Source organism: Astyanax mexicanus, chromosome 8, assembly GCF_023375975.1.
Source record: "Astyanax mexicanus isolate ESR-SI-001 chromosome 8, AstMex3_surface, whole genome shotgun sequence".
In the NCBI taxonomy this organism is placed as follows: domain Eukaryota; kingdom Metazoa; phylum Chordata; class Actinopteri; order Characiformes; family Acestrorhamphidae; genus Astyanax; species Astyanax mexicanus.
Window position 1 is genome coordinate 19,832,234 of NC_064415.1, and position 111,635 is coordinate 19,943,868.

Sequence of the window (111,635 nt, forward strand, 5' to 3'; positions counted from 1 at the left end):
TGAACTCACAAATCAACATTTAATGATCCCCACAGATGAACAAAAGAGTAATAGCTGCCAGAGCCGAGGTCGACACACATTTTAAACCACTATAATGTCAGCTGAATACTTATTTGGTGATACTCACTTCCTTTTTCTGCTGAATAGACTATGCAAGAGGTACTGTATAAAGAGCCAACTGCATGCAAATTGTTTCATTTTGAAGAGAATATGACTTAATGACTTTTTATGCTGGACAAAGTCAAACCCCTCAGCACCCTTCCGAGTTCAGAGAAGCAGGCTGCGATGTAGTGATGAGTAATACTCTTGATTTCCCATTAGACCCAATACAGAGTAATACGAATGGCAGTGTCCCAATATTACTACTAAATTTAATGCATAGCATGTTAAGATTTCTACAAATAGATGAATATACTGGCAATATTTGGTATCACTTGTAATAATATTGGTAATATGACTGGTATGTATTTTAAGGCTTTGCTATTGCACACCTTTGGCAGCCTTCCTGAACTTTGGTAAGGCCCAGCTAGACTTCTAAAGGACTCATAACTAAAATATGTATCTATAAATAATTTTCACCAATCCATTTATCATTACCTGATTTGGCCACAACTTAAAAGATGGTGCATGATAAAAAATCTCCCCCCCCCCCCAACATTTAAACAGATTGAACCAAATTTGATTCAGATAAATTCAGAGATAAGAATTAGAAGCTAATTCATGTATATTCCTTACAGTCAGCATATGAAGCTAAATATTTTAAGGTTAAGTCCTGATGTAACAATGATTTCCTAAACTGTATTTTAAGATTTTGTTCTGTAAATTGTGTCAGAACCAGTTCTGTGGAATGTAAATGACTGAATCAAAGCATCTGAATTGTTGCACTTTTAAAAGGAGCTATTTTTATCTCCAGCACTAACCAACCACTCCTATATCCTAGAAATAAGATCATATGAAGGGACACAGATTAACATGCTGTCCTGTAATTCTTAGAATGTTAATCATATGGTATTTAGGGAGTTCATGAATTAAAGTGATGGACAGAGTGTTGCATAAACCTAAACGCACCAAAATACGCATCAATACACCATGCAAACACATTGTTTTCTCTGATTGGTCAGAGCTGTCTGGCGCAGGAGCTAGAACGTACATGTAGTAGATTCTATAGATTCTGTGTTCCAGCGTGTATATCTGTGCAGTGTAAATATGCTTTAACAATGAACGTTGAAAATTTGCCGCTGCGCTTTCAAACAGTGTTTTCAATGGGACGTGCTGCACAGAAGTACACATAGTAAACAGAGTCACATGGCTGCGAGCAGTGAATGCAGCACAGACTGAGCGTGTAAACAGCATGGAGCAGAGACAGTGTTGTTTATAGCTGTGGTAATTAGCGTTATATATGTCAGATTAAACTGTGCATTATCAGCAGTTTAAATAAAAGGAGTATATTCGAATGCTGGGTTGAATTGAGACCGGATCACGTTCTCACCGCAAGCAAACCGCTTCAGAGTTTGTTTGGGACCGGACTGAGAAACAAAAAAACACAAGAACCCGTTTTAACCAGACCAAATAGTGCTGGTGTGAATACGCCCTTAGAGTCAAACACTGTATCAAACTGAATGAATTCTCTACTAGGATCGTCGATACTTCGATATTCCTTCGTACAGCCCTGCTGGTCAAACCAACCTGTAACCTGTGCTGTAGCTCTATAGTGCTCCTCACTCACTCAGCCTGCATCTCCTCCCTCCCTCCACTAACTGCTACTGATCGAGCCCAGCGCTCCGCTGCCTCCTTCATTCATTCACACTCACACACTCACGTGCACTCCCCCTCCGTCTGCGTGTCTCGCGCTCAGAGCTGCTGCTCTCGCGCCCTCTACTCGCTCAGCGTCTCGCGGCTCCTCCTTCAGTAGCGGACGGGCTCGCGGAGGGTGAAGTTTCTGCTGGGGCTGGAAATGAGAGGAGCGGCATGGAGCAGAGCAGCGTCCAGTCTGGAAGAGGAGCGCAGCGCGGCGGCGCGAGCGGGCTGTGAGGCGCTGCTGCTGCTGCTGTAGCGGATTTCCTACAGACACGAGCAGTGCTACAGGAGCTGAAGCTCGCGCACGAACCCAGTACAGGTGCACCCGCCAGATCCACCAGCTCCACCAGCAGCTTCTGCAGAGGAGCGCGGACCTCCACCTCCTGACCCGCCTCAGCCGGTAGGTCAGCGGAGCCCGGAGGGGCTACAGGACCGGGGTTTGGGTGGTCTACACTGTGCAGGGTCTGGTTAGTCTGTTATAACCCTGTATATCTCCAGCTCAGAGGCGTAGAGGAGTGTAGAGGAGCTGCGCTGCTATGAGTCACTTCAGGCTGTGTTACCGGTGTCGGTACTGGGATTAGGGTCACGGTAAACACTGGGAAATATGGAAGCCCATTCCCGCCAAAAAAACAGCACCTATTATTCTCATTATTATGCAAATTGCTATCTCATTATCCTGAGATACTAAGTTGTTATTCTGATGTATTAAGCTGTTATTTTCAGATAATACGTCGTTTTCTGAGATACTAGTTGTTACTTTTAAATACTATGTCACTATTTTAAGATATTAAGTCATTTTTGAGGTACTAAACTTGTATTTCGCGATAGTAAATTTTAGTTTTGAGATACTAAGTCATTATTTTGAGATAGTAAGTCTTAATTCTTAGAAGTCAAAATATTAAGTAATTTTTTGAGATACCAAATCGATATTTTGAAATATTAAGTTGTTCTTTTGAAATAGTAAGTTTGTAATTTGAGATACGTTGTCATTATTTTTGAGATACTAAGTCTTTACTTTGCGATAGTCAGTGGTTATGCCGAGGTACTAAGCTGTTATGTTGAGATAGTAAGTCAGTATTTTGAAATGCTAAGTTGTTATTTTAAGACATTTAGTCATAATTTTGAAATTTGAAGTTGTTATTTCAGGATGCTAAGTCCTTATTGTAAGATGCCAAGTTTTTATTTTGAGATACTATGTTGTTATTTATTTTCCAATGTAATGAGAGTATCTCAAAATAATGTGATATTGTCTAAACATAATGAGCTAGCATTTTCAACTTACTGGTATCTCAAAATAATAAGTTAGTATGTCAAAATAACGACTTGCTATCTCAAAATAATGAGAGAGCAATTTATTAAAAAAATAGAAAAAAATATGCTGTTTTTTCAGGTGGCAGGAAAGGGCTTCCATATGAAAAAGCTTCATCTAGCTATGGTAAGCTCTGAGGAGCATGAAGGGTTATGCCCACAGACGCTTTAGGATCATTGAATATGATTAATAACATCTGCACGAGCAGATTTATGGGCTTGGAGTTGGTCTGTATTGAGTCTTTTTACGATCTAATACCAGCAAAGTATTCCAACGGGGAATCTTTGTGATTTATCTGATGGGTCAATAACAATGTAACATGACTTGTGACTTGTGACAGCAGCATAGTTGCGTACATCTCATACAAACACTGTGTAACAATACATTTTTCAAGATTTGCTCTGAATGAAAACAGAGATCCCTAAACACTCACTAACTCAGCATGTTTCACATTTGAATGCCTTGCTGTATCTGTTGTTTTGGTGATGGAGAATGCAGGAGCTTTAATGTTATGTTAAGACAGAGACTAGACAACAGGATGACAGGTGTGGAAAAACATGCTTTGAAACAGGAGCTGCAGCCACATGAAGCAGAGATGGAGAACATGACAAAAATAATTATTGACTAAAATAAAAAAATTATCCTCAGATTAGTCAACTACCAAAATAATCATTAGATACAAAATTGTTGGACAGCACGAGCAATCAAAATGTGTGCAACGCTAAGTCAACCATGTTTTAATCACATGCTTGCTTTGCTAAAATTGTCCACCCTGTTATTGTCCACCTAAGATGAGACTGTATATTGCGATTGTCTAAATAAAATTTTAGAAAAAATAATCATAGTATAAAAACACACTCATATGTTTTTTTTTTATTATCCAATCAGAACAGTGGGATCTAATGACAGAGTACAACTATCTAGCAGTTGGGGTCTAAACATATCAGTAAATGAACCACTGACACCACTTACCAGTTTACTAATACAAACTAATTATTAAAAATATTGATACTGTGTCTTTGAGAATTGATATTGTTTTGCAAAAATAAATATTGCGATACTATAGAGTATCAATATTTTCATACCCATGTAATTATAAAATCACTATCAATATTTTATAAATATATTTAATTTCTGTGGGAAACAGAAAAACAGGAAAAAAAGCAACACAAAAATTCTTATTATAAAGTACTTATGAGCTCCAAAGCTGTAAACGAGACCTTCTGAGGTGGACTTGAAGGCAGCAAGAGAAACACTGCCCAAGAGGATCCACTTCTGTTTCCGAGAAGTAATGCCCTTTAATGGATGTTTCATTAGAACCATTGTTGTAAATGAGTTAAAGGATCTGTCAAAAGTTTGAAGAACCCCTACTTAGACTCTAAATCAATTCTCTCAGACTGGTCTTCTGGCTCTGCAATCCACACATTGAATTTGGATTGATTAAAACAATGACTGTGAGCTTCCCAGAACATCAAAGTCAAGAGCCGTTTGGGAATCTTTACTGTTCGGATACTAGAAATAGAAACACCTTCTTTACTCTTTAAGTACACACAAAGCTGGCACTGAGAACATACTCATCTGGAGTGGTGTTTACTGCCCACTGGCCTTAACTACTTCCTACCAGTCCTGGGGATCAAACTTGTGGCCCTGCAAACCCATACCCAGATCTCTAAACTTAAGGCCACAGCTGTTTCATTAGTTTGGTCATCAGCCATATTTTGGGTGTATCTGAATATGTTGGGGAGATAAAAGGTTAAAATCAGCCTTTGTAGTTCTGTAATTACAGACTGTAGTCTACATACTTTAGTATTCTCCCTTCATTTTGCTCTGCAATGGAAGGACCCCACTGGACCACCACAGAGCAGGTATTATTTGGGAAGTGGATCATTCTCAGTCAGTGTTTTGAGTGGGTCAAATGCAGTTTTACTGGTGACTATACTGGGCTGATAATCTGAAATTATAGAACTACATACTACAGAGTGGATAAAAGTGTGCAAAGTGTTCACATTTATTACATAGATAGATACAAGAGTTTTCACTCAAGTAAAAGTGTAAAAGTATAAAAGTAAAAATAAAGTGAGGAGGAAAATGCTATTAAGGACTAAAGCTTAGCCATACCACAGAATGCCAATAATGCACTACCACCCCCCCCCCTCCACCTCAAAACATATTTTTCTAAAAGCTATAATGACTATAATCTTATATGAAAATGTTATTATTATCTGTTTTAGCTGCATATATGACCATTGAAAATGAATGCATTTTAATGCAATGCAAATATATTAAAGAAGGAGCTTAGTTGGATATTTGTCTCTTTTGAGTTCTTTTGAGTCTCTGCCACAGATCATCTTTATATTAGGATACATACGTCTGCTATGTTCTTACTGGTTTATGACATGAGGTGTGATGGATCATGTCTAAACCAATAGGGTGTCGGAATGGTATCTGTTTATACTTCTTATCCGACCACAAACACAGTAGGTGTATAAACAGTGAGGTGGTTGTCATATTCATTATATGTATGTATGTGCTTATTTATTGTCATTAATTTTGTTATTATTACACATTTACTGGATTGCTGTTTCTTCTTCACTTTCACTCAATTTATACTGTAAATGTAAATGGATATGAGGTACCAATATTTCAGCACCAGTCTGCCCATCCCCACTGTGGACATAATCATCACCATGGGGAACAAGTGGCTCCAGATCACATGATTTGATTAAATAATTTAAACTGTTTTTCTGTGTCGTGGGTTAAAGCTACAGATAGAATAGATGAGGGCAGAGTGCTGAGTGTTGAATGACTGGGATTTCCTCCTGAAACCTGGATAGACTCATTCATCAGGCTTAGTCTGCAAGCAGCCTGCCTGAAGTTGCAAATAAGGCAGGCTGAAGGCACTCTCATCCTTTCAGAGCTATTAATGGAACTAATCTGGTTATTCGCATGTGTGTTGCAGTGTGTTGGCTGGAGGAGACGAAGCCGCATCCTGCTCGGCTTTCCTGACCTCACTAACGCTGCTGCTGCTGCTGTCCGTTGGGGAAACCTCCAGGGTTCTGCAACACTCTGGCACTAGCCCAGTGAGGGAATAAGCTCCGTGATGTCTGCCTAGCAGCAGCTTTCTGCCCCCAGTGCACCAGTGCAACCACCTGTTTAACGAACCACCAGAGCCCTGGTTCATCCAGCTTTCTGTCACTCTGACAGTGTGGGTAAGCACAGCCGGTTTTACTAAACATAAGAAAGAAGTATATAGATGCAATGAGGTTGCAATATATATATTTGAAATAATATGCATGTAAAGCTACACATGCACAAAATGGACAAAAGTAATGGGACTCCTGCTCATTCATTGCTTCTTTTGAAATCAAGAGTTTAAAAAAAAGAGTTCATCTGGCTTTTGTGGTAGTAACAGTCTCTACTGTCTGTCATATACAGATACAGGCTTCATATCCTTCTGTGTAATACATTGCATAAGACACAGTGCTTTCATGTTACTTTGTTACTTTTTTTTGTGGCAGTACATTTCTACACGGATTAGAAAAGTGTTGGTAGGTAGGTGGATGCATTCATGCATTTAAGGGCCTCTACAAACATTTGAACATATAGTGACTATATAATGTTTGTTATAAACATTGTATAATTGATGGTGAAGCTACTCAGTGTTGTTGAGGTTAGTAGTATATATCAAACAGCATTATCAGTGAACTGATGGATTAATTAAGCTCTAATAGACAAAAACATAGAAATCACTCCTTTTTCTGCAATATTGTAAGAACAATGAAGGAGTGATATTTAGGAATAACAATATAAAAACTGTTCTTCCTTTTAATTAAATGGAGTAGCTGAGTTGTAGTTGAACTGGACATTTATCGGGTATCCAGGGGTCTATCAATAGGAAAAATTAAAAGACGCCCTAGATCTCTGGTTTTAAATTTGATAATATGTCTTATAGTTTTCTAATTTCATTGGAAAGAAAACGAAGCATGGTATCTGTTTTCTACAGTCGTTGGTGTAAACTAAATATTTAAATGAGCAAAGAACCATTATGTAGACTACTTTGTCTGATGCAAAAATGTATTCTAAGGAGTCAAAAATTATTCTCCTATTGCACTACTTAAGTAACTCTCTGTAGCACACTGTAGCACCAAGAGTGTAGAAAGCTTCAAGCTAGAAAGCCTAGGTTTCAGTTCGTTTAGAAGTACATAAAAGTGACAGTAGATTTCTGGAACTGTCTTTTCTTGCCGAAAAGACCAGGAATAACCTGTACCAGAGTGATAGAATGAGGAGAGTGTGTATAGAATAGAAAAACCTCAAGATCCAAAGCATGCCACCTGTGAAGCCTGTGAGATCAGCAGCAGAAATGAGTTCTGAAATGGAATGACTAGGCATGCTGAGTCTTTCATGATCCTCTGAGATGGGGGATTACGTGTAAAAAGGGCTCTGAATGCTATACATCTCACCAATAATGGAAGTAAACATTCTTAAATGAAATCTGCTATTCTGACCTTTGACCGTATAATCATGATTTCATTTCAGACAGAGTGCTCTGGAGGTCAGAGACAAAGTGGCAAAACATTGCATCACTCACTGTGCTAAGACCTGCACTGTCTGTGTTCACCTCCCAATAGGCTTTCATCCATTTATTTCACTTGAACTTTGCACAGTCATGCATGAAATTAATTAATCTTTTAAGCTGAATAGTGACAGCCAGTTATGATGCTTGAAAATGCAATAGGTTTTCAGCAGTCTGAGTGTCTGAATGTCCAGGTTTGATTCAGTTTCAATCGGAACAGTTCTAATGACAATTTCCTTCATGCAGAGATTTTGTGTTTCATTCGCTTTGGTCAGAGCCTGTGAAATGTAGATGACCTAAATCCATTTTAGACCTCAACTTTCATCCCTGTTGGTATACCCTTCTTCTCCCCTTTTAAACCTCCCCTTCCCATCCTCCATCCCTGTCCCTGTCGTATCACAGTGTTTAGCTTTCAATTTCCATAATCCATTGACAATTGAAGTGTAACCTGCCTTACATAACACATACAGAACACTACACTGATCATTTTGGTATTAGCAGCGTTCGTGCACACAGGTCTGTGTGCATGTGTGTGTGTGTGTGTGCTTGTGCGTGTGTGCAAGGGTTAGTGGGTCTATGGTGCCTGGAGAAGATCCCCTCCTAATGATTGGATTATAGAGGGATCAGAAAAAATAGAAATCATTGGGGAGGAAGGCCAGAAGAACCCCCGTCTCTCACTATCAGTCTGTCTGTCTGTCTATCTATCTATCTATCTGTACTGTTTGCTCAAAACCCTACTTATTTTTTGCAAATAAATGCTCTAAATGACCATATTTTTATTTGGAATTTGGGAGAAATGTTATCTTTAGTTTATAAAATAAAACAACAATGTTCATTTTACTTAAACATAAACCTATAAATAGCAAAATCAGAGAAACTGATTCAGAAACTGAAGTGGTCTTTTATTTTTTTCCAGAGCTGTATAGTAGTTTTCTGTCTCTTTCTGTCCCTCTCTCTGTTTCTAGCTCTCTCTCTCTTTCTCTCTCTCTCTCTCACACTCTCTTTCACACACATGCACAAAAACACACACACACACATTTTGCTTTGTTGTTGTGAGCAAGAGAAAGTTGTGCTGTTTGTATTGTAAGTGTGTAACTCTCTGGGGTGGGCTTTGAGAGGACACTGTTAATTATCATACACACACACTGCAACAGAATGTTTTGTACAAAATGTTGAGAGCCTCTGGGAGATTGTCTGAATTATAATGATAGATTTTATTTTAGATTTAGCTAAAACCTGAATTTATATTCAGCTGTTTCTGGAACCAGTGGTGGAAAAGCATGTCGACCCATTCTTTACTTGTTTTGAACTTACCATGAACCTTTTTCATGATCTACATACATTTAGCTATACGAATTGCAGTTATTTGATGTACTGGCATGAATTTATTTTGAATTTAGGTTACTATCCTGACCCTGGATGTCTAAATAAATAAATTAATTAATTAAAAAAACAGTTTGACACACTGGCTTGTACTTTACCTTCAATTATCAATGCATGAGATATATATATCTAATATAAATAAATTTGATAAGTTATTGCATTTAATAGGAGCTCAGATACAGATGTGCAGTTAGTATCTGTTTGTGTTTATACATATAAGATATTTATTGCCTGCATATGAAATAATCTCATCACTGCCTCTGAGATGAATCTCTTATGTCAGCTTCAAAATGAATGGAAGCTACATGTTTCTGCACTTTCTCCTGCTCAGCTATTTATTTAAGAGTTGTGGGAGTTTTACTTTTTTCCAAGCCATGCCAGATTTTTTATTAATATGAAGAGGGGGGCAGGAAAATGCACGCACATTCTGATTTGACCCGTGGGGGGAAACAAAGAAGAGGTAATTAAAATAGATGGCTGACAAAAATTGAGGTTGGCTAAATCAGGCTGGCATTACTGAATGACTCGTCAAGACCGTCACTGCCATTATTCGTACATTGTCAACTTGGCCAAACAGGGAGACACAGGAGCAGGTGAGGTGGCACTCACAACTTTTTCTCCACATACTACAGTTTTATGTCGACAATCAAGTGGGTACTACAGTTGCATTTACATCACTGTGTAAATACATTGACATTAGGGCTGCACAATATTGGAACATTTATACATTGCAATGTTTTTTTTTCGATTATATATCACAATATTAAACAATGCAGGGCCCATGATGTCCCCAGCCCCGCCCCCACCCTCTGAGTCAGTGCAGAGCACTCACAAACCCGATGTAAATAAGAGCGTTTTTCTGGAATTAAAAGTGTGAATTCAGCTGTAACTGGAAATATCTGCTGAAACTGTGCTGGACTGCGTTGCACAGCTTTCGACTGGTGCGTTTAAGCACGCGCCCAACCATGTGTATGTAGGCCAAGCAGTTACCTCATATTTACTCCTGCCCCCCTCCTCTCACCCCCTCACCCACACCTGTATAAGTTGTGAGGTGCTATCTAGTGAGTAAGTAAGAGCACTGTCCAGCTTGTTTATGGCAATGTGCAATGTGAATTTTTGTTGAGGCTAGATAGTGGGTGCCAGATGGATGGGACATTCCAAGTTTTGCAGGCATTTAACAGTCCTCAATTCAAAGTGTCACGTTTGTACTAAGAATACATCATAAAGGGCATTAACACCCACAGTGGGCAGTGCAGTGGTTGGTAATGATTGTGGCTAAAATTGTTAAATTGTTGAGTATATATATGGGGTAGATATATATTTTAGGCACAAAAAGGTTGTAAACCTTCTTTTCAGAGTTTTAGGAATTTCTGAATAACCATGATGCAAAAACTTTTTCATTTACATTTATTTTGATCCAATAGTTCAACATATAATTTAGTACAATTTCACACATTACTCACACCTTCACTTAAATAAAGCTTATCTCTACGTTCTACACACATACAGAACTGTACATATATCTCATGATATGCTTGTGTGTCTTTTCTTGTACTACGACTCAATGAAGGACAATTGCTTTTGCATGTTAAAATGCAAGAACTCACAGACATAGTCTTTTCCAGTCTTTTGATTCCCTTCACCAAAGCTGAATATGCAAGGTGGCACTCACTGATGACTTATTGCTATTGTCTAACATTATCAGATTAATCAGACAAAGTGATGAACAGCATGTTTTAATGACTGCAGTTTCAACAAGCAGATTGTGTCTGTTGCTGAGTGAACTCAGGGAGTTCTATCTTTTGCACATGTATTTTGAAGTACTCCTCAAAGTGTTCTGTTAACTCTAACCCAAATAACACATTCATTTTTATTTATTTATTTTGTCATTACCATACCATTAAAACATTTGATTGACAGATTTTGAAGGTTAAAAGGTAAAAAGAAAACGGAAGACATTTTCACTGCAGATTGTCTGGACATGACCTATGTTCCTCAATGATGCTCTGAACTAGCAGATTATCTCTGTGTTATCTTTGGTCAGTGACATCTCATCAACACACAGCGATTATTGGCTTTTCTCCAGCCTGTCGATTTGACCATTAGCAGTATGTATGTCCGACCAATGAGAGACAACCAGACAATGAGAGACAGACCTTATGTCTCCCCTCCTCTAGCCAGTCGGTCTAATAATTGTCTGCTGAGTGTTAGTCCCTTGAGAGTTTGATGACATTAACACCACCTTGTTTTTTCTACACTCATTGTTCATTTTATCAGCTCTAATCACCATGTAGGATCATTGTACACTGTTTCTCTGCATACTTTTTAGCAATTGGGGTGCTTTTTAACCTTACATTTAAAAATGTTAGGCTGCAACCAACCCATGTACAATGATTTCAAAGATCCAGTGGGCCAGTTTGCTTTAACAGGAGCACAATACTGGGATCAGAATGCAAAAATACTATGTGCAAGTATGTCCAGCTATTGTTTGTGCTTGGAGAAAACCAACTGACCAACTAATTTTTTGTGACTGAGCCCTAGTTCTCCTGGTTTGTGCCAAACTCTGATGCCTCCATCAGACTGCCAGATGGTGAAGTGTGATTCATCACTCAAGAGAACATGTTTTCACTGCTCAGTGGCAATGTGTTCAATGGCAGTCCAGCTGACACTTGGCATTGTGCATAGTGATCTTAGGCTTGTGTACAGCCACACTGCCATCAAAACCTAGTTATCAAAGCTCCCAGTGAAATGTTCAGTTCTCGTGCTAATGTTGTTTTTGTCTGTTATGTCCTCCAGTGCTTGATGGTCCTATTTTGTAAAGTTTCTTCTTAGTGTTTCTACTTCAATTTAATGGACATTTGAGCCTCACTTATTATTCTGTCGGCTTTAATATCTATAGGCGAGCCACACCGCACAGGTTTATTTAGGGTGCGTCAGTGTATCTTTGCTGTTATATGGTCGGAAAGGTACACCTTGCGCAGCTTGAAAAGCACAAAACGCATGCACTAATTCTCTTAATTAATCATGGGTGTGTTTTGGGCGTAACGTGAAATAAACCAATCAGTGTTTTACTTTTCAATCCAATCTTTTTTAAAATCCTTTTAGCTCTTTGACTTTGTCAGATTAGTATTTTAATGGTGCAGCACTTCAGCGCTTCTCAGCAGAGGAAACTGACCTGCAAGTAACAAACAGGGGCGTATGTGCACTGAGAGTGTGTGGTGTACCTGCATTGCCTAGATAGCAATGAACATCTGACGGTTGACTATGTTGTCTAAGTTAATTTCAGTCAGTGGCACACCTGTTGTTTCCGTTGCAAAGATAGCAACACACCAGATATGTACCTGAACATACCTCACTTCCAGACCTCAACATGGATATATATATATATATATATATATATATATATATATATATATATATATATATATATATATATATATATATATATATATATATATATATATAAGCTCCTTTGCTAATTAAACATCACTGGCGCAAGGAGTAAAAATAGATTGTATAATAAGCTTTTACAAAATAGGACTGTGCATTGGTGATAACCTGGTGACAATCCCTGTCAAAATGACAGCAATATCTAATGTTTTTAATGTGTGGATATGATTTAAAATTGTAGGTTTTGCTGAACAGATTCACTGTGAACTGTGCTCCCTGAAATGATGGTGCTCCATCCAGTACTTTTGGGATTCGGGATGAGGTGAGATAATGGTCAACCAACATCCTGACCTCACTTATTCTCCAAACCTAAAGCCTTAAAGCCTGGATAGTATAGACAGTTACTCCAGCAAAAGCAGGATAAGCTCTATTAATATCAGAAAAAAACAATTATTTAGAAGGTGTCCCAATACTCTTGGCCATATAGTGTTTATTACAATACTGTGAACCAAAACAAAGTAAAATTTTGCTAAAGGCTCACAAAGTAAGGTTTCTGGGTGGAGCTCACACTTCCCAATATCATCAGAGCTGGCCCTCATACAGGCCCTCAGGGTTTAAAGGGTTTAAAGCAGGAATTGTGTGGACTGCAATTTCCGTTATATTGCCTCAGCTCCGAGTCAAACAGCCCATAATGATTAAAGGGAAACATTGATAGGCAGGAGTAGCTACGGGGCATGAGGGTTACTTGTGGGGTGAAAACAGTACAAGGTAAAGGAGACCAAATGGACGAGTGTGTGATGGAGGAATCTGGTGAGGCCAGCAGTCCAGAGGGAAGAGGGGAGGAATGAAAGGAATAAAAGGAAGGATGTGATTTGTTCAGGGAGAGAGGAGCTGAGGGAGTGTGAGAAGAGAATAAGAGAAACAGAGAGCAGGGCGCAGGAATGAGAGAGAGGGAGTGTGTGGAGTGAGATAAGGGGAAGTTTAAGGGATAGAGTGAGGTAAAAGCGATTGAAGAGAGAAGGATGAATGGAGGTTTGAGCCTGAGGAGTCTTGTTCAGATTGAAATGGCTGTCTGCTCTTTTAAACCCATTCCACTCCTGTCCAACACTGTGTGCATGTCACGCCTTCTGACAGCTCTCCAGCAGAGTCAAGATCAAAGAGAGGCTGAGGACTGACACACACTCCACACACACACACTCCACATACACACACGCAGCTACACCCTCCAGAGATAGTGTCACAGTAGTTAAAGTGAGCTGATTTACTTTTAGCTGTTCTGTAAGCTGTGGCACTGTCAGAGAGAGAGACATATAGAAAGAGAGAGAGAAAGACTGGGAGGAGACAAAGGCACAGCGAGAGGCTGAGGAAGGAGAGGAGAAAACAGCAAAATTGATAGTACGAGTGACACAAGGAGAGAGATAGAGAGAGAAGAGAGAGAGAGACTATGAGGAGACAAAGACTGTGAGAGTCTGAGAAATGAGAAAAAAACAGCATTATTGAAATAGAGATAGTGAGAGAGAGAGAGACTGGATAGAGAGGAAGATAGTGAGAGATTAAAGGAGAAAAGGAAACAGGCAGGACAGAGAGACTGAGAAAAAGAAAAGAGTGATTGGTGGAGAAGAAAGACAAAAACATTGAAAGAGAGAGAAACAAATAGACAGAGATGTTGGAAGTGAGACTGAGGAAGAAGAGGAAGACAGTGAGAGAAAGAGATTGAGAACAACACAGAAGGAGGGATACTCAAAAAAAGGGAGTGTGAGGGAGAGAAAGAAAAAAATAACAAATATATTAAAAGAGAGACGGAGGGGGAGAGGAAGATTGATGAAAAGGAGAAAAATGGGAAAGAAGAGCAGAAAACAAGATATTGAAGAAGGGAAAGGGATTGAGAAGAAGTTTAAGGGAGGAGAAAAAGACAGAGAAAGAGAGTGAGAGAGAGAGATTAAGGGAGATTTTCTGACAGAGAGAGAGAGACAGTTATGTTAAAAGAGTGAATGAGAAAGAAAAAGGAAGACAGATTGAAGAGAAGATAAGAGAGAGAGAGAGAGAGAGAGAGAGAGAGAGAGACAAAGACAGACAGTGATGTTAAAGAGATTGAGATACGTGAGGGAATGTGAGGTAGATAAAACGAGAAGAGGAAGACATGAAGAGATGATTAAAAAATACTGAGAGAAGAAGAGAGACAGGAGAGATAGTGAGACAAAATGAGATTGGGCAGAGATACAGAGAGGGAGAGAAACTGAGGGAGGAGAGATTGGCTACATTCAATTAAAAATGGACCAATAGAAATGGACCATAAGAGATAGAGAGTCCATTGATAGAGAAATTGAGATTGAATGTGAAAGAAAGAGAGATAGATAGGTAGAGACAGAAACAGAGATAAAGTGAGGGAGACATAGAGACATAGATGATATTAGAAGCAGACTCCACCCCTCTTTCCCGGAGTGTGTGTGTAATTTGACAGTAGCATGCTGTGGCACTAAAACTCCATCTCAGTTATGCAGACCCCATGTGCCACAGAGGGCCGCTGGCTGGAAGCCACTTTGCAGAGCGTGCCTGTGTGTGTGTGTGTGTGTGTGTGTGTGTGCGTGCGTGTCTGATTGTGTCCAAGTAAGTAAGAGATAGAAACAGACCAACCCTCCCGCTGCTTCCTAATGTCACCCCGGCTGTGTGAAGCTGGTGCTGCGTGAGGCTCGGCCCGCTCCACTGTAACAAGGTGCAGGAGCACACTGACACAGTGCTGCAGGCACTCCCAGCCCTATAAAGCCTCCCCATCTTCTGAGCGCCTTTTAGCCAGCCAGAATTAATGATTGGAAACCACTGAGGGATTTTAAAAATTGATCTGAAGCAGCGGCGGCTCAGGCCCTAAGGCCGACAGCTATCACCTCACCGGCTCAAAACGGCTTATGAAGCTTTCATAAATATTCCTTCATTGTTTAGAGGAGAAGATAGACTTTGTCTGGTTTCAAGGCCTCTCATACTGTTCATATACTGCTATACAATTGGGATTGTAATTCACTAAATAGACAAAAGTATTGGGACACCTGCTCAATCGAGTATTAAAAGAGGGGTTATCCTGCTGTTGTTTTAGTAATTATCTCTACTGTTTAGAAATGACTTTACACTAAATTTTATATATAAAAAAAATAGAAATATGAATCTACAGGTATTTATATGCAATGCTATATTAGTGGTAAATCTGGAAAAAAAAAATCAACATATTGTCACTGATAAACAAGCTTATATTTCCATTTTTTCAATTTTACTTTTTGACCTACTGTGAATCTGATGGTTGTCATTTACGTTGTAGGAAAAAGTCTATCCAAGATCTATCCAAGTACTTCCTTTAGAATAAGGAAGTGACCTACCAATGGCAACAGATATTCTCCAAAATGGTGTAACTGTTAGTCTTCATTAGTTAAGAATCAGTATGTCTTGCTATTGACTCTCCCTACAGTCAGGAAGTGGTTGCTTTAAGCCAACACTAAGGGACATGCTTTACACATACATTTTTGGACAAGCTTTGAAATACAGAACTATCACTGAAATAAAATAAATAAATAAACTCGTTTTACATTGACTTCCATTGAAAGTGTACAATGTTTTTTCTCTCTCCTGTAAAGTTGCTGATTTGGAGATAAGTGTTTTTCATTGGACAGCAACGATATGGACTGATGCTGTAGAGTAATACTACAAGATATTACATAAATATGACTCGGGTTATGCTAGCTTCACCAAATTTACATCATGCTAAGCATGCATTTACATTTACAGCATGCTAAGCATGGAAATATATAAAAATATATATAAGATAGAGATTTTTTTTTCTGTTAAGCTGTTATTTTGAGAAAAAAAATGCTGTTTCTTTCACAATTCCCTTTCATAGATCCCTTTTTCACTCTTGTAAAAAAATGAAGTTATAACTGGACAGATTCTTGCAGCACATTTGAATTAGTTTGAGGGATCCTTTGCATGCTGCAGAAATATAATGTCACAGTTACAATGAACAGATAATACATTCTGCATCTCTACTAAAAACACTGTTCCAGCTGTTAGCTGGTGAAAACCGCTGGATGTGTATTATGTAGGAGCACAGGTGTTCACAGCCTACATGCTTCTGTCCTTGCATTCGTTTATTACGAACCTGACAGTGCAACAAGAGTTTTAAATCATTCAATAGGATGACAATAGTTGATGCAATGCATTGTGCTGTGTTGCTTTACCACCCTGTAAACATAACCAACTTACACTCTGCACCTTTAATTGATTAACAAACTCTGCTAACAGCAGGAGTGCCATCTTTTTGTCAGCATTTGCATTAGTCTGTTTGTCAAAGACAGTCACATCTGTGCGCACACTTCTGTGTATGTGTGTGTGTGTCTGTGAGTGTCTGTTTGTGAGTGATTGTCAGATGGGAGATTCTCAGCTTCAAACGTAAGGGTTAGCGTGATCAAAGCCTGCGTTTAGCGCTGTGTGTTGCTATCACATCACCGGCAGCTCCACAATCAGCAGCTCCGATTATAGCTTTCAAAGAGGAAGTTGCTTTCTATGTCTTCTTGCTTGTGCTCTCTCTCGTATTCACTGTAATGGTCTCTCTCTCTCTCTCTCTCTCTCTCTCTCTCTCTTGCTCTCTTGGCTTAGCTTAACAGTGTGTAAGACATGTAGTATACTTTCACAGATTTTGCCCTGAGCTTTTTCTTGTTGTCCAGTCATATGAAGTGCTCTTTCTCCTGACTGTTTAAGGAGTCTTGGGTTTTCTTGCTTCAGTGAATGAAGGGGAAATTGTATAATTTATTTAAGTGTGAGGTCATTCACATAGATGTCTGTTTTGTCTGAATTATTATTTATTATTAAATCAGCTATAGCTATTTTAGGTATTGTTCTACATGTATTAATTGTTTAAGAATTGTTGTATGCAAAGGTGCATGCTGATCAAAATGTGTTATACATTCTGGACAAAGTGGAAAAAAGTCAGTTTCTATATTAATTTCTATAATTAGCTGTGAGGAACCACAGCATTTCACAGCCATGAAGTGTCTGACCATGTTAAGGAGTGGGGTCACTGAGTGTTGCCGTTAGAGCCACAAAGGGGGACAGATTACACATAAATACCTAAGGATTTAGAATGTTAGCTTGTGTAGCTTGTACAGTCCCTGACAGAAGTTCTGTCGCTTATCCATGTTGTGGAAACAATAGCTTATAACCGGACTTTAAATTCGTCCATTGTTTTTAGATATGACTTAAATGAAAGCTAAAACCCTCCCAAATGAGGTTTAATTTACGAAAATAATTTTGCTTCACTGCAGAAATATTGATTATTTAATAAAGACAGAAAGGTCAGATTTTGGCAAGACAAAAGTTTTGTCGCCCACAGAAAGTAATGTGAAAATCAAACAAATAATTTACTTCAAATACAAAAATATGTTTCATAACATTGGTGAATGAAGTCATGGTGCTATTAGAGCCATTTTTTATTATTTTGTATGACTTTCATGGCTTGAAGGACTGCATCCATGTGGTTCAACAATGATTCATACAATTTATTGATGAAGTCATCAGGAATAGCAAAGAATGCAGTCTTATATGCCTCCCAGAGTACATCAAGATTCTTTGGTTTTGTCTTCCAAGCTTCCTCTTTCATCTTACCCCAAACATGCTCAATGATGTTCATGTCTGGGCTGGCCAGTCCTGGAGCACCTTGATCTTCTTCGCCTTGAGGAACTTTGATGTAGAGATGGATGTATGAGATGGAGCATCATCCTGCTGCAAAATTTGACCCCATTTATAATCGGGAATGTAAGAGGTAGCTAATACTTCTTGATATTTTAGGCAATTGATATTGCCTTTCACCTGCAAATGTTTCGCACACCCCCATACTAAATGTAACCCCAGACCATGATCTTTCCACCACCAAACTTAACTGTTTTCTGGGTGAATCTTGGATCCATATGGGCTCCAGTAGGTCTCCGCCAGTATTTGTGGCGGCAGTGGTGTAATTCAACTGAGGATTCATCTGAGAAATCCACCTTCTGCCACTTTTCCAGTGTCCAGCCGTTTAGCAGCCTTGGCAAATGCCATACGTTTTTTTAATTGCCTTTTGTTTAGTGCTGGTTTCTGGGCACTGATTCGACCATGGAGGCCATTTCGAGACAGAATCCTACAGACTGTTCTAGTTGACACAGGAACTTGAGTTCACCAGGCCTGGTGGAGCTCTGCTGCAGTGGAAGAGGGGCTGGCTTTGGATTTTCTAACCAACAAACGTTCCTCCTGAGCAGTTGTCTTGCGGGGTCTGCTGGACCTGGGCTTGTTAAAAACATCTCCAGTCCCTTTAAATATTTTTTTAATTCTCTGTACTTGATGCTGAGACACATTAAAGGTGCCAGCCACCTCTGCAGTGGATCTGGTCTTCAGCCTCTTGATAATCAAGGCTTTGGTCGCAGGGTGGATTTTTGGCATGTTGTCAGAGGTCAAGTTGCAGTTTAAGTGAAGGTCTGGGGAGCTGGGGTTCTTTTTATACACACCCACTAATTAATCAATCAATTAGTGAGCACAGGTGAGGCTGTAAACAAGGATTGGGTGCATTATATGACAAGGTGACAAAACTTTTGTCTTGCCAAAATCTGACCTTTCTGTCTTTATAAAATAATCAATATTTCTGCAGTGAAGCAAACTTATTTTCGTTAATTAAACCTCATTTGGGAGGGTTTCAGCTTTCATATAAGTCATTTCTAAAACTAATGAATGAATTTAAAGTCAGGTTATAAGTAGGCCTGGACAATAATTCGATATCGGTATTTATCGCGATAAGAAATGTTTCAATAACGGTGATATCAGCTTTGTGGTATATCTATATGTATTAGAATCACGGACAGGCGTTTTTTACTGGCGTCAGCTCGCCCCAGAGCTCAACACATTCAGCCCCCGTAGCTGGGCTACGTCAGTGCGTGATGACGTAACCACACAGGCACGTAGCCAAATAGGCTAGGCTAGGCAAGGCTAGGTTAAAATGGCTAGGCTCGGGTCCGCTTCGCTACGCAGCACATATGCCGCGGGTCCTCGAGGCCGGCTGCGGGTCCGCTCGCTCGGCCGCGGGTCCTCGAGGCCGGCCGCGGGCCCGCTCGCTTGGCCGCGGGTCTGCTCCCTTGCCGCTTTGCTGCAAATTGTGCCGAAGAGTGCAGCCGACCAGCAGCGGTAATGTTAATACATCTAATCTGTTCCACCACTTCAAGCAACTCCACTACATACAATATTTTTCTTATACTGACTGAAGCACTTTTATAGCTTATGTTGTAACTAAGTTATTCATAGTTGATAGAGCCTGTAGGTTTGTTTATTTGACGGGAAAATCTTGTTGCTTTTATGTATATAAATGCTTCTTGTATTCTATATCCTAGTTGAAACACTTGTTTTAATCTGTTAAATTTGTTCACAAAGAATAAGAAGCTCTGCCTCTGTTGTAATTTAAAGTTATTTTTATTGGTAATAGTTATATAGGCTTATGTTTGACAGGGATGTCATGTTATTATTTTGCTATATGCAAATAATATTGAGCATTCATTTATTTTGACTACTTTTATTTCTAAAGTATTAAAGTTTTTGTGAAATGAGGGTTCAAAGTCTTAAATTAAATTTTCAGACAGTAGTAGGTACAGATTTCCATTAGATAGATAGATAGATAGATAGATAGATAGATAGATAGATAGATAGGTAGATAGATATATGTGCATATAATGAGGGTATCTGATGCCAGCAATACAAAAAGTGCAAATACACAGTTATATAATAATTAAAATTCGCAGTGCTGCAGGGATTGCAGGGCTTCTTAGCAGTTTTCTGAGGCCTTCAAAGTATTTATATCAATATCGAAATTATATCGTATCGACCGAAATTTAAGGAGTATATCGTGATATAAATTTTGGCCATATCGTCCAGCACTAGTTATAAGCTTTTGTTTCCACAACATGGGTAAGCGACAGAACTTTTGTCAGGGACTGTAGTTTAGTTTAAAGAAAGCAGAAATTATGCTAGTAGTGTTTCTCAGTTCTCCATTTCAGTTCAGCTTGTGTGAAAGGTGTGGGATACAAACCATGGTCCGGACGAAAGAGGTGGTCTTGATGTACATCTACTGAACATCGGTTTGTTTGCATTGTAAAAGCACTTTTCTGGACGCTTCTGTCTTTCAGACTGATTACAGCAAGTTACAGGAGGTAGTATTTAAACAAACCAGAGGAAAAAATTGTTGAATAGGTGTTGAGCTAAACTTTGACTCCCCTTGCCACGCAGGTGCATCCTGCAATAGTATGGACACAAACTTAGCTTAGACTGGGAATTCGTTTATTTACTGTAACTGTAGATTAACCCTTATTTATAAACAGGTATAAAAGGAATCTAAGGATAATCTGTAACAGTCATTTTGAGTTGTGCATGCCTGCAAAGGGGAATCAAATCCTCACAGAGCCATAATTTGTTACTACACCTGGCAAATCAAATCACTGAACTCATAAATAACATTCTACAAATCAATTAATATGAAGTATAGAGAGACAGAGACAGTTTAGCTGATGAGGGCAGGATGCAGTAAAGTTCTTTTGTTGGCTCACTAAACTGCAGTGTGAAAGCAAAACTAACCAGACAGAATGTAGCCTTTACAATGTAACAACGACACAAACCTTGGTGTGGACTCTGGTCCAGACTTGGACTTACGCTATTGTTGGTAACACAAATTAGTCCCTTTTACATACTAAAATGAATACATCTGTTTCATACAAAGTAGCCTTTAATGCCCAGATATGTGTTCTATACGTTTCCATGGATGTTAAGCAGTGCATCCACTTGAGGGCCTTTCAGTGGTGAAATGATCTGACAAAAACAAATATGTCAACATTGGAAAAGACTGTGATAATGTACTTACTGCAAAAATATAAAAGAGGCAGAGCTGTAGTTTCTTTTTCATTGTGTCAAATTGGACGTACACTCTAAGAAATATAAGTACAGATTTGTACTTAAAAGAGTACAAAGCTTGTCGCTGGGGCTGTACCTTATATTGAGGCACAAAAAAGTACCTTTCAGTGAAAGTCCTTTTTTGTACACATGGTTTTTGTGGCAGTAAAGATCATAAAGATTATAAACATTATCATCAACTAAATATGGCTCAAAAACTTTCAAATAAAAAATGTGCAATTTAAATATATATTGTTCATTAGTACAGTGATACAGAATACTGAATGTACCCTTTGGCTGGTTAAATGGTACAAATTTGTACTTATTGCTGTTAGAAATGACTTTGTACTTCAGAGGGAACAAATCTGACCCCGTAAAGACCAATATTGTACCTTTGAGGGTACAATTATAAAGAGTGTACCTTCGAGTACAAAAAAGTACTCATATCGTACCTCTGTTTTTTAGAGTGTATGGTGGTATCTCTGTAACTATTGCTTACACTGATACCATGATTTCCAGTGGTACTGCCGGTCCACATCAGTTTTCAGAAATGTGTATATTTATGTTGCACATAAATGAGCCTTTAGTGTAGCATCAACATGACTCTAAATCTGTTGTTTAAGGTCGGATTTCTACAAAATATTCATTTAATCTTCAATTCCTCTGTTTTTTAAAAAGATGGAACTTCTGAATACAAAGCAGAGAAAGAAATGCCAGCATAATGAACAAATAATTGGTTATTTTAATTATTCCGGCCAGCCCTAGTAGGCCTCATTACTGCCTTTGTTTGAAGAGAGAAATTGAGAGTGCTGTAGGCTTTCATATTGCAGTAGGAAGCAAAGAAAGCATGCAGTGTGGGGTAAATATAACCTGACAGACTGAATTTATAGCCAACATATATTTGTTTTGTTTGTACTCAGCATTCATGTCTGTTTATGATCAAGCAGAATTGTCTTTAGACACTTTCTCATACACAAAAAAAACAAAAGTGCACTTGAACACACTAACCTACCAATATTTTGTTTCCATTTGCTTACTGACCCAGTGTTTTTATTTGTTGCCTTTGGGCAGCATTATGCAGTTAGGTCTCTTTTGTTAAAGCAGGGGTGTCCAATCTAATCTGTAAGCGCTGATGTGGCTGCAGGTTTTCATTCCAGCTAAGCAGAAGCACATTTTTCAGTTGTTTGAAAACTGAACAACTCATTAAATAAATAAAATCAAGTGTTGCTGGTTATTTACAATGAAAACCTGCAGATATGACTGGAAACCTCTGTGTTAGGGCTTTAATGCTAAATCAGTAGTTCTCATCCCTGGTCCTACAATCACCCTGTTCTGCATGTCTTATGTTCTACCTTGCTTGATGCAATCGATCAGATTGTTATCAAATGGCTGCATCAGTTAATACATTGTTAATCATAAATCAGGTCTGTTGGAGCAGAGATGGTGATCCATAGGGCCAGGGTTGAGAAGCTTTTGGGATTAGTTAGGGGGTTGGAGATGGGGTGAGGTGGTGATCCTGTTGAAGAATACAATTAAATCCTCACAGCAGTGCACCAAAAACTAGCAAAAATTCTTTCCTAGACTGTAGAGACAGTTAATCCAACATAAGTTTGATAAACTATTTTTCAATATCACTGGTTTTGGAAGAAGCAGTGAATGAGTAGACGTTCCTGTAGTTTTTTCCACACAGTGTGTTGGGTGTGTGTGTGTGTTTGATTGACAGTGCATGTGTGCATGAATGAGTATATTGAGTACTTGCTTCAGCATTTTCTGCATATATACATGTGTAATTGTATGCTTGATACTGTATATCAGCAGGGACCCCACGCTTCCAAACAGTGGGATAAAATGCCATAGAGGGTTCATTCTAATGCTTCTCATTCTCTTACTTCTTCTCATTCTACTCTTTCCCACATTCTGTCCTTGAACATGTTTTTGTTTGGCTGAAAGTGTCTCTGAAGTGGATGTTTATGCAAAGGTGTTCACACACACACGTGCACATGCATACACTCACACTCATGCATGCTTGCACACACAAGCCCAAAGGGTTCCTCACAAACACACACACACACACACACACTGCTTTATTTATTTCCTCTCTGCTTGTGTTCTTATCTGCTTTCGAGTGCATAATTTAAGGCACAGCTAAAATTGCCTTTATTTCTGTCGTTTTCCACGTTCTGATCTGCTGTGCTGCTTGGAAGTTGTGTTGATACAGATACGGTTAATTAGTGGAAAAGCTGTTCAATTATTTAATGTGCTTAATTAGGTTTTCCTGAGAAATGTATATGAAACCGTCTCACAGACAATGAGGATCACCAGCTCGAGGCTGAATGTTGGCTTGGGTTATAAAAAAGTCGTCTTTGATGTGTTTAGATGTGAAACACATGTGCTGTGCTAGTGTGAGTGTTTGTGTGTGTGTTCATGTGTTCATGTGTTAAAGCACATCCATGCATTTAATGACTGTGTTAATAAATGTGTAGTGTTTGTAAACCTAGTTAATACACTATATATACAAATAATTGTGGACAACAATTCTATTGAATGCATTTACTGTAACTAGTTGTGCACATTGCTGACACAGATGTGCAAATGCCCACACATAGCTTAACGTCTTGTAGATTAAAAACTGCTAATGGAATAGGACTCTTTGGAGCAGATAAACATGAACTCAGTGGCACTGTGCTTAATGATATGTGTGGGCTAGATATTTGAGTACACTCATCTTTGACACTTCCACTAAGTTACATGCTTTATACTCACCAATTGGTCTTTGATAATATCAAATCTCCTGGAGAAATTCTAACTATAAAAGAAGGTACTGACTCTATCTCCTATATATGCCCTTTTTAACGTTTTGAAAGTTTATAAGAGCACAAGGAACAAGAAACAAAGAACACTGAAACAAGGGGGTTTAATTACATGATGAGGCTGAGGAACATCTGTGACCGGTAACAAGGGGGTGGGGTACTAAAACAAGACAGGTGGAAACACTAATGACAGGGTGGGGTTATGCCGGAGACAGGACAATAACACAACAGGGCCATGTACTAGTGGAGCACATAGGGAGAAAAACAAGACAGGAGAACAAAGGGCAGGAACAGAAAGTACCAAAAAAGAGGAAAAATACAAGACAGACACAAGCCAAGATGTGACAGTATGCCTAATAACATGCATAATGGGCCTCATATGATTTAGCAAGCTAGCTCCCTTTTTTAAATTCACAAAGCATTAGGCATTCACTATGATAAATCTCTACAGTTAAAAAATAAAAAATCAAATATCTAACATATATTTGTCTTTAAATCAAATACTTTATATGTTGACAGTGATCTATTAGGACACATTAATTTTTTATTCCAAATTCAGGGGTATTGAAAAAGACTGTATTCTTCTTTTAGAGCATTCCATCACACATTGTGCTGGGAGGTTCATGTTTCTTCTCCTGAAGAGAGTTCTCTTTTATTCTCTATATATTTCTAAAGACACTTACCAAGACATGGATTAACCCTGGCCCTGGACTGCATGTACCCCTCTATTTGGCATAGATTAGACTGTCATTGTGATATGTGATTTCACAATAAACACATCACATATTACCCACTTACAGCAACAGAAAAATATCTTGATGCTGCAGACTGTGATGATGAAAAAATGCAAAGCTGGAGGTAGAGTGAGGTAGAGTACGCTAGAGAGAGTTACAGGACCACACTGGACACACACAATGCTTTTTAGCCTAGGGAAAATGAATGCAACCAAGCCCAGTGCTAAAGAAACAAATTTAGGATGTTGGTTTTATGTAAAATCCCGTTTTACATCGATATCAGGATACCCAAGTGTATAAACACACAAGACACTTTTTGTCCATATTATGACCCTCTAATGTACTTATATTGGAGAAATAACTACTACCCCCATGACTACCCCATAGAATCGTTGTTACTGTAGAGACAGTGCCAGAATAACAACATTAGTGTTAGTAAAAAGTACTAAAAGTAAGTTTATTAAAGGCTAATTCAAAATCATTCTTTGAGCTGGAGGTCAGGACCCTCTCGGCTGTAAGAAGAGCCAGTGTGTCCATCTTAATGGTTGTGGGTAGGTAGGAATGATCATTAGCTTAGATAGCACAGTTTTGTAGGCTTCCTCCCTAGAGTCTGCTTGAAGGTTAAAGGGTCTGCTTGTAGAGACCCCTGTGAACCCTTTCGAACTGAATTTCTTTGAGATGGTGATGGGGATTTCCCTGAGTGCGATTGAGAAGAGGAAGTCAGTTTATGTGTTCTGGGCTCAGAGCTTTTTCATCTGTTTGAGTAATGCTACAGTGAGTAATCAATAAAGGTGTTCTTGGAGACCCAAACACCACAGCCAGAGCTATTCATTACTCAGCTTGGTGTGTGTGTGTGTATGTGTGTGTGTGTGTACGCTTTCTGAAATTTCTAGATTTTCTTTAAAGCATAAAGAACGGGGTTTATTAGTAATTTGATTATTTTGTTTTCATTAACTTGATTAATCAGATAAAATGAGAACTAGGAGTTTACACAAGCCAGGCAATAGGGGTGTGCCATATCGTATCGTACACAATAATATTGCCATCATTGTTGAATATTGTGAACGATATTATACCCTGTACTACTATTTTTGCTGTTTTTTCCCATCCTATATCTATTGGAGACAGATTATATCTGTCCTGTATCATTTATTTTACTTTAATCCTGGATATATGGAGATATATGGAGAGCATAATTAGTATCATGATATTCTGGATCATTGACTTCTGTTACAAATGTAATCAAATTCTTGTATTTTTGTAATATTTCAGTTAGGGGTGAACCATATCATATTGTTTGCAATTATGAAAATGTAATTTGAATTTTTGTTGCAATGTTGTATTCTTGAAATATTTTTTTTTATCCAGTGTTTTGTCATATCTCCAAGAGTATCGCTAACGTGAAAATACCATGAAATATCGTGATCATATGTTAAGGCCATTTCGCCCACCCCTACCAGGCAATAACTGCTTTGCAACCAGCCAATGAGATGAAAAAACATAATGTAAACACAAACTAGAAACAGCTAGAAAATAAATATGATACAAATTCTTCAGTTTCAGCATCAGTTTCATGGTCACTGTGTTAAATGCTGCTCATTTCTTTCTGGTAGCATGGTCTGTTTTCACACATGCACATACTGAGCTAAAATTTAGCTCTCTCTTTATCAGATTTCTTAATCAGATTTTAGGACCTTACTCTGATCTAAGAAATACTACTTGAATAATCAGATAACTGCAGTGATCCAAATATAAGTTCATCTAAACACACTAGTTGACTCTAATATATTCAATAACTGCCTTTTACTAGAGTTTGGAGCATTGCTGTGAGAACATTATTGCATTCAGCAACAAGATCATTACTGAGGTCAAACCCCACCTCATTTCCAACTAATCAACTCAATCCAATCCCAAAAGAATGGATGGAGCTCAATGCAGGGGTCCAATAGGTTTATGTCTATCTGCTCAGGAGAGTCCTATTCTATTGGCAGTTCTTCTCTACAAAAACTAGACAAGGTCTGTGTATATATTTGCACTTCTGTATCAACAGTGGGTGCAATTTAAAGCAGTTGAAAATGCATCTATTAGAAGGGGTGTTCACTAATATCTGGAGATACAGAGTAATGTATGGACTTGTATGTGTGAGTTCATGGATATGTTTGAGGACAGGTGTGTGTGTGTGTGTGTGCTGTTCAGGAGGTTTGGCTGTGTTTGCCTAAGGGTGTTCGTCATTACAGATGCGAACAAAATTGGAAATAAACAGCAACACGCCATATCTCATTCCTCTGACATGGCCAGAAACATACCCATGCATTCATTTTAATGACATTACACAGTCTGGTGTATCAGCTGGATGTGTTCTCCGTTTTGACTGACAGCGTAAGACATGGCCACAAATTTGCTGTTTATTCATTTGGAACAATTTTGACATGTGCGAAACCATAACACTTCCCATTCAGCACATTCATGCTGCACACATATTTGAATAGATCTAAAGAAACAGATTTGGTTGATTTGGATACAGATACAAACAGCTAGCTTAGCATCAGCCTCTCAAACAACAGATGGGGACTAAAAATGAAGCTCTTGCGTTGAGTTGCTCAAAGCTGCATTCTAATCATATGCATTTGTTGGATTTAAAGTGAATTAAGTCTTTTTCTTAGATTTGTTGTGAATGAAGTAGTAGGAAAAGCTGTCATAGCAGTCTTGCAGTGCATCTGTAATAGGGGTGGACTGATCCAATAAGTTACTAGATAGAGTATTGGAAGAAAATAATATGATACACACATTTACATATTTGCATACAATATCTCAGAAATGCTACAACAAAAGCCCATATGCCACAGCAAGGCTGCTGGAGTTTTTAAACACATCAGTGTCACTGCTGGACTAAATAGTCTACCAACAGCGTCCTGTGGGCAGCAACCTGTGGGCAATGATGAAAGACTAGAGAATAAACTGTGCAGCCACAGATGAGCTTCTTCATTATGTAATACACTGCCTGGCCAACAAATAAAGTCTCCACATGGATTTAACTAAGTAAATGATGTGGGGTTGCTGCAGTTGGTCAGGTCTAGGTTCAGCAACAGTATGTGCTGAAAGAATGAGGTCAGCTGACTACCTGAATATACTGAATATAGACCAGGTTATTCCATTAATGGATTTTTTCTTCACTGATGACACGGACATATTTTACAAGATGACAATGCCAGGATAGATCGTGCTGGAATTGTGAAAGGGTGGATCAGGGAGCATGAGATCATCATTGTCACACATGGATTCTCCACCACAGAGTCCAGACCTTAACCTCATTGAGAATCTTTGGGATGTGCTGGAGAAGACTTTGTGCAGTGGTCAGACTCTTTCATCATCAATGCAATGTCTTGGTAAAAAATTAATGCAACATTGTGTTGAAATAAAACAATGCCACAATGCTTTTTTTGACCAGGCAGTGTTTATATATCATCATTACAACTTGAATTTTTATTTTGAAGAAAATTATGTGTAATCATGAGATAAGTGCTTGGCTTATATATCATCAGCTTCCTTAAGGTTCTAGAGTTTCCTCTGTTCAGTGGTGCTTATATTTCTACCTGAATCTGATGCAGTTTGACATTTTTCAGAGCTAATGATGAAGCTGAGGCAATACGCTGTGATTATTGAGTAAATGGATCAGTATTACGCTCTGTTACAGAATATCACTGCTGTTATAATAACACCTCATACCTCTAAAACTCTAACTTCATAGGGGAAGCTGCAAATGCAGAAGTACAATGGCAGAATGTTTTTTGGGGTTGGCATTAAAGGGTTAAACTATGTTTTATTGGTTGCATATGAGTATATAGTGAATGTTTCAAATACTGTACAAGCGCTCTTCTGATATATGATATATGTCCGTGGGTCTAATTATTATTAAGTGAAATTTATTGTTAAGCTTTGTTTAAATAGGTTCAATTTGTTTATTTAATAAGCATGCACCATGAATCATACTGGTTCCAGCAGATAATGAAAATACATTTTAATTAAATCATAATGAGCATATATGTACAATCTGCATGTAGCAGATTAATATTAATGAAGGTAGATGTAGTTTTATTTATATAGGTTCACTTTATTCGTATGACTGCATCCATTTTGACCTTTTTTAAATGCTGATCTATAAGCTTTAGCGTAAAAATATTGCATATTGGCATTGACCCACAGTTCCCACATGAGTGCATTCATATTATTTAGTCAATTTTGCTGTGTTCAGCTCTGTTCTAATATGTAATTATTTATAGAATGCTTGTGCGCCTGCTGTAGTGGAACATATTTAGTCCAGCAGGTTGACGAGCCAGTGGTGCTAGTGAATCATTTCATTTTATACTGGATCCAATACTGTGCCCTTTCCCTTCAGAGGAAAAACTGAACACAGAGAGAGTGAAAGAGAGAGAGTGAGAGAAATAAAGTATGGAGTCACTTGAAGGGCACAAGACAGATGTAACCTTTACTTTTTTCTCACAAATTAATCAGAGAAAACAGGAAGCTATAAAAGTGTTGGCGCTTTAAACCCCTGTCAGCCCTCTTTCACCTGCTCCTTCACTTGATCTCATTTCTGTCCCGCATCCACCAGCTTCTGAACCTTTATTTAATTAGTGCTGCATGGCTAAGCAGGCTCGCTCTTTTGCAGGGCTATTGTACAGGCCAGGGTCAAATGCCTCGCTCAAGGGCACATCGGTGATGGTTAGAGGAGGGGCTTTAATGCCTAGGATTCAACATGAGAACACTGTTTCACACTGGGTCCTAACTGAGCCCTAACCAGATATACTCATGAAAAAAATCTCATGTTTATTGTATGAGGATGAAATCATAGGTCATAGAATGGACGTGTCATGCATGTAGATTGATACATGAGAACAGTTCAGGAGAATAGTATGAATTACTGTTTAAAAACACCATTTCCAAGACTTCCACGCTTTCCAAAGGTCATTGGCCTAAAGACAGAATTAGTTTCTCAGGGGGTCCTGGGGTAGTTTTCTCTTTTATAGGGGGGTCCTCTGTGATTTTATTCCCATCCGGAACGACTGTACCCCGTGGTCGTAAGTTAATTTTAGTCCCGTACAGACAGACATCTCTGAGTTTTGTCACCTCGCATTATATAAAATAGCTATTTGTCCACTGCCACGCACTGTAATTGCACTGTAATTGCACACGATTCCAAGGAGTTCCACGTAAACACAACAGCGAGTGGAAATGGAGGAGCTACTGAACTCACTGAATGTCACATGACCAAGAAAGCCAAAAACTCACTGGTCCTCCTGTTTTTTCAATTGCAGTCAGGACGCAAGAGTTTTATCACTGAGTAGACATGTGAAATATTTTTCACAGACGTCCCCCTTAGAAACTAATCCCCTCCGGATAGGGCTTAAGAATCATCTACACTGTATTTCAATAATGAAAGCAATTAGATTTGTTAAGTTGCACCCATGGGTGACACTAATGGAAAGATGTGCAAATGCACACACAGCTTGTGTAGTCTCTATAGAGAGGTATTGCCAATAGAATATGTCACAGGGGGTTGGGGTGATGGGGTTGTGGTGGCGTGGTGATCCTCCAACATTCTGACCTCACTAACATTATGACATCAAATCCTAACTGCGATGCTCCAAACTCCTTCCCTAGAAATGCTTTCCTGGACAGTAGAGACAGTTACTCCAACAAAAGAACAAATCCTTGTTATTATACCCTTCAGAAGAAACAAATACCTTTTTTTCAAATATTGTTCTCTGAAAAAGAAAGAACCACTGTAGATACTTTGACAGGAAAGGGCCATTTGAATGACATGCAAGCCAACCAATCATAGACCAAAATAAAAGTGATCCATATAGTTCTACGAGAAATATGGTTCTCAAACGAGCCGTGCTTCAACCTACAGTAAGAGGACTGGTTTGAGAGCCACTGGTTTAGGCGATGCAGTTTTACTACACTAAAAAATCTGCTTTATTTATGGTAAGTGTTTTTTCTCAGAAATACTAATCCTGTTGGATCTGTATTAGTGCATTTCTAACACTTAGCAAGCATTTAGCTTAGCAAACAAGCCTTTTCTTCTTTTTTCCATTGGACTAACTCTGATCAGAAGTATCTTCCCATCTCTGGTAGTACTGGGAGTTAATTTAATGCTATTATTTAAGCAATGGAAACTGCCTGTGTGCCCTTTAAGAGAGTAGGTTTCTCATGCAGATTAGAGGCTAAATTCACAGCGTATTATCTAGCCTACTTTTGGCACTTTGTTCTCAACTCATTTCTCTCATTTTCTCTTTCAATTATTTTTTTAGCCGGGGCATTTCTGATATTGTGGGATTTTGCCATTCCTGTAACCTTTTAATACTCTCCCTCCCTCTCTCTCTCTCTCTCTATTTCCTTTCACTCTGATAGAATATGACAGATTATTACAATAGTATATACCGGGTTCTATTTGATGGGATGCAAATGGAAACTCCCCCCTAACCACATACATACACACACAGTACACACACACACAGTCAAAAAAGATAAGATAAACATACTGTATTTCATTCCTATTGGAAAACTGCCACCCTTCCCCCCTTATCTATGTGGATTAATGTGATATTCCCTGAAATAATCATTACATAATCTTTGTAATATACCCTGGAGCATCTACAGCAGGGATTTCAGTTTCATACTGAGATTTTCACTCTAGTTTTGGATGCACTATTCCTTACTGACCGTCCTATTTCGTTTTACAGTCAGAGCACTGGTTATAACATGAATAAATGCAGCATTTCTTTCAAATCTTCATTATGTGACTCCTCCCCCTCTTTCTGAAAGCTTTCCTTTAGCATTGTAAAAGACGGGGAAGAACAATCAGCACTAATCAATAGGAGAGAATAGCCTCAGGTTCCAGGCTTTTTGGCTGGCTCAAGCATCATCTTTAAAAGAAGAAATCGATCCGTGTTCTCTTAACAGTATCTAGGGTTTCAGGTCACAGGACGGTTTATGAGCTTGCAATGCTAATGGGTAAACCACTCGCTAGTCAATATCTAGTTAACACTTATATGAAGGCTGTAACATGCTGCGTGTGCAGTCGTACTAATGGTGTAACTGGTGCTATGGTGTTGTTATCATTGTGTTATCAAATGGTTGGTCACTGATAGATTTTGGGTCAAATAAGAGGATCGTTTGACATCAAAACAAAAGGCTAATACATCTGATCATCATTTAGAGCATCTGCTTTTGCATTTTATCACATGGATTCCCTTAGACTATGTTCTTACATTAGGTAATGTGACCCAAATCAGTTTAAAATGACCAACAGGGGTTAGACAATGCAACTGAAACACCTGGTTTTAGACCACAATCATTTTTTGTCCCAACGGACAGTTATGGAGGAAACAGGAGAGTTGAGGTGCACATTGAATTCTGTCGTGATTTAGGCAGCCGTGGTTTTATGTTTTTTGGATACAATCTGGGTTAGCTCCCGAACATTCTTTTCAGACAGCTTCCACTTACATCCACAGTTAATCCTGTTGGATGTGGTTTTCCTTCTTGGTGGTATTATGACATTACCCTGAATACCGTGGTTCTTGATACATGATTCATGTCTTGGTCACAGATGCACAAGCAAGACAATTTGTCCTTTTTTGAACTCTGGTATGTCACCCATAATTGCATTGCAATATTTTGAGCAAAACTGTGCTCTTACCCTGCTAATTGAACCTTCACACTCTGCTCTTACTGGTGCAATGTGCAATTAATGAAAATTGGCCACCAGTGCATTTTGCACAGGTATAAACTGTATTCGACAGTGATTTTGCTAAAATCTGTTAAAAACTAAAATTAACAGATAATTCATGCATTCTGTTTATGCAGAATGTATCTTGAAAGATTATGACACATTTTAAAAACAATATATTATTTAAATTTTTCTAGAAAAAAGGGTAAAATACTGTTTTGGAAAAATACAGTATCCAAGCTAGTAATATCTGGATGTGAAATTCTAACAATTTGTGACAAACATTGATATAATTTGGCAAAGATGTTGCCTTAATTCTGATCTGGCTGTTCAGATTAACTCACATATTGTGTTTTATACATGTATCGAATTTCAATACCACAGCAAATTTACCAAATCGCTACATGAACACTGTTGAATTCATAGTGTGAATTTAACAATAACAAATAACAACAATCTGTGTCTTACACAGAAAACGAGATTGGATTTGGTCCAGTGCACCTTTTGGGTCGTTTTCGCTGGTTATTTTTCTCGGTTTGACAGTTAAAAGTATTGCACTGACAGTTTTGTATTCTCTCCAGACCACAGGCTTGACTGTGCTGTTGTGTTTCTGAGGACACTCACAGTGAAGAGTGTCAGTAGTCGTAGGCATGTTGGCGTATCTGTGGGGAATTGCAGAGGGCCAGGATGCGCTACAACACTGGACACTCTTCACACCGGTGAGGTGCATGACTGCAAATCCGTTTCAGTGCTAGAATATATAAATGCTATTTAAATACTAATGAGGAGCTTGGGCTCTAAAAGTAAAGTAAAATAAGTTCTGTAAATGAAGTTGTTCCTAACAGAGACAGGTAATCAGTGCAGTTCTCTAAAAACGTGGTGACTTTGCTCTCACTTGAATGAATAAATCTCATTACACTGTTATGCCAACAACACACAACTCTTTTTCCCTCCTAAACTCAAGAACATTTGCTCATTGAAGTGTTTCATTGAATGTCTGGAGGATATTAAACGCTAGGCCAAGATCCAAGATCCTTTTACAGAAAAATGAATGCTCTTCAAGGTTAATACTGTCACGATGCATATCACTATTTGTAGTTGTGGATTTTACGGGTTTTAACACTCTGTGGCATAATGTTGCCTTTGCATTTTGGTTATTACACCATTACTTACATATTTACTTATTTAACCCTCCTGTTATGTTCCGGGTCAATTTGACCTGTTTTAAAGTTTGAAGATCGAGGAAAAATAGTTAAACGTTTTTTTTTTATTTTTTTTTATGAAACTTCTTCTGCTTTCCTTAATTAGTGTAATCAACATATAATATGAAAATGGTTCATCTCAAATATTTGCAAAAACTAAAACAAAATTGCAATGTTATGTTTCAATGTTATGTAAAACTATTGTTTTATATGTTGGTCTTTTAAAAGTAATAAAGTAATGAATCATTAAAAAAGTTTACATTGTTTATATTGTATTTTAATGGAAAACAAGAGAATTATCCTAATTAAACCATTACCTGGTAGAGGTAAGGAACACCATTGCACTAAATATTGATAGAATAATTAGTAATTAAGTTAGTAAAAAAATATTTACACCACTTGAAAGGATTTTTTGGGGGTTTCAGACATCTTTGGGATAAATAAACATGCACCGGAACACCATTGGTGTTCCTGACAAATGAACATAACAGGAGGGTTAATTATTTATCTTTAATATAATGTTACATGGCGTATCTATATCCAGTACAACGTGGTGTAAAAGTGAGTCATAAAAAATATATATATGTGTGCAAGAATATGTAAAAAAGTATATTTTGCTGCTTATATTCTTGCTATATTCTTACACTCTTGTTGTAAACTTATAAAGATTTTGTTTTTTTAAGCTAAGGCCTTAGTTTCTTACAAAGCATCTTGTTATGTAACTGCACATCTGATCTTAACATTTTAAATGTATGCTAAGGGAATGAGGTTTTTGTTATGTAATTGTTTTTTTATTTAAATCAGGAAAATCTCATCAAGATTAAAAATCTTTTAAATAAGTGTCCCCTGGCCACAGAAATCCGCAGCATATTTATTAACTTGTACCAAAATAGACAGACAGAAGACAAAAAAATAAAAATCCTGAGATTTTCCTGCTTATACTGCCTGTAGAGCATCCTCAAAATATTATTTTAAGCAACGTTATGTAGAGTTTTATCATAAAATGACAGCTTTAAATCATTTTAAATCATTTTTGTTTTTCATCACTTAGAGCAATGAATGCCAGCTGCACTATGTAACTTTGGTGGAGTATACACTAGACCATTTTCAAAAACTGCATAATGCTCTGAAATCAAGCCATATTACTGTTTTTTTCGCACCAGAAGGCACACTTAAAATCGTTTAATTTTCCCAAAAATCCGTTACGTCTTTTGTATAAAATTATCAGTCAGCTTGTAAAAAAAAAAAGACACTCCGCTGAAGTACAGCGTTATTTAGGAGTTTCAGTTTAGTTCTCCAGCAGTATTGGCATCTATTGGCAACTCTTTCGCTGTTCAGAGGTGAGTATTATCAGCCTGTTGCCTGCTGCTAACTCCGGCTAGCATTACTGGAGTAGCTTTACCCACTAAAAGTGCTAGCTCTGAGCAGCATTAGCTTTACCTGCTAACTGAGCTAAGTGCTAGCGATTAGCCGCTAATGCTAATTCTCCAGCTTTAGATGACAATCTGAAAATCTAAGCTTACTGTAAATAAACCACTTTACTCACATTTAGCTTAGCTTAGTTTTACAGGTTTACAAACCTGCTGAATTAGAAGTAAAACATGGTTGCACCCCTATATAATGTCGCATAAAATGCTCCTTATAATCTGGTGCACCTTATGTATGAAAATAGACATGAAAATATACATATTTATATAGTGTATGTTTATAGAAACATGTAGAAAAACACAGCAGCTTTATAAAGATCCATATCCATTCCTCTTCTTGAACAGTGGCAAGGAAAAACTCATCAGTTAATGAGGAAGAAGAAACCTTAACGGGAACCAAGACTCAAAAAAGAACTCATTCTCAACAGTGAATAGCACTGTAGGCGAAAGACAAAAAAACAAGAACAGACAGAGTCCTGTAAAGAAAATATCATTATTTTGGCTTGTTATATAAAGTAAATATTTTAATTCATGTGCAAACAAAAGGCAATTCAATCATTATTCATCATTCATCAGAGTGTTAAAACAATATGCTTATTATCAGTTAAACACCAACCTAAACCCACTGTATTCTTGGACAGGGTCATTGTATTAAATTTTATCATTCTAGCCCTACTTCAGGCTCCTTCACACACCTGTTGTATCCAGTGAGAAGGGCACTTGTGCACATACACACTCACACACACACATGCTCATGTACACACACGTTTTTCTCTGTCTCTCCCCCACTGCGCTGCCACCTGCTTGTTTGTTAGCTCTGGGTCATCTGGGCCGCCGCTCTCTTTTCCTGTCCAAACACACCCAGACTCAGTGTGCTGCTGAAGGTCAGGCTGACCGAGTTCACTTTACTCACCGTTCTCTGATCAGTGGGTGCTCGGATTAATAAGATTGGGTCAGTCCTGCTGAGATGGTGACACTGACCTCAGACCTGTGGCAAAAGAGGAAACCTACAGGAGCTCAAACACAACGTAAACACAATCACACAATCTAGAAACAGTAGAAACTGTACATAAAGATGCTTAATTAATCTGCCTCGACTTTATTATTAACACTGAGCATGTATTCATCGCCTACCCACAACCATCACTCATAACCTGTTTCTACAATAACTACTGTTGTTTTTGTTCTGTTATATTTTGGTACTGTCCGGGTCGACCACAGAAAAATGGGTTCCTTTTTGGTACTTAGTCTTGGTTTCTCCCAATGTTTCTTCCTCTTGGCTTGAGGTAGTTTTTCCTTAGCTTTTTTTTTTTTCCGGACAGGATTAGTTTCTCAGGGGGTCTTGGAGTAATTTTTTTTTTTTGGGGGGTCCTCTGTGATTTTATTCCTGTTCAGAACGAACATGTATGCGTTTTTCTCAGACATCCTACAGAATTACCTACTCTTTTTCGCTGAACCCCGTGGTCGTATGGTAATTTTAGTCCTGTCCAGACGCACAACTCTGAGTTTCGTCACATCGCGTTTAATAAAATAGCTATTTGTCCACTGCCATGCACCATAATTACACTTTGGGCGCACGTTTCCCCAGAAATCCACGTAAACACATCAGCGATTGGAAATGGAGGAGCTACTGAACGTGATGTCATGTGACCAAGAAAGCCAAAAAACTCACTGGTCCTCCTGTTTTTTCAATTGCAATCTGGATGCAAGAGTTTTATCGTAGATAAAAGTACTGGTGAAAAAGTAGAGATGTGAAATATTTTTCACAGACGTACCCCTGAGAAACTAATCCCGTCCATATAGGACTCTTGCCACTTTACTATCACAGTGGTGCTTACTCATAAAAGGCCTGAACCTGTATCTCTGTAAAGCTGCTTTGTGCTAAAAAAAACATCTTGATATAAATACATTGGAATTAAATTGCATTAAATTAAATTTAATTGTTTTTCTCATATTTCACCTATTTTGTCACGACTGGCTTCTTTTCCCATTCAAACATATGTTCTTGCCCTTTTCTGTCTTTTTCTAGCTTCCCTCTATCTCTCTATCTCCCCCACTTTATGTTCTCATCTGCTGGCAGGAGTGGATGATTTGGCAGTTCAGGCCTTCACCCATGAGTGGACACACTCAAAAAGGCCTGCTCAGCTGAACATAAGCGCACCTACACACACACACCTACACACACACACCCACAGACACACACACATACATACTAACATTTACTTTTTATATTTGTCTGGCAGTCTTGCAAAAACTTACATCTCCACAACAGCAACTCCAACTCCACAATATGGGAAAAAACATCTTAACCTTCCAATGTTGTTTTTGAACATTTCTACTGGCAATTCTTTGGCAACCAAAAATATTTGGCAACTGAGAATATTCTGTTGAAAATGAGGACCAAAATAATCTATACCTCAACTGATTTAAGTCATATTGCAGTTTTTTTACTAATGTTAGGATTTATTTAGCAGTGGCAGCATTCTATTTTGTGGCCCTGTGTTACTGATAAGTCAAGTAGTGTGCAACCACAACACAACCACAAAAAGCTTCTCAACTATAAGACAAGAAGTTGTGTAATATGAAAAATACAACAATCTGACAATACTGACTGTCATGCTGTGTAAACCTGGCATTATGTAAACAAACACAAGAACGTGGATTACAAAACAAGTCAAGTTATGTAGTGTGTCCGTGACACAAATCTTACCGCTTTGAAATTCAGGTCATGTGCACGTAGAAAAACATTCTTTAATGACGTTAATATAATAAAGATGTTTAGGTACTTCAAGCCTATTATTTGTGAAATCCTTAAACAAGTTCTATTTTTAAAAATAAAACAAAATTAAGGTTACAACGGGGGCTCCGGGTGGTCTAGCAGATTTAAAAAAAAATCAGTTTAAAACAATCACATTACAATGTAACATCATAGGGTACATCTGTTTGTCTAAGCCCTTCCTGAAAATGTATTAACGCACACAAACACACACACACACACACACACACACACACACACACAGATATACAGTACTTATCTCCAGTATTCTGCATTAAAGCTCAGTTAGTAAGATTCATTACCACTGAGAGTACAGACCTTGACCCCTGAACCCACTCACTTTCATTTAGACCCTTGTGCCCTTCACCTCGTAACAATTACCGCCGAGCTCCTGCAGCTAGTTAACATGCGCCGGCGCTGCACTAACACGGAACTGCCATCCACCATCATCATTACCTGCTAAGTACGCAATTTGCTAATGATGAAATATGATTTCCTGCCCCACTACGTGGAGCTGACTTCCCGGCTGATGGCAGTTTGTAAAAAAGGGCTTGATAAATTAGCCTTCCTGTAGGATTTTTTTACCACGGCATGTTTATTCATTTAGCATATCAGTCGGCAGCACTTGTAATATCTGCACTCTGTTAAATGAGTGGCTTTTTGTCTTTTCGCTCTACATTAATAGCTTTGGTTTGAATGCTGTTCTATTGAGCCCTGTAGTTATGCTTGGACTCAATCCCCCATCAGTCCTTTTAATGGATGTCAGCCATCTTCACGGCCCATTGGGTCAAGCTTGTGGAGTCAGCAGAGAGATGGACATGGTCAGTAGCTCTGAAAGGCCTCGTGCCCCCTAACGAATGTGGCATGGATCGTAAATCTTGTGACTGATGGAGAATATAATTTGTTCTCTGTTTGACTCCTTTGTTCTTCTTTCACCTTTCCGAAATGACAGTGCAGCGTTGGGGATCTGGCTTACTCTTGAGGAATGAGAAGCATGTGTTATTTGCCTTTGTCTGGGAACCGTTGGCTCCCCGGAGAGCCTACAAAGCGCATCTGTGACTCACTTTATACGTACACAAAATAATAACTCAAAACAAACAAAAACAGCACACTTCAGCTGGCAGCACAATGCCGAGCTCGCTTCCAACACGAAGCGTTAACGCTAGCAACTGTTGGCTTTAGAAAAAGCGAGTGTTCGACTAGTGCATGCTGTTGAATGCACAGGCTAAAGCACTTTTCACACTTCGAAGTGCGACGTGAAAGCTTGTAGTGTGCTGCTCGCATCTAAAAACCCTCACAAACAGATTGGAGCAGGTGCTCTGGGGCATGCTGGCCAGAGTTAGACCTGTCAGTGGAAAGTGGGCCTGATTTAAGATTGTGTAGGAGAGGTGTGCTTTCTAGGAATTAGTGCAGGGGTTAATCAAGTTAATCTGTTAATCTGGCAAGTGTTTCTTTTGAATAATTTACCAAAGTATAATAAATCTCTGCTGTATTTCACCAGTATCACTGTTATCTGGATGTAGAAGGGGCGGGTATGACCAATAACAAGACTAACATAGCTCCGCCCTCTCTTCGAGTCTGAGCAACCGGAAAAGGCAACTACCATCTTAGTGAGCTAACTAGAGCTATACAAATATTCACCAAGTTATGCCTCTCTATCACTACGGTGTGTGCGTTGTCATGGTAATGTAAACCGACGTTTGTCCGTCATGCACTTCCATTAGTTTCAATATTATGAATACACTCGCACAGTTCTCAGAGAAGTCTGAAGAGTGCATTTTTGATTTCTGGAAGTGTTTTATCATATTTTGCTTTGTGTTTCATATTTAAACTGAATGCTTCACATAACAGTTTAGTATCACACAAAAAAAATCTATAAATATGAAAATATGTTCTTTATTTAGTCATGTTCAATTCCCAGGATCTTGGACTAGCCCAATTACTACATAATCCAAAGACATACTAAAAAGTCGCAAGGTAGCAGTATGTTAATTGGACAACCACACCTGTAGCTGTGAGGTGGGCTCTTGTGATTTGTGACTCTGTTGCGCACGTTCTCTTGCACCCAGAGACACAGACATTATACAAACTCTATACACACAGACATTATGCAAACTGTACCTCTGTTTACTGGTGTGAAAATTCAATAATCGCAGCTTAATTAACATCTAATTTTCATATTCTGTCTCTTCTTCAACACAAACTATTCCAGTGTTAATTAAATCTGACATAAATAATTTAAACATTGCTTAATGCAGCATATTATAAGGGCAAGTTTAACAGTGAGACAAGGAAAAATAGCCTGGCATTCACTACACTGTGTTTAAAGCAAATAGGTTACACCTGATGTTGATTACTTCTTAGAGCTTAAGGTCACATTAATGAATGAAATTCTTCATCTGTATGTTGTAGACATGCCACATTAGTCACATTAGAATGCCCCATTTCATTCAGCCACAGGCAGTATGTATCAGTGTTAAATAAAATTAAGTTTAAAAGTGTAAAACAAAATTTAACGTTATAGAAAATGCATTGATAAACTGGATTCGAGGGGAGAACGACAGCCAGGATAAAGTGTGAAATTGAAAGAAAATGAGGTAGACAAGGAGAAGCGAGAGTGGTTAGATGTTGAAAAGATTTAAATGGTCTCATCTTCCAGCCTGACCTCTTTTGGTTTGACAGAATGCCAAAGATCTCTCTCTCCCTCTCTCTCTCTTTTCTGGCAATTTTTTCAAGGTCATGCATAATGGCCATGTTTTAAAAAAGCTCCTGTGAATTAGCCTCTAATGAATCTGATAAACCTCAACACACACCACAGCTAGCAGCTCTTCTCCACCTTCTCCAATTTGCATTTTCTCTTCTTTATGGGAATGCGCTTCCATCGATTGCCTTTAATGGATTAATTAAATGAAACCCACCTAATCAGTGTGGTCTTGATTAAAATGTTCTGAGCGTAGGCATGGTAAGGCCTTATTGTTAATTATTATGGACATGTTGGTTAATAGGCTTGTTGGAGCTCTCCTTATGTAGCTTACTTATGCCATTGCTTTTCCTTTAAAGTTCTGGTATGTTAGATCATTCAGAGTTAAAATAAATGTAAAAAAGTGGTCTTTTTTTTAGCAAAAGTGATTTCAGACAAATACCTACTGTAAGATTCAAAATGCCAAGTTTAAATGATATTTTTATTTTAGTTTACATCATGATGGTGGTACTTAAAACTACCCAGTAATATTCAGCCAGCTGGTCCAAGACATCTCTTAAAGCATTAAAAACACTAAATAAAAATGCTAAACAAAAGTATGTCACTAAAAGTACATTCTTCCCAACTCAGCATCGTGAAAGTACTCCATCACAACACTTTAAAGGAACAATAAGTAATAATAAATGTGATTAAATGTGTGAAATTTCTACAGGAGTCCACTTTCCAAACACTTAATAGAGATTACTACCCCACCCATTCCTCCCCAGACACGAGACTCACGTGGGTTGCCAGATTGACACACACTGGTTAGCAACCGTACTGAAGCTCAGTGATTAGCTGTTCAACAGAAAAATAGCCAGGTAGCCTGTTTTCATGGCTTCAGCACACTGTTTATATGTGTTACACCTTAGCCTGTGTCTGTCCAGTGTCTTTCCTTTTTTGGTTCCTTCCTGCTCCTGTCCTCTGTTCTCGTGTTTTGTTTACCTGTCATGTTTCCCAGCCATGTGCTACTGTGTTTTGGTCATGTCTCCGCCTTAGCCCCGCCTTGTCATCTGTAACCCCTCCTGTCTCATTTGTAACTCCGCCCCCCTCATTACCTCCACAGGTGTCCCTAGTGTGTGCCTGTGTATAAATACCCCATGTGCTCCGTTGTAGTTTGTCGCATCTTTTGTCGCAACTTGTCATGTTACTCTGTCCAGATTGTGTTCATCTGTTTTGTTTAGCCACAGACCTGCTGTGTTGTTTGTCCTCAGTGTCTCAGGTTTGCTTTATTTAGGTTGTTTCTTTGTTTCCTTAGTTTGCTTGTTTGGTTCAGTATTTTAGTTTATCCTCTGTTTCATAGTGTTTTGTTTTAGTTACCTTTTCTTTTTATACTCCCTAGTAGGGCTGAACGATTAATCGTTTTTTAATCGAAATCGCGATTTGAATGGACGCGATTTTTCAATCGCAGGAGCTGCGATTTGAATTAGCCAATAGCCTGCAAGTGTTTCCAACTTATGTGGTTAAAAGCGCCTGTTCTGTGTCTGAGAGGCTTGTGTGTGTGTGTGAGCACACCGCCTGCTCTTCTCCGATTGGCCTGATGCAGCAGGGGCTGGATTCATTTGAATATTTTTTTCACTGGAGGGCGGGGCTGCGTTCAACGCAACGAAGCCAGCATGCACTGCCGCTCTCTCCATTGCAGCTACATCAGGGTGAATTAAATTTAAAGTGGCGCTTGGACATGAGTGGAAGACTTGGATAAAATAATTTAAAGCCAGGCGGACACTGTGCAATTGTTTAAATGCGTTGTAGAGTTCAGATTGTCTGCGAACCCGAACCTGACTTGATGCCCGAACTCGCGCCGGGTCAGCAGAGAATTCCCTCCGCTTTCCTTTGCGCTCTGTCAGATGGTGCTCCAGAAAATGGTCTGTGAGGTAGATCTGTTTTAATACAACAAATCACACTATGATCTTTATGATGTACCACAAGTTACACTGTTATAATCACACAGTGCTGCACGCGTGTCAGCAGCTGCAGCTCTGCCTGTTTAAAGCTCCGCGCGTGGGTTAATCGGTTTGCGCCGCACACATCGCCGGGGTGACGACGCGTCTTTTTGGGGCAGAAATAATATTTCTTTATTTTATTTCTGCTATTGCGTGCCGTTTTTCGTTTATATCTTTTGGAATTCGTTATATTGTAATTTTATTAGTATTTGGGGATTATTAAATAAAATATAAAAGTAATATATAAACAGTATAAATAAATATCAGTTTGTACCAGTGTTGGGAGTAACGGCGTTAAAACAGCTTCTGGCCGCTGTGCCTGTGGTTTGGCGTGGTGAAGTGAGGCACAATTGTGACGATTTGCTGCTCTAATCAATTCAGTGATTGCCGTGGACAAGCCAAGTTCCGAATTAAGGACGTTAAGCTCTTTTTAGCTGCTCCGATGTTTGTGGTGCTGCTGCTTTCTCTTTTAGAGCTTAGATTTTCTGCCCGAACCTGACCTGACCCGAGGACCGACCCGAAATCGGGCTCCTATTTTTATTTTATATAAAGCTTTGGTGTGCTAATCATAATGTTGCTAAGTAACCAATTATTATTGTTCACTAAAGCGAACGAAATAGCGAAAACTGAAAGTGAAAAACATTTGTGTTAACTGAATCTGATAAAAACGGCAATTAAAAGAAAATAACATAACTATCTCGAACTGTATTTTGTGTTTATAAAACTAACTACAACTAACTGAAATTACTGATAGAATACCCTCATTTTCGTGTTAAATTAATTTAAAAGCGCTGTTGTACAGCGGAGTTGTACAGCGGGCGGTGTTGTGCCGAGCGCGTGGCACCTGGTCCGTGGCGTTAGTTCTTGTGTAAAGCGCTCGCGCTAGCCGCAAAATACGACAGAAAACACTGAGAAACTGCAGAACTATCTATGGGATTACAATATGAGCGCCAGGCAGATGAAAGAGAAACAGCAGATACAGCGTGAGAATATTTACCTGTGAGTAGTAACTCACACCAGAAATCTCTCTCTCTCTTTCTTTCTCTCTTGCAAAACGTGCACGTTTTGGGCCTGATCTAAGCTCTATTCTCTTTTGGCAAGGCTGTTGTTATATTAATACCATTTTAACGGTCATTAGATTGTTGTTTTTGTCCATTATTTTTTTTGTTTATATATACATATTTCCTTTGAGGGTGGCTTGGTATGTTTAATTTGATCCCCAGACGCGTTTTTCCGTTTTTTCCGTTTTTTTCAGTATTACAAGTTTTAGTAATTTTCTTTGGTTGTGTGGAGAATTTCGTTTTATTTTTTTTAAATTCGTTAGATTATATTTTTGTCAACATTTTGGGTTTATTTTCGTTTGTTATTTTTCTAATAGTAAATGTATAATTGATTTCCTTTTTTGATGGGCGAATATTAAAAAGTAACGCGATTAGTTACTTTTACTGGTAACTAATTACTTTTATAGTGGAGTAACTCTGTTAGTAACTCAGTTACTTTTTTGGAGAAGTAATGAATAACTATAACTAATTACTTTTTCAAAGTAACGTGCCCAACACTGGTAGCTACCAGTATGAAGCTAACAGCTAAAAACTGATTTACTTTTAAGTTCATTTATTTGTAAAAATGCATCTCAAAACTCAAAGAGTTTAGGATAAAACCGATATTTTGCTTTTTTTTTTAGCTTTTCTGCTAAGGCATTACTGTCCACAGCGGACCAGTCAGTTACTGATGTTGCAGTTATACCTTTTGTGCATGCAAGCATTAATGATGCTACTTTTGCATTTAATGTGCAAAAAAACTGATTTACTTTTAAGTTAATTTATATTGTAAAAATGCATCTCAAAACTCAGACTTTACAGTTACTGATGTTGCAGTTAAACCTTGTTATTTATTTTGTTGTTACTTGCAATTTAAAAATAAAACTGAAAACTGCATTTAATCTGAGATACCTGTGAATATTTTATGTGGAAGAAGTTTATAAATTTATTTGATAGGTATGGTAACCACTAATACAGGTTTAGGTTTTTGATGGATTAAAAATAATCGCAATTTAAATCGCAATCGCAATATTCTGCGGAAAAATCGCAATTAGATATTTTGCCCAAATCGTGCAGCCCTACTCCCTAGTGTTCTTTTCTTTGTTAGTTTAAATATGGATAATAAAAAAGACTTGCATTTGCATCCTGCCTCCTCCTCTACGTTACAATATGCTGTTGTATATACCTGGCAACCCAGGGTGTGGAAATAGGGCTGAGGAAATAGTGGGAAATAGGTTCAGATGCTAAAACCAAATGAGAAAATACTGGCTGAAGCTCTACTGAGAAAAGCTGCCAATACTTTAACTCAGAATGTTTTTTTAATATCTGATGATACATCCTGATAATGTTATGAGTTACTACAGAAAATATCATTCTTAATCACAAAATATTTCTTGCTTTACTCTTTGCTTTCTTCTAAGTATAAACTGTATTTATTTGTACTATATCAGCATGAGAGGTCATTTTGTGTAAAATTAAAAATATAATGTCTAATGCTTATTAGTAAAGAACATCAAAATCCGGCTGAAAGCAGATCATATTTTCAAATAATACTGCATTTTCTTGTTTAAATAAACAATGTAGTTTTGTTATTTTAATGTGGTTTTCAGGAAGAAAATACATTTTACAGGGGAAATGTATTTGTATAAAATGTATTGGGTAAAAAAATCATAATTGTTTTTAAATGAGCAGTAGTACTTGAATCTTAAATCAGGTCTCTTAATTGAAGTGGATTTTTTTGAGATGTGTTATGTTTCTTTATTGCTGCTTGTTTATATTGTCTGTCAGCTTCAATGCATATGAATGAAAGCAGGGACAATAGTGAGGTTGGAAAATGCTTTATATTTAAGTAATGTCTTTCTGTACGTAATTGTGTTTCTAGCCAGACACCAAACACATTTGATTACATGAGCACAAGCTTTTATTTTCCTCTCTAAGGTTGAATTCAAAGAACTTGACATTATTTCGCACTACAGGACTGCAGGTTCCTCAGCTTGTGTCTCTTCTTGTTTGGAGATTTTCATGTTCACGTCTTTCCTTCTTGCATGCTAACCTCATTAGGCACTTAGCCCTGCGGGGCTCTTTCTGTCAACAGAAGGACTCTCTTGATTGCCAATTTTCTTTCCAGTTATGCCATTAAGGTCTTTACACTGACAAGGCCTGGCTCCCTGCCTGATCTTTCTGATGATTGCTTCTTTACAGCCGTATGTGGCTTCACATGTGATGACCACAAGACAGGGCAGGAAGAGGGTGTGAATTCAGTGTTGCTTTAATGAGCTGTTTTGTCCTGAAGATTAGCTGTGGATTATTTCCTTGATCCTCTGAAAAAGAAAATAAATCTTACTAATCTTAAGAATGAAGTCATGTTGAAGTCATTGTTGATCTTTATTAATGCCACAGTGCCTCACCAAATCCTCTGTACCAAGAAACCAGGCTTTCCAGACGTGTGATGTCAGACAACAAACCGTTCATTTGGGTGCTGACCATGGTGCCTCCAGACAATGATTTGTTGGTCTTCTCCAAAAAGACAAAGGCAGATTGGCAGTTTGTAGGCCTGTCACAGTAACTACATTATCGAGTTGTCGTTCAGTAAATTGACATGATTTCAATCATTTTTAATAATCGTGATATCGTCCATTGTGTTTGCACTTACAAAATGCACTTGCATATATTGTGACTGTGGGCGTGGCTGCAGTGACCCAGTAGTGCAGAAGCACAGAGAGATAGACACAGGGAATGAATTAACTCAAAACTTACATTTTTATTAGGAAAAATGACCTATAATCAACACCAAAAACAAATTTAAAGAAACATAATAACGACCCAGAGCTGCTCTAGTTGCCCGTTAAAAGTGAAGGTAGGGTTTTTCTAAGATGGGACAGCTAGGGCTGCATGTCATAATGTGGGGCGGACCAGCGGTTCATCTGCCGCCATACTTCACAAAATTAGGTGCGATTCCAAAATTAGGTTCGTGAACAGGAATGGAAAGTTTATTGTTTTTGAAAGGGTTCATTTCCTAAAAATGTCAACAATAATTTCTGGAACAGAATATCGTTTGCAAATTGTTATCGTGACAGGCCTAGCAGTGGGTCATCTTCAGTCTTGTTTTTGTCTTATTGGAGACAACCAACAAATCCTTGTGTGGAGGCACTATGGTCAGCACCCAAATGAACGGGTTGTTGTATCACATTACATGTCATCACAGCCTTTGTTTCTTGGTATGGAAAATATTATGCGATGGCAGATCATCTTTGGTCTTCATTACAAGCACTTATTAAGGTCCTTCAACCAGTGGTTCTACCTTTTCTGAAGGCTCTCGCTCTTGTCCTTATTCACATACTTCTGCTATCTCAAGAGCTTGCCTTGAAGACTATTTACAATTGAAAATGTGTAGGATGCTGTTTGAAGTGCAGTCAACACTCTACAGTAGAATATGCATGGGATAAATAAATGTAGACCACCATTAGGAACCTCTGAAACTCCATGCTGAGACATCTCACCTGTTGTTACACATGCGTTACACAGTACTTTTTTGTAGTGAGTTGCCCATATGAGTCAATTATTGTTCCTTGTATCTTTTACCTTATGTCTGAAAAGCACAGCAATCCTGACACTTTCTTCTAAGATTGTTGTGTTGGTTGTTGTGGCATCACAAAAACTGTTAATTTAAAAGTTTTTGCAGTTTAGTTTCCATATTTGTAATGGGATAAGACTAGGGGATTACATAGCACATGCTACTACACTGCACACTGCTAAGTTAAGTTTTTATTTCCATGTGATAGAGGCCCTTTAAAAGAAGGGAGATTTTCCTCCTCTTGGTTTATCTCAAGGCGCTGTACGAGTCCCCGGGCAAGGAAGTGTTGGGCTGGGTAGCGATTGGAGTCCTGGCCCCATTACAACTCCACAATCGGGTCATGTTTAGCCGAGGCACTGCTCACTCACTGCCTGTATCTTAAAACATGTTCACCTGCAGCTAAGCTCTGAGATCGCTTCAAGCAAAGCAGCAGAGCGGGCTGGAAGTAACTTTCGATTTGTTGCCGATTTTGCTGCTGATTGTAGTCGGATGCTGGAGGCCTGAGACACTCTGATGTGTAGCTGTTAATATCTGCTCTGTACTTTCAGGCACGCTGGAGTTTTTGAGGGAAAATCATGAAGGTTCCTCTGGAGACTTGAGCTTTGCCCTGAACATTTACTTCAAAGAGGAAGATATCATAGCTGTCTCCGAAAAAAGAAAAAAAAAAACTTTTATTAGACTATGTTTTCTTGTGCCAGCTCTTTAAGTGTCCTTCCAGAGCAAGTTCCTGCAAAGGGTTTTCAGAGAAGCCGTTTTCGGTGCATAGTGAACCATATGGAGGGGTTCTTAGAGTGATTCTTGTTACAAACTACATGTCTTAAAATCCCGCCCAATCATTCTGAGCCTCATTCCCAGAGGGAGCTTAAAGCTGGAGGCCTAAACCTTGTTACCTAAACCTCTAATCCGTGGCTTTAGCTCTTCACTGGTACCCTGCCCATTTCACCCTGTAGTCTAGGTTTGGCTTCCCTAGACTACTTATTAAAACTCAAACAACTCCTGTGGATCTGGGGCTTCTGGAGCCAGCCCTGGTGGGATCTAAATATGGTGTAGAGCAGAGTGTGGATCACCCAGGCAGGCTTCTGCCATCATCAGGGTTAGAAGGCAGAGCAGGCTGATCCCTCCCTGAGCTGCGAAAGCACCAGGTGCTATATTTGGCCTCCTCAGCTCCACGCAAGCAGCATCCTGTAATATATGCCGCTTTTTTTGGAAGAAGGAAGGCAGGGAGGGAGGGAAGGCAGGAGGAACGAAGAGTATGGGAACGAGAGAGAGAGAGAAGGAGGAAGAAGAGAGAGTATGTCAGGGCTGATTGCGACTTCACCACAGTGCCTGCCTGAGCAGCTGAAAGATGGTGCATTTTGAAAAGGTTGAAAAGGTTTCTGGGGGACGTAACAGCGTGTTTGACTCCGAACAGGCCTGGCAGGGAGCGAGAGAGAGGACGAGAGAGATGGAGTGCATGTGCCAGCACCTGTGTGTGTGTGTGTGTGTGTCAAGGGCATACACAGGATGAGTGTGAAGCTAATGAAGCAGGTTTAGAGTAGATTTTACTATAATGGTCTATGTTATGAAAACAACCACAACTAGTAGGCTTGTCATTGTAACCCCTGATGTTCCACAAATAACAGCAAAAATATTATTGTAATTTTAATATATAATGATATAATGATTATACAGTCAAATTAAAATGCAGTTATACCCAATTATACAGCAATGAACCACTGTTAATTAGAAATATTTTAGGTAAGTAAATGAAACCACTCTTTTAAGCAAAGTCATTTAGTGGGCAATGTAGTTATGTGTTAGGTCTTCTAGAGTACTCTATCTAGAGTACAAAAACAGTACAGTCAACATTTTAGCACCCTGTTCAATTTACATGTTTTGTAATGTAACATCTTCTGTTTCTTTGCTTGATTTAACATAATGGACAACAAAAAGTCATAAAATGTGGTACATTTATTAATTCTGGTGCATTTAATATGTTTATTCTTTTACAATATTTAAAATCCAACTCTATATGAAAAAGAAAATGCTGTATGGTAAATTGCTAATGCATTCTTTCTTCAAAGTTTATCCTGCTTTTGTTGGAGTACCTGTCTTTACTGTCCAGCTAAGGTTTGTGAGGTCAGTGACATCCTACATTAGTGGTAATGTAGGATAATTACCACTCATCCTCATCTCCAAATCCTCAACGTATGTCCTTGTTTATCTGCTCCAGAGAGTCCTATTCTATTGGTAATACTTCTTTACTGGGGCTATACAAGCTGTGTATGGGAAAGAAAGAGAACAAGAAAGGAGAAAAAACTAAACTAATAAAAGCACAAACACCCCAGAGATGCCCAGAGACCAGGGCTAAGGTAATTGTATATCATGAAGAGAATTTGACTTTATTTTGATGTTCTGATTTATCACTCACCCTGAACTACACAACTACACAAACCCACACAAAAACACCAAATCAGGCACTGGTTGGTCATCTACCATGCAAAGCACACACACACACACACACACACAGCACACAGCATGCGTGTTTAACACATGTATTACAAAAAAACACAGATAAGAGGGTCAATACAGACTGGCTCTCTGTCCTTGGGACACAGAGGGAAGTGGTCTTGATTAAATTAATTGAACCAATTAACGATCTGTATTCAGCTGTGATGAGCAATTTTCATGCACACATGCGGCAGTGAGGGCCAGTGGCAAATGTCAAGCCCTGTGTGTTTGTGTGTGTGTGTGTGTGTGTGTGTGAGAGAGAGGGAAAAAGAGTGAAATAGTGAAAAATGCTTTGTTGTTTCCCTGTTTCATTGATTGCTCTGATGTTTGTCTTTGTTCATTTACTCAAACATTCTTAATAAGCCTATTAATATTGGGGCTATTTTTAAAAACACGCTCTGATTGGCTGGTTTACAGCACAGCGGCAGCTTACAGGAACTATGTAGCATAGCATTGTTTTAGCACTATAACAAGAACATAGTGTTGCTGTCCTCTAGGGCTGAGCAATATATTGTCAATGTCGATATTTGAAACCATTTATACAAGATATTAAAAATTATTATATTGTAATATTGTGGATTCTGTGTGGGTTACCATCTGAATTGTGAATAATAATAATAATAAAAAAAGATTGTACATGATACATGAAATCGTTAATGTCGATTATTTATTATTGTCGACCACAAATTTCATTGTCGACTAATCGTTAATTTGTAATCCATTACACAAAGTGATGGGCACAGAAGTGCAATAGGAGATGGGTAAATGGCTCACTTCAAAAGTGCCCAAACAGATTACATTTTTAACCACTTAATATCAGTACTTTCCACTTTTAAACAACATCCAGAAATTTAATTGCCTTTTAAATCTGATATTCAGCTGTTTCTATCGTTTTATCATTCTATCGTAGAGATAGATTAGTCGACTACCAAAATAATTATTAGTTTGAGCCCTAATGAGGGTGTGTGTGGAAATGGTTTGATTTTTGGAGGAATATTACCCAGCCTATACTGTGCTCTCTACATGGTGTGTGTTTAGCTAGAGGTTGTTAGAGATTGTTTAGTTAGGGTTAGCTTTCATTTTGTCCTCATTGCTTTTAAGCTTGTATTTGAATATTTGTTCTAGAAATCAGGTCAGAACTAGATATATGAAGAGTAAAACATTTAATAAAACTTTTAATTGTTAAATGGTTGAAACAAACCTTTAGGAGCAAAAATACACTTTTAAAATAAACATGTTATATCTCAAACACTCACCCAGCACTCCTATATTCTGTAAATAAGATGAGATGAAAATCAATCACACATTTACACACTGTCCTGTGATGTCCAGGATGTTCATTATATGTCACTTAGGGACTTCCTTAAGTTAAATTGATGGGCAGAGTGCTTTAGAAAATCTTTACACAGATTATAAAGGGTCTGTGACACATGTAACACCATGGCTGTTTTTGATTTCAAACTGCATGCAGTAGTTTGTATAGGGTAAAAAGTTTCAATTAGTTCATGTAGAAATAAAGGCTTAATTTGTCATAAAATATCTTAAACAAAGGTCTAAAAATGCCACAGACAGTAAATAGAGATTTGGTAATATTTGGCCAACTGATATGCAAGTTTGTTTACCACAAACTAAAACTAACTTTTTTCCATAGGCTAAACAAGGCTGTACTTATTTTTAGTAATCAAAATGATAAATAAACTGATAATTAAATACATGGTGGTGTCCATGCTTTCAATTGTACTTTTAAAGTAATTCAGTTAAGTAAGAAAAGTGAAGTGTAGTTTTGTCTTTGTGTAATTAATGGAAAGAGCCACTGGCAGAGCTCATAACAGCAGGTTAACCTGACTCTTTCACTAGAGCTCTGACTCACACACATCTGTATAAAGCAGGAATATGTAAAAAGCAACTGAAGTGTTTACAAAGTCATTATAAACAGAGATGAGAGTCCTCAACAGTTATGGGAACTAAAAATACATATCTGACATTTATATTGAATAAATGCATGATTGTATGGAAAAGTATCATGTTAAATTTTTGAAGTTCCATATGATATTTCATAATGTTTTGAAATCTATTATACTACAGCCAGTAGAGACAGTTATGAACAGTGGGAAACTGTTTTCCATAGTTTTATATTAAAAGGGATTTGTTATATTCATGCAGTCCTTTTATTTCTTACTTCATTCTTTATTTTTTTGTGTCATTTTGTATTTTTTCTGTTTTTGTTACAGTATATTTTATGATTCTTGATACATTTGTTATTATGTCCTCTGTCCATAACAGTAGAGAAAGAGAGGACATCTAGACCTTTTGTCTAATCTATCTTTCTCTCTCTCTCTCTCACTCTTAATATTTTTTGTGAGTGAGTGATGATATTACACCTTCCTCCCTTTAAATCACAGGGACACAGACTTTTTTATTGTAACTTTTTTTTGTCACAGAACAGACAAAGAGAGAGAGAGAGAGAGAGTAAGAGAAAGAGAGCGAGAAAGAGAGAGATAGTGTAAGAGAGAGAAAGACAGATAGAGTGTTTAAGATGTACCACACACGCAAGCTTTAACATCCATCTGTCAGTGTTGTGACTACTAAAGCATTTTGACTCTGTCATTACTGAGTGTACACAACACACAGCAATCCCCCCCCCCCCCCCCCCCCACACACACACACACACAAGTAACATGATTAATCTTTCGGAAACATTTTAGGATGCTCCTAGTGCTCTTTATGCTGAATTCAAATCCTCACAGCAATGCCCCAAAAGATTCCCTGAAAAGGATAATCTATTTTAATACCCTTCATTTCTGATAAAAAAAAAATGAATGAGCAGGTGTCCCACTATTTTTGTCCACATCATATACAGCTCTGGAAAAAAATTATACCACTTAAAAATTATGAGTATCTTTGATTTTACCAAATTAAAAACCTCTGGAATAGAATCAATAGTAAGATGGATGATCACAAGCCACCAAACCAAGCTGAACTGCTTGCATTTTTGCACCAGGAGTGGCGTAAAGTTATCCAAAAGCAGTGTGTAAGACTGGTGGAGGAGAACATGCCAAGATGCATGAAAACTGTGAATAACAACAGGGTTATTCCACCAAATATTGATTTCTGAACTCTTAAAACTTTATGAATATGAACTTGTTTTATTTGTATTATTTGAGGTCTGAAAGCTCTGCATCTTTTTTAATGTCAGCCATTTCTCAATTTCTGCAAATAAATGTTCTAAATGACAGTATTTTTATTTGGAATTTGGGAGAAATGTTGTCTGTAGTTTATAGAATAAAACAATAATGTTCCTTTTACTCAAACATATAGCTATAAAGAGCAAAATCAGAGAAGCTGATTCAGAAACTGAATCTCTGGTCTCTTATTTTTTTATAGAGCTTTATATGAGCGGTCCATTTGTGAAATATCCCAACAGATCTTGTTTCAGAGTTATTCTCAAAGTGTGTTTATATTGATTTATACACACACTTTGAAAGCTATAGACTGCAACTGGAAAGCTTGCGATCGAATATAAGCACAGCACTTTATTCTCAAAGCACACAAAGGTTTCCAACGTAAAGAAAGCACATGAACTTTTATATATAAAGAAAAACATACGTAATGCTATGGCAACAATGTGCAGTAAATGGTGAAATGTTAAAGTTGTATTTGAGAATTTCTACTGCTGCTTGTGGAATAGCTCTGTATAGCCCATTATAGGCAGCCTGGCAGATTATATCAGTGTGTGTGTGAGTGGAGGGGGTAGGGATGAAGCATCGCTGTAGGTGATTGATGAGGACAGGGAGAGGGATCAATAAGAGGAGATTCCTGTTGAGAGAATCAGGGAGATATCGACTGAGAGTGTGCTGAGTAGAGAACACTGTGCAGCATGTAAACTCAAACACTCATACGGGGGGACAATACGACAAAGTGTTATAGTTATTACTCTTGTTGTTGTGATCGTTTACATCAGTAACACTGAAAAAAATGCACTGTTTTAGTGTTGAGTGAATACAGTAAGTCCTTTAATAGAACAGAACAAAAACCCTTGGTTTTAGACCACAATAATGTATTGTCCCGGACAGTTCTGGTGGAAACAGGAGAGTTGAGGTGCACATTGAATTCTGCCGTGATTTGGGCAGCAGTGGTTTTATGTTTTTGGATACAATCCGGGTTAGCACCCGAACATCCCTTTCAGACAGCTTCCTCTTGCGTCCACAGTTAATCCTGTTGGATGTGATTCGTCCTTCTTGGTGGTATGCTGACATTACCCTGGATACCGTGGCTCTTGATACATCACGAAGACTTGATGTCTTGGACACAGATGCGCCAGCAAGACGTGCACCAAAAATTTGTCCTCGTTTAAACTCTGGTATGTCACCCATAATGTTGTGTGCATTGCAATATTTAGAGCAGAACTGTGCTCTTACCCTGCTAATTGAACCTTCACACTCTGCTCTTACTGGTGCAATGTGCAATTAATGAAGATTGGCCACCAGGCTGCTCCAATTTAGCCATGAAACCTCCCGCACTAAAATGACAGGTGCTTCAGTTTCATTGTTCAACCCCTGTAGATGATCAGTGCAGCTGATAAAAAGTAAGGCAAGGAGGTGGTCATAAAATTCTGATTGGACTGTGTATAATGTTATGTATTGTGATGTTTGGACTTGTGTGTGTGGTTTTGTGTGTGTGCGTATGAGTACAATTGCATGGGCAAACTAGAGGGTCATGCTCTACACGCTGCATTGAGCATCAGTGTGTAAAGCTGTCTAATTATTCATCTCATCAGACCTTCACACAGTGAATTGCTGTAATCCAGCACTCTAATCCTCCCTCTGCCACACACATACACACACACACACACACACACTGCTACCGCATTTCAGCACAGAGCGTGACTGAGTGCAAGGTGGCGATTTCATGCATTTCACACTCTGGTCAACTGAATTTACAGCTCTCCTATTGCACCAGTCTGTGGTGGGGAGGGGGGAGGGGGGTGCTCAGTGATAGGATGTCATGGTCAGGCGCTGCTTGGTCATTTCTGACAGTGAAGCTTTACAGGCTGAGGTCAGCAGAAAACCAGGGAATTTTCCCAGCAGTAGGTCAACCACAACCAGGAGGTCAGGAGCCACTCTCAGGGTCTGCAGCTCAGCAAGCGTCTACCACATACTTGCTTCCGTAATGAATTCAACTAGATAGATAGATAGATAGATAGATAGATAGATAGATAGATAGATAGATAGATAGATAGATAGATAGATAGATAGATAGATAGATAGATAGATAGATAGATAGATAGATAGATAGTCTAAAAAATAGAGGTGGCATGTGTAGATAAATAGACAGATGGATGGAATGGATGTATTAATTGATGCTTTATAGATGGATAGATAGATAGATAGATAGACAGCATATGGACGCATGAATGAATGGAATAGAGGGATGGATAGATACATTGAAATGTACAAGGAAAAATGTATGCATAGACAGATAGATGGATGGATGGTTAGATAGATTGAAAAATTGAAAGCGAGACATTAATAAGTACATAGACAAAAAAAGAATGGATGAATAGATGCATTGATTAATTGATTGATGGATTGATTGATTGGTAGATTGAACATAGAAGGGGGTGGTATAGATAAAAAGGCAGACAAATGGATAGTTAGGTGGACTGAAAAAATATAGGGGGGCATGTGTAAGTAAATAGAAAGATGGATGGAATTAAGAATTAATTGATGCTTTATAGATAGATGGATAGATTGATAGACAGCAAATGGACATACATGGAATGAATGGAATAGAGGGACAGATAGATAGATTAAAAAGTACAAGGGTACAGATGTATAAATGGACAGACAGATGGATGGAATCAATTGGATAGATGGATTAATTGATACATAGAAAGACATACAGACACATGAATGCATGGAAGAGAGGGATAAATGAATGGATTGATAAATAGACACACAAACAGATGGAAAGATGATTGGATGAGGAAATGTGTAAATGCAAAGCAGAGAGTATACTGATTAGTATTTTGTGTAGAATGGTGAAGAAGAGCTAGAGACTAAAACTCCAGCCCTTGTCGTTGTTTGTTGGAACTTTTGTGTATTTATTGTAATCACACTCAGCTGTGGTCCCAGTCTGCTCAGGCTGGTGGGAGCTCTCCATGGTGCTGCCCAGTGTTAAGTGTAATCTCAGGCATTTCTACTGCGGATCTGTCCGTGGTGCTGCATTTGGCAGCTTCTGCCGACGAAGGTCCAACTCCACCTACTTCACATATATCCATCTACAAACACGTAAACATGCTCAGCATACAGCTTATAGCCCCCCTCTTCACAGCCCACCCACACAGCAGAAACCAGTCCATTAGATTAATAACACGCCGCTCGGATGCCATAAGTGACTGATGACATCAGAACGGGTGTGTGAGAGAGGGAGAGAGAGAGAGAGAGAGGAAGGACATAGTATTTAGAACATGATTGAATTTTTAGATGATACAATTAATGCTCAAAATAGAAATCAATAAATGTGCGAAGGGCATTGCCAATGGCATATTGGATTGTGTGTGTGTGTGTGTGTGTTTGGTGAGTGTGTGTAATAATGTCAGACTTGTGAAATGTCATGAATGGCCAGACAGTGTGTGGTCTGTCAGAGTCACTCACATCTGTGCTGTTCAGCCTTAAGCCTTGAGTGTGTGTGTGTGTGTGTGTGTGTGTGAGAGAGAGAGAGAGAGAGAGAGAGAGCGTGAGAAGAAGACAGTGAGGGGTCAGTGGTTTCTGGATGTCTTAACCTTATGTAGTGTGTGTCTGACATGAATGAATGTGCCTCAAGTTTCACTGCTTTTCTAACCTTTTTTTCCATCCCAGGTCAACAAAGTGCACTGTCAAATAGGGATACACTGAAATGATTTTACATACGATTTTATATTATATATATATATATATATATATATATATATATATATATATATATATATATATATATATATATATATTAGTAGTTTTTTTCAGCAATGCTAGTTTAGCCACACATTTAGCTAGCTAACTACCTCAGCTGTCAAACTTTAGTGGTACATTTACCTCAGCAGTGCAATTTTACTCATAAATTAACCTTAGTGGTGCATCTTTAGCTATAAATTGACATTAACATTGCTAGTATAAATAGCAGTGCTACTTTAGTCCTTAGCAGTGCTAATCATTAATTTATTTCAGCAGTGCTAATTTAGCCACACCTTTAGCTAGCTAACTACCTCAGCAGTCAAGCTTTAGTCATACATTTACCTCACCAATGCAATTTTATTCATACATTTACTGTAGTGGTGCATCTTTAGCCACAAATTTACCTCAATAGTACTACTCTAAATATCAGTACTAGTGCTAATCTAGCCACATATTTAACTAGCTAGATACCTCAGTAGTGAAACTTTAGTGATAAATTTACCTTAGTGATGTATCTTTAGCCGTAAATGTACCTCAGTAATGCTACTGAAGCCCTACAGCTCTTCATCTGAAAAACATTTAGTTTGTGAAGAGGTAGGAAACCAAGTCAACTGATATGGAGTGTAATAATTGAAGTTAAAGGTTAAAAGTTTATGCCAATAGTGTGTACAAATGCCTATATGCTATATAAGCTGCCGTTTTTTGCTCTCCCGCTAGCTTTTAGTCAAACAAAATATTCAGTGCCAAATATTCAGTGCATCCCTACTGTCAAACAAAAACAAAGGGTCCATTTGTAAGAGAACCTGTATAATATTTCATAATATTTCACTGAGTGAACAATAGAGAAAAGTGTGGGCGATAAAAGCAGGAAATGTATTGACAGGTAATTCGAAAGAGAGGGATGAAGAGAAACATGTTGACATACAGGTGAGGGAAAGAGATAAAGGGAAGGTGAGATGAACTGGGATGTGACAGAATGATGGCAGGTAAATGATGGAGGGATGAATCTGTCAGGACGTGGATCAGAACAGCGGAATATTTGGACAGGCTTTTGGAGCTTAGAGCATTTTATGTGACACTTATTAGAGCGTACAGTAGAGCTGTGTTGTGTTGTTAGGTATATTAGAGGAAACTAAGTAGTGAAAATGTATTTCGCTCAACCTGTTGTTAGAGTTTATTAACCAGACAAACCTGAACAAGCACAAATATATGTGTTTAATCATTGAGAGAATCTAGAATACTGTCTTTTTAATTAACTTCATTCCATTTAATGTGCCTGTTGTTTTTCAGAACAATCTAAGAACATCAAACATTGGATGGATCAGGTTTGTTTGTGTTTATCAGGTTGATGTAGTCTGACCTTAATTGGATTGCCAGTGTTGCTGCTTAGTTGTTTAAGGGAACAAAGTGTGATAAGCTTATCTTTGTTGGCATTTCAGAACGGTGTGACCTTGTTTTTGCATAACCTGAAACCACCTTTTTTTTACCATATTTACGTAAGAGCACTCCTTGAGCAGCTGGTCTTAAATGGGTAGCACCCGACACTCATTAACTTAGAAGAACACAAAGAAATCACATTAATTCTGATTTTATTTATGTAGTACAGAGTAGTGTAGGTGTAGCTATTCTAATGCCTACATCTGAATATACTGTAGCAGTTTAGCTATAAGAAGAGAGCCAGAAGGTAACATAGACATGAGATCACTCTGAAACACTGGCATCCGTCCATCTACCGTCCAAAAACCTGAATAATTGTGTGCAAATGACATGATGTCAGCACAACAATTTTATGAACTTCCATGAACTCCTCCTGCAGTCTTTATTTACAGGGAACATTAATTAAAAGACAATAACAGCTCTGAATAAAATAGGAATAAGAAAAAGAAAAACTGCTGTAAGGGAAAATAAAAAAGGGAACACAGTTTTCTACTAAAAAGAGCCAAAATATCCAGCTCAGATCTAAGAAACTATAATCAGAGTTAAAAAGAAGACAAAAGCTCTTGAGAGATTAGTTTGTTAATGTTGGTTAATTTCAGGTTAAAATGATTTAAAATGAACCAATAGATACTCTACTATATTATTTGTGGTATCCCATTATATTATATGTAATAACATATTATACATAGCTCTTAAAATGTTTTAGCGAGATTTAGAGAAGATTTAAAGTTTAGACACCCAGGCATGAGATTGGATGGTGTCTAGTTTTATTCCCTGGACCGACAGGAACTGGACATAGGGAGGGTAAAGGAACAGGGCTTTTTCCCCCCCTAATATTCATGGCTAAGGTGTCCTTGAGCAAATTATCTATCCCCCAAGGTGGCTACTCTCCATTCTCTGTGTATTCTGTTTTCTGTGTGTATTCATTTCTGTGTGTGTGAGAGAGAGTGCTCCCTGCCATGGGCAGGTTAAATACAGATTAGATTTTTGCAAAAGTTTAGTGATAAAAAAATATATATCTTGTGGAATCGGCTGTGTAATTTGCTCAAATATTCCAGTGCTATTGTTTTCCTACTTGACTGAAGTGTCTTGGGATTTTTAGGGGGGCTTGTGCAACTGTGCCCTAGTTTTGGGTTCTTCAGAAACATTTGGAAATATATGCAGTCTGAGTTTCAATATTTCCTCACCTCTATTTCTTGCTCTCTTTTTTTTCTTTGTCTCTGTCTCTGACCTTTCCTTCCTTCATAGGTACAACCCACAAAGAGGATTTTCTCAGCCACAGTGGAGGACTGACCTTTCTCGATCATGCATCTCTCCCTTCGAACCAGCTATTGCTTCCCCCCTCTCCTCCTCCTCATCTTTCTCTCCATCCCATCATATGCCAGATCCCCTGACGAAGCTAACTCCAACGTCAGCTGTTCCCAAGGTGATGTCTGCTCTGAGGGTGTGATCCTACCCGTATGGAACCCCCAGAACCCATCGGTGGGTGACAAGGTGGCTCGTGCCATCGTCTACTTTGTGGCACTTGTCTACATGTTTCTGGGCATGTCGATCATTGCTGACCGCTTTATGTCTTCCATCGAGGTCATCACCTCGCAAGAGAAGGAAATTACTATCAAAAGACCCAACGGCGAGACCACCACAGCCACAGTGCGCATCTGGAACGAGACTGTTTCTAATCTGACCTTGATGGCATTGGGGTCTTCAGCTCCAGAGATTCTACTCTCAGTCATTGAGGTTTGTGGACACCAGTTCAAAGCTGGAGACTTGGGCCCCAGCACTATCGTGGGCAGTGCCGCATTCAACATGTTCGTCATTATTGGACTCTGCGTCTATGTCGTACCTGACGGCGAGACAAGGAAGGTCAAGCACCTTAGGGTCTTCTTTGTAACGGCTGCCTGGAGTGTCTTCGCATATATCTGGCTCTACATCATCCTCTGCGTCTCATCCCCCAGCGAGGTTGAGGTCTGGGAGGCAGTTCTCACCTTCCTCTTCTTCCCCATCTGTGTGGTGCAGGCCTGGGTGGCTGACCGGCGCTTGCTCTTCTACAAGTATGTCCGCAAGCACTACCGTGCTGACAAGAGCCATGGCATTGTGGTGGAAACGGAAGGAGGAGAAGAGATGGTCAAAGAGACCGGCTTCACCAAGATGGACATACTGGAGCTGGATGGAATGGCGGCCCACTTGGACGGCATGCTGGGGGGAGAGAATGGACTTGGAGGACGGGATCAGGAGGACGAGGCCAGGAGGGACATGGCCAGGACATTGAAGGAGCTCAAGCAAAGACACCCAGACAAGGACATGGAGCAGCTCATAGAGATGGCCAACTATCAGGTAGGGCCAATGTTAGCTTGGTGGTGCTGAGTTTGATATAGAGATGGTGAAATGTTATTGTTATGTGATGAGCCTTAAAGCCTTTTACCTTAACCCAAATTAAACTTAATCTAACCCTTAGCCCAACCCATAGCCCTTAACTTAACCTAAGGTAAACTTAACCTAACCCTTAGCCCAACCCATAACCCTTAACTTAGCCTGAGGTAAACTTAACCTAACCCTTAGCCCAACCCATAACACTTACCTTAAGCCAACATAAACTTAACCTAACCCTTAGCCCAACCCATAACCCTTAATTTAACCTGAGGTAAACTTAACCTAACCCTTAGCCCTATCTATTACCCCTAGTAGAATGTTAAAACTGTATTTTTTCTGTGAGTTTTCATCCATTAACCAATTTTTAGTAGCTAAATAAAAGAGAAAAGCAACATGGAAGTAGTTACAATTTTGTCAGTTCTTTTACTGCACATTTAGTCATATATATAAGGTCAATATAAAAGGATTTTATGAGTTCTTATTGCTTTGTGAACATTGTGTGAACGCCACCCTTCAGTACAAGCCTCTTGAAACTTGAAACAAAACAAACTTATATAAATTAATATCATTAGTCAATAAGTGATTAAGGGATATTTTGATGATTAATACTGTATAAGGTGTATTTGAAATCAAACGAGCAAGCCCTCAATGAAGCATTGTGTTACAATAAGCCACATGTTTAATAAGCCACATCTTGTGAAACAAATGTATCAATATGAATTAAATTCTGTATTTTGTAAATAGATACACTCTTACCTACATAACACATTTTATACACTACATTCTGGGAGAGAGGCTTTAATTGAGTTTTCTCAAGGAATAACTGTGTTATTCCAGTCATCCCAAAGGGCTAAAAAATTAACAGTATGGTGTTTAATAATAATGGCACGATGTTCAGAGCCCACTAAAGCAGTGGGTTCTCATGTGGTCCCCTCAGGTGCTGGTGCAGCAGCAGAAGAGCCGAGCGTTTTACCGCATCCAGGCCACGAGGATGATGATTGGTGCCGGGAACATTCTGAAGAAGCATGCAGCAGACCAGGCCCGGAAGGTGGTCAGCAGTGGAGAGACGAGGGAGCAGGAGGATGACCCTTACACCACACGGCTGGAGTTTGAGCCAGCTCTGTACCAGTGCTTTGAGAACTGCGGCTCTTTAAAGCTCACGGTGGCGCGACATGGTGGAGATGCAGGGTCTACTGTCAAGGTAAATACTATTGGTATTTGTTGTTCCATGCTAAAGATTGGACCTACACATGGCTATGGATGTTTCATGCTTAAACTCTGATTATGGTCCATGATCTTCCCCAGGTTGACTTCCGTACAGAAGATGGCACTGCCAACGCTGGCTCTGATTACGAGTTTGCTGAAGGCACTCTGGTATTTAAGCCTGGAGAGACGCTGAAGGAGGTGACGGTGGGCATCATCGATGATGACATCTTTGAAGAAGACGAATACTTCTATGTCCACCTCAGTAATCCACGCATTGTGGGCTGGGCTGATGGGCACCCTGTTGCCGTAGATACCGGAGCCCCCACCCCTAAGGCAGCACTAGGGGAGGCTCACACAGCTACGGTGACTATCTATGATGACGACCACGCAGGTATCTTCACTTTCGAGAGCGAGTCTACGCGGGTCAGTGAAAGTGTGGGCATCATGCAGGTGAAAGTCCAGAGGACGTCCGGAGCTCGAGGTCTGGTGGCAGTACCATACAGAACCATAGATGGGACGGCCTGCGGTGGAGAGGATTATGAAGAAGTTGCTGGGAAATTAGAGTTTCAGAATGACGAGACCATGTGAGTAAAGAACTGTGTTTGTGTTTCTTATTGCCCCTATAAAACAAACAAAAAAAACAAGGACAAAAAAGTATTTGATTCTTGGGGATTTGTGGTAAGGTTAGTCTAAGGTTAAATTTAATGTATTTGTTAAGGCTTAGCTAGTGCTGGTGGTAAATTACGTAGCTATGGTTAGCAACCTTACTGAAGCTCAGTGATTACCTGTTTATCAGAATAATAGCCATTTTGCTTATTTCCATGGCTGCAGCTTGTTTGCTGTTTGCATGTTGTTGTCTATGCCTGGCAACCCCGTGTGTGGAAATGGAACTGGTGGAATGGTGGAGGGTAGGATCAGAGATTAAAACACGCACAGATTCCTGTAACAAACCACACAGTTCAAACTAGAAAATACTGGCTGATGCTCTGCTGACAAGAGCTACCAGTGCTTAAACTCATGTAATTATGAGTTTAAGCATGTTTCCTTAATATCTGATGATACATCCTGGTCATGTTATGAGTTACTACAGAAAGTAAGAAGCTTAAAATGTATTTCAGATATAAAAATGCCTGGATGTGTATAAAAAAATCTGGAACAGATTTAGAAAGCAATACAAAGATTTTAAAGAGCATTAGAAAGGTCATATAATGCAAATTCATTACATATCACTGCACAACGTGCTTAATTCAAAAGGTAATTTAGCAATTAGAATTTTTTGACAAATCTACCAGATTATATTTGATTACTCTAAACTTTGATATATGGAGTTCATTAAATAAGATCATGACATCTTGTAAAGAATAATTTTTAATAGTGCATATTGCATATCGCAAGATAATTTTTTTCAATATTGTGCAATCCTAATACACACACACAGACACCTTGCAAATATGAGCTAAAAAACATCCATTGTGTTTCTACAACCACTACATATACACACACACACATACACACACACACATATATATATATATATATATATATATATATATATATATATATATATATATATATATATATATATATATATATATATATATATATAAACACAACATAGATGCACTCAGGAGGCTGAGATGAGGGTCATTATTCTGTGTTTGTGAATGTCACTTTTGATGCCTCCCCATTTTCACACCTCCCCTCCTGCAGCTCTCTCTCTCCCCCTCTCTTTCTCTTTCTCCATCGCTGTTTTCCTCTTCCTCTCACTTCAAAGGGTTTTATCGCTATGACGTTCTTCTCAAACCAATCACCCTCTCCCCATCTGTCCCTCTATTTCTCTCCTTTTCTCTTTTTTTGACCTTCTCGCTCCCTTCACCTCTCTTTCCACTTATTTCCTATACCCCTTTTCCATAATGCTCAGCCCATCTTCTCCTGTTCCATCCTTTAATAACTTCCTTCATCTCATTCTCCCTTTCCCTCTCTCTCTCTATCTATCTCTCTCTCTCTCCCTCTCTCTTCCTCTCTCTCATTTACTCTCTCTCCAACATGCTCCTGCTGTCTGCGGTAATAAATGAGGTTTGATGGAGTACACTAAAACCTCATCCCTCTTCACTCATTCCCATCTGTACCCACCCCTCCTTCACCCTTTTAATGCTTTCGCTCTCTTTTTCTTGCTCTCTCTCTTTCACACACACAAACACATACACAGACACACAGCTTTGTTTATAGTCTTACATAAATATAGACACTGTATTAAAAACAGTGTTTTGACAAAAGTATTGGGACATCTGCTCCTTCATTGCTTTCTCAAGAATCAAGTGTATCCTATCCTATATTCTGTGGAAATATTCGTCTGTACTGTCTAGGGAAAGAGCATTGCTTTGAGGATTTGATTGCATTCAGTTAAATTAATATACAGGGTGATCACTTCATCCCTTACTCCCTAAATCATTCCATATTGGATAGAACACCATCATTCCAGAGACCACACTGCCACTGTTTTATAAGTCCAATTTTCTCCACTTTTTCTTTTAGATCAGGGGTCAGCAATTAAGTCTGGCCACGAGCCAGATATTTTCCAAGCCATTACATGGTGGGCCACAAAAAAAATATCTGATTTGGAAAATGAAGTGTAATGGGATGAAGTGCTACAGACTAGTAGCTCTTTAGCCCAGATGGTTGTTGAACCCAGTTACAGAACAGTTGAATTCAACGCAGGTTGACCCAAAAGGTAAGGAAAAAATATATAAATAAACACACCGCTCCTCACACGGGATCGAACCCGTGTCGTCAGGGTCGCAGTCTAATACACTACTGCACCTACTAGTGAATTGGCACCCGGCCGGGAAAAGACGCCATTATAAAGAGACCAAGAATGGGCGGAAAAACAAGAACGGGCACTCCCGTTACCATTCCCCTTATCTCTAGTAACGCCCCCAGCACTAGGGGAGGGAATCCCAGCACATGTGTTATCAGATACATACTGTGTGAAGCCAGTCACCACCTCTTTTCAGATTTCCACTAATGCAGCTTCACTGGGTAGCCAGCACATTCAGAGGAAATCGCAGCGACCCAGCTCTAATACATTAGCAAACAGAGGGTAGAGAGTGCCATTCAGTTCAAAGCTATTCATGCTCTCTTGGACTCCGTCTGCTGATGGCAAGCAGCATGATCCAGGATTCAAATCAGGGCTGGGTACCTGTTCAAATTCGGTACATATACCCAAACATTACTTTTTCCAGTTCCTTTTTCAAAATTTTAACCAAAAAATACAAAAAGCGATAATTATTCTCTGATTTCAGCACAACGTCAGTGTGTCTGTGCATGTCTTTAGACCTTTCAGTACTCTGTAGTATCGAGACATTTCGGTTGGTACCTTTTTGGTATGGAATTTCGAGACCCAGCCCTACTAATGTGCAACTGATGATCTCTGAATCTAAAGTTCTTCAGAGATCCCAAAACATTGGATGCAACTCCACAACACACCTTAAAAAGCTGAATTCATTAATTAGAAGAAGTTTGTGGATACTGGACTTTTGTGAGTTGCACCAGAAAAAGTATGAAGTCTGTTTTTTCTGAGAAACGTGAATTTTGGGGTAGAAACTGGAGTCTGAAAAGTGTGTGTTTTTGTGTGTGTGTGTGAGAATGTATGTGTGTGTGTAAGGTGAGAGACTGGTGAAGGCAGCTGAAATCCAGCAAGCCTCGGTGGAAATCTGCAGCGCACTGACTCTGAACTGACAGGATGAGATGGAAAGAAAAGAAATGGAAAGAAGAGGAGGAGTGGAAGAAGGGGAGGAGGAGGAGGGGATGAGATGAGAGCAGAGTTATGAACGGTTGAAGCGATAGAAGAGCTGACACTGGACCTGTCGTGTGTGTGTGTGTGTGTGTAATTCCTCTGTCCTTCACACTCGAGCCAGATTGAAAACTGGGCTTAGGAGTAACTCCTTCATTCTGTACAATTTATCACACATATGTCATGGACAATTTATATTCTGCACACACAAACACACACACACACAAACACAAAAACACACACCTAACTTTTTTTTCTTTTCCATCACTGTTTAATAGAATTTCATCTCACTGAAGTTTTATGATACGCCAATTTCTTACTTTCTCTCTCACTCTCTGGTCTGTCTCTTTCTATCACTATTTTGTTATTCTCCCTCTCACACTTTCTCTCTCTTTCCTTCATTTTCTGTTTCTATTTAGTCTTTCTTTGTATTTTTCTCTGTCTCTCTTGTTTCTTATTTTTATACTTACATTGTTTGCTCTATATATTCTCTATGTCTCTTTATTTTGTCTTTCTGTTTGGCTTTCTGTGCATCTTTTTTGCCTTTCTTTTTCTTTGTTGCTCTCTGCTGTGCCACTCTTCTCTATTTAGTCTCTATATATTGTTTCTCTCTCCTCCCCTTTCTCCCTTCCTCTCTTCCTCTCTATACTGTTTCTCTTTCTCTCTAATTATTCTTTATACTTGGCTACTTATATTCTCTCTTTTTTCTGTTAGTTTATTTCACGTTGTTACACAATTTCCCCCCTCTCTTTCTCTCTCTCTCTCTCTCTCTCTCTCTCTCTCTCTCTCTCTCTCTCTCGCTCTCTCGCTCTCTCTCTCTTTTTAAGAGTGACCCAGAAATTGCTCCTCAAGCAAATTCTAAATCCACACTAGAGATGCCCGAGGAGTTTTATGACTGTGTGAGGTTGTGTGTGGGTTTGTGTTCTTGTGTGTGTGTGTGTGTGTGTGTGTGTGTAAGTAGAGCACATCCCCTCAGGTAATGCTTGGTGATGGGGAGACTCCTCCTGCTCCAAACTGCTCAACAACCTGTTCACCATCTAACCATCCACAACCTGACCCAGTAAACTACTAATACCACACACAACACACACACACTCACACTTTCTTCCATATCAACCTTTGTATGCTTATTTTCATTTCCTCAGTGTGTATAACATAGAAGTGCTTACATGTGGAAGGTGTGTGTGACTCCACATCTCAAAAGAAATAATCCAGAGAGAGTGTTTTTTTGGATGGATGTGTGTGTGTGGTTGTGGGTTTGTGTGAAGCTAATGTGTGGAGTTAAACTAGTGCCCTACTTATCTGACAGTTTTCTCTTCTGTCAAAAATATCTTCCTCCAACTGTCTCTCTTTCATTCTCTTTCTTTCTCTTCACTCCCTTTGTCTCACTCTCTCTCTCTCTTGCACTCTGTCTCATTTAAGCTTACAAGTTTCAGAGTAACCTGTAACCTGGCATGACTGTAAAAAAAAAATCAATAAAAATATGAATAATTACAGTATTTATTCTCTGACATACTCTCACTTCCTCTATCTCTCTCTCTCTCTCTCCCTCTCTCTCTCTTTCTCTCTCTTAAAAGAAGTGCAGATATCTCAGTAGGCCTCTGAATGCTCTGTGGATTAACTCTGGTTTATCCTTCCATCTTTTTATTGCAGGCAGCATAGTAGACTGAGTAAATATTAGTCTCCATGCTCTCTCTCTTTCTCTATCTCTCTCACTCTCTTTCTCTCTCTCTCTCTCTCTCTCTCTCTCTCTCTCTCTCTCATTTCACCTTCACACAGCTGTCCATTATAGATCCCAGCAGGTATGTCTCCCTCAAGTGAATAAGTACTGTCTTTTATGTGCATGTGTGTGTGTGTGTGTGTGTGAGAGAGAGAAAGCTTGGAAGTGGCTCTCTGGGGAGAGGAAGGCTTATTAATGCTGAAATGACTCAACAGTATAAATGTTTGACATGGTGTGTGTTTGGGAATTAACAGACACCGCTGAGAAAGAAAGACTTCTTTCTAAAAATAATTCAACAGCGTGAAGTTTGAGAAGTTGTGGAGGGATGTCTGAGGGTTCAGTAGAGATGGAGGAATGGAGAGATGAAGAGAGAGAGAGAGAAAGAGAGAGAGAGAGGTGTTTAGGCTGATCAATTTATTGCATCACTAGAATGATCCAGCTTAAATTACTGGCATAACATCAACAGATCAATGCCTCTCTGGCTCAGCACTGAAGAAAGTGATCAAACAGGCCAGCAGTAATTGCTGAAGACAAGTCCCACCTACACACTGAAGACTGATGAGACATGGAGCTCTCCATGCCCTGCCCACCAATGCGGCCCTCCGTAGGTGCTGTTGCCAGGTTGGACATGGTTTGGAGAATGAAATGTGTTATAAAATGAACAGCACTTTTTTTTTTTAACATTGCTGTGTGGATTTGATTGCATTTGATTTAGAGACAAGAGAAATTATACATTTGTTTCATCCTTAACTCTTATACTCACCCTAAAGCTTAACCTCAGTGCTGAAGTGCTTTTTACCCCTTTAGCCCAAGCCTCACTCAATGTGAGCAGCAGCATATACATATAGAATATAGAATTGTCTGTGTAAACAGACAAACAACACATTTACCTTCAGTGCAGGCGGTTCATACACACATATCCCACAGTTACAGTAAACGCAGCATTCTGTAGCTTCTAGGACATGACAAAAGTCATGGGACACAACCTAATGTTGTAGCTTTGTGTGTATGAAGAATTTGAGATCTATACTATTTATGACACACTTATTATACAATTTTACAATTTGTTAAATTCTAAAGTAAAAAATGCAATAAATGTTACAAAAGCATATTTTAGTTTATTTTAGTTTATTTTAGCATGTAGCCGAAACCATAGACAACACTGTTTATTTTCTAAGCGAGATATCAGCAATCTGCTATCTAATGGAATATCTAATGTAAGAAGTAGAAGAAGACTGGGTAGGTCTAGAAAGGATGAGGCTGGGCGATATGGCCCTGGATAATTCAAATCACAATATTTTTCTTTCTTTTGATATATTTTTTCTTTATGTCGATATGATAGAATTCTGATATCGATACAAGTTTCAAGTATTAAAGCCACTGTCTGTTGTGTACAGATGGACCGATATTGTAGAGATAAAAAAATAATATCACGATATTTCAGGGTGTTTTTGCAATGACAATATACTTGGCGATATAGGAAAACTAAAATAATTTATTCATTTCAGGAATATAGTATAATAGTATAACAGTATAATCATAATGTGATAAAATAAAATAATATAATGCAGCAAATAATATTGCAGAATATTTAGTGCATGCATATAAACTGCAAACTAAAACAATTATACAATAATTACACCTAAAGCTTCACAGTAAATAATACTTTTAATAATACTACTTTTAAGACAGAACAGCCCTATTATCGCGATATGGATTTTTAATATCATGATATTTCTTTGTCACGATATATTGTATATGACATAATATTGTCCACCCCTAGTTAGCAGTGGCAGATTCTTAAAAGCTGCTATTCAAATACTCTTTCGTACATTTCATACAATGATTTTTATTATTTTCCTGCTGCACATCATCCAATTAAAGACTAATTTCTGATTTCCAGCTCTAGTAACTCATATCACTTCTATATTGTAAACACAAAAAAGGGTCCTCAACTCCGGTTTACTATTTCCTTACATGTTAAACTGTGTAAGAGTAAAAAAACGAGAGTGTGCTTCTATTTGGATGTCTTTAATATGTTTAAGATAGATGGGAGTTAGGCGGAAGATCTGAAATTGAGACAGTCGGGAAGATAATTGGGTTTCTGGTTTGTAATTTCTTCTGTTTGGGAGCCTCCCAATAAGATTACCCTGCTGAATTACCGTATGCGTGTGTGTGTGTGTGTGTCCTCATGTGCATGTATTTCTTTTTCTTGCAGAAAGAGGTTTGGCTTGTAGGGGCATATTCTCATGTTTAAAAATGCTTTTCTGGCCACAAACATTTGATCTCATGTGGAAAAACACGGTAAAATGTATAAATATTGCAGGGCAATCCTTCACCCTGAAGAAGGTGCTGCGGATGCGAGCAATTTAGCGTGAAAAGCTGCTAAAGCGTGCTCTGCTCTTTGTCTCGCTCCCTTGCTGCAGTGCTGTGTGTTCTTCCTCTGCTTCAATCTCACCATTAATATCCATTTAAATCTCAGCATGAGTCTCTTCTCATGGCTTTACTGTAATGCAGCAACATGATAACACACATATACAGAACACGCATATGCACACACACACACTGTATACCCACACACACCCTGTACAGGGCCATAATTAGAGGGCAGGGCAGTAGGGCCCTGTAGGCCACAGGCTGCTGCTCACTGCCCATGATTAAAGCTCTCTCAGTGGACTCTCTCATCACCCTCCCCCTGCAGCCAGTCTGGAGCCTCCTGGGCTGCAGCCTTCATTTAAAACCCCACCAAGGCATGACCCCATCTCATCACAGTGTAAAATGCTAGGAGATAAAAGCTTTTTAATTGAGACTCATTTTTATAAATGTGTATATTCATATAGAAGTGTCCCTTTGTGGATTAGAATACATTTATCACATCTTTTCATCTGTCATATCAAAGTGTATTTTTTCTGTTTTTACATAGTTGTGTGGTTTAATTATTATGAATGAATCAATAGAAATAAGAAATGTTTTTTTTTGTAAAATGACCATGTGGAAAAATACACATCTGAGATTTTAGTTTATGGACATTTATGGACATTGTTATCCATTATTGCCTAACAAAATGCTTAGTCATTCACTCAGAACATGTGTAGAACATCAAGTACTGATAGACTCCAAATGTAAGATACTTTTGAGCTCTGATGCTAGCAATACAGTTTCTCTCTAGAATCTGAACTATACAAACCATGTGGAGCACAAAGTAAGTGCTCTAAATAACCTGTATTAGATATCATAGCTTTATTAAGTGCCATTGAAGAAGGTGGGTCTTCAGTTATCATTTGAAGATAGCAAGTAATTCTGCTTTCCAAACACTCAGGGTTCATTCTATCACTTTGGTTTACAGAAACAAACCTGGATGCATGCCAAGAATAGCTATACTGTAAGCACAAAGGGAGCTTCTTTTTTGACAGAACTTGGGTTGCTATCAGGAAGGGAGGAAAGGGACCAATTTAGTAGGTTTAAGACAAGTCTAGCTGCTTCATTCTGCATCAGCTGCAGATCAGGGCCAAATCTAGGAGGTATTTTTGCAGTAATCAAGTTTTGGAATAACAAGAGAGTTGAATGGTCTCACTAGAGAGAAATGGTCAGATTCTATATAATAATACTTATGTACTTATAAATCTATATGTGTCACAGTCCAAGTGCTATTTCAAGTTTTAGAAATCTGGTTCAGCCGATAGTTCCTAAGAACTACAATATGCCATGCCTCTTGCGACCTTAAGAACTTTTACATAGAATACATTTGGATTTTTACTATAATTATGTCATGAAAGACAGATATATGTATTAGGATTTATTTACTACAAGGCCGTTGGTACAAAAGACTGTATTTAAATGCAAATAATTTGCTGTAATGGATCATAATATGTAGATTTAGTTCACTGAGATGAACTTTTATAAACTCTTGAAAAAGAATTTAAAAGTCTGGTTAAATTGGACTTAAATTGGTTTGTTGTCACCCTTGCTTTGATTTGTTTGGGCAAGTGTGAATACAGTAATTGTCCTCAGATGCAGATGTGCGGAGTGGTATTGAAGAGAGTCTGACTTTAAGCGAACTTTAAGGGGGAACTTTACCTAGAACTCAGTGCTATATCTTTATAACTAAGGCTGTATCTCTGAAAACCTTTTGTCCTTTGAGTTTAAGAACTATAAAATTGACTGTGGGGAGGAAGCCAGGTAGGCGTTCTCTGCTGCAGTGCTGTTAGCCAATCAGAGGCAATATGTTTGCATGTAAAAAAAAATACTCATGAGCAAGAGCCGAAATCCTGTCTTTCTTCAGAGACCAGTAATTCAGTGATCTAAAGCAGGGCTTTACAGAAACACCGGAGCACTCTTTTTTAACAAAAATCAGCTCACTTGGCATTCATTCATTCATTCGTTCATACTAGGGACCACAACTAGATCATTTAAAATAAATGAAAAAAAGATGAAATGAGAACTTTAAGCACTGGTGATATCTGCGATATGCTCAGAAATGGATGCTGTGTATCACAAGAGCAAAATGTATCATGATATGATACAATTTTATAATAGTTACTTTCAGAGTCACTTTCAGCCAGTAAGATTGAAGTAAATGCATTAGTTATTTTAACAGTATAAAAAAAAAAATTAAACCGAAACTAATGCAAAGCAGCAGCCAGTTTGTGGCAGCGTGTGGTTTAACCTGAAAAAAAAAAACACACAACTGGGAGTGAAGTTGAGTTTTAGGTTGAGCCGAGGTGAATTGACCTCCAGCGCTCTTATATTTTAGTGGCTCGTATGTTCTGCTTTTAAAGCAGCTTCATGCTGAAGTGTGATTTGCAGTGCAGTTATGGGAAATAAGACGAGCCGGCTGTAGATCTTGCAGTCCTGAGTGGAGTGCTTTATTAAAGTGGCTGTGAGGGGATGTGATGTATTATAAAGGGAGTGGCTTTTAAAACACCGCTCGCTCATGTGACAGCAGGTGGCAGAGGGCCAGGGCACGTTGCCATAGCGACGAGTCCCGTGCCAGTTTGTTAAGTGAATGCAACATCAATTTGCTTTTACTGTATAGAAAGCAGAGGGAGAGAGAATATGATGTATGGGGACGCTAATGGAACACGCACACTTGCGCGTTTTTGGTAGTAGCAGACGGGGAACGTGTGCCTGCATGCTTCACGTATTTCCTTTCTTTCTTTCCTTCCTTTCTTTGATTGTCTTTTCTTGCTCTCTCCCTCTGTTCAATGACTAAGGAACAGGCCTAGAGAGGTGTGTGATTAAGAGTCTTCTCTATTCTTCTTGTCAGACAAGTGAACTGTGTTGCAATTAATTACGTTTCTCATCTTAATATATCTCATTCTCTCTCCCTTTCTCTTCCTCCCTCCCTCACTCTCTTTCTCCGTCTGTAATTAGAAGTGGAGTCAGGCCCTGGGCCGATCCCTCGAGCTCCACAGTGTTCTTGGTGCTTTGTTACTGCACTGAGAAAGAACATCATCATTGCTTTCTATTCACTCTGTTGCCCTTAATGCAGCATTATGTTGAAATTGTTCCCTAAAATAGCAGCTTTAACATCATTTTGATGGTACACAGAGAGTACATAGTGAGAATGGAATCCCTCATATTGCCCCTCTAGAGCGGAACACTGTTAATGCACTGTGTAACTTTGGTGGAGCTGCTCAAGACCTCTTGTGAAATTTGCATAAACCTTGTAATTTCCTTCTACAATGTCAGTCCAACATAATCTATATCAATAATGTGTCTCCCACAGTCATGCCAATCATATTAAAATAAACATATTCCACTGTACTTATTCAGCACTTTCTATCTAAACCACCACAACCTCCCTTCATTGCATAAGTTGATGGCAGTAGTAGCAGGGAAACAATCTGTGAACTAACTTAGGAAAAAAAAGCCTGGGAGGAAGCAAGATGACAAAGGGGAAGTTTTTAGATTGTTTAAGGAACTGACCAGGCAAACTTTCTCTGGACACGTTAGTCACGTAAGCAGATTTTTTTTCTTTTTTTAAGATAAGGTCACTCAGAATTACATTCCCAAGCCAGGAGATTTATTTCTTACATAATATTTAATGTTTTAATGTTTTGTCTGGTAAATACATTGTCTATTAGGAACAGATCAGGACTGCAGGCAAGTCAGTTCCACAGCCATGCCTTTGTAATGTGTGCAGCATGTGGTTTGGCATTGTCTTGTTGAAAAAAAAAACATATGGGCAACTCTGAATGAGATGTTTTCTTAAATTCAAGTGTACTTTTCTCTCAAGTTTTGGAGTTGTTGCTGATTTTAGTCTGGATGGTCCTTTTCATTTTTGTTTGGAAGCACTCGACATCCATTTCTCTGAAAAAAGCTATGAACTATTAATTCTCATTCACATTGCATAATTTGTTAATTCATTTTAAAACGTCTAGTTGTGGTCTCTAGTATGAATGATGTCATGTGAGCTGTTTTTTGTGAAAAAAAGTGCTCCGGTAATCTGTTAAAATGCTGCTTTAGTCTGGTGGAGGAGTGGACGGGGAAAAACGAAGGAATTCGGCTCTTCTCATGAATCTTCTCCTCTGATTGGCTAACAGCACTGTGAGGCAACAGTTAGAAACATTTAAAAGGCATTTTTACACTAACAACAGTCTTTCCAATGTCATATGTTACTTTACAAAATGTATAATACCCTGCTAGGTGCAATTCAGCCAGTGATCTAGTCTTAGAGTCTCTGTAAAATGCAAAATCCACCGGAGATACTATGTAAACCTAGTTACTTACACAGAGGTGGGTAGTCCAGGTCCAAAAGGTAAAACTCCACCCCAGGGTTTTATTCCAACTGTCTGGGCAGCTCTGCTGCGGCTTAGGCAACAAAACCCCGAAGTGGTTTTTTACTTTCAACTAGTGTAAACAGAACTGCTCTTAAAATTCACACCTACCTATCTCAATTGTATTTTACCATTTGTTTTACGTGCAGCGTGCATATACAACTTACGGAGACCTATTTTATTTCACAAAGAACAAGAAAAAGTGGATTTTAGCAAAAGGACATCTTTAATACGTTTTACTAGAATACACCTTTTCAGTGTGTGATGTCCATCCCAGATATCTTAGAGCCCAAAGAGGTGGACAGTGCTTATGGACATAGTTAACATAAGGCTTCTGGTTTGCACAGTACAGTTTTAATTTGTATTTGTGAATGTAACTCAGTATTATAGTGTTTGACAAAGTTTTGCCAGTGTAATCCCAGGGTTTGACAATGCGGTTCCTTCAGCTATTGTTGAATGATGGTTCTTGGTGCAGTTCTTTCTGAGAGATCAGAGATCACGGGGGTTGAGCTTTGGCTTGCTCTCTCTCCCTTTGCGCACTAATATTCCTCCAGATTTCTTGCATAGTTTAAAGATATTATGCACTGTAAAAAAAAAAAAGCAATCCACTGCAGTCTTTTTTGAGGAACATAATATTATTAGGGTATATTACCTTCATCTTTCAATAGTGTTCAAACAGAGATTAAATCTCTATTAAATATGTAAAAAAAGACAAAGCTTTTCATGTGGTAATCTCATATTCCTCACGTAGGTATGATACATAATATAACTGAAATGGGTTAGATGAGGACATGGTTGTGTCCGAGTGCATTTATTAAACAGGTGTAGCAGGACAGAGAAGTGTAGCTGAAGGGTAACACAGGAGCTGTAAGACTGATTGATAGCACTTCTGTGCCCTTTAGCAAAGCGAGGAACTCTGGAAAGTCTGGCGCTGTACTTATCTGTGCTCCGGCTGAATGATGAAACTGGAGTGTAAATGACACCATCACTTTAGTGCCATCATGTGGGATAGCAGTGGGCAGGCAATAAGCAGGCTTGATGCAAGGCCTGCTCTCACTGAAGTGAAGGCTTGGTAACAGGTCAGTTGTTGTTGACAGGTGGGCAGCAAGTGGAAAGGCTTGGGTTAAATGGAGTGCATTAGGAGAGCACAAAACATAGTAGTAGATGCAGCAGTGGTAGCTTTAAATATTCAGACATTTTCTACATTCAAATGTGTAGCTGATTATTCTTAGACCACCCTGTGATGTCTGTCTTTTACTGGATGCTTCAAAAGCATTTTCTAGCAAATGATGTTTGTAATTTTGAAAAAAGAGGAACAAGTTTCTCTTAAAAGCCTAATTTTCAAATCCAGTGTATCTACAGAGAATAGAGGGCAACACTGAAGTTGTCAGAGCAGTTAAAACAAAACGGAAATGAAACAAAGAAGAAGCTGCTCAAAAAGGAAATGAAACAAAGAAACTCTCAGGAATGTCAGGTTTGCAAAACATTTCTTTGATTATAGAAAATCAGTGCTCAGAAATGTATTAATGCAAATCTAATTGCCGTCTGCTATCCAAGGTGGAAAATACATAACTGTGAGAAACTGTATTGACTCCATTCCAACTTTAGATTATGTGATATGACTTTGTGAGATTCACTTTTATTTACAGCTTAAGCATAGCAATAGATTTTTGCAAAATGTTCACCCTATAGCAATGAATGGGGTGCAAACATTTTATAACAATGCAACAAAACACAAAATAGGGAACCAAAATCACAAGACCTCAACAGTCTCCTGAGACATCATAGTAGCCACCTAGGATAGGACAGCGACTAGTTAGCAACCGCATAGCAACACCATGGCAGGCACCTAGAATACCATAGCAACCACTTAGAAACACCACAGAGACCAACTTGTCTATCAGTGCAACCACTTATCAGCTTTTCTTACAACTATGTGTGATACAATAGTAACCACCTAGCAGCACCTTAGAATCCTCCTAAGATAACATAGCAACTACCTAGCAACATCAAAGCAAAACACTTTGTAAATAATATTGAATTTCCTACACTTTTTTTACTGAATAAATTAAATTAATAAATTATTAAATTGTAATTTTTTTCATTTATAATATTTTTTGTCATACAAAGCATTGTAAGTGTATGATTGTTTTGCTTGTTTTAGGAATAGTAATTTAATTCAGTCTTATTTTCACCTTATATTAGGTAATTTATTTAAACTCAAAATAAGTCCAAAAAGTCCTGCCACAAAATAAGGGATTTTTGCTTGATTTAAGACTTACTTCACTCATTTTGACACTTTGTGATTGTTTATTTTAAGAAATCTTACTAAAACAAATTTGCTCACCCCTTTGGCAGATTCCCTAATTTAAGCATTTATGTCCTAATTTGCATAGATTTTTTGCAGTGCACAATACAGTTTTGGGTTGCGACAGTTTTTAATGTAATATTTGTATTTAAACACCAAACAAATTTATATTAGTAAAACATTAATTAAGCTCATTTGTGTTAGTTCAAAGTTTAGCACTACACATTATTTGCCACCAGCTTACACAACCATACACTACCAAACACCATACCACACACTACTGTATCACACCAGCTTAAATATTTTTTTCATACTGTAATATTAGGGAGGGTTCGGAATGGTTTGTGTTATTTAGACGTACATTCAACTAATAAACAAATTTCACTGATATTTTCTGTGACCAGTAACAGATATTATGCTATTAGGTGATAAAACCTATTTTTTTATACTGAATACGTATCAGAAAGACCTGATTTGATTACACCTGATAATAATATTGCTTGTTTTTGTGTTTTGTATTTTATTCCCAACTCAGCCACATGCCTCCCTCCTGATTTGGGACCAGTTTAATTAGCGTAGCAGAGACAAGGCTTTGACAAGGCAACATAGTGACAATACGTTCAAAGAGGTAGACTGTGTGTGTGTGTGTGTGTGTGTGTGTTTATGAGCAGCATCCAGGGATTCAGAAAGACAGAGTATGTATACAGGAGATGTAGTGGAATGTATGACATAGAGAGGGAAGCTGTAGATCAGAGGAATGATGGAGAGGCAGAAAGAGTAGAAATAGAACCCCCTGTTTTGCTGATAGAGTAGATCAGTCACAGGGACGTTTGATAAACCTATGGCATTTGATGGAAAACTACATGTCTCAATCTTAAGGTGGAATTTGTAGTTGTTGATATCTTAAATAGTTGGAAACGTGTACAGCTCTGGAAAAAAAGGGATCATTTCAGTTTCTGAATCAGTTTGGCTGATTTTACTATTTATATGTATAGAAATAAATTACAATATATATACAAATATTGTAATTTAGAGCATGTATTTGCAGAAAATGAAAAATGGCTGAAATAACACAAAGAAAACATGTATATATTCATAAAGTTTTAAGAGTCAATCAATATTTGGTGGACTAACCCTGTTTTTTAATCAGAGTTTTCATGCATTGTGGCATGTTCTCCTCCACCAGTTTTACACACTGCTTTTGGATGAATTTATGACACTCCAGGTGGCTTGTGATCATCCATCTTCCTCTTGATTATATTCCAAAGGTTTTCAATTTGATAAAATTAAAGAAAATCATAATTTGTAAGTGGTCTCTTGTTTTTTCCAGAGCTGTATATTGTATGTAGTCCTAAATGGCAGAATAGTGTTTATCCTGAAAAGTAAAGGGCCTATATCATGGAAATCTAGCTGTTGTTTGTGTTTTTACATTTTTACTTTTTACATTGACGTCCATTAACCTATTTCACCTACTGTAAAGTTGCCATTTTGTTTTTTGAGAGGAATGATATCCTAAATACATTCTACAGCTCAACTTGTATTTTGTATTTTAATTTTAATGTATAAAGCAGCATTATATAAAATGATATTACTTGCTTGTGGGCTCCCACTACAATAAGGATGTGCTTTGAACCAACACTAAAGAACACATCTTTTTTGGACAAGCTGAGATATGCACCATCATTAAACATGAAAATATAATGAGGAATGTCATATAGTTTGATATTACAGGGGTTCCCACTAATATGACTTGGGTAACATAGTGTTACACAGGTTGTCTCAGACTTCATCCTCCCTGTTTCATAGTGCAGAGTTACATAGTGCAGTTAGCCGCATGCCAAGCCAAGAGTAGCACTGGTGAAGATGCCATTCTCCAAATTATAAGTCAATGGAGCATTACAGTGTTTTTGAAGAGATTACTTCAAAGTACGAAAGACACTTTTTCTGTGTTGATTCATTTGTTTTCATATATAAAAATCATTGTAAAACAATAGCCATAACATAAATTGCATTAAAATTGCAATTATACAAGTAAATAATAAAACAAATTTCAAGAGGACTTTTTTTAGACCTCTGTTACTTTTTGTCAAAAGACTGCCAGAGAAAGAGACAGGAAAAGAGAAATATTTGGTCAAAAAACTCATTTGTCATTTGCGTAGCCACACGACTGTGGCTTGTTATTAATGATCGAGTCTGGCTATGTAAATGCTAAATCAATAAACCTGACAGGACCTCGGAATGGGAATCCGCAGTAAAAGGTATGTGTGTGTGAGTCTGTCTGTACAAGAAAGAGAGTGGCAGAGATTTAAATAAATAGGAGGACAGAAGGCAGAGTGTGTTCGAGATTGATGAGAGAGAGAGAGGAAAAGAGGAAGAGAGAAAGAGAGAGAGAGATGGCGTGCAAGAGAGATACGCACTTGTCCAGGCCAACTGTTGGCACTGTGACGAAGACTGAACAGGGAGCAGGGCGAGTGCTCACACACATACACACACACAAATACACACACACTGCGTGACCTCAGCCGACCAAACTCTCACCTTCAGCTCTTGACAAGACGTCTGAGTTCGCTATGAATCATGGGTAATGACTCAACTTTGTTTTACTCTGTCAGCTTTTCAAAACATTCTCAGAACAGATCATTCATTTCTTTATATCACAAACATCAAACTCCAGCTGCCCTTTTACACTGTGGGAAAGTCATTACATTCAAATACATTAAACATAAACTTTCTGTTGCTGTGAATTGTTAAAAAAAATATTGAGTTTGGACACAGCTTCTCATTTAATGTTTTTATTTGTTTATTTTATCTACATTGTAAATGAATAATGAAGTCAACCAGACTATGAAGGAACTCATAAGGAATCATGTAATAGCTTAAAAGTGTTAAACAAACCAAAATACTGTGTGAAACATTTAGGTGTTCTTATTTGCGGGGCTGTTAATTTGCAGTTTCTGAGGCTGGTAACTCTGATAAACTTATCCTGTGCAACAGAGGTAACTCGTGTTCTTCCTTTCCTGGGATGGTCCTGATGAGTGCCGGTTTCATCGTAAACATTTGATAGTGTTTGTGGCTGCACTGTATATTTGTTTAAAATTTATTTTTATTTAATTTTCTCCCCAATTTACAAGGCCAATTACCTAACCCACTCATTAAGACTCCCCCTACCACTAGTGATGCCCCAACACCAGGAGGGTGAAGACAGCACATGCCTCGTCCGATACATGTGAAGTCAACCACCGCTTCTTTTCAAAATGCTGCTGGTGCAGCATTGCCAAGATCGACATCAACCTTTGGAGTGATGTGGGGAGAGACTGCCATCTACCCACCTAGAGAGAGCAAGGCCAACTGTGCTCCCTCGAGGCTCCGATAGCTGATGGCAAGCTACATGAACAGGATTTGAACCAGTGATCATTTGATCATTATGGCAGTGCTTAGCCCGCTGGACCACTCAGAGCCCTTTTTTTTTTAGATTTTTTTAAGAACTATTTTTTTCTTTAATTAGTTGAGAAGTTATAATCCAGAATGTGGATTATAACATTACCTAAATATTTTAAAATGTCTACCAACTCTACCTCTTCACATCTGCACAAATATGACCTTAATGAGAGAGTAAACTGTATCTGCTCTCACACTTCAACATTCACAATTAGACGTTTTCAAAGGAACATATTAAAAAGTCTGATGCATTTTTTAAAACAAGCCCTGCATTTGGACTTCCCCCTATTGGTTTTTTTTTAAATCAAGGGTAATAAAAATAATTTATAGCTGGGGGGATTTATACCCCTCAAGACTACACCTGGCTTTAGGCATGATGCCAGCAGGTTCTTGTTTATCTGCTTCAGAGTGTCTTATTTCATTTGCAGTACCTCTCTTCAGGGACAAGGGAAGCTCTGTTTGTGTGTGTGTGTGTGTGTGTGTGTGTGTGTGTGTGTGTGCGTGTGGTGTGAAAAGTAGCTGAAGGGATAGAGAAAAGGTTGTAGAATTTTTCTGTTCTGAATCCCATAAAACTGAAGGTCTTTTACAAGAAAGAATGGGTACAATTCTTCAAAACATTGGAATTGGAAGTCTATGCTGAAACTTGTTTACATGCGGTGATACTTGCCATGCAGGGGTGGTTTTGACCATGCAGGGTGCCCAAAAATTTGCTTCAGGTACTTTTTCTTCTCTGTTATTGTAAAACTGTGGACAACGATGGACAAAGAAAAGTGTTCTTGCTTAAAATATTAAAGAAATGTGTCATCTTTATATCTTTCGGAAATCAGGTTTCATCTTTTATCCACTTAAACATTTACAGGAACAGATATTTAGACAGGCCAGGGGTGGCCAAACTTTTGCTGTACACCACTGTGTGTACAGGGATAAAGGGGATGACATAAAAAGATGATGCGGATGATGACAGTGTAATGGAAAGCAGAGAGAGAGAGGGATGCAGCTGTTTAAACATACATGAAGATGAGAGGAAAATGGGGGGATGATAGATGTTAAATGAGGAAGGGCAAACTCATTTCTCTCAGGAAAAGAGAAGATGGATAAAACACTGTAAATGTTTAATGAAATAGAGAAAAAAAATGACATGTGCTAACGTGACATTAGAGCCGGCAGGCTAAAGATTTCCTTTCATAAAGACAAAATGTTGAGTATTAACCACATCCCGTAATATTAAAATATCCTCTATATTATAGCACAGCCGCGCTCTGTCGATTTACCTCAGTGACACAATTCTTTTCTATTCCATTTCAGTGAATAACCTACAGTCGCCTGTAGTGTTCCAGTCTCATACAAATAATGAGTGCTGTCACTGTAGAGCTGTGTGTGTGCGTGTGTGAAAGTGTGTGTGTGTGTACTGCTATAATAGTTTTAATTAGACTGTGAAAGATGCCACATCCAGGTGAGAGAGCTGAGGAAAAAAGTTGTGATGTGTTGAAATAATGAAGAGCAAAAAGAACAACAGAGAAGAAATAGTGAAAAGAACAAAATGAAGTATGAGAGTCTGCTGCACTAAATAGAAAAAAGAGAGGGTATTTATTTAGCTGTTTGACAAACAGTGCTGTTCTTATATTTCTTAAGTTGCTTCATACTGTATACTAAGTTGTGAAAAAGCAGCGTATAGATCAGTTATGAAAGTGTTACCTCAGGGGACAGATCAGAAACATCCACAATTGTGAGGCCAGTGTGCTCATGGCAAGGAATGAGGACTGATAGCGAGTACCAGGCTAATGGTTTTGATCGTGACTGGTAGTTTTTGGCTAAAGCTGTCCACGTGGACAGACAAGCAGCTCTGGCAGAAGTCATCATTAATTTTCAGTGCAGAAAGCCCTTCTTGCATATCATGCAGGTCAGTGGGACATGACTAAAGTCATGAAACATGACAAGACACATACCAAAAAATCTAAAATATAGCATTTGTCTTAATATCAAAAGTTAAATTTTGGTTCCACATGTGTTATTGGTTTTGATATCTTTGCTCTTTTTACGTGTGCAAAGGTGCAAAATATGAAAAAAGAAGAAGAATAAGATCCTTATAAGCATATCTGATCAAGCTTTTGGCTGTAGTGTATAATATATCTATATATAGGTACACTATATTAATTTATTTCTTTCTCTCTCAGCTCAGATAGAGTATAAATAATAACACCCTGTTTCTCTGCCTATAAATGTCTGTTTTTATTGCTGCTGTTTTCGAGGTTGGACAGCTTTACTAGGAACCAATAGCAGTTAACCTGATGAAAAATCCCAGCACACATTCAAATATCTCAATATGGAGGGTGAATGATAATTTACTGTAAATAGCAGTGTGACAGTAACTCAAAAACTGTTGTACAGTTTCACAACCCCAAAACAGAAAGAGATTGAACAGCATTAAAAAAGAAAAAAAAACATTTATCTCACTTTGCTTTGACTTTTATTATTTTGCACAGTATGAACTCATGATTGTCTGGCTACCATTTTAAATTTTTATAGTGTTTCCGGTTTGATACTTTGAATCTGATACAGATGCCCAAAAAATACTTTTTTCAGTACCTTTTTCTACATTCTAACCAAAAAATACAACAATAATTAGTGACAATTATTCTCACAAAATGTATTTATTTAACAGCCGACATGAGTAATCTTATTCTCATACTGTCACCATGAGAGTCTACCATACTTGGATCTTGTTGGAACAAAAACAGTGAGCATGTTTATTTGTGGCACTTTATTAAGAACAGAAATAACAGCATTAATTTAACTGATTAAACTACAAATATTTTCCCTAAGTGTATTGCTGGATGCATTTCAGTTCTTTTTTAAAGAAATATCAGAATTAGATTGGCAAAATTAAATTATATTTATATTAGTGGTGTCAGTCACTTAAAGATTCTGTATTATTGTGAGGTGACAGTAATAATAGTGTAGTGTGGTTTAGGACTGGCAGACTAGATCATTTTTACTGCATTATAATTTCTCAGGGTAGAGTGAGCAGGGACAGAATAAGTGAGAGAGAGAGAGAGCGAGTGAGAGATACGCAGCACTTGTATGCCTGTACAAGAGAGAGACAGAGAAGCATCTCCACTTGTTTGCACCAGGGCACCATCGAGTTCCTGCACATTTCATGCAAAGTATTGAAAACAGACACCATTTTTTTTTTAAGACCTTTAGGTTCTCTGTAGTACCAAGACATTTTAGTTGGTGCCTTTTTGGTATCAATTTTCGATACCAAGCCCTATCTAGAACTCTGCTGTCTTCGGAACTGAAGGTGTTCCATCCAATACTTTTAGGATAAGTTAAAGATGTCCACAAGGCCAGTAGAAGGCAGGATAAACTCTTGTCAATTTGTCCCAAAACTTTTATGCACTTTTATATAGTTCACTTATTATTTTAAATAGGATTTCTGCCAGTCTAAAGTTTCTCAAGTTTGTTCAAGCCAACAACAGATGCTCCAAACTGCCACATTTGTGAGCAGAGTATGGATATGGATAGGTCGGCTGGAGCAGAGTCAAACACACATTACATTAGTATAATATTGGAGTAGCTGAACTAGTGTGGCATGCTGTGCCCACTGCCTCTGCCGAGTGCTGAGCCAGCATTGTTCAGCATTACTGCTGGTGGGCTGCGTCATTGTTCATCTAACTGCCATCACCCCTTTAAGTACAAGGAAGGGCCTCTGTCCAGGACACGTCACACACAATAACACACACACTCCATTACAGCAGAGAGACTCAGACACGCCACACCAAGTTAGCATGTAGCCTCCCAAATCTGCACCCCTGCCCCCTTAATAAATCAACATGACACTGTGCACCATCACGCTGGGTTTGGGTGTGTGGGTGCGTGTGAGTGTGTGTATGTGAGTGTGTGTATGCATGTGTGTCTTATTTGCTGCCTTAAGGCACTCTTGTCTGATTCCTCTTTTTAAAACTGGTATGTGTGTGTATGAAAGAGACATGTGCATGAACATTTCTCTCTGTGCATGTGTCAGTGTGTGTGTGTGTGTGCAGAGGGGAGCAGGTGGTGAGTTTGGGAGAACATGACCAGCTCATAAATGATGGATTTCTCAGAGCCATCGGCTTGTCTGGATACAGTGTTACTATAATTTATTAAGCCTACTTTCTCTCTCTCTCTCTCTCATTCTATCTCTCTGTTGTTCTTTCTGTCGTTCTCTCTCATGCTTATTCTGTCCATCTCTGTTGTTCTCTTTCTCTTTTACTTACTCTGTCTATGTCTCTGTTGTTCTATCTCTCATTCTATCTTACTGTTGTTCTTCTCTGTTTTTTCTCTCTCTCTCATTTATTCTGTCTGTCTCTCTGTTCTCTCTCATTCTTTCTTACCGTAGTTCTCTGTCACTCTCTTTCTCTCTCACTTATTCTGTCTATTTCTTTTGTTCTCTCTCTCATTCTCATATCTCACTGTTGTCCTTCTCTCTCTTTCTCTAATATTCTATCTATCTAATATTCTATTCTATTCTATGTTGTTTTCTCTCTCATTCTATATCATGTTGATCTTTCTCTATAGCTTATTCTGTCTATCTCTCTGTTCTGTATCTCATTCTTCTCTCTGTTGTTCTCTTTTTCATTCTGTCTTGCTGTTGTTCTCTGTCATTCTCTCTCACTTATTCTGTCTATCTGTTGTTCTCTCTCTCATTATACCTCACTGTTGTTCTTCTCTGTTGTTCTCTCTCTCTCTCGTTTATTCTGTCTATCTCTCTGTTCTCTTTCTCATTCTGTCTCACTGTTGTTCTTTCTGTCGTTCTTTATCTCTCACTTGTTTTGTCTTTCTCTCTGTTGTTCTCTTTATTTCATTCTATCTCTGTTGTTCTCTCTCTCTCGCTTATTCTGTCTATTTCTCTATTGTTCTCTCTCTCATTCTGTCTCGCTGTTGTACTTCTCTCTGTTGTTCTCTCTCTCGCACATTCAGTTTATTTCTCTGCCAGTCTTTCTCATTTTGTCTGTTTCTGTTGTTCTTTCTCACATTCTTCTCTCTTTGTCATTCCCTCTTTCTCACATTTCTCTTATTGTTCTTTTTGTCATTACCCCTCTCTCTTCCTCTATCTATCTGTTTTCCTAGCTTTCCTCTGCAGTTCTCTCCTTCACTCTCGTGCTTTTCTCTTCATCCTGTCTTCATCCATCTCGTTCTCTCTCTCACTCCCTCTTTTTTCTGCCACGTTATTGTTCCCACTTTCTCTCCCTTTCAATTCTCTCGGTTTTTGGACACTTGTTATTTCTTGCACTCTTTTTTTGCCTCTCTCCCTCTCCTGCTGTTTCTCTTGCTCTGACTATCATTATAAATAGTGATAGTTATGCATGTGAGGTGCACATGTCAAAACAGCGACCTCCTGTGTAGAATTTCTGTAGGAATAAATCTAACCCTGGCACTGTTTGTAATGAGAGGAATCTCTGTTTGCTGAATGAGTCTGTTCTTTCTGGTCAGAGTCATTAGGTGTGGAGATGGGGGAGCAGCAGAATGCTCCCACAGTGCTGATCTGCTCATCATTTCCCCTCTTAATAGAGGATATTGGGTAAACATATTAAAACCTACTCACACACAAGTGCATACACACACACACACATTAGTAAATGTAGCAGTAATAAGAGTGCTGTACTGTGTGTGTGTGTGTGTGTGTGTGTGTGTGAACTGCTGTGTGTTGGTTAGTAATGTGTGGTTTATTGGCTGTGGATGCTCCAGCTCTTCATCAGCGCTGTGATTAAACACTGTAATATTAGTCTGTTCCTCAGAGTCAGAAACTCCAGCCCTGTCAGTGTCTGTCTCTCACCCAGCCTCAGCCTTCAATCTAACACTTCAGGGTGTGTGTGTGTGTGTGTGTCAAATTGTGTGTTAGAGAGCGAGAGAGAATTAATAGGAGTCTTCATAAATTCATAACTTTGCCAGCTTATGTTAGACTTTAAATTGACATGATCCTTAACATAGCAGAGCGCATCATATGTGAGTGGATAAGCCTGAAGTTCATTACTAAACTGACATGTAAATTACAGAGTGTGTGTGTGTGTGTGTGTGTGTGTGTGAGTGACTGATAATTAAAACAAGTCCCTGACCTTAAGTTGTAATGACATGTATAAACTTCAGACACAGTTTCAATACATGTCCAGCATGTCCAGAATGTTCCTGACTCTGGCCCGTGAGTTTGTTTGAACTATTATTTACGATAATAAAATATATATATATATATAGAATCCTTCTCTGGTTAGCTTTTGTTTACATTCCTCCCCTGCCTCTCTGTCATGCTCGGCATAACTTTAGTTTCCGCCCGTTCTCGTTTTTCCACCTGTTCTTGGACTCACTATCTCCTTATAAGGGCGTTTTTCCCAGTCGTGTCCCAATTCACTAGCCGGGGCAGCGGTAGTATATTGGCCCACAACCCGATGTCATGGGTTCGATCCCGCGTGAGGAGCGTTATTTATTTATTTTTTCATTTCTTCTTGGGTTTACCTGCTTTTGAATGCAACTGTTCTGCAGTTTGGTTCAACTAGAGCTAATAGTCTGTAGCACTCCATCCCATTACACTTCATTTTCCAAAACAGAATTTGTTTTTTAGGCACGCCACGTAATGGCTTGGAAAATATCTGTCATGCGGCCAAACTTAATTGCCAACACTGCCAACCAACGTAACAAACTAGTGCTGGACAGCTTGAGTCTGGTGGCACAGTCACTATCCTGCTGGAATACCCCCTTATTGGGGGGGTGCATAAGGCCTATAAAGAGCTGTAAATGGTCACCAAGCACTGAAACATAGTAGGCACTAGTCAGTGCATGTTTAGGTGGACTGGTGGACCCAACCTACAACCCTCACCAGTCTGAAACCACCACCAGTCTGCCCAGTGCCCAATTAACCTATTAACAGCTGGGGTTTGTGCCAAACACGGACCTTACCATCAGTCCAAAACAAGTGGTACCCTGAATCATCAAACCAATCAACCTGCTTCTAGTTCTCTAAGGTTAGGATTTTGCTCGGCTATCCCCTGACCTTTGATAGGGCAAAGTTTGGTATAACTGTTGGTGTATGCTTAGTGCTCTCAGAGGGGGCTCTCTCAATAACTCCAGCAGTAGCATTGATTGCACATTGGCATTGTTTAGTGAAAGCTTGTTACCCTCTGTACTATAAGCGACTGTTTTGATTTAATGCCACTTTTGAAAGTAGTCTGAGAAACACTCAGGAAAATGAGAAGTTTTTGTGGCTGCGGATTAAAGAGGCACTTATTGTGGCGCTGGAGTTCAGAGGCTTTCAAATTAACACTACAAAGCTTTTTACAGCCGCCACACCCACATAATCGAATCTCCACAGCCTTCTGTTCCTCGCATTCCTTCGTCCTTTTCTCCCTTACTTCTCCATCCCCTTCTCCCAGCTTCCAATTTCTCTCCTTCTGCTACATGCTCATCCCTCTCTCCAGTCTGTCGTCTACAATATCTCCTGCCCCATCTTATCAATTTGGCTGTGTGTTTTGGGCGGTGCAAGAGGGTGTGTGTGTTTGTGTGTGTTTGTGTGTTTCAGACAGCTGGATAAAAACACAACAGACAAGATCCTAATTGAGATGCTGGATTCTTTTCAAGAATGAGAGCAGGAGGAATAAATCTAATAAGAGGAGGGGGATAAAAGGGTGGAAAAGAAGGATGTATGGAGAAAGAGAGAATAAAGGAAGTCATAGAGAAAGAAAAGAGAGAACAATAGGAGAGAGAAAAGGGAACTTAGGTTGATAGCAGAGGTGAAAAGAAAAATGAAGGGGAGAGAATGAGGGAGAGGAAAAAATAAATATAAGAAACTGTAGAAAAGAAAAGGAAGTAAATGATGAGTGAAGAAAAATAGGTAGAGAAGGAAGAAGAGTCTGAAAGAGAAAGGGGTGTGAAAGAGAGAAGGAGGAAATAGCAAGAAAATAAGAAGATATGTAGAGAAAGAAGAGACAGAGGGGAAATGGATAGAGGGAGGAAGACAGAGGCAGGGAAAATGAAGAGAGGTAGAAAAATAGAAAAGAGAAGGAAGAGAGGAAGATAAGAGAGATAAGAAAAAGTGACATAAAATAAATAGAAAGAGGGAGAGATAAAGAAGTAGTATGGATGAAGAAAGAATGAGACAGATAACAGAGAGAGAGAAAAAAGAGAGCAAGAAGGGGGGAAGATACCAGAAATAAAAAAAGAAAAAGGAGATATGAGATAGAAGAAGAAAGAGCAGAGGAGTGAAATGAACAAGAGTGAAGGAAAAGTGACGGAGAAAGAGTGAAGTGTTTTTACTGTGTGTAAAAATGCTGTGTGATTATAAAACAGTCTCCCTGGTTTTGGTGTGTGTGTGTGTGTGGAGAGCAGTGCTGATAAAGCCTGTCTAATTTAGCTCTAACTGGGTTTTAATTGAATAGGGATTAATGAAGGCAGTAGAGCAGTGAAATAACCCAATATTTTACACTAGGGGGCTTCAGCTCCTCTACTGACTGAGTGACAGCTGCTTCATCTACATCATCACACTCGTGTGTGTGTGTGTGTTTAAAGAAGACTGTGAGGGAGTGTTTTAAGCTATGTAATGTAAAGACATTTACACAGAGAGAGAGAGAGAGACAGTGAGAAAGCGATGGGAGAGAGACAGAGAGCATGAAAGAGGATAGAGAGTGAGATTGTGTGTGTTTCACAGTGTCTGGCTCTCTGACTGCTGCCTTTCACACATTAAATTGTCCTTGATTCATCTGTCTCTCTCTTTCTCTCTCTCTCTCTCTCTCTCTCTCTCTCTATCTCTTCTCTGTTCTCTACACTTGTAATGCCAGATTCATTACCTGGTCATTACCTGACCATCAAGGCCATCGGAGTAGATATATTCCTCAACTTCTGAGTGCGAGGTGTGAAAATAGACTGTTGACGGGGTGTAAGATAGCAATAAGCATCACAACGCAATTTGCGCAGGGTGTGCAATAGAGCCATCTGTCTCACACCGTTATCTGATTTTAGTCTGACTAACTGAAAAGATGACACTGAATACCATGTGTAAATAAATGTATTTTGTGAACATTTTATCAGGATAAAATACAGACACTATTCACATGAAGGGTTCGAGTATAAATGGGTCAAAGATTTTCTTACTGTGTTTATCAAACAGCAGGTCTCCACAACTCAAACAGCAGGTCTCACACACATCAAAAATCTGTCTACAGAAAAACACGGCTCTCAGAAATCTTCACCCCTGAGAGCGTTTTCAAAAACCTCCATTTTCAGTGACCTAAAATGCAGTGTTTATGTGAATAGGAGGCCTAAATAGAGAAAAGGCTCAGTTTAGATGCTTATCCTTAGTGAATATCTTCAATTAAGAAGCTGCTCATTAGTGCTGTTTTAAAGAAAGAATTACAGATTGGTTTTAATAAATAGAAGACAGCAATGTGCTCTAATGAGAAAAGCTAAGCAGAGAAGAATAGAAATAATTTATTTGAATTAATTGTGGATAGAGCATATTAGATATACCTAAAGTAACAGCTGATATACTGATTTTCTGCATAATTTCTGTGTGTTGTGTGTTTGGTATGCAAGTAAGCTATATGGACAGTGAAATTAAAAATTAAAAAAGAGTTTATCCTGCTTTTATTGCAGTTTAACAGCCTCTACAATCTGTTGAAAGCTTTCTACTAGATTTTGAAGCATTTCTGTGAGGATTTGGGGGCTTAGGTAATCACCACCCCAAATATCATGGATGGAGCTTCACCGTTTGTCCACACGCATTTTGACGGAGTGTATCTGTATGAGAGTATGTGTGTATTTTTTGAGAGAGAGTGAGAGAGCAAGAGAGAGCGAGAGAGTGATTGAGAGAAATAGGTTGGTATAAAAGGAACGTCTGAAAGTACCAGTGTTATTTTACTGTCAGTCTTTGTGTTTGGTGTTAAATTGAGGTTCTGCTGCTGAAGCTCCGGTTGTTTGGAGAGGCAGCAGAGAGACGTATTATTTACACAAACACACACCAGCCAATATGACCTGTCTGTTCTCTCTGTGTGCAGGAAGATTATTGAAGTGAAGATTATTGATGATGAGGAGTACGAGAAGAATAAAACCTTCACCATCGAGCTGGGCGAGCCCGTTCTGCTGGAAGTCGGACAGAAACATGGTAAAGTGTGTTTACACTCACTGTATCATTCTCTCAGGGTTTAAGGATTCTTTCAGCTCATGATACAGTTCACTGCATGGACTTCTTTAGTGTTTAAATAAAGACAAATGATGACTGTTACTGTTGCTGTTGCTTTAGATAGCTTAACAAATAGAATGCAGTTGAAAAATGCCCGTCTTCATAACCTGTGTTATTACATTTATGCTGTTCCAGAGGTGGGCAGAGTAACTTCAAACATTTCATAGAGAAAGTACAAACACTGGGACATGGCTAGATTCGGACTATTGAATGAAATGAAAACACAAACTAATAAAATTAACCTTGTTTCTATTAAGTTTTTGTTGGCCAATGAGACTGAAGCTTGTCTCTTATGTACCTCTCATACCCAGCTTCTCATACCCAGCCTTTCATTCTCATCTGTATGAGTAATGTTACAATTAATACTATTAATTATGACCATCACACCGTCTCATTAAGGACATAACACCTCCCATCTAAAGATTTTACCCAATAAAACACTGCTCTGACATGACTCAATATCACCATTGTTTCTATACCCTCACCCCCATTCAGTCGACTCTACAAAATGCTGATAAGATGCGAGACACTGCCAATCAGATGTTTAGTGACTCTTTAGTGACTTTTTTTAAGTGTTTTAAGTGTGCACAATAAGGTGCACTTAAAATTCTTATATTTTTCCAAAAATCGTCAGTGCGCCTTATAATCCAGTGCGCCTTATCTATGAATTCTACCAGTCAGAATGTAAGGAGCAGTAAAGCCACTCTGCTGAAGTACAGCATTATAAAAGAATTTCAGTGAAGTTTCTCCAGAACTGAGGCTGGAGCAGTATTAGCTGCTAATCCCAGCACTAGCTCTTTGACTTTTCAGTGGTGAGTATATTGGACTGTAGTCTGCATGTTTATGTGTTTATGTTAAAACAAGCTATTTGGGATCACTAGCTGATAGCACTGATAACCCAGGAAGTGTTTTACACACTCAACTAAACAGTTTCCTGGAGAGAAATCTGTGTAGACTAATATCCAGCGCTTGTTTGAATGTTTTTTTGTTTTTTTTTAAGAATAACAGATTTGTGTACTTTACTGGCGCTTCCCCATTAGAAGGGAAACATGGCAGCACCATTGTTCCTTACTATTGTCACTTAAAATGCGCCCTTTTATCTGGTCTTTTAATGTAAAATATTTGGATAGTTCCATTAAAAAATGCAGGGCATTACAAATCAGAGCTGTGTATTGTCAACTACTTAGCAATACAATACATATGACAATACAGGGGTTGCAATTTGATATATTGCGCTGCTGCAAGCAAGGCGATATGTTGTGACTGTATAAAATCATATTTTAAGAAAACTCACAATCAGAACAGTGCAATCTAACAACAGCGCACAACCCTGTTTAAACACAACACTAAAAGGACCATTGGCTGCCATCAATCTTTTCATCAACACTGTGTTTTTGAAAATCCATACAGTATTGCACAACGAAATATAGTTCAATATCATATTTTAAAAGTCTCTTTTTCAAATTACTCATAACTTCACTTTGCAAACTCTTATGGGTTTACTTTCTTATTACCCCCTGCCTTTACTCTGAGCACAGATCCAGCTATATCTAATAAAGCTCTGTCTGGCCAAAGCTGTGTGTAATCCAGACACCCAGCCAGCAGAAACAATAAAATAATAAACAATAAGTTTACAGAGATGTTCCTGAATAAAATCTGATCTTTAAGTGAAGTTGTGGCTTTCTCTTTGCATGCATATATTAGAAAGGCCAGGTCTATGTGTTTATAACTGTGTGGTAAACAGAAATGCAGCAGCACAAAGGGCAGGGTGAGCAAGAATAAAGAAATCAAATACTCATTAAACTTAGAATAGCAAAGGAAAACAAATACAGGCGTACACAGGAAACAAGAACGGCATGAGCAAAGACACGCCCGCACTGACCCCATAATGTAACATCAGGGCTGGATGAGGGAAACAAGGCAAACACACAGAAATATTGCTGCCTTCTAGTTGGAAATGTTGGCAATATCATACTTACAAGATAAGTGCGCATGAACACCAGCACAAACTTGTATTTACCAGAAGGATACCTGATTTAACATCTTTAAACACATTTTCCAAGTGTTTTAAACCTTTTCAAAGCAAAGGAATGTATTTATAAATATACCCAACAAATCTGTATTGCATTTTACATCAAGCCCTCATTACATTATTAGGTCTGAGAGGTTTAGATTCACTTCTCTTCTCTTCAGTTCAATACAATGAGCAACACAGACCGAGCAACTGCAGGGGTCAGTAAATGACAAGCGCAGACACAGGATGAAATACACAAAGCTTACAGGATAGAGGAGACTAATGTGAAAAAACCGACCATCCAGGGAAAGTGAAAAAAAATCAAGTGAGGACAGACGTGGGGTAGATTTGTGCACACAGAGTGATTATGTAAGGCTCTTTTAGGCTTAAGAGATGTGATTTTCATAAAGTGAGAAAATAACAAATTCCTCTGCGCGGAAGATTTAGCTCGCTTTTGCCTTTATGTAACATAAATTGAAGCACATATGTTGGCAACACAACATTAGGTGTTAATATCCGCTGGCTGTGGAAGTTTGTTACCTCTGAAAATAATTGGCTGCCACGGGATCAGACTGCAGGCCGTCAGTGTGTTTTACTGTTAATTATACAGCCTGCCCTGGCACAGACCCCGTCAGTCCAACACCTTACTCTGCTATTCAATTACCACCGGGACTCTGAGGAGATTTATGGAGCCGCTGCTTGTCAGATTAAGGAGCTGAATGAGGAAGTACACCTCTGCGTTAGCCTGCTTCCTTACCTGTTATCATTCAGTCACTCTAAGCATCGTTACTCCGTCATGTGTCCAGTTTAATTCAGTTTCATTCATTTGAATTCAGTTCAGTTCAGTTCAAAGAAGTCTCATTGCTGTGACTGTACTTAGTTACACTATATGATAATTTTCTCGTCCTTGAAGCTAGAATGGGGAGAAGAGTTTAGGGCAGCCTCTCTGGGAAAGTGTGAAGCTGAAGCACCCTACAGGGAGAAATACAGTGAGAAAAATAGGAAAAGAATGAGGGTTTATATATGGCTGAGTTGGAGGAGTAAAGGGCGTGGATCAATCTCCCAAAATTAAATTATATTCATAACTCTACAAAGTACTGGGACATATGCTCATTCATTGTTTTTCAGAAGTCAAAATCTTTTGTTGGAGTCTCTACTGTCAGGATAGACTTTCTACTAGATTTGGGATCAGTAAGGATTTGTTTGCATTGATTAACAATGGCGTTAGTAAGGCCAGAGTGTTGGATGATCACCACCCCACTTCGTCTTTGAAAGTACTGGATGTGAGCCACGTCATTGTGTCAGCAGTAGGTGCAACTGAATGCAGTAATATTGAGAAATAATGGACCAGTCAGTATACACATACTATATAAACACATTCAATCTATATGATTACAGTCATATGAAAACCTAATTCATCATTACATACTGTATATTAACACACACTAAAGTTCCCCCACCTTTGAATGCTGTGAAACTCCCCATATGAAATTTGCTTCGTTTTCGTGATTTCAAAAATCAAATTTCAAAAAACTAAACTAAATGTAACATCACAGTTATAAAGTGTGTTTTTTACTCAGACTGACAAATTATTGAGGGGTGGGAAAGGATGGGAAATTATAATTTACTGTAAACACTACAACTGATAAACTAATTACCGGTAATGGAATAATTAATATGGGATATTTAAGAATATTTGTAATGGCAGTTTTAATATATTAACAGTCTCTCCCTGTCTCTTTCTCTTCCAGGAGACTCTAATGAGAACAAGCCTGCAGTTGGAGCAGAAGAAGAGGAGGTAGCTAAGATGGGCTGTCCCAGTCTAGGAGAGCACACCAGGATGGATGTGGTGATTGAGGAATCCTATGAGTTTAAGGTGAAACTTCTTAATTCTTAATGCTACCAAAATCATATGAGTTTAACCTGTCTACCTATAATGTAGTTTAGCCTGTCTACTGTAGACCCCCTGTGTTGTAGACGTATCACATCCTGTTCACATTTGTATGTTGCAAATTGTGGGAAAATCTTCTAACTTCATATCTGTTTATCTGTTTTCATATCTATTTATTTTGTTTCTTTGTTGATTGGTTATGTGACATACATCCTTATTGATATGCGTATAACAAAAAGACTGATAATATTATTGACCAGCTAAACCATCAAACTCATCTCATAAACATAAACCCTGTGCTGGCCAATCAGCATTTTCAGCAAAGCAGTAGTAATTAATAATTATGCCGCATAAATCAAACATGTTGACAAAGAGGTAATAATACTGTATAGCTTTATAATTTTATAAGAATATAAATCTAGTCTCTGTGTGTGTTCTAGCTTCTAAAAGAGAAAAAAAAGGTTATAAAAACGGATTGATTATATAAATGGCCTTGAGCCGGAGTCTGAGTGTTTCATTTTAGGAAATGGAAACTCCAACCCAGGGCAACAATATTACAGGAGGAAATGCTTTGAAAATGCCACTTTGTCCATATTGAAAAGATTGAATATGGCTCAGCTAACACTCTATATACAGTTTTTTTGGAATAAACCCCTGGACTTATAGTCATAAGCTGGCGTTGTAATGCTATACTGCACCAGATGTGCTTTTCAGCTCTGGAGTAAAAGCACATTTATACGATTAGATTGTTACAGCTCATTATGGTTATGGGTCATTAGATTGTCGCATAAATGTCATTTGCTAATTGATGTTTACAGTTTTATTGTGCAAATGTTCTTACTGTGTGTGTGTGTGTGTGTGTGTGTGTGTGTGTGTGTGTGTGTGTTTGTGTGTGTTGTGCATGTGCGTATGTAGAGCACAGTGGATAAGCTCATTAAGAAGACCAATCTGGCTCTGGTAGTGGGCAGCAGCAGCTGGAGGGAGCAGTTTGTCAGTGCGGTTACAGTGAGTGCAGGTAAGCCGCTACATTTCCTGTCTGTTTTATTTCCTTTTCCAATGATTGACCGAAAGGGGCTGCCTTTATTTTTCCAAAATCATGAGAAATGTGCTACATTAAAGCAGCATTATGCAATAATTGGCAATATTTACTCATGGGCTCCCCCTGCAGTTGTGGGATTTTTTAATTGGCATTTTTTTTACATCACTGCCTTTAATACATAGGGCATGCACTTATTAGTTGATATACTCGACAATGTTGATTATTTAAAATTGTCGACTACAAATTTCATTATCAACTAATCGTTAATTTGTAACAGTACTGCATTAAGTGCTGGGGACAGAAACGCAATAGGAGATGTGTAATGGCTCACTCACACAGTTCACACTCAACTTAGTCTGTGTCTCCAAAAGTTCCCAATGTTGTAATATCATCAAGACATTTAAATGCATTTTAAATCTCACATTTAGCTGTTTCTATCGTTTTTAGAGATGGAGGACATGGCAGAAATAATCTTTCACTAATTGACTAATCAAAAAAATAATCATCAGATTAGTCGACTACCAAAATCATCATTATTTGCAGCCCTATTAATACAAATCATGCATTGAGCTCCTGCTTGTGTAAACATGCATTTGTTGACAGGCAAATTGAAAAACAAAAAGCGAGCTAAATTCAACAGTGAGATAAGGAGAGATTCAGTCTGACATTCAACATAAGCCACAGTGTTCAATACAAAAAGGTTACACCACGACCATAAATACAATTTAGGGCTTAAGTGCCCTCTTATAAACAGTTGTACACATGCATTTATTGACAAGCTGAGAGATACAGAACCGGCATCTGAAGTAAACAAAAATAAAAAATAAGCAGCATGTAGTCAAGTGACGGGCAGCAATCAAATCCACATTCAGTGTAGGAGGCCACACATGCATATCACACAGCTCAGTGTAGTGTTCTTTAGTTTCCTTTGGAAATGGCAAAATTCACGGGACACAATACTAGTTCCTGTGCCATTATATATGACTGGGCAGTTTACAAGTAAAGCTTAATAAATGAAGATTATTTTTATTAAAAAAGAAAGACAGGAAACTGAATTATAACACATACACAGTACTTTATACTGCCTAATAATGAGCAAAATGCAGTATACGAGAAAATCTCTGAGATTTTCCTTAAGATGAGATGCTAGGTAAAACAAGATGTTGATAAACTAATGAATGATATACATAAGCAGAAGATGTTTTAGAGTTTTAGTATAGGAAGATATTTCTTTGAAATATATGAAAATATATGAAAAGATAATTTTTACTTGATAAAAGTAAAAACTGTACTTCTTATGTTAATGCAATAAAGGGGTAAAATAATGAAAAAATATATATATATGGAGCCCAGGAGGAGCTGGAGGAGCTGTCATTCAGAGCCGGGTCTTTCTTCTCTCTGTACCAATCTGCTTCAAGGCCAGGGTTAATGCAGTTTGAACTCCAGTCAATACTGACTGGTTTGATTGATGGGTTTATGAACTGATTTGTATTCTGTGCTGCCCTTTCTCAGCCATTAGCCAACATCAAATATTCATCGGCCCTCGCCTTTCTAGTCTCTAACCTCTTCCCTTTGACCCTTCAGGAGACGACGATGAGGAGGAGAGTGGTGAGGAGCGTCTACCATCCTGCTTTGACTACATCATGCACTTCCTCACTGTCTTCTGGAAGGTTCTGTTTGCGTTTGTGCCCCCCACTGAGTACTGGAACGGGTGGGCCTGTTTCATCGTGTCCATCTCCTTGATTGGCGTCTTGACGGCAGTGACGGGTGATCTGGCCTCGCATTTCGGCTGCACCATTGGCCTGAAGGACTCTGTCACTGCTGTGGTGTTTGTAGCACTGGGCACCTCCATACCAGGTGTGTGTTTTTTAAACATACTGCAATCTGTAATCTTTTTTAGAGATATATAGATAGATAGATAGATAGATAGATAGATAGATAGATAGATAGATAGATACATACATACATACATACATACATACATACATACATACATACATACACACACACACACACACACACACACATACATACATACATACATACTTTATTGATGCCCGAGGGGAAATGTATCCACGTTTATACACTGCCATAACCAACAATTTCGGTATGAGCACATTTTAACATGCATCTGTTGAAAAACTACCTGTGGACCATCGCTTTAGAGTAATATTACAGATAGTTTAAAGATACAGCTCTGAAAAAAAAAGAGATCACTTTAAAATGATGAGTTTCTTTGATTTTCCAAATGTAAAATCTCTGGAATATAATCAAAAGTAAGATGGATGATCACAACCCATCAAACCAAGCTGAACTGCTTGAATTTTTGCACCAGGAGTTATCCAAGTTATCCAAAAGCAGTGTGTAGGACTGGTGGAGGAGAACACACCAAGATGCATGTAACCTGTGATTAAAAACCAATTATTGATTTCTGAACTCTAAAAACTTAATGAATATAAACTTGTTTTCTTTGCATTATTTGAAGTCTGAAAAGCTTTTTTTTGTTATTTCAGCTATTTCTAATTTTCTGCAAATAAATGCTGTAAATTACAATATTTCTATTTGGAATTTGGGAGAAATGTTGTCTGTAGTTTATAGAATAAAACAACAATGTTCATTTTACTCAAACATATACCTATAAATTGTGAACCTGAAAATGAAGTGGTCTCTTAATTTTTTCCAGGGCTGTATATTATTCATATTTTACAGCATTAGTGTGCTTGTGCAGCACCACCAAAGTTATATAGCGCACTAGCAGCAATCTGAACTGTGTTGCAGTGAAAAAGACACAATTCTCTCTGTGACAGTCAGTGCACCAACAAAATGATACTGAGGCTGCTACTTATAGTACAGTTGTTAAATAATGCTACTTGAATCATGCTACTCGAGTACTAAATGTTTAATGTGTTATCTACGGTGGCCGAGAAAGCCCAGCGCAGTGCAAATTGAAAAGCGCTGCAAAAGCACAAAACACATCCATCAAAATTACAACACAGGCGCAGCAAATAGAAAAACGCGCAGCAAAAGTAAGTTATGTTTATTACCTGTGATTACCACGGTTGTGTGCATATTATTAAAAGTTCTGCTTCACAAAACGCCTTGTTTGCCACTTATTGTCCTTTGTACACATTGTGAAGTCCGAGACGTTACTGAAGACGCAGCTGGTACAGTATCTTTTGAGGTCCCCCGGGAAAATTCCGTTGTGTTGTGACTCACTTCCGTTGTGTTGTGGTTCTATTTGCAGCGCGTTTTTCTATTTGCAGCGCGTTTTTCTTTTTGCAGCGCGTTTTTCTATTTGCTGCGCCTGTGTTGTAATTTTGATGGATGTGTTTTGTGCTTTTGCAGCGCTTTTCAATTTGCACTGCGTTGGGCTTTCTCGGCCACCGTAGTTATCTCATGAATAAACACAATATCCACTCAGCTCACGATTTTTCATTAAACAACATTAAGATGCTGCAAATTTACTTTTTTTTAAATAGCACAAATAAAGTAATCAAATTTAATGTTCCATGATGATCTGAAGTGGAAAATTGGATAGCCAGGCAGTAACCAAATCCTTGCATCTTAAGTAAATCGGCAGCCGTCATCAGTTCTGAAATACCACTGTATGCCCAAAGGCATTTTACATAATGCATGCTTGAAGAAACTGGCACCATTACAAATGGTGAATCCTCTCGTAAACAGTTGAAGTGCTTATAAATAAATAAAGACATACACACACATGCACGCAAACACACAACACATAAGAACACTAAGTGTTGGCAGTGTAATGCAGTGTAATAATAGGATTACAGGAGTGTATAAAGTTGTTTGAAGGTTCTAGAGTAAAAACAATGGCTTTTAGATAATGCAATATACAGTATGTGCAGAAGTACTTATGAGTGATTTCAGCTGCATAAAGGTGCACCACTGCTGACTCAGGAGTTCAGTGTTCACACAGCTTATCTAATCTCCATAGAAAAGCATTGACCAAAAGAATGGGATGTCCTGGAGCACATACATTACATGAGCTTAAGGTCACCATGCCCAAATTTAAGTGTCAGCTAAAAAGTATAAAGCCCTCCAGCATTTGGAGTTGGACCAAAAGGTAGAGCTTTGTTCTCTGGAGTGATGGCGCCCATAAGATCTAGCCCATAACTTTGGGATACATTTTTGAGTGTTCTCTACAGTCAAAATTATTTAAAAAAAACATGTTAACATGCACATCAGAACAGACAGCAGACTACCATCCTGGATTCCACTTCTATTAGCCAAAAACAGAAAGTTGAGGCTAAAGTGGGCACATGCTGACCAAAACTGACCTTTGAAGAATGGAAAGGTGTAGCTTGATCTGGTGAATCTTAATTTCTGTTAAAGTACACCAATGGTATTACAGCTCTGGAAAAAATAAGAGACCACTTAAAAATTATGAGTTTCTTTAATTTTACCCAATTGAAAACCTCTGAAGTATAATCAAGAGGAAGATTAATGATCACAAGCCATCAAACCAAGCTGAACTACTTGGGTTTTTAAACCAGGAGTGGTATAAAATGATCCAAAAGCAGTGTGTAAGACTGGTGGAGGAGAACATGCCAAGATGCATGTTCTGGAATTATGACTTTGCAATTGCTGGATTGCTACTTTACAAAATAAAAATTCTACTTAAAAATCTGTAGTGATAGTAGGAAACAGTCATGTAAACATTGTCCAGAATCACAACAAATCTTGGTCCAACATCTTGTGGAATCCATGCCACCAAAAATGGAGGCTATTAAGCTGTTTTGAGAGTTAAAGGAGACCCTTATCGGTATTAGTACTGTGTTCCTACTAATAAACCATATATATGCAGTCATTTCACATCAAATCCACACACTGATCTGTGATCTGTGAACGATTCAGATAGAGGATCACAGGATTAGAGGGTGTGTATGTGTGTGTTGCTGTAGATAAGTGTGAGCTTGTGCGCAGGGGTGTTGACGTGTGACTTATTATAATTTCTGTCACCTGGCTTGTTAGCAAGTCGTAGCTTTAGAAAGTGTGCAATTAAAATGTCCTCTCCTTTCTTACACTTACATGCTTCCTTTCTCCAGAGCCACCCTTCCTCCACCTCATCCACCCTCTTCTTCATCTTACTTCTCCTCTGCATCGTTTTATCCTATCTACATCTACCGTTCTACTATTCTCTTTTGCTAATGCAGTTGTTTTTGTCTGCTGTTATAGAGTATTATAAAGAATAATGTGTTTAAAAAATAATATAATTTATAAATATTGTTTATGCATTGTTTTTTTTCTTGAAATCAATTGTAAATGTCTCTATAAACCAAATAAGTTTTGTACTAGATTTTGGAACATTGGTGTGAGGATTTGAATGCATTCAGCAACAAAAAACGTTAGTGAGATTAGGATGTTGGTTGGGTGATGTCCACCACCCTACCTCAACTTCAGCTCATCCCAGCAGTATTGGATGGCGCACATCAATTCAAAGAGCACAGCTCCACAGCGGGCTAAGGCGCTGCCACTGTGATCAGGAGATCACAGGTTCGAATCCTGTTCATACAGCTTGCCATCGGCTATCGGAGCCCTGAGGTAGCACAATTGCTCTTCCCACATCACTCTAAAGGGTGATGTCAATCAGCACAATGCGTCTGTGAGCTGATGTATTAGAAGTCGCTGCGCTTTCCTCCGAGTGTGTTGTGATGCTACTCAGCAATGCTGCATCAGCAACAGTTTGAAAAAAGGCAGTGGCTGACTTCACATGTATCGGAGGAGGCATGTGCTAGTCTTCACCCTCTGGGTGTTGGGGCATCGCCAATGATAGGGGGAGTCCTAATTTGAGCATATTTACATATGTGTCAGCAATGGCTGCAGCCTAAAGTAGCTGAAGAATGCTATCATAAATAGAGGTGTCTGCATAAATTTGATCAGTATATTGTATTTTTGTGTATTTGATCTTCTTTTCCACTTCCTTTTTCACACTTCCCTCTTTCTCTTTCTCTACCTCCTCCACAGACACCTTTGCCAGTAAGGTCGCCGCCATCCAGGACCAGTATGCAGACGCTTCCATCGGCAACGTGACCGGCAGCAACGCGGTCAACGTTTTCCTGGGAATCGGTGTGGCCTGGACCATCGCTGCTGTGTACTGGCGCACTAAGGGACAGCCCTTCTTGGTGGACCCCGGCTCTCTGGCCTTCTCCGTCACCCTCTTCACTGCCCTATGTGTGGTGTGTTTCAGCACGTTGCTCTACCGCCGCCGCCCCTCTGTGGCCGGAGGAGAACTGGGCGGCCCTCGGACTTGCAAAATGTTGACATCGTTGGCCTTCATCATGCTTTGGCTCATCTACATTCTCCTGGCCTCTCTGGAAGCATACTGCCACATTCCTGGATTCTAAATGTGAAAAAGAGAGAGAGGTTTAGAGAGAGAGAGAGAGAGAGAGACAAAGAGAAAGAACAAGAGTAAAGCATGTGAAGAGACGTTTGGTCTTATGGGAATTCTCACAGTAGATCAGTGTCTTCTGACACATATTAGTCTTTCAAATGAACCGTGTCTCTTCCCACACTCTAGTGAATCTTCCTCTCTCCATCCGTCCTCTCGGCTCTCTAAAGCAGTACCTTACCGTGGGTTCCTTTCTCCTTTTGCCTTACTGTAAGAACTCTAACGTTGTCTTAATATTATATACACTCTTGAAAATGAAGGTTCTCAAATGGTTCCCAATTTGGATGTATGGATAAAATACCTTATGTTATGTTAAGGTTCTTCAAAATTAAAAATGGTCTAAATATCCTCGCTTTGAGTTAATGTACTACATAATATAGCACTGCCCTTTAGTTTTTCACTCTCGAAATTGTAATTCTCCCTACAGTAACATCAATTTTGAAGACCACCCTAAATTAGAATCATATGGGACCCCACAAAATATGCTAAACCCTTACCAAATTCACTGACATGAAAGCTAAAGAATGCTACACTGACCTGCAGCACATGCATGCAAGGCCTTCTGAATTTAATGTGGATGTGGATTGAGTTGCTTATCTGTTCGAATGGACAAATCTAGCCAGACTAAGCCAGTGATCATTTCCACCCACTGCACTGTACACTGTGGGTGGTAATGCCTTCTCTGCTGTATTCCCAGTACCCAAATTACACTGTGGTTCGAGGAATGTTAATTTCTGGTACAGCTTCAGAAATATAATGTGCCATCCGTACTTTACGTTGCCTTACCATGAGCACAATGTTCAGTCTCCCAGTGTTTAACTTTACTTACATGGTAGCACCTCACAGCTTATACATGTGCAGGTGTACCAAAGTCATCCCCTGAGGTGACAGTTTGTGATCAGTTTACTACTTTACTCCCATGACTTTTGTATGTGCATGTTGTAGCGTTCCCTCTGCATATCTGTCATATCGCGTTCCAGAGTAGTCATTTGTGGGGGAATCTAGAGGAACCACTCGTTTTTCCAGTGTTGTATTTTTTGCGTTTTAGTTATTATTAATGAATTTCAGCAGATTTTTGTGCATCTGCTTTAGAAAGTAGCTCAGTCCTCAGCTCAGCGATGGCTTGGAGAATGGAAGATGGTGTCTTGATCAGGCCTCCAGTCAGATGTAGCATTAGTTTTTGGCTTAGATCTGGAGTTTACCACACTTGTCCAGCATTATTCAGGCCTTTTTTTATGTGTTTTTTACACGTCTTCCACTCAAAATATCAAACCTGGAGTATGACCTTCACTTGACCTCTGAGTATTTTATATAACTGAACACTTAGGTAGCTGCTTTAAATGTAAAATTCCTGTTTCAGTAAGAAGCTCGTGAAAAAGCTTCCTTACATGTAGCCACCCTCTGTCATCCCCAACAATTATATGAAACAGAATTTAAAAGCTTAAATTAGTTAAAGAAAATCTATTTAAAGCATTTGAACTAAAACCAAAATGCTCCAAAAATATTTGGCACCTTTCTTTTTAAGAGTGTATCCAGTAACCAGTGAGCCTATGGATTTTTCCTCCTTCTTCAACCACTCCCTCCTGTTTGAGCCAGTCTGAAGAACCGCTTTCCAAAAATTATGTTTTTTTTTCTACTCCTTTTCAATGGTGTCAAGTGTCAATGGTGTCAAATTGTTATCGTGTAATTGTAACAATGATGTTGAAAAGAAGACATTGAGACCAAGACTGGTCTACAGCATCAGACGCTCTAAAGTTCTAGACTTCAAACTAAATGATGGACTTGCTGTATATCTGCATGTGTGAAAAAGAAATTTGTTCAAGAAGCTTGTTTTAAGACAAAATCAGTTTCTACAAAAAAAGGAAGGAAACTAAGGTGATGTGGGTAAGAAGAGTTGATGGCATGTGGGTCGAGAAGGAAGAAATTGCAGGTAATGAAGGATGTCATGACAGGACACTCTGAGCCTGGACTCGGAAAGCTTGGGTTCAAGAACCAATCAGAAAGAGGAATGAAGTGAAGTGCTAATGATGGTGCTGAAGATTACACCCTCTATTTAAAACTGTCCAGACTGGACGCAGATGCTGCCCAGTCCCAGTCTAAAAAAGGATATTCAGCAGAGTGTTTCTACTGACCGTGTAAACTAATTTAGTCCAAGGTCAGATTGGGTGTAGAAAAACAGCCGCTTTCTGTTCTTTTTTTTTTTTTTCAGGTATTTTTTGTGTTCAAGGAAACTGACTGTATTAAAACAATAGGGAAAACTAAGCCGTGTGTAAAAAGCTGAGTGCTGAGTGAGGGAGCAGAGTGTGTGATGGCATTTACAGTGGAACAGAGACCACCTTCACCACGTCAGATGGAGAAGGTTGGATGTTACTATGGAAATACCGGACGGGAACGGGAAATGACCTTTGCCACAGCGGACCCCCTACAGTGGAGCATGTGTGTTCAGAGTGTGTACGCTCGGCCTGTTCTTGCAGGAACACACTGATTTTATGTGATCAGAAGTTGCAGGTGTTACTACTACTACTACTACTACTACAACACTTATTCTTATTATGATTATTGTTATTATTATTATTTTGATATATTGATCACAATACTTTATTGCTGTCGTCAATCTACAACTCTGCTGTTACTGTACGTTATCCGTCGTCACTGTTTATGTTGTCAAAGTCAGTATTTGTAACAGCTGCTGGGTTTACTGTGAATATAAAGTGGGTAGAAAAAAGAGAGAGTGGGAGACAGAGAGAGAGAGAGATTTTGTCACTGTCCAATAAAAATCATGTAACTTTAAATTTCTGTATTTTTAAGAGAGGACAAAATGTTCTTAACTTTAAATGGAAATCAATGTAAAATGAGAGTTAATTCCAAGTAATTGTACAGCATTTCTATTGATCTATTCACTTAGAACTATTCACACAGTGTATAGAGCAGAAAAAAAAAACTAAAACAGGCAAAATAGAGATAGATGTTTTTCATTGGACAGCAGCGTTTTCCTCCTCCCTCTGTCTACTGTATCTCTGTGTGTGAGAGAATGATGGATGTAATAGTAGCTCATACAGCTGAGAAACAGAATGAAAGAAGAGAGAGAGAGAGGAAAAAAAGGAAAGACGTGTGACAGATTTAGTACTCGTGCAGACGTTTAGCTATTTGGAGTAGCTGCCTCGGCTTAATACATTGTTTTGAGTGATGGGGTGCGTATGCAGTGTATTTTTAGGACCTCCTGTTGCTAGGCGACCATTCCAGAGAGTCATTGTCTTGTCTGAGCCTGTTGATACTCTGTGTGTGAGCGTGTGTGTGTGTGTGTGTGTGAGAGTGTGTGGTAATCGTCTTATAAGGTCACTACCTTTCTTTCCTGCAGTCTGCTTGCTCTTAAGTCTTAATGAATTGGAGGTCCAGCCTCGAACATCCCAATGCAAAAACAACTGCTGTAATTGGATTCCATCACCAGATATCCAGAGTGCTTTCTGAATGAGAGAGAGAGAGAGAGAGGAAGGGTTCAGTGACGTCTGTGATGAAGAATGGAGGGGATTAGGGAGAGTGTTTGTGGATTGAGATTCAGAGAAGTGGGTGATCAGTCATGGGAAATAGAGGGTTTTTTTATACAAAGGAAGTCATTTATTGTTTTCATATCCAGATTTTTTAACTACAGTATATTTACGTAAAGTATCTGTACTTAAAATGTACACCATCTAAGAAAGATAGTTACTTATTACATAATGGCATTCATAATAAACGGACCAATAAAATGACCCAAAATTGACAAGGAATCAAATCTTATGTTGATCACGTAGATTTGTACAATAATTCAAATTGATATTTGAGCAGAATGTTTAGGTTATGCTGAAATATTGTGGGAAAAATCCCTTATTCTATTCATCTTACTGGATTTGAAACTACAGAAATAAATGTTACATGTGATGCTAAGTTCTAAATTTTATAAATGTCATTGGCATCAGCCCAGAACTCCCAATATCAGCTCACAATTCCCATATCCGCCCCTAGTTCTCATATTACCTAACAATTGGATCTCTATAGAAATAAATTCTACATTTCTGTGTAATGCGAATGTTTCTATGTTTTATTAATGTTATTAAGTAACATTTGCACCAGCCTAGAATTCCCATATTGGCCCACTACTATTCTTATATCAGCTCACAAATCCCATATAAGCCCACAATTCCCATACCAATCCCCAATTTATATATAAACCCCCAAATTCCCATATATATAACATTTTAATTATCAGCCCAAATTTCATTTATTGGCCTGCAAATCTCACATTGACCCAACATTCTTATATAAGCCCACAATTCCTATTTTGGGATACAATCCCCAGATCAGCCCACATATATCTCTGGAAAAAAACCACTTAAAAATGAGTTTCCACATTAAAAACCTCTAAAAAAAGAAGGATGGATGATCACAAGCCTTTAAACCAAGCTGGACTGCTTGCATTTTTGCACCAGGAGTGGCATAAAGTTACTTAAAAGCAGTGTGTAAGACTGGTGGAGGAGAACATGCCAAGATGCATGAAAAATGGGATTAAAACCAGGGTTATTATAACTATTACAATTTAATATATATGAACTTGTTTTCTTTGAATTAATTGAGGTCTGAAAGCTCTGCATCTTTTTTTTTTTTTTTTTTTTTTTTTAATCATTTCTCATTTTCTGCAAATAAATGCTCTAAATTACAATATTCCTATTTGGAACTTGGGAGAAATATTGTCCGTAGTTTATAGAATAAAACAACAATGTTCATTTTACTCAAACATTTACCTATAAATAGCAAAAATAGAGAAGCTGATTTAGAAACTGAAGTGGTCTCTTAATTTTTTTCCAGAGCTGTATATTACATTTTTAATGATCGCCATTTTTATATCAGCCCAAATTTTATTTTATTGGCTTACAAATGTCACATTGGCCCAACATTCTCATATCAGCCCACAATTCCTATATTGGGACACAATTCTTAGATCAGCCCACATATATTGTCTAATAATTCCTGTATCTGCCCACATTTCCCATACCAGTTAAAATGGCTATATATGTCCACAGTTTCCATATTGTCAAAAATCATCAGTTCATATCAAAAAATGAATGTTAAAGTTTAGAGATTTTGGTTAGACAATGTCAAATGTTCTACATACACGGGTTACAAACCCCGTGTGTGTGTGTGTGTGTGTGTGTGTGTGTGTGTATATGTGTGTGTTGTAGAGGAATGTCTCTCTTCTGGCTTCTCTCCCGGTGTCCTGATCCAATCACTGAAAGTGGTGTGTCTGGGTGTCACTGACTTTGTGTCTTGACAGGTAGAGTGAACAAGAGGGCACACACACACACTTACACTCAGACACACACACTTACACTCAGATACACACAGAGAGTCATCCATAGACATTAACCTCATAGCACCAGTGCAGACATCCTTTAATACGTTTCTCAGCACTGTCTCTCTCTCACAGTCTTCCTGCCATCTCTCTCTCTTTCTCTCTCTCTCTCTCTCTCACTATTACACACACACAGATTGGCCTTCATTTAGAAGTGGTTATGCAGTACTAATGTTTGCACAGTAAGCAGTGAAGAGGGAGTATTAGAGTGAATTAAATCTCTTGGTAAATCCTCATAAACACTGATGCAGTTCAGTTGTGTGTCTGGGTTTGTGTGTATAATTATGTCATTAATGGAGATTATGTTGGATTGTTGCTGTCGTAAGAAAATCCTGCATATTCTGAAACATCTTAATTATAAGAGAGAGATAAGTGATCATAACAATAATGTCTTAATGTATCTTCTTAATGTAGCGGAGATGTACAGTCTGGTAATGTACGGCTAATGAGATTTTACTTTGGACCATTAGTTAAGAAATGTCTACAAACGGAGAATGAAAATGGGTTTTTTTCTTAGGACAGTGACAGTCTCAGAGTTTCAGTATTTGCTCAGTCAGTATGTTATTGTGTGAGTGTGTGTGGTTGTATGTGCATGTATGTGTGTGTGTGTGTGTGTGTGTGTGTGTCGGGTGTATGTAGTTGCATGTTGATCCACTGTTTTAGATGTTTACATTTAAAGATATGAAATTTGTCAAAAAGCAAGTACCATCAGAAAGTGTGTTGTTTCTGTTCCTCATTCTGCTTTTATCCACACAAGAATAGCAATCAGCCACAACATTAAAACCACTAAGATTAATGTCATGTAGCTTCAAGCCATGAACTCCACAAGAGCTGTAAAGGTGTCCTGTGGTATCTGGCAACAAGGCAAGACATTATCTGCAGATCCTGTATGTCTTGTAGGTTGTAAGGTGGCACCTCCATGAACATCTCCGTCCTTTGGGTATCCCTTGGAACAGTAATTACTGTTTTTCACTTCACTTGTCAGGGGTTTTATGTTAGTGTTATGACAGTGTATTTTAATTGCAGCTTATCTTTGCTTTAGATCTCAGCTCATCTCTGAACTTCTTCAGAGGATCCCCAAGTACATCAGTCAGCTCATTACATCTGATCTGTGCTTAATGTTTACCATCTTTAACATTCGATACACTTTAGCTCTTATTCTGAAGGTGGTTTTGTTGAGGAACTGGAATCTGTGTGTGTGTGTGTGTGTGTGTGTGTTGGAGGGGGTCATTTAGAGAGCTTATGTGCACACAGCATTTGCATGTTTCATCCTCCCTCATGACTCTATCCAGTCTGACGTGGTTTTAGGAAATGTCGTCTTGAGATATTTTTAAACATGACCTTATTTTTCTTTCTTTTAAATCTGAATTAAAGTTTCAAACGGAGCTGATGACAATAGCGTGCTGTGTGATCTGTGTGTACTGTTCTCCTCAAACACATGAATTATTCTGCAGGTTAAGATGCCATTTAGCAGAGTAAGAGAGAGAGAGAGAGAAAGAGAGAGTGAAAATGTGATTTAAAGAGGTATATTGACAGGAAATGGCGAGGTGGATCAGGAGAGGAAAGAAAATAAGGTAAATCAATCTAAGAGAGAAAGGTTGAGAGAGCGAGTGGGAAGAGTAAGTGGTAGATTAAGAAAGGCTGAGGGGTAGATTTAGATAGAGAGTTAAATTGACAGAAGGATCTAGATGAGGAAAAAGGGTAGATCAAGGGACACTGAGGTAAACTGACAGAGAGATAAAGAAGAGAAAGGAAGATAGAAAGAAACTAAGGTAGACCAACAAAAAGAGCTCAGCAGAGAGGAGGTGAGGTGCTGAGATATGTACGAGGAAAGAAAGGGAGCAACAGAGAGAGACAGATTTAGAGAATGAGGTAGTGTGAGAGAGGATATTGAGAGGATATAGAGTCCAATAGATGAAGGAATAAGAGGTAGATTAAGATAGAGTAGATCAAAAGAGACTGAGAGAGATTCTGAAAGGAGAGAAGGAGGTAGACAGTGCTCAAGAGCGGCAGGTAGAGGGAGGTAGATTGAGAAATTAAAGAGGTAGCTTTGAGATAGACATTATGTTCGAGAGGAGAGAATGAGTAGCTTGAGAGAAAGAGGAGAAGGTAGATTAACAAAGACAACAAGGTAAATTGATGTAAAAGATTAGAGAGTAGAGAATGAGGTTTATTGAGACAGATTGAGAAATAAGAGAATGAGGTAGATTGAGAATAGAGAATGAGGTTGATTGAAAGATAGACTGAGAAATAAGAAAATGAGGTTGATTGAAAGTAGAGAATGAGGTTGATTGAGAGATAGATTGAGAAATAAGAGAATGAGGTAGATTGAGAATAGAGAATGAGGTTGATTGAAAGTAGAGAATGAGGTTGATTGAGAGATAGATTGAGAAATAAGAGAATGAGGTAGATTGAGAATAGAGAATGAGGTTGATTGAAAGATAGACTGAGAAATAAGAAAATGAGTTTGATTGAAAGTAGAGAATGAGGTTGATTGAGAGATAGATTGAGAAATAAGAGAATGAGGTAGATTAAGAAAGTAGAGAATGAGGTTGTTTGAGAGATAGATTGAGAAATAAGAGAATGAAGTAGATTAGAAAAGAAGAGAATGAGGCTGATTGAGAGATAGATTGAGAAATAAAATAATAAGGTAGACTGTGAGGAAGGTAGATTGTGAGGTAAACTAAGAAAGGAGGGAATGTGAGAGATTGAGAGAGACATTTAAGGAGAATGAGGTAGATATAATTAGGTAGCGTAAGAGAAACAATAGAGAAAGCCTGGAATGATTGAGAAAAAAATAGGTATTTTGAGAGAGATATTGATAGATTGAGATACACTTTGAAGTAGATTAAAAGATGAAGCAATTAGGTTAATTGGCAAAGACATTGGACTCGGTCAAAAAAGATATGGAGGTAGACTGAGAGAGCAGAGTGTGGGGAGGATGGAAAAGAGACAGAAACAATGGATTGAATAGATTCTGAGGTAGACTGTGGGAGGAGAGAATGAGATACTGATGTCAGGAGAGAGGGGGCTAAGTAAAAATGAGAAATGAAGATTAAGAATAGAGAATGATATCCTTTGAGTAAAAAAAGAGGCAGATAAAAATTGAGAGAGAAAACAGGGTAGAATGAGAGATAAATGTATATTGAGGTAGTTCCACAAAGGAAAAAAGGAGATTGAGATAGAAATACAGGGTGCAAAACTATAAAAAAGATTGAGAGTAGAGAGGGAGGTAGACAGAGTGACAGTGGGGGGAGGGAGAGAGGTGGAGTATACATGTTGATTTGAGAGAAGTTAAGTCTGACAGTCCAGCCTGCTGTTTCTATGCCACTCTGTCATCCACTTGTCCACCGGAGAGGAACAACAGAACGAGACGAGAAAGACGGAGGGAAAAACTGTGCCTCCCTAGAGGAGAACTCATGCAGAGAGAGAAAGAGTAAGAAACAAGCTTCTGTGCTTAAAATATGAACGAGAGAGCAGCTGGGGCCAACATCAAACAATAAAAATGGGAATGAGAAGAACCTTAAGAATAAAGAAATATATACAAATACACTATATCATATATGTTCAAATGTTTGTGGACACCCCTTCTAATATGAAGGTTGCTGACACAGATGTGCAATTGCACACACACATCTTGTTTAGTCTTTGTAGAGAGTTTTTATTAATAAAATCATCAATAGAACTTTCTAGAGCAGAAAAACAAAACTATTGGCACCATGTCTAACATCACGCTTGAGCTAGAGGGGATTAAAGTCCTCCAGTATTTTTCTTTTTATTCTTTAAATTTTTTTTTTCATTTTCTACCAATTTACACAGCCAATTACCCGACACCAGGAGGGTGAAACTAGCACATGCCTCCTCCGATACATGTGAAGTCAGCCACCGCCTCTTCTATTTTCGAACTGCTGCTGATACAGCATGGCTGAGTAGCATCACAGCACGCTCGGATGAAAATTGCAGCGACTCGGTTCTGATACATCAGCTCACAGACGCCTTGTGCTGATCAACATCACCCTTAGAGTGATGTGGGGAGAGAGCGCCATCTACCCACCCAGAGAGAGCAAGGCCAATTGTGCTCTCTCAGCGCTCCAGTAGCCGAAGGCAAGCTACATAAACAGGATTCGAACCAGCAATCTTCTGATCATAGTTGCAGCACTTTAGACCACTGGACCACTTGGAGCCGCAAGTCCCCAAGTATTGAGCTGTGGAATGGTTGGTGATCATCTGACATCTGCACCTCACTCTTCGAATCCTGACATCAGAGTCCCAAAATCTAGATTAAAGCCTTCACTGGACAGTAGAGACAGTTACTCCAACAAAAGCAGTATAAGCTATTTTTGGAACACGTGACGGAGGTTTGCATCTGCCCCAAGGAGTCCTATTATATTGGCAGTACTTCTCTACAGGAACTAGACTTGTGTTGTGTGTGTGCATTTGCACATCTGTATCAGCAATGTACGCAACCTAAAGCAACTGAATGTCTTTATTTGAAGGGTTGCACAAAAACAACCAAAGAAAAGAAGTCCCTATAAAGGTAGATTTAAAAAAAAGAGATTTTTCTTTTTTTCTCTGTGCTCTTTATCTGCGACTGCAATGTCAGAGCTGCCCTGGAGTAAACGTGGAATTGCTGAATGCATCTGGATCGATATGAATCAAGACGAGAGACGCTCAGACAGCAGGCTGTAATGCTCTGATTTGTTTTCTCGCGTTGCCTGATAAGATTCGGGTGTTTAGTCAAGCTGCTAGCTTGGGGCCTTTTCGCCAGAAAGCATTCAAAGATGGATCAAATCTGGACATACTGGACAAAGCATTTCCATGTATCCATTTATCCATACACTTCAATAAC

General features: G+C 38.6%; 1 protein-coding gene across 1 annotated transcript; it reads left to right on the forward strand.

The window, feature by feature from the left end:
* Nucleotides 1–1,757: 1,757 nt before the first annotated feature.
* On the forward strand, nt 1,758–108,176 carry slc8a4b (solute carrier family 8 member 4b). The gene is made up of 10 exons (XM_007242040.4): nt 1,758–2,197; nt 6,066–6,315; nt 59,475–60,560; nt 61,534–61,797; nt 61,902–62,386; nt 89,860–89,966; nt 93,810–93,934; nt 94,865–94,964; nt 96,573–96,845; nt 100,977–108,176. The coding sequence occupies exons 3-10, from the start codon at nt 59,532–59,534 to the stop codon at nt 101,354–101,356; spliced, it is 2,763 nt and encodes a 920-aa protein (XP_007242102.3). The 5' UTR covers nt 1,758–2,197; nt 6,066–6,315; nt 59,475–59,531; the 3' UTR covers nt 101,357–108,176.
* The last annotated feature ends 3,459 nt before the right edge of the window (nt 108,177–111,635 follow it).

What these genes read in the sequence shown, in the direction of transcription:
- slc8a4b (XM_007242040.4), top strand. Translation starts at nt 59,532, where the DNA reads ATGCATCTCTCCCTTCGAACCAGCTATTGCTTCCCCCCTCTCCTCCTC. An exon ending in TAGAGATGGCCAACTATCAG is followed by an intron (nt 60,561 to 61,533) that starts GTAGGGCCAATG and finishes TGGTCCCCTCAG; the next exon opens with GTGCTGGTGCAGCAGCAGAA. An exon ending in AGGAATCCTATGAGTTTAAG is followed by an intron (nt 93,935 to 94,864) that starts GTGAAACTTCTT and finishes GTGCGTATGTAG; the next exon opens with AGCACAGTGGATAAGCTCAT.